This window comes from Camellia sinensis, chromosome 1, assembly GCF_055761805.1.
Source record: "Camellia sinensis isolate YWXY chromosome 1, ASM5576180v1, whole genome shotgun sequence".
NCBI classification, from domain to species: Eukaryota; Viridiplantae; Streptophyta; class Magnoliopsida; order Ericales; family Theaceae; genus Camellia; species Camellia sinensis.
The window spans coordinates 239,038,036-239,182,214 of NC_138961.1; the positions used below are offsets into that span (position 1 = coordinate 239,038,036).

At 35.2% G+C, this 144,179-nt stretch overlaps 7 protein-coding genes, 3 long non-coding RNA genes and 1 other non-coding gene across 11 annotated transcripts; 6 read left to right on the forward strand and 5 right to left on the reverse strand.

Annotated features, from left to right (window-relative positions):
* The first annotated feature begins 5,000 nt into the window (after positions 1 to 5,000).
* On the forward strand, positions 5,001 to 20,094 carry LOC114307800 (NAP1-related protein 2). The gene is made up of 10 exons (XM_028253207.2): positions 5,001 to 5,290; positions 9,143 to 9,265; positions 9,377 to 9,427; positions 9,647 to 9,718; positions 9,881 to 9,994; positions 10,075 to 10,136; positions 16,313 to 16,373; positions 16,641 to 16,697; positions 16,794 to 16,838; positions 19,845 to 20,094. Exons 1-10 carry the CDS (start codon positions 5,162 to 5,164, stop codon positions 19,893 to 19,895), a joined length of 765 nt encoding a protein of 254 aa, XP_028109008.1. The 5' UTR covers positions 5,001 to 5,161; the 3' UTR covers positions 19,896 to 20,094.
* Positions 20,095 to 21,218: 1,124 nt separating this feature from the next.
* LOC114307791 (thyroid adenoma-associated-like protein) lies at positions 21,219 to 30,987 on the reverse strand. The gene is made up of 4 exons (XM_028253199.2): positions 27,350 to 30,987; positions 26,801 to 27,060; positions 24,302 to 24,898; positions 21,219 to 23,839 (listed from the first exon to the last, which is right to left on the reverse strand). Exons 1-4 carry the CDS (start codon positions 30,719 to 30,721, stop codon positions 21,388 to 21,390), a joined length of 6,681 nt encoding a protein of 2,226 aa, XP_028109000.2. The 5' UTR covers positions 30,722 to 30,987; the 3' UTR covers positions 21,219 to 21,387.
* Positions 30,988 to 32,443: 1,456 nt separating this feature from the next.
* On the forward strand, positions 32,444 to 34,723 carry LOC145822883 (protein FAR1-RELATED SEQUENCE 5-like). Its single transcript, XM_082921316.1, has one exon. It carries the CDS (start codon positions 32,444 to 32,446, stop codon positions 34,721 to 34,723), a length of 2,280 nt encoding a protein of 759 aa, XP_082777442.1.
* A 91-nt stretch (positions 34,724 to 34,814) lies between these two features.
* On the forward strand, positions 34,815 to 35,217 carry LOC145790718 (uncharacterized). The gene is made up of 2 exons (XR_014329729.1): positions 34,815 to 34,932; positions 35,037 to 35,217. It is a non-coding gene; the product is annotated as an uncharacterized LOC145790718 (long non-coding RNA).
* A 6,947-nt stretch (positions 35,218 to 42,164) lies between these two features.
* LOC114307783 (cullin-3B) lies at positions 42,165 to 49,525 on the reverse strand. Its single transcript, XM_028253192.2, has 2 exons — positions 49,014 to 49,525; positions 42,165 to 44,353 (listed from the first exon to the last, which is right to left on the reverse strand). The coding sequence occupies exons 1-2, from the start codon at positions 49,172 to 49,174 to the stop codon at positions 42,313 to 42,315; spliced, it is 2,202 nt and encodes a 733-aa protein (XP_028108993.1). The 5' UTR covers positions 49,175 to 49,525; the 3' UTR covers positions 42,165 to 42,312.
* Positions 49,526 to 50,842: 1,317 nt separating this feature from the next.
* On the forward strand, positions 50,843 to 52,877 carry LOC145790720 (uncharacterized). The gene is made up of 2 exons (XR_014329736.1): positions 50,843 to 51,153; positions 52,381 to 52,877. It is a non-coding gene; the product is annotated as an uncharacterized LOC145790720 (long non-coding RNA).
* Positions 52,878 to 65,541: 12,664 nt separating this feature from the next.
* Positions 65,542 to 66,186, reverse strand: LOC145822884 (protein FAR1-RELATED SEQUENCE 5-like). The gene has a single exon (XM_082921322.1). It carries the CDS (start codon positions 66,184 to 66,186, stop codon positions 65,542 to 65,544), a length of 645 nt encoding a protein of 214 aa, XP_082777448.1.
* Positions 66,187 to 69,669: 3,483 nt separating this feature from the next.
* Positions 69,670 to 71,205, forward strand: LOC114283447 (uncharacterized). The gene is made up of 2 exons (XR_014346960.1): positions 69,670 to 69,773; positions 70,775 to 71,205. It is a non-coding gene; the product is annotated as an uncharacterized LOC114283447 (long non-coding RNA).
* Positions 71,206 to 79,266: 8,061 nt separating this feature from the next.
* LOC114307769 (uncharacterized) lies at positions 79,267 to 81,065 on the forward strand. Its single transcript, XR_014346963.1, has 2 exons — positions 79,267 to 79,942; positions 80,785 to 81,065. It is a non-coding gene; the product is annotated as an uncharacterized LOC114307769 (transcript).
* Positions 81,066 to 87,390: 6,325 nt separating this feature from the next.
* LOC114307752 (tubulin alpha chain) lies at positions 87,391 to 89,707 on the reverse strand. Its single transcript, XM_028253171.2, has 4 exons — positions 89,172 to 89,707; positions 88,811 to 89,045; positions 88,342 to 88,712; positions 87,391 to 88,258 (listed from the first exon to the last, which is right to left on the reverse strand). Exons 1-4 carry the CDS (start codon positions 89,262 to 89,264, stop codon positions 87,605 to 87,607), a joined length of 1,353 nt encoding a protein of 450 aa, XP_028108972.1. The 5' UTR covers positions 89,265 to 89,707; the 3' UTR covers positions 87,391 to 87,604.
* Positions 89,708 to 90,861: 1,154 nt separating this feature from the next.
* Positions 90,862 to 93,674, reverse strand: LOC114308706 (ATP-dependent DNA helicase PIF1-like). The gene is made up of 3 exons (XM_082921325.1): positions 92,549 to 93,674; positions 91,716 to 92,461; positions 90,862 to 91,629 (listed from the first exon to the last, which is right to left on the reverse strand). Exons 1-3 carry the CDS (start codon positions 93,672 to 93,674, stop codon positions 90,862 to 90,864), a joined length of 2,640 nt encoding a protein of 879 aa, XP_082777451.1.
* Between the last annotated feature and the right edge of the window lie 50,505 nt (positions 93,675 to 144,179).

A 144,179-nucleotide genomic window follows, 5' to 3' on the forward strand; every position in this document is an offset into this window, starting at 1 on the left:
ACCATATCATCGATGTAGGCCTCCATTGTTCGGCCAAGCAAAGGAGCAAACATTTTGGTCACCATCCTTTGAAAGGTTGCCCCGGTGTTCTTTAAACCAAAAGGCATAACTCGGTAGTAGAAAAGTCCCCTTGGAGTTGTGAAAGAGATGATCTCTCGGTCAGGCCCGTGCATGGCAATCTGATGGTAGCCGCGGTAGGCATCCAAGAAACTGAGCCTATTGTGTCCAGCCGTCAAGTCCACTAGCTGGTCAATGCGCGGCAAAGGGAAGTTGTCTTTGGGACAAGCTTGGTTGACTGTCTTATAGTCGACACAAACTCGCCACTTTTCATTCTTCTTGGGCACCACTACTGTGTTGGAAATCCACTGAGGGTAGTGCACTTCCTGAATTGCTCGTGCCTCAAGCAGGTTCTTAACCTCCTCTGCAACTACCTCGGCGTGATGCAGTGCCGATCTCCTTGTTCGCTGGATGACTGGCTTTGCTCTAGGGAAGACGTTGAGGTGGTGGCAGATAAAACTTGGATCGAGGCCAGGCATGTCGTAGGGCGATCACGCGAAGACTTCGATGTTGGCCATTAAAAACTCAACCATCTCGGTCCTCTCTATGGCCGTGAGACTGGAGCCGAGCAAGAAGAACTTGTCCGGCTGTTCTGTATCAATTCGCACCTCAACCAATTCCTCAATAGCCTTGTCTTCGGCCTTGGTGCCCACATCATCCAAGACACCCTGGTCCTTCGGTCCTTCAATCATTTGAACGAATCCTTTGGCAGCCCGGCTTCCGTTGACTGCCACGAAGCACTGCTTGGACATGACCTGATCGCCCTAAATCTCCTCGATTGCCCCCATAGCCGAAGGGAATCTCATCACCTGGTGATAAGTCGATGCTACAGCTTGCATGGCGTGTAGCCATCCCCTTCCAAGGATACGGTTGTACGTCGAAGGCACTTGTAGCACCCAAAACTCAATTTGTCTGACCACGGATCCTGCTTTGACCGGCAGGATAATCTTTCCCAAAGGCCACTCTGGTTGTGAGTTGAATCCGACTAGTGGCGAAGTTGCCGGAGCCAAGTCTGTCTCCCGGAGTTTAAGCTGCTTGAACGCATCATAGTACATAATCTCGACCGAGCTTCCCTGATCGATCAAGATCCGCTTAACATCAAAGTCCTTGACGCGTAGCGTTACTACTAGGGCATCGTTGTGCGGCGTCTAGATACGCTCTAGATCCCTTGAGGTGAAACTAATCACGTCTTTTTCTTCAGTCTTCCCCATTTTGATGGCAGGCTATACCGACAAAACTTCCCTCATATGCTCTGCCTTTTTTATCATGCCCCGGAGTTTGCAAACATGCTTCGGTTCCACGATGCCGTAGATGACATTAATAACTCCCTGTGGTGGTGCGTCTCGGTCATCCTATTCCCTGGGATCAACCGAAGCCTGATTCGGCTTCACGCCGCCATCAATGTAAAGGTCTAGATGCCCGGCCGCAACCAGCTCTTCTAAATGTTGCCGCAAAGGCAAACAATCCTCAGTCCGGTGGCCTCTCTCCCAGTGGAACATGCAACGATACCGCGGATTGTAGCCCTTTTGTCCATCGCCCAACTTAGCAGGAAACCGGACATACTCCTCGTCTCGGATTTCACTAAGTATGCGATAGATTGGAATCTTGAAGACCGTGGTTATGCCAATCCTTGCCTTCATCCTTCTGTTTGCGTCCGATGCGTCATCTCGGGGGTAGTCATCCCGGTCATTCCGACGTCCTCTACCCCGGTTTTTACGGTTCGAACCACGGTCCGATTCCTCTGCTCGGTCACTTGAACGGCTAGGCTCTTGCCCAATTGCGTGCACTTTGCCTGCTGTCTTCTTGTCTGTTGCTACCGGAGTGGCCTTCACGGTAGAAGCTGACGCGTCATCCTCTACTCGGATGTGTTCATTGATGCGCTGCATGAGCTGGCCCATGGAGGTCGGCTGGTGCATGGTAAGCGAGTCCCGTAGTCTATGTCTGACCGGGAGACCACGCTTGTGTTGCGTGATTGCAAGATTGACCGGGCAGTCCACGATCTCGTTGAAGGTTTCCCAGTACCTTGAGTTGTATACCTTCAGTGTGTCACTCGGTTCCATCTTGACACTCAGCAAATGATCGACTTCCTTTGGTGTCTTTGTGTTGGTTTTGAAGCGTGTAACAAACGCCTCGGCCAGCTGATGCCACCTTTGTATGCTCCCTTCCGACAACCTCTCGAACCACTTTAAGCCCAGCTCGCCCAAACTTGACGGGAAGATTAGGCACATAAGTCCGTCATTGTGCCTATGTCCGGCCATAACCTGTCGGAAGTGGCTCACATGCATATATGGTTCGGTTTTTCCGTCGTAAAGTGTGAGCTTAGGCTGGTGGAAGCCTGTCGGAAGTGGTGTTGTTTCTATTTCCAGGGAAAAAGGGGTGGCACTCAGCCAAGCCAAGTCCGTATCTTCAAAGAGTGGCACTGCTTGGCGGGGTGGAGGCATTCCGACCTCCTCGCTGGTGTGAACCCCGTAGGATAGCCGTTGGAAAGCAGGTATTCTCTGGGCTTCGCGCCGACGAGCCCGCTCCTTTAAGACCGCCCGTAAATCCTCTGACTGAGCGGAGTAAGAGTATCTTGACGTCGTCGCCGGACGTGAAGGTTTGTAGGTGCTGTCTTGCGCGCTAGACTTTTCGGCATGCGTGTTGGAATCACCAACCTGGTAACTTCTGGTAATAGATATGGACTGAGTACGTCGCTGACTCTGGCCGCCTGAACGACGGGATGGGGTGCGCTCACTGTGGTCTCCCACTCCAGCTACACCCTTCCCTTTGACATGCCGCTTCAGATCCTCCATTTCCGCCGCCATTCGCCGGATGACAGCGTCTTGATCCCTCAACTTATTTTCCAGACGTCTGGCGTGTGAGTCTCTCCTCCGCCGGTGACCGTCTGGACTCCGTGAATGTCCATGACTTCTTCCGCGCTTATCCCGCGCGTCTCCTGGCTGGCCTCCTGTGGGCGTCCCCAAGTCCGCCATTGAATGGATGGCGGGAGGGCCTTCTCTCCTTCGGGTGAACTCCGGGGTAGCTCCATCTATGGCAGACAACGGAAACTCATCGTTGTTCGCCATGGACGACGATCAGATGAACCTGGAAGACAAGGTTTTGTCTGTCAAGCTTCCCACAGACGGCGCCAATTGTGCGGGGAGCAAATATTCCGGCAAGCCCGTACTCCTTTCTTCCGAGCTCCGTTTATGTCCGATCACCTGCGCGCAAACTATAGTGAGCTACCTGGCGGTGTGTGGCCGGAAAAACCCTCCGACGATCAAGTTAGCACACACCTTAGGATAGAGAGAGAGAGAGAGAGAGAGAGAGAGAGAGAGAGAGGTGTTTGAATGTAAGAAATTCCTTACAAAGTGTTCATCTGTCGCGTATGGGGGGCGCAGACATACTTATATACCCTCTGCGCCCCATATCCACTCCCAGTCATCTCCTGACACGTGGCTCCGCTATCCCATCTGTCAGCATAAACCTTGCCGATCATCACCTAATCACAACTGCCTGCCTTCTCAGCTGGAGCTCGGCAGCCGAGCTGCTCTATCACGGCCGTGCTGTGCTTCATACCCAAGCGCTTCACTGGCTAGGCCCAGGGAGGACCGGGCTAGGCGGCATCTCGACAAAGCCAAGACCGGGGCACCTCCTGTGGTCGGCCTTGCTGCCGATCAAACGGTTTCCTCAGTTGACCACGCCTTTCCAGGCGCCGGTCGCTCAGCTTGTCTAGCTTCAGCCATCCCCTGATCAAGCAGCTCGGTCCAACAGAGCACTGCCTTGCCGAGCTTCTTTACGGTCCGGGGCGGCACACACTTGGCCCAATTCCTACCCGGGCCAAGTTCTGGCAGCCCATCTTCGGGCGGATAGTCGATCATCTCGGCCCCATGCACGGTTGGGCTCTCAATCTGCTCAGCCGTTGCCTCGGCCCAATTCCAGATCATAAATCACCCTCTCAGTTACATAAACAAAAATACTATAATAGTAAATATTTGGTGATATGATCTTTGTTTGCATTTGTGTCATCACTATTTTTACATTTTCTTGGCCAAGGTAATAATTGTGTCATCACTATTTTTAATTTCTCCATCTCTCTAAATTTTATAATGCAAAATATTTAAATTGAGTGGATCTGAAAAGTGAAAAATATTGATTAAAATATTAAAATTTTCACTAAAAATAATAAAATACAAATTAAAATTTTACAAACTATTTTTGGAAATTCTAAAACCAAGTAAGTTTTGAACTTTAAATTTGTAAAAATTATTTTTAATTTTTAACATATACAACCAAACAAAATTTTGAGTTTGACAAACTCTTTTCAAAAATCTAATTATAAAATTCATTTGAAAATCCACAACCATACGGATCATCTATTTATATTTTCACCTCAAATTTTTTTTCCCAACAAATTAAATAAATTACATTTTAACCCAACATTTTTATATTCAATTACATTTTCATTCCAACAATATTTTCATTGTGCCTTCAGGCACGGGCATACCCTAGTATATATATATATATATTAAGTCTTTATTTGGGAAGAGCTAAAATAATCTGATTTTTTAACTCTGTAATTATTTTAGCCTGATTTTTTTAGTCTCGTTTGGTTTTTGTTTTTGACTTTCATAAATTTTGTGAGAGAAAAAATGTAATAATTATGGTTTGAATGTGATATTTTGTCTTATCGATTTATGTAGGCAATTTTTTTTTTTTTTTTTGTGTTTTTTAGCCAAAAAGCTAGAGCCAAACATAATTTAGGGTTGGTTTGGAATAATCTAAATAAATGTATTTTTTGAATTTTTATGAAAAAATATGTAAAAAAATAAAGAAGTGATATAATAAAAAAAAAAAATATGTACTTATTAACACACCTCAAACAAGACATTAATTATAACAGAGCGAATCGATTTACGTGTTATAAATTTTAAAATTTAAATCACGATTAACGATTAACAATTAAAACGGTACAAATTAATACAAAGTGATTTTTTGACGAATTAGACGATATTTTAGGCAACTGGCCACGCAGTAGTAAATCCGCCACTGCTCCCATCCAGTAGGTCTCCATTCCCCGAGAGAGAGAGAGACTCCTTCCGGGCTAGGGTTTTGGCCACCCAAAATGGTAGCTGACCGCGGCAAGAAATCGAAGGTCGCCGATAGAACTCAGGACGAACATTCCGATCACATTGACACTGACCTTGTCCTCTCGATCGAAAAGTTGCAGGAGGTCCAAGACGACCTCGACAAGGTTCTCCTTCCCACTCTCTCTCTCTCTCTCTCTCTCTCTCTCTCTCTCTCTCTCTTCTATATATATATATATATATATATATATATGCGTTTACAAAGAGAGGAAGATACTCCTGATCTTTGAATTTCGGAGGGCTTTGCTATTCGGAGATGTTTTGTATATATATACATGATGATTGTTTTTCTTATTGTTATTAAAATTTCTATTGCCTTATGTTTATGCATTGTGTACTAGCCTGTGACTTTTAAAGCACGAAATTTGTAGTCTTTTTTTTTTTTTTTTCGCTTAGATTGTAGTGATTAATGCGCTTCTTCACAGCCCTTTTTGTTAGGCATTGATTCTGGATTTGTTGGTATGTTTCGCAATACAATGTCGATGCTTGCCTCCTCTAGTGTAATAATACTGTCACCCTTGTGAACAAATAACTAAAGGTTGAGTTTTTTTCAACTTAAAAAAAAATTAAATTAAATTAAATTTGAAGTCTTGTTCTCTTCATGGTTCCCACTTTTGAGAAATTCCAAGGGAATGAGAAGGAAATGACATGGAAATCTTAAAAAATAAATAAATACTAGGTTAAGGTTTGTTCCTTGCTTTCAGAGAACAAATAGTGGGTTGAGGATTTGTTTTATTTTATTTTTTGGGTGCCGTTATAAACAACCCCCGGCAGTAGATCTAAAGAATAAATGGACAGAAGGTCAATTGGAAGCCTTATGATTTTATAGTTAATTAGTTTCTTTACTTTTAATTTAACTGAGACCTCGTTTGACAAGTGACTTTTTTAGTCAAAAAGTTACTAAAAAAGTCAAAAAACCAGCAACCTATACCAAAAAGTCAAAGATTCCCTTTTTATTTCTATTTTTTGCACATCTTTTCGTAAAAAGTCAAAAAATCATCCCAAACATACTAGTTTTTTTACATCATATTTTAGCCAAAAAGTCAAAAAAAATACTAAAAAAACATGTTCTCAATCGAGGCCTGAGTAACTATTATGAACCATTAAGTAAATATCAACCTTCTCTATCTCTCTTCTTATGCTACCGTTCTTTTTAATGTTTATCTCGTGTGTAATCTATTAGTTAGAGACTTATCATATTGACCCAATCCTTGACGTGCCAATGTCAACACAATTGGCACCATATGCATATTTGTACACACTTGCGACATGGATGGATGCTGGTTTCCAACGTTTAAAAGAAGACTAATCATTCGGCAATATTTGCATTGCTTTAGACAAAAATCGTTTGATTAGTTAATGTCCAGAACATTTTTAGTATCAAACTCATTTGATACAGGACAGTTTCATTACCATTGAAGTGAGGTTGAGCAAACACAGTTCGATTTATGGCATCCTCTACAATAAACCAGTGTGCAAGACCAATGGCTCTTTCCTTGTTGAAAACCTTGTGTCCACTTCTCATTTTTTCAAATTTTGAATTTGTTGCATCCATTAAACATGTTGAATTTGCTCCTATTTATCGTTGGACCTATAAAGAATAACTTTTCAATTGTTTCATATTTGTATATTTACATTTAATTTTTTTTTAAATTGCTTTCATAACATATCAAAATTTTAAGCACTAAGTAGTTATTGTGCACTTAGGTAGGTGATCCTAGTAAAGAATTTTAGCACCATAGATTTTGTCACCTTATTTATACCTTGAAACAATCTTGTCAGTAACTCTTTGACCAAAAGCAATTGTTATTCCTGTTAAATAATTCTAGTAGAAAAAGTCCTAATTTGGAATCATTTTCAAATTTTTTGTTTTTTGATTTTGCTTTTTCATGTTTTCAGAAACAAAAACAATAAGAAGTTCGAAAACATTTATGGTCTTCATATTATTTCATTTGTGTGCAAAATTAGTTTCAAAAAAAATCAGAGAACAATTTGAAGTGTTTCCTAAAAAAGTTGTTTCCAGGAAAAAAATCCCAAAAATATGTTTTGAAAATAGTTTGAAGTTTTCTTTATCAAATTTTCTTTTTTTGATACCAAGCATGCCCTAAGGTTTCAAAGATAATGGTGAACTTGGAAAGAATTGAAGTTCTACTTTACCAGCAATCAGGAACTAATAGTTTGAAGTTTTCTTTATCAAATTTTATTTTTTTGATACCAAACATGCCCTAAGGTTTCAAAGATGATGGTGAACTTGGACAGAAATTGATGTTCTACTTTAACAGCAATCAGGAACTAATAGATCGCATCTTCATTGAGTTCAAACCTTGGATGAGGTGCAAGAGAAGTTGGAGAAGGTTTACCATTTTGTATATATAATATAAGTACATAAATGTATAAATAATCTTAGATTTCAGACTTGTCTAATAGAACATGAAGTGTTGTTCTTGTTCTTGTTGATGTTGATTAGTATTAGTATTAGTGTTTACTATCTTACTGCTTTTTCCCATAGTTTGGATTCTGGAAAGAATTGAAATTAATGCTTCAAATGTGCAATAAAGGGAACTATTACTAGACCATATTCATTATCTTTCATTCCATGCTGTTCTCACTTTTCATATAGTCAAAAGGAAAAAATGTTCACTGTGCTTCTTTTATTGTGTGTCTTTTAGCTTTTGAGTTGATTTTCTATTTATCATATTTCAGGGATCCAAATAAATAGTTAGTCTGCATGTTTCTGCATTCCTCAAGAAAGCCAAGGGCAGTGAATGGGAGAGTGTGTGAATAATGCTAGTGGAGGCCTTATAATTCTGTAGTCTGAATTGTTTTCTAATATTAATGCTCCATAACATTTCTTATTTTTTGCATTACTTATCTAAGATACTTCGCAACATTACATGTGATTTATCTAGGAATTGTCAACCTTTGTTTTTTGTTTTCCCTTTTCAGTAATTCTGTTTTGTTTTCTGTTTCCTTTTCCTTGTTGCTTCTTTTTTTTGTTTGTTTATTTGCTATAGTAGCTCAATGTACTTGGACATTTAATGTTACCCCAACCCCCATCGTTGTCATGCTTGAGATTGGGCATTAAGCATGTAGACAGTTTAGGTCGAATATTTTGCAGGCAGCAAAATTTGTGCTGAAGATGGAATGATGACTATGGTTTTCATACTTACCAGAAAGGGGAAAAAAAAAAAAAGAAGCACGGTTTTGACTCTCTCTCTCTCTCTCTCTCTTTTTTCCCCCTTTCTAATTTATTGTAAAAGCATTGGCATCATTGATCTAAGTTCAAATCTCCTATATTTATGGATTTTGCAAATATTCAATAATTTATGAGGCTTAGAATTAGTAATTCACCCTGATTTTATCATAATTCTACATGAATTTTGTGAAGTAGTTTTTATTTATACAAAAATTGGATACATAATTTTCATTAGAATTCCACGTCTTTTAAGTTTATTGTGTGTTTCCCAAGTGTCTAAAACGTGTTTGGTTTTAAAAATAAAAATAAATAAAAATAATAGCACATGTTTGGACACGTGTCCAATATGTGTCAGGGTGTGTTTCGCAAGTGTCAACCCCTTCTTAGAAGTGTCCATGCTTTATCACATCTAGTCACTTGGACCTTTTTTACAGTGTCCCAACATCCTAACTGTTGGGAATTAGAAGAATCTGGCACTTGTCCATGCATGCTAATGACCATTAACATAGAATTTGTTTTTTAAGGTCATTTTTCTACCATTTTGCCTTTATTTTTTATTATATGGATCTATATTTCAATTTGATGCGTTTTATGTGGTGCAGTTGTACATTTTTCTTTTTTCTTGTTGATATTTTATGTTTATTTTTCATCACCTTTAACTATATAGTTGGTCAGATGACATTACTGTCAAGTACCTAAATTTCTATAAACTAGGGTAGTTCATTAATTTCCATGAAAGCTTTTCTATACCTGTATCCAACAGTTTAATGAAGAAGCTAGCGAGAAAGTTTTGGAAGTAGAGCAGAAGTATAATGAGATCCGCAGGCCTGTCTATGTTAAACGGAATGAGATCATCAATTCTATTCCTGACTTTTGGTTGACTGCTGTAAGTGATCCAGCAAATCTCTATTCATTCTCATTACAGACTCTTTATTAAGTAATATGAGATTTTACTTTTTCCACATTTTATTTACTTTTGCATTATTGCTCTGTGCAGTTCTTGAGTCATCCTGCACTTGGTGATCTTTTGAGCGAGGAAGACTCAAAGGTTTGGCATATGATACATAAAATCAACTGAACATTTGTTTTGGCATAACTGATCATTGTTGTCTACAACGTTTCCTTTATTCTCCTTTTCAACATTAATTTATGAGATTTTTGTTTTTGATTTGAATCACTGGGATTCGATATTTATGCATGGGGCTGATGTTCTCACCTTCTCTGGGACATAACTGAATTGGGATAAATTTTTCTTGTTTTGACTTAGATTTTCAAGTACCTAGATTCTCTTGACGTGGAGGATTTTAAAGATGTGAAGTTGGGGTACTCCATAACATTTGTGAGTTCTTATTCCAGTTCCCTTGTTTAGCTGGGTTAGGCTTTCTTAAAAGAGCTGTTCATTGTTTTTATTGTTTAGATACTTCTAATAGATAATTCGTTTACACACAGTCATTCCTGTGCTGAGTTGTTACTGACTCTTTTGCATGCTTCAAACTTTCAGAACTTCAAACCTAATCCTTATTTTGAAGATACAAAGCTGACGAAAACCTTTACATTCTTTGATGAGGGAACTACTAAAATAACTGGCACAAACATCAAGTGGAAGGAAGGCATGGTAATGGTGATACCTTCTATGGCTTTTTGTATGTTTAATTATTTTCAGATTTAAAAGAATATGAAATTCAACTTGTGAAGGGTGCTGCTAATGGAGTTAATCATGAGAAAAAAGGGAACAAAAGGCTGCCTTCTGATGAGAGGTACCTTATCTTGCTAATTTTTTCTTCAATAAAGCTATTTTGTAGCAGTAGTTAAAATATTATGGTAGATGCTAGAAATTGGGGCAAGCAAGGTAAGACCTTATTGCCTGAAGGAATGATCACTTCCATACAAGCTGACGGTCAGAAACATACATCTACAGAAATTATTATTATTTTTAATTAAATTTGTATGCATGTATGGAGACAAATCTAGTCCTTTAATATGTATGCTTGTATAGACACAAATCTAGGTGTTCATTTTTTTTTTTTTAAACGTATCAAAAAAATGTTTCTTTGTTGTGCAATGAGTAAGAGTAATTCCAGTGGAAGTGGCACAAGATAGTGCAACTCATGTACATGCATTGTATACAAATGCAAACCTATATAACTAAAAATAAACAAAGTATGCAAGTTATCATAATCCAAAATATGGCTCAAGGGATAGATCCATCCTCCCGATTACCGAACGTAATAGAAAATTCATACATCCTCTTCAGCTCCCTGCTCAAGTTATAGTTTTGAATCATTGAAAAATTTACTGCAGTCCAATAAACGAAGCAATAATGAAGGCATTTGCCTTCGGCTAAGAGGTGCAATAAACTGTTTGTTGCAGGTTTTTTTTTTTTTTCTTCTTTTGTAATTAATTCGAATGTGATTGTTGTCAAAACCTTGATGCACTTAACTTAAAAGCAGCTGCTGGCAATGGCGGATAAATACCAACTCAAAGTTGCAAGCCATATTTTGAGGTGTTGATCTGGTGGAATAGCTTTGGGCACTGTACTTTAAGTTTGATTACTTGAATATGTTAGTAGTTCCCAAACTTGTAAGAGACCCCTTCTAAGAAGCATGGACATGTGACATGACACAAATGCTGATACGACAACTTTCGAAAAATGTAGGACACAACACGTGGAGGACACGCACAAAATATAAATTTTTTGTATATTTATTATATGCCAATATGTGAATATATCATTCAAAAATAACAAAAAATACAATATGTGTTAAAATCCACCTACTCTCCACCTACTTCACCCACTTAAACCTACTCCACTAAACCTAACCCACTACACCACTACCACCTCACCTACTCCACTAAACCTAACCCACTACACCACTACCACCTCCACTTCACCTACTCCTTACCTACTACACACTCATCTTCTTCTATATATAGGAATCATGAATCATTGTAATAGATATCAATATAAATCAATCAATAATACATCATTTTTTACATGGTATCAGAGCAAGGTTAAGACCTTAGTATTTCTCGCTTCACCGGCGGGCGGCAACCTCGCCTTGGCCGCCCGCCGGACCTCAACCTAGTCCACTCTTTCCATCATTCACCTGAACAGGTATATTTCCACCGCCACCACCCTTGGCCTGAGCCAGCGCATTCATAAGCTGTGGATGCTGCTGGCCATTCATCATCATCATCATGTTAGGCATCTGCTGACCATTAGCCATCATCATGGGTTGTGGTTTCATCTTGTTAAGAGGATGATGGGGTGCACCATCCATCATCTCATCATCCAAATCATCATCATCATCAACGTCTTCGTCATCAAAATCATCATCAAACTCATCCTCAAATTCATCATCACTCATCAGATCATCATCTTCAGGCAAGTTGAACTTCACAGCCTTATGTTGATTCTGGTCCTTGGTATTATTAGTGAAGGGCAGTTTCATGCTGACTCCTCACCGGTGACCAACTCACTCCGATCACCGCCAATAACCACCACAAGAGCAGCCGCAGAAGCACCGCGCCGCTGCCACCAGTGTGCCACCGTAATCTCCAGTTCCATCTCCACAGCTCCGCTTCCATCTCCACAGCAGTGCATGTACCTTATGCCTACGGATTTGCAATTATTTTGCTCACGGTTCTCGTTAAAATTGCAACTTATCCCCTGACAAAGAAACAAGTTGAATCAACACTGGCAATGCAAAACCTTCAACCAGAGCTCAAAGCGATCCAAGAAATATATAAGGGAAATCCGGAGAGAATACAACTCTCTCCATCCGCGGCCCCTCTCACTCCCTCGGTGATACCACCCACGGCTGCAATTCCACTGGACCTCATTTTAATCCATGAACTGATCTGGGATTTTCCCTTTCTCTTCATCCAACTGTCCACCAACTTTTGTCCCCCTCTTTTCCTTTCTTTTATTTTATTATTGTCCACCCACTCTTCTTTTCTTAAACCCAATGCCTCTCACATGTTTTCATCCACCAGCTTTAACCCCTCATCATGTACCCCTTTTTTACTTTCCAATCTCCCGAGACACCTGTTTTTTTTATTAATCTATTCTTATTATTATTATTAAAAACAAAAAAAAAAACAAAAAAAAAAAAAAATCTCAAACCCATTGCAGGTTTTCACAACACCGTGGGCCACGAAACCTTTTTTTGTTATTATTATTTCTTTGCAAAAAAAAAAAAAAAAAAAAAACCAACCTCATTTTATTCATCTCAGGGATCAACCCCGATCATATTTTTACAAAAAAAAAAAAAAAAAAAACCAACACAACCACATCCACATCCACAGTGGGATTTTTCTTCTACTCTGCTGCAGGTCTCTTCTTCTTGCCTCCGTCCTGGACGGCCCTTGCCGGTGCTGCCTCCGTGTTTCTCGCTCCACTGGGCACGATCACTACTCCCTGCTCCTCCACTGCAGCATATGGTGTCCCTCCAAATCGGAACATCACGGTGGCCTTCCGCTTCAGCTCCTTGTTTTCTGCCTTTAGCACACTTATCTCTGCTCGCGCATCCTTATACATGCGTTGGAGCAGAGCCAGCTGGGAGTTTAACTGTTGCACCTCATTTGTCCTGCTCTGCAGCCGGTGCGACAAGTTTGTGACCGCAGTCATGGTTTCCACACATGACTTCAGAGTATACTGATTGGCCTCAATATCAGTTTGCACCGCCATTTTTTGCTCCACCGACCGCATCGGAAAGTTCAACGGAGCAAACACAGAGGTGTTTGGTTGAGGTTCACTGGCCACCGCACCAGTTCTCTCTCTTGTTGACTCATTGAGGTCGGGAAAGAGAGTGAGCAGCCCACGGGAAGACGAAGCCATTTTCTGGGCAACAGAGTGTTCTAGAATCTCTTTCTCAGAAACGGAAGAGTTTTTTCAAAGGATTTTCGGCGGTTTAAGACTGGTTTGCACAGCCTCCGCCTCAACCTTGGTTAAATAGCCGAGGCAGACACGCGCATCATGCGCTTCTCGGCGCTCGCCGACAACATGGGCGCTCCTTTTGATAGGCACGCCTTTTGATGGCACGCCTTTTTATGGATTGGGCACGCCTTTTGATGGCACGCCTTTTTATGGATTGGGCACGCCTTTTGATGGCACGCCTTTTTTGACAGATTGGGCACACCTTTTGAGGGCGCGACTTTTGAGGGCTCACTATATATATCCATATATATATATATTTGGGCAGCCTATATACACCATCATACAGTGTATTTTTTAAGGGTCCGACAAGACTCTGTAAACTGTCCCGACATTGATTCCGGTTAGCTCCTTCATGGGTCCGACAAGACTCTGTAAACTGTCCCGACATTGATTTCGGTTAGTTTCTACAAGGGTCCAGCAAGACTCCGTAAACTGTCTCAACAACTGTCAGAACATTGTCTGCTACAACGGTCCGACATGACCCCATAAACTGTCTTCTACATCGGTCTGACACCGCCATCCAGTGTCCTCTACACCGTTATGACACCACCATACAGTGTCCTCTACATGGTTATGACACCCCCATACAGTGTCCTCTACAACGTTATGACACCACCATCCAGTGTCTTCACCAATGGTCTGACACGACCATACAGTGTCTCTTATCCTCTTTTATTTTTATGTATTTTCTTGTTTTGTTACTCTCTCCAAACTCAAGTTGGTTAGTTCCTATCCCCCTTGAGTTTGCGGGGGGCTGTTAAAATCCACCTACTCTCCACCTACTTCACCCACTTAAACCTACTCCACTAAACCTAACCCACTACACCACTACCACCTCACCTACTCCACTAAACCTAACCCACTACACCACTACCACCTCCACTTCACCTACTCCTTACCTACTACACACTCATCCTCTTCTATATATAGGAATCATGAATCATTGTAATAGATATCAATATAAATCAATCAATAATACATCATTTTTTACAATATGACACTAATTTTTATAAATTTACAATGTTTTTTTTATCATTGTATCTTAAGTTTAAGTTTATAATTAGTTTCATGTATGTCTAATTAGTGGACACGTGCTTAAGCGATGGACACGTGTGTCCACCAAGTGTCCGGGGGGGTGTAAAGCAATTTAAAAAAAAAAAAAAAGAAGACGTTTTGATGAGTGTCGGTGTCTAACATGGATATGCCACGAATACGCCACCTTCTTAGCGGTGTTTATTACAAATAAAATAAAAGATTCAATAAGAGAAATAAATGAACTGAAACCAAAATCATGGTTTATGAGATGCATCAACAAAAGTGAAAATAACAAAGCAAGAACATCCTCTATAGGAAACTTCACCTAAAAAAAGGGGTAAATAAATAAATTTCTTGTACTAGTCTAGCTCTTTGCTGGTCAACAATGAATTGCTGTAGTGCAGGCAAAGTTGGAGGGATGGGAGCATTATGTCTTGCTCTCATCATCAAACCTCTAGGCCTTGGATGGGCCGCCTCTAACATCCCTTATGCTACTAGGTGTAGATTCAAGCATGCCTTTCATGGTAACTGAAGTACATGAAGCTGGCTGATGGTAACCAATATGGCCTCCAGACTCAAGATGTGATAATCTCGTCACATAATTAATAACAATATTTGACAACCTCTCTGCATATTCTTCGGCCAAACTTCGCAGGGGAAACCTAGGAGTATAAGACCTAAGAAGCACAGATACTTTGAAAGTGTTGTGTCCGACAACGACATGACACTTGTCAATGCTTCCCAACATTTACACATGAAACACATTACAAGTTTGAATAAAAGAGCGGGAATCTAATAATAAAAAACAATGTAAAGTTATACATATAATTCTTATTTATCCTTGTATATGACATATGATTTAATAAATACATAAAATTATATATTTTGCACATGTCTCACACTTGTCGTATCCTACATTTTTTTAAAAAATTTGCATATTGGTGTGTCAATGTCGTGTCATATATCCGTTGTTCCTACTTCTTAGTGTAAGATAGATTGACACCACCCTCAAAACCATTCTGAGGAAACCTTGGAGGAGGAGGTAGCTGGTCAGCTGTAGTGCTATTCTAAAAGATGTAGTTTTTGGGAAAGGCTCTCAAAGGCATTACATTTTGGCCTAGATTTCCAGTAACTAGCACATTCTGCATAGAGGTGCTTCCAGCAATATATCTGAATTCTCTTCTTGCCACAATGCATCACTTTCACTTGCAGGAATGAAAGGAGAAATAGATGAATTACTGACAGAGCTTGAATTAGTCATCCAATAATAAGGCTGCCTGATTTGGGAGGTACTACCAACCTAAGATTAAAAAGCATGGACACGTGACATGACACCGATACACCAACACAGAAATTTTCCAAAACATGTAGGACACGACACATGGGAGGCACGTTCAAAATATACAATTTTATATATTTATTGTATATCATACATGGGAAATAATTATTATATGTCTTAGATTATATATATGAATATTTAAGTAAAAAATAACAATTTTTACAGTCTAAATGAGGAGCATATGTATAAATTACATTGTTTTTTGTTTTATCATTGGGTCTCTAGTTATTTTATTTTATTTTTATATTTTTAAATTTATAATATGTTTCTTGTGTGTCTAGGTATTAGGAATTGTCATGTTGGTGTCAGACATGACACGTTACCTTCTTAGAAGTATTCGTGCTTCTTAGCTACCAACATGTACGGAGGAAGACATGCTTGAGAATGGTAAATCATGTTAAGTTGACCTCAGTTGTGCAAATAGTAGTTGATTAAGCATGAAAAGAATGCTGAAATATCTACTGTGAATGATGTGATGTATAAGCTATACTGCTGGAGCTCAATATGGTTTGACTTCCAATGTTAACTCATTTTCGATTAAATATACAATGCATTGTAAAATTTTTGTGGCTATAGTATATGTGGTCACTGACTCATTCAATTTACTGTTACTAATGCAGCTTCTTTAGTTGGTTTAGTGAGACCCAACAGAAAGATATTTTGGAGGGGCTTCATGATGAGGTAAATTTTTGTATTTGAAGTGCTGCTATTGCGTACTCATATTTCCAATTCTATTGATTAGATTTTATCTCAAGTTGCAAGACTTTATTGTGATTACTGATGAGCTGTGTCATGTTTAGCTGTTCTTGCTGTGTTATTTAATCCTTTAAGATCCAGTCTTAATTGATACTTTTGGATCAAATTGGTTAGAACAATTAGTATTTTCTTTCTCTTCTCTTCTCTTCATTCTTTCCGTTTAATTCTTTGGCTTTTGCTTTGAAATTGCAGGTGGCAGAAATTATAAAGGAGGACTTGTGGCCCAATCCTCTCAAATATTTCAACAATGTAATCTTTTTTCTCTGTTCATTTACCTCTCAATTAACTTTCCTTTTTCTACCTTTCCTTTGGGCTTAGAGGAACTTTGCTACTTTACTGGTGTAGGAAGCTGATGAGGAAGATTCTGATGGAGATGAGGATGATGATGAGGTAACTGAATGAAACTATATGTTGACCCATACCTTTATAATTATCTGTATGCTACTGTCTCTCTTTTTATGGGTATAATTATATGTGTACCCTTACCTTTATATGAATTGATTATCAAAAAAAGTTACATGAAATTTCATTGACCTCCTTGACCTAAATCCATACATAATATAATCCGAAGTCAGGTCAGTAAGTAAAGCATACACTGTTGGGGGGGAACTTGGCCATCCTTAGTGGCCACTCAAGACTGAAGTTTTACTTGATTTTAAGAGACTTCAGCCACTGTTTCCCTTTTTTACTTTCAGCTGGTGAGGTGAATATGTTCCACCACAGAATATGTATCCTGACATGTGGTGAAAGTAAAAAAGGGAAGAGTTGAGGTCTGTAACAACTTTTTGTTAGCTTGTCAAATTATGGATAGAATTTTTTTTTTAATTATTATTTTTTTTTTAATTTTTTTAAATTTGTGTTCTCAATTTAGGGATCATTTTTACCCGCACACTACTGTCTCCTTTGATCACCATTAATACATTTTTCAACATGCTACAACTACAATTGAAATGCTGGGATTGTCTACTTCACCAACATTATGACCTAAACAATAAGGTGCCGTTTGGTAACACTAACGTTTTCAGTTTTCTGTTTATATTTACAAAAATTTTAAAAACTCAAATAAAAACTTGTTTGGTAAAATTTTTAATTTATAAATCAATGGTCTCAGTTTATAAATTTGGCTAAAAAATGAAAACACAAAAAATGTGTTTCCATTTTGAGTTTTCAGTTTTTTATTTTTTTTTTTTACCACCCAACACTAGCCACCACCCGCCACCATTTTCCACCGCCACCATTTTCCACCACCATCTTTCGCCATCACCTGCCACCACCACCCACCTGCCACCCACTCGCCACCACCACCCACCCCTCGCCACTGCCACCACGACCACCACGACCACCACCCACCCGCCACTACCATCCACCGCCCGCCACCACCATCCGCCACCTACTTGCCACCACCACTCACCAGCCACCTGCCACCACCATCCACCACTTGCCACCACCAGCCACCCACCACCACCAGCCACCTGCCACCCACCAGCCACCACCACCACCACCACCCACTACCGTCACCCATCACCCACCCACCACCCACCACCCACCACCACCACCACCACCCACTCGCTATCACCTACCACCTGCCACCGTCACCCATCCACCCACCACCACCACCACCACCACACCATCACCCACTACCCATCTGCCACCACCAATCACCACCCACCACCCACCACCCACTCGCTACCACCTACCACCCGCCACCATCATCCACTCACCCACCACCACCACTTGCCACCACCCGCCATCCGCCATCCACCTGCCACCACCACCCGCCACAGTCACCCACCCACCACCCACTCGCTACCACCCGCCACCGTCACCCACCCACCCACCACCACCACCACCACCCGCCACCACCCACCGCCACCACCCACCGCCACCCGCCATCCGCCACCCCCCATCCGCCACCACCACCCACTCGCTACCACCCACCACCCGCTACCGTCACCCACCCACCCATCACAACCAGCTACCCACCACCCACTGTCACCACTTTCCACCACCATCTTCCATCGCCACTTGCCGCCACTTGTCATATCTCACTTTTTTTATATTTTTAAATTTTTTTAAACATTTTGTCAATTACCAAACGCGTTTATAGTTTATGTTTTTCTAAAAATAAATAAAAAATAAATAAAAACCAGTTTATAAAATTTTTGTAAATATAAACTAAAAACGTAAACGTTACCTAATTGTTCCTGCCACACAAATTTATTAGCATTTTTTCTGCGCATTCTATGTTGTCTGGATATCGTATTTTCATCCAAAAATTGATTCATCTCACCAATATGTATGGTATATTTGACCTCATCACATTTTTAGCATTTTTACAAGATAATTCCAGAATGTACTTATGAGCATTTAAGGGCTCTCTGTTCTTTTCATTTCTTTTTGTTTGAAAGGTTAGTGTGAGAAATAAGGAATGCTTCTGAGTGGCATATGATGCAATGCTGTCATTTATGCTAAGTTGAAGTCTCTTTTTTCTCTTTTCTTTTTTTAATATAATTTAAAGATGAATGGAATATGTTTCCATTCAAGATGAGCGTTTTTGGGATTTGGAATGTTGAGTTGAAACATGGAAACCTTAGATGGTGGCACAGTACACATAATTTAGTTATAATTTTACACGTGTGACATCCTTTTTCCTTCTTTTTATTTAAATCAAAACAGTATAGGAATTTTTGACTCTACAATATTTAATCTTTGTTTATATGTGCAATCTGAGGCATATGTTGATCCATCACACTTTAATTTGGTCTGTAACTAAACATATGTCGGTAGATTTTTATAAATGGCACATCTTGTTTCTTTTTTTTTGTTTTTCCCCTCTTATAAACCCAATTTTTGATGCCTATACAAAAAGAATAAGTGATTGCCACTTGTTTTCCATGAAGTGAACATTGTCTGTCAATGTCATGCACTTGTTATCGAAGTTATTTTTTGTTTATTTTTCGTTTGTTTTGAAAGTGTTACCTTTTTCTTCACTTCATTGGATGTTATGACACATGATAGGATATTCAGAAATCTGTTATATTTATGGTGCAAAAATTGGTTGAACTATTTGAGCATAACTTCATGTTCATCATCCGTGAATGTACCACCACTAAAAGTTTCTTATCTTTGTACACCCTGTTTTTGGATGATAGATTGCTGGACTTCTTCGTATTTGGGTTGGGTTGGACATTCTCTCCATCCGTTCTCTATTGTCCTTCAGTGGACAAAATATTGATGTTTCTACTCAACTGTCTCATTTTCATTTATGAACTCAATCAATAGATAGTGCTTCCAATATATCCTATTGTTTCTGACCATGTTACATTTGCTTGTGAGGTCGATCAAAAAAATTTAATGATGCAATTTTGTGACTTCTTAACGATGCATGTTTTTTAGGAGAAAGGTGATGATGATGACGAAGATGGTGATGAGGAGGAAGACAGCTGAACTCAATGGATAGCTTTTCACCTTTCTTGCTTCCGAAGTTTTGTTCATGGCAACCCCAATCATAATTGTCAGTTATTATTACAGACCTCTTGGTGACAAAAAATAACTATTTTAGGAAGTCACTGAATGATATCTACCTTGTGATTAACAAACTCTGCTCATGGATTTTTACTAGTAATATTTATAACTGCTTCTTATACCCTGGACCTTTCTGTGCTTTCTATTCTCATTTTGTTTTTATTTTTTTATACTTTAATGGAGTGGATGCTGGGCTTCCTGGGGGGATTGGCATGATTGATCCTCCAGCCTGCATAGGGAAGATTGTTCGTTCAATTCTTGTAAGGTATGTCTGTGGCAGTAGAATAGAGATATCAACAGCAATGACCGTGGTTGTCTTCTATAATCAGCAACGGCTGTGGATTCAAGGGTTAGCAAGTGGACCTCTTTGTTATAAAACTGAAATATGCTCTCTTTGGCTCTGAGAAAATGATGCTGGATACAGAGCTATTCTATTGCCTTGTTGCCCATGACAGATCTTACAGAACGGCCAAAATGTTGGTTACTTTTGAGAGTTTAAAGTCAACAGTTGTCACTGGTTACTGGAAAGGAAACCAATCTGAGTCTGCCAACAGAAAGCAGGGCAAAAAACATCTAGCTGATTGACAGTATCAGAATGTGAACGATTAATGCAAATGAATGATGTACTCTCACAAATGGTCCAATGCTTATTCCCTCTGACTTGATTTGGATATGCTATAGTTTGATGAATATGAGCCTTGTAAAGCTTCCTTTTACTTCTGTTTTTCTTGAGCAAGGAACTTTGAATCCCACCAAGGATTTTGGGCAGTGAAAGACAATTCTTCCAAGGGATCCCAGCAAATTGCCAAGGCCTCTACCTAGATTCCCTCAGCTATCTGATAATATGGCTTCAAACATGTCAGACCTTCAATTTTCCTTCTCAATTTTGCCTTTTCGAGAAAACTGCTCATGCCTCTATATTACAAAAAATGACTAATTATGGTTCAATCAAACAAAAGGAATTGTGAAAGATATGAAGTACAATAATTTGTACAACTCAAGAATCATCAGGTAAGAGCAACTTGCATATCGTTACACTTGATAACATTTTACCATCCAATCACAGATTAAAAAAAAAAAAAAAAAGAACATTAAGAAGTAGAAAAAGTAGAGCAAAATGGGTCTGAACCTGCTTGAACCGTAAGCCTCGTACTGACAGCAAGCATACTAAACAAGTGAAAAAGCTGATCAAGACTTGCATCCATTGAGGCGCACAGAGAGAGAGAGAGAGAGAGAGTGTGTGTGTGTGTCTGTGTGCGCGTGCACGCTAGACTTGCATTAAACTCTAAAAATTAATACAGCAAGTTGTTACATGGTTAGGGGATAAAATTCAAAACAACCTTCCCCAAACATGACTCAAGTTCTTTGAATCACTTTCTATATGGAACCAAGCAGCTAGTATACAAATTCTGTCTCACCTAAGTAAGAAATATGGATCAAAACCATCCCAAGTTGATCCATCTCCTCTGGATTTGTCAATCAAATGACAAGAGGCACAAACCATTTTCTCATGTAACCTAACTACTAAAAAATACAAGTTCGAAATTAAAGGGTTCCTCATAAATGGATTGATAGCTTCTCCAAGTTCAACAACATCAAAAAGTAGAGAGTTACCGCTTTCAGATTCCCGTATGAAAACGCATTTTGAGAGGGCATAAAATCCAAGCAAATTTGCATATAGTGGTAAAAATGCATCCTTATGGTTACCCACACTACCGATCCAATCAACCCCTTCATGTTTGCCTTTATGATCATTTGCAAATGATATCAAGTGATGGTAAAATCTCGTTCTCCATGTATGTAAGAAATTACTTACCCCCTGTTTGTCAGAAAAGTCAACTGCCCAAGATTTTGAAATCGGAAGCTTCTCCAAATGAGAACAACAGATCTGACAGATCAACAACTTCTCTTCATGATGATTATCAATCTCCTTGTCAAAAACCCGTCTGACAAGATCACCTGTGGATATTACATAGTTTGCCACATTAATAACCCACTGGGAAAGATAGTTGAAGTACTTGAGCCAGTTACCAAAGATTGAAAATAGATGCTCAAAACTCAATTCGATTACTTTCTCCACTTGGGAGGGAACCACTGCAGTCTGAGAGTTTTCTCGTGGTCTCTTGGAAGTAAAGCACTTCTGCACATCTATAGCAAGCCTCCTTCTAAGCTCTTCATCCTCATCCTCCAGAAGCTTGATGCATGTGAACCATATATCTAGTATTTTATGTGCATACATATTAACAGCATCTCTTGGTTCAAAAACGGAAGATGGATTTTCAGATGGTATTTGAATATTGGAGACAAAATAGCCAATAAGCTCTGCTTGTTCTAGCAAACCAGATGCTACCAAAGATTCTGCAGCCGACTTTCGCTTGTTAATGGTCTCCGATGAGGCACTGTGTTGTTCAATTAGGTTGACATAGAAAACAATGCAATCATAGATGTGAGCCAATCTCTCAAATTGATCATATTTGCCAGGTTCAGCTGTTGTCCTCATCTCTAAGTTGGAAATAACAGAGCTTGTAAACAAATCAGCAAAACACTTCACACATATTCCCATGCAACAGATGAGTATTTCTTGAGTCTTCGCATGTCTTGTATGCTTGTATAAAGAAACCAACTTATCCCAAAACTGTAAGACTGAATCAAAATCCATATCACCAAGATATACGGTTTCCGCACATTGTTGGCTGACTGGTTTCTGAAATTGCAGCAAGTTCCAAGTAAAAAGAATTTTTAGAATGTAATACGTGCATTTGTGATTCTTCTCTGCCACTAAAATCTTCATCAGTGCTGCCTGGAGGTTAGTTTTGATCCAATGTGCAATGCTAATCTCACTCTTAGATTGGTCACTAGCCTCCATACCTGGTTCTGTAGCTTTCAGGAATAAAAGAAGCCACTTCAATGTTGCAATTCGAACTTCATATGATGCATCTGACATGGCGCGTACCAACCTTTGCAGAAAACTGAAACAGGCATTCTCCATTTCAGGTATCACTGCCAAATGTGAAGCAGGTGGAGAGCATTTGTGTGGCATCAGGAAATCTTCTTCAGCTACTTCTTTAGATGCTTGGGAAACACAATTGAAGTAGGAAATTGCTGCTTGTTTGCGAAGTTCTACTGTAGTTGGATCATAACACAATTGTCCATGAGTAGCTTCTACATCCAAGCATTCTGAGGATAACTCCCAGAGGAGGTCCCAAATGGGACCAATAATTTTGCTTATATGGCACGTTCTTGCAATACCGAGCATGATATCTAGCACCCTTAAGAAGCAGCAGTTGATGGTCGGGCAAGGGCACAATCTGGGTCTTCCAATCCATGAACACATCACAAGAACTTGGAACAAGTCCCCGATTATCTGATCTTTCTTAGAAAAATCAGTGAGATTCCTACAATTGTTTTCCAGAAGAGAGCTTAACTGCAATAGCATTCCATGAATTGAATTACAGGAAAAATTGTTCTTTTCATCGTTCATGCTGACTGGGATAGATGGGTCTGAAGTTGACATCATTTGACTCTCTCTGCAAGGCAACTCGGAGGCAATATTGAGCAGGACAGTTGGCAGTTTCTCATTAGATACCAGGCCTGTTAAAGCTCTTGATGCAAGAACACGAACTCGATGATTGCTTTGGATGGAGCATCTCCTGATAAATGGCATGAATAGGAAAGGGTCCAGGGTATCTCCAGTTTCACTTGCAACTGTTGAAGGCTTAAGCCGAGATAAAAGAATTAGCATGGGGCATAAGCTTGGGTGCACAACTCTAGCCAGGTTGGTTTCTGGATGTTGGGGAGGCCTATCGTTAAGAAACTCAGTCGCAACTCTCAGTTCATTGTATAAGAATGGATGCAATGTTGGATACCTTCAGAGAAGAAAGATTCAGCCATTTCTTAAGTGAGGGAGGGAACAAGAAAAAGAAGCATTATATCTCAATACAATAAGAAAGAATGTGTGATCATAAAGCAAGTCTGAAGTGTAACTGCCAAAAACAGGTAGCTGATTATAGGTCCATGCTCCTTTACAAATCAAGGCTTCCAAAATACTCAAAATTGTGTACTTAAAAGGTAATATTGCTTTAAAGAACATGATAGATTTAAACTCCAAAAAAATAAAAAGAAACGTGTTTCAGATTACATTTTAACACTAGAAGAATATTCAAATGGAAACTAAAAAAAATTTCAGAACTGTGCAAATCTGTAGACTTCAACAGTTCAGGCAAACTTTAGAAGTTTTTAGAAGTTCATAGGTATGTATAATAATGCAAGAAGTTACCAAAATAAAGTAGACACAAAAATGTAAGGCAAATAAGATGGTGACAGCACACCTGTGGAAAATTTCAAGTCCAGTTAGTGAACGCCGTGCAGATTCTCGTTTTTGTACGTTGAGAAATCCAATCATGCGACGAACCAAGGCAGTGTAAGCAAGACAGGCACTGTTCCTGATCTCCCAATAGGAAGAAGAGAAAGAACGTATCGAGATAATCAAAGCCTCAGCAGAAAAACCTGAGACATCAGTTGCTAGGTTGGTATCATTGAAAGCAACTCTGAGAACATTAAATGCATGCACAGTGGGAACGACACCCTCATCACGGATCTTAGAGGTCCTTCCACTAATATCCATCTCAAGAGACACTGGGGAAGCAGTTGGTTGGTTTGAATTTATAGACAAACTATTGCATGAATCATTGTTTGGGGTGTTTACATCAGTCGGATCCAGCAAAGACCTGTTAGCTACATCTATTAGCCAACGTAGTGCCCTTGGGAGGAGCCTCTTTGGTGTACCTTCTGGCTCTGAGAGAAAAAGAGCAGTGAATGCTGCAGGAATACCTGCACTTCTCCTCAATAAATCATCCACTGTTTGTCCTTTGGCCACAGTTCTTTCCATAAGTTGCTCCATCCAAGATTCCGTCAACTTACAAAGTCTGACAAATGAAGATAACTTTAGAAAATGGATATAGTATATGTTTATGATTCTGTAAATAAATTTCTCATGATCTGCAGCGTGAGCAAAGGTTGGCAAATAGGGACAACTTCTCTATGAAATTTAGTTGCAACACAAACCCAAATTGATCAATTAGGATAAGTCTACCAATGAAAAATAAGTAAAAGAATTTGTCTTTGTCCAGAAACAAATTGTACAGTTTCATCTACTCCATGTCTTAAGACACGAAAGGTTCACAGACAGTCCAGACAGGCAATACAAACAGATAGTGTTGTGTCTGTGAAACACTCTAATGGACCCCACATCACCTTGCAGAAACAAAAAAAAATAAAGCATGGATTCCATTTTGATGCATAAGAAGGAACACTTGTAGAAGTGAATGATTATCCTTCAAAAACATTCAACAGCACAAACTCTTGTGAGCTTATATCACCCTGCAAAAATAGGTTGTGCAACAGAACTAATTTGATTATGAAATCAACCATCATACAGCACAAACTTGAAAATATCTGATTTTTTTGTTGTCAAGACATTCCTATTTAAAGAAAAATGATAATCTTCAAGATACAAAGAATGTGTCTCTAATTGTTACTGGTAAGGTAATTATTATGACTGGAATTACTACACAAGTGTACAAAAATCCACAAATGTGGGTTTTCGACTCCATATTCTTCAAGAAGAAACAAAAAAATATATATTTGTTAAGAACTAGTCGAAATTGAGGGTTGCGTTTGGTAGAGTTTTGTAAATATAATTTGAGAGTATGAGTTGTATTTTGAGTTTGTGAGTTTTAGAATTATGATTTGAGTGTGGAAAATTTGTTTGGTGAAGAGTTTTGAAAAAAGTTTTGAATTGAGTGAGGAATTTTTGATGTGACATATGATATTTGATACAAAAACTTACAACTCATAATCAAACATACAACTCAAAATTCTATTAAAACATATAAAAATATTTTAAAATTCGAAAAATATTTTTTTCGAATATATAAAAATTAACATATGTAAATTGCAAAAAAAAAAAAAAATTCACTGTTCCTGTCAACCGGTGGGACGACTGGTTAGATTAAATTTGAAAAAAAAAAATGCCGAAAACCGCGCCGGAGACAGAGTGTTTTGTGCAGAGTTTTGGAAACGTGATTTCAGAACACGTTCCAAACATCATACTTGAATCAAGGCGTAGAACCATGGTTTGAAAACGCAACCAAACACAGCCGAGATTTTTAGAAAGAAATTACCCAAAAAACTTTTTGAATACCACAATTCACACAAAAAAAAAAAAAAATTATCAGAGACTAGCAACTCCGCAATTTGCATCCTAACAAGGACCGAAAAAAGAGCTAGAGGGCCACCAAGTGAATGTCATGCGAAGACAATCGAAAAGCTCAGCCCACACTTCTCTTTAAAACCCAGGTATTAAAGAGAGGGAAACTAGAGTCTTATAACTAGTATAGATGGGACAATTCTAGGCGATGTGAGACACATTCCAACACACCCTCTTGGACCACTACAACATACAGTAGCCGGACAAACGGCACACCAATCACAGGCCCAACCAAGCTCTGATACCAAGTTGAAAAGTCCAACCCACACTTCTCCTTAAAACTTAGGTATTAAGGAGAGGGAAACTAGAGCCTTATAACTAGTACAGATGGAGCAATTTCAAGCGATGTGGAACACATTCCAACAAAGACCAGGATGTGATTCCATTAAGATACGCCATGGAAATCAAAAGTTCAACAAAAGAGCAAATTCCAATCAAACCCATATAAATATCGAATTTTGGTTTTTTGCTTTCTTTTCAGGTTGATGACAGATAAATTCATCGGCAGATGACATTCCTTGTAATATCATGACCTCTGAAACTATGCCATGAGTTATACCTTGGATCATTTGAACAGAGTAAACGGTTGCAGAGAGCTGTAAAACCAGCCCTTGTCTTATCAATTGCACCATTGTGCTTCATTTTCAGAAGGACTTCCAAGAAGTGGTTTCCAATAGTCTCAAGTTGTTTCAGATCAAGCACTACATCAGATGCCATAGATGGAGCACTGGTGGCATCAGAAAATGGATCCCCAAATTTTGATGAGTCTGAAGTAGGCAAAGGAATTTTTCTTATGATGGTTCCTAGAAGAAGACTCACCTGAAAACACGAAAGGTAACAATAAATATTAAAATATTAATGTAAAAAGACTGGAAATAAAATATTAAAAAACTATATATGTAAACTTTTGCTTGATCCTATCTTATGTATATAATTCTTTATCTGAGGCTCTACCATTTTCTGCACAGGTAGCATTATTTTTCAGATAGCAACTAGAACAAGCAAAAGAAACTAACTATGAGCAAATCAAAGGATGATGGTGTAATTGTCCTCACTAGTTACATATTGTGAACAAGCAACTACCCAGAACAGAATAATAGTTAATTACCTCTTTCATTGCTAGCCAGCAACCAACCATGACAATCTGCTCTGATGGTTGGACATCTCGCACAACTCTTGAGTTTTTAACATCATGTTCGGATACAGACACAGAAACATCAATCTCAGCTGAAACCTCTGACAAAAAGGCATCATCATCAATCATACCGTCCATGTCCTCAGGTAAATACCAAGCATCAGCAGAAACCACCCAAAGAGCCAATGAAGTTATTCGCATGACCAATTCCAAGAGCTTCTCTAGTGTGAGTCTCATCTCGGAAAGACTAGACAATACTACATTGGAATTCCAGTCCAATTCCTCAACCGTATAACGAAGAGTAAGCAATACGCCATGAATAAAGCTTTTCTTGCATGCGTCAGAAAGATCCTTCTCTCCCTCCTCCACAGCAACATGCAACCAATCAATAAGCGATCTTACATATTCTACTGCAGGAGAGCTAGTATTACAATTTTGAAGATCCCCATTCGACAGCTCATGTGAATAAAAAGAAACAACATTGCAAGAAGGTTTGACCATCCACCCAAGTTCCAACACATACTTCCTAAATATGAGTCTTAAAGTCAGAGCTCCAGCATCACTTTCTCTGACACGAGGACTGCAAACTAATTGCTTAGCCCATGTGATTACTTTTTGGACCATGTCTTGACTACAAATGCCAGGAAGTGGAGTAGGAAAATGTAGCAGAATGCGGTACGAACTTTCTCGCAGCCGATCCCAACTATCAATAACTGAACCAACTAACAGCAAAGTTGAATCAGGCGAAGTCAACCCTTGATTGTAAGGACAGAGACTGGGCTCATAAGAAGCAGAATCTCGCTCTCCTTGTGAAGGAGGTACAATAGACCAAACATTAATCATTATCAACATGAGCTCCATGGCCATTATTTTTCTCTCATATGGAGCAGAAGGATAGCATGAGAAAAACAAAAAGGAACTCATCCACTTCATGAAGTAAAAAAGATCCTCTGCTTTGTTAACTGCAGCTTCCTCAGTTCCCTTACACGGAGAAACTTCCTTACTGTCACAGTCTGCAAAAGGTTGCCAGCCTCCCTGCTTAATTTGTCTCTCCAAGGCCGTCCGAACCCGAGAAAAGAACTTTCTGAACAAGCTGCTCCATTTCATCTGAAAAGCTGTCGAGCAACATCTCATGTTCAATGGCACTGCTTCTTTCATCAGACTGAGTTCTAAACGGGATGGTAGACTTGATGTCTTTGGGTTTAAAAATAGAGACTCTGCTGCATCTATACGAAGTGACTCATCAACATGGATGAGTGCAAGTACTAGCCACTCTGCCAGGACTTTAACCTTTATCCCCTTGATGCAGAAAACAGCATAACAATCAATCTTTCCTGCTCTCAGGCTTCCCCCTTCCTGAGATACTAAAGAATTATCACACCAGTCAATATCCCCTTCAATCAAAGCAAGAAAGCGAGAAACCTTGATCAAGGAGACCAAAATGGCCACTTGTTGTTCAACCCTGAGAGGCATATATATACTACTGAGCTCAGGATAAACCAGTTCAATCTCTACTTCACCTTGCCCGACCGAAATGAAAGCAAGCATGGAAAAGATGGCATCCACATCCAATTCTAGTAACAAAGGCAAGGCATACGTGTTCAAATTTGAGCGGAGCTTTGAGACTCCAGAAGCAAGACCAAACAAAAAGGGAGGCAAGCAATGACCTCTGTATTTTGCATAACCACTTTCAACACCATCACTGCTCCAACATTCATCACGCAAACACTCGAGAAAACACTTCAAGAATGTTGTGACAGCACAGCAAACATCATCATCAATGTAAGCATGTGTCGCTTCAAACAGCAAGTCAGAGCTCATATCTAAAATAGCCTTTGCTCCCAACCTCTTGGTCAGAGAAGCTAAAGGAACATATCTTCCCTTGCAACGTGGTCCTAGGCGGAGAAGATTTGATGTAATTTTCTGTAAAGACAACTTTATTCTCTCACTGCCCTCTGACCAACGGAGGGTAGACTGAATGTCTAAGAATAGATCAAAAATAAGATGAACTTGTTTGACAGTTTGACTAAGAGGATCCTCAAGGTTATTCCATATGATGCTCAATATGCGGGTACCCATGTCCTCTGAGATTGGATCATAATCTTCTGTTGGATTACCAACATTAGCTTGTATTAAAGTTTTTATCTGTTGCAAACAGATCTGCATTACAGTTAATGCATGGAAGTTAAAATGGCTATCAGTTGGGTTCTCACAGTACTTGCACAGCTCAGGCAAAATTCCATCATAGAGAATTGTCTGAACTGGGTTAATTATGTCTCCATTAGCATGAAAACCACTAATATCGTACCCTGATACAACAAACTGAGTATTAAGTACTGTTCTAGAAACTGCCGTAAGGATTCCTCTTATCAAGCAGAGTCTACTCAAAACAGAAAAATTACGGATTTCACAATACAAATCCCCCTTGAATGGAACCTTGAAAATTGCATCCTTGAATTCATTGTGAGGACTACCAACACGAACACAATTTGTTCGAAAAAAGACACCTTCCATGATAGCCAAACCAAGCTCCTCGGGACTGAGACACACCTGGAGAGCTGCACAAAAGCTAACCCCTGCAGCCACAAAACAATCCCTTGAAAATGCAGGCGATTTCAGAATGCTTAAAATGGACATCAAAATCATCTCCAAAATATCGGAATCCTGAGGTACCAAATCACTCTGACTAGCAATTAAACCATTGAACTTCAAGGGAAAACGCTGAAGCAAGTAATACATACAAGACAAAGCCTCTTGACACTGTTCCATAACAATCGGCGAAGGCCTAGACCAATCATTAGTCACCGAAACAACAGAATTCAAACCAGATACTATATCCAAAGCCACCAAAATAGCACATTCCTCAATAATTTCCACTAAATACCCTAACTTGGGCGAACTCATCATCGACAGAGCCACACGGGACACACAAAACCTCTTCCCTTTTCCATTCACACCACCATACTCATCGCAAAGCAATCGAAAACAATTACTAATCGAGGACTGAAAATTTCGACTCTTTGCAAGGACGGAAACCAATGTTCTGTGTAAGGGCAAAGAATTCTCGAGGAAAAGAATTTCCAAGTAAAATGGAGCAGAATCGGAAACTAAATCCTCTCGATTTTGTCCTAGTAAGTCTCCGAAAGCCGAAGCGAGTTTCTTAACGTGGTTGACTTGTGCATAGATTGAATTGAGAGAGACGAGTTGTTTCAATTCGGAGAAAAATTTAGGAGATAGTGTGTCTACAGGCAATTGATTCAGAGAATCTATGTAAGATTGTGGGAATATGATGGCGCTGTAAGTGTAGCGATGGCGATGTTGCAATGCTCGCCATTTCGCAGACATGATTGTTTGAACTAAAAAGGATTGGTTTCTGTGAGCGAGTTTTTTGAGATTGAAGTGAGAGCTTGAGAGAAGAAAGTGTCACCTGAACGATGACGATGATAGTTGTGCATGAAGAAGCGTGAGAAATGAAGTTCCTTTTGTGCTTACTCTGAACAACTCTATAATGGCGAATAGTCTCTGCGTCGTCGAATTCTTTTTCTCTCTCTAAATCTCTACTATGAGAGAGAGAGAGAGAGAGAGAGAAGGCGGCTTGTTCTCTGCAAAAATACGGGGTTTAGGGTATTACAACTAAAATGACATAAACACACCCCCGCGAGCGGATCGTCTAGAGTAACCCTCTAGGGTGATCTCTTAAAGTGAGCGGATCGGACGGCTCAGAATACTCCTCACCAAAACGATATCGTTTTGGTGAGGAATTTAAAAAAAAAAAAAAACAGATTTAGGATTTCAAACTTCTCCCCATATGAACAACTATACAGACGGCGGGAAAAAGCGAGCGAAACGAGAGCGAAGAAGAGTTTGTTTGAGGCCGATATCTGCATCCCCGTCGTCGTGTCGATCCCCTGCTCTGCTCCAACCGATTGAAACGTATATAGGTATAATTCGATTTTGTTTTTTTTTGGTCTCTGCTGTATCGAAGTTTCTGAATCTGTGGGTTTGTGTCTGAATCGAAGTTTCTCTTATACATACATGAACAAGCATTGTTTTTAAATTTACAGATTCATGTTTTAGAAGAGACCAAACCCACAGATTCATGTATGAAGCTCTAAATTTTAGTCTGAATCAGAAATTTGCACGAATCAGAAATTTACAGATTCATGTTTTAGTATAAAGCAAACCCACAGATTCATGTATGAAGCTCTAAATTTTAGTCTGAATCAGAAATTTACACGAATTAGAAATTTACAGATTCATGTTTTAGAAGAGACCAAACCCACAAATTTTAGTATTCAGAAATTTCTGAATACACGAATCAGAAATTTACAGATTAAGACAGCAATTTTAGTATCTGAAGCTGAAGATGGTAATATATTTTTAATTGTAATAAATATCTACCAAAATTAATAATTGAACCCTGAAAGAATCATTAGTATGTGGAATTTAAACTTTGAAGCCCAAAACAAATACAACTGAACTCTCAAACTTATTTTAATAAGAGCCAGAGTCAGAATTTTATTGAAAGTATTAGTGAAGTACTTATCAAAAAAAAAAAGGGGGGGGGGGGAACCAAACTACAAAAGAATTTAAACTGTAAGTTAAAATTGAATCCATCTTGGAATTTAAACTGTAAGTCAAAATTGAATCCACCAGGAGTATGCAGCACTGTTTATTGACTGAAGCAACATACATAGTTTAGGTAACATATATATATATATATATGTATATATATTTGAATTCGATTCTCTTTCTGCTTCATTATTATTGAATTAATTGAAGTACGATTTTCTGCTTATCATTTACGGTGTCACATTAGTATGTTTACTGGAAGTAGGTATCTGGTTGATTGTAATGTGTGTGTGCACACATGTATGGATGGAGCTATCATTTTCCAGTACAGAACAATATGGTTAGAATTGGATGCTTCAAATTATTTTGAAAAATACTTGCTTCAAAAATAATTATTTCATACCCTAATTTTTCTTTTACAGTTCCTTGTTTGATATGGAACCTAACAATCATGAGAATGACGGGGGTAAGTGAGATTGGAAGCCTAGAGTTCGCATGACATTTGATACAGAACAAGAAGCATATGATTTCTATAATACTTATGGAGGAAGGTTGGGCTTTAGTATTAGAAGGGGTTATGTAAACAAGAGCAAAGACAGGCAAATCACTTCAAGGCAATTTGTCTGTAATAAGGAAGGATTTCGGGTTGTCGACAAGCGAGATCCATTAACAAAAAATCCTAGGCAGGAAGTGAGGACTGGTTGTCAAGCCCGACTTGTCATTAAGTGGGATAGGAATATTCAAAAAAAATTTGTTAGTGATTTTCTTGAACAACATAATCATATCTTCGTACCAGCAGAATGTACGCATATGTTACCATCCCAAAGGAAGATATCTGCATCACAGGCAACCGAAATAGATTTAGCCGAAAAATATGGAATCCGTCTTAATGCTGCATTTGAGCTCATGGGTAATGAAGTTGGTGGAAGGGAGTCGCTTGGGTTTACAAAACTTGACCAAAAAAATTATTTGAGAACGAAGAGGCAAAACAGTTTAGCATATGGGGAGGCAGGTAGCATTTTGCAATATTTTCGTGACAAATCATTGGAGAATCCATCTTTTTTTTACTCCGTCCAATTAGATAACGAGGAGCAGATTACGAACATTTTTTGGGCCGATGCTCAGATGATCATGGATTATGGGCAATTTGGTGATGTTGTCACTTTCGACACTACTTACAAGTTAAATAGTGCACATAGACCATTTGCGTCTTTTGTTGGACTGAACCATCATAGGGAAACTGTGGTATTTGGTGCAGCTTTGATGTATGATGAGACCGCCGATTCTTTCGTATGGCTTTTTAGAAGATTCTTGGAGGCAATGTCAAGTAAGGCTCCAAAAACAATTTTTACGGATCAGGATGCTGCAATAGCTAAGGCCATACCTATTGTCATGCCTAACACAACCCATCGCCTTTGCACTTGGCATTTGATGCAAAATGTATTAAGGCATGCAAATTCTATCTTCAAGGATAAGTCGATGAAGGATAAGGGGGTGAAGAGTATTTTATACACGTTTATGTACGACATTGAGGATGAGGAAGAGTTTATGTTAAAATGGGAGGAAATGCTTGACAAGTATGAAGTAAGAGATAATCATTGGTTGAAGTTAACATTTGGGGTCAAGGAAAAATGGGGTTGGCCATATGTTAGAAATGCATGGGGTGCGGGCATGAGTAGCACCCAACTTAGTGAATCCTTTAATGCTTTCTTGAAGGATTTCATTCAGTCTGATCATAACTTAATGCAATTTTTCATGCATTTTGATCGAGTTCTGTCTGAGAAAAGGTACAAAGAGTTACAAGCCGAATATGCTCTATGCCAAAAGTTGCCCAGGGTGAATATTAAAGTGAAGATTATGGAGCAAGCTGCAGATGTTTACACAAATAAAATTTTTGAAGAATTTCAGGATGAGTATGTCAAGTCCCTTGAAGTCAACATTGAAGAAATTGAAAATGATGGTGAGAGTACCGTTTATACGGTTCTTGATAGTGATGGTATAAGGGTGAGGAAGGTGAGGCAGGAGTGTGATGATTCGGTCACTTGCAATTATAGGAAGTTTGAAATGAAGGGCATTTTGTGTAGTCATTGTTTGAAGATCCTTAGAGAAAGACTCAAATTGAAAGAGATTCCTTCACAGTATATTCTGAAGAGATGGACTAAAAAAGCAAGATTTGAAAATGTGAAAGATAGGTGTGGGCATGATATTCAGGTTGATGTAAGATTGCATCAAACTTCACGTTATAGGTCATTGATGGCAATATTCAGATCAGTAGTGTGTAGAGCTTCTGAAAGTGAAGAAACATATAATTTGACGGTCGAGAAAGCGGATGAATTAATTGCAGACATTGAAACCATGTTAAGCGCAAAATTCAATATGCCTTGTTCAGATACTATTCAACAAGAAAGCCCCCCCAACAAATGCCCCGAAAGCTTTGAAGTGGATGGTGTAGCGGATAAAAATGTAGTCCAAGCAAAAGGACTCAAGAGAAAAGAGTGCACTAGCAAGGGACGAAGGCGGACAAAAGGTGGTTTGGAGCTTGCGTTGGCAAAGAAAAATAAAACAAGTTCACATAATGCTTCTCAAACTTCCATATCTGTTACTCTTCAAACTCCTCCCTTATTTTCGGCAAGTGCACCTGAAGCACCTCCCTTAATTCCTCAGTCTGCACCTTTATTTTCAAGTGTTCCTCAACTTCCTCCATTCTCGCCGAGTGTTCCTCAAGTTAGAACTTCTTCGTCTCAATTTATGTATTCCGCCTATGATGTAAGTTAGTTTAATAAAAAGTTTTAGTACGAATTTGTAGCTGACTATTATCACTTTAGATTGATATGTGTTTCTTATTGTTGCAGCCAAGTTTTCTTCATCACAATATGCATTTTTCAATGCCATCGATGTATTCCGGCCATGGAACCTATCAAGCATTGCTTAACAATGCAAGTAGTTATCACTCGCAAGCTTCAAATAGTCCGGCATGTAGTGAAGTAATTTTTTTTTCACCTTTCCTCTTTTATTTTGTCATTCATTCATTTAAAGTTCCATTTTATTTTATGGTTCCTTTGATGTAATATATATATTTTTTTTGTAGGTACTATATGGTCGTGGGCGCGGCCGTGGGCATGGGGATGTGGATCACACGCCAACGTCTTAGCGTTATTTTGTTTTGGGAATTTGTGTGAATTTTTTGTTGGATATGTAATATTCAAAACCTTTCATCAAACTGTTGCTAAAAATTTTCTGTTCAAATTACTCAGTAAATGTTGCTGAAACTAATGTTGAAATGTTGAAATTTTGATTAATTTTTGAAATGTTGAAATTTTCTGTTCAAATGTTCAAATGTTCCTGCTGGCAGCATTCCTTGGGTTCTTCTGCTGAAATGTTCAAAATTTTCTGTTGAAATGTTCAAATTTTCTGTTGAAATGTTCAAATTTTCTGTTCTTCTGCTGTGGGCAGTCTATCTGCTGGGGTTCTTGTTGCTGTCACTCATTGTTGTTGATGGATGTATATTCAAGGTGTAAAGAGGTTGCTGCTGGATTTTGTAGTCTGTAGAGATGGCTGTTGGATTTTGTAGTTTGCAGAGATGGCTACTTTGTTGTCAATCTGTCAATCTGTTTTGCAGTCGATCCTCTTTGCTCTAGGTTGATCCTCTTTGTTGCTCTACTTTGATCCTCTTTGTTGATATTCTGGCTACTACTTTTTTTCAGTCCAAACTAGCTTTAGATGGGCAGACTTCTCTTCTATGGAGCATATATGGAGTACCAATGTCAATAGACAAATTGGAATTCTTGTCCTGATATACATATAGTGTGGGAGTTCTTCTTGACCCTTTGTGTTTTTTTTCCCCATCCTGCTCCAAACAGCTCCCATCATTTATTTTTATATGCTGAAGTTTAATGTGCAAGTGCCTAGAGTTAGGAGCTCTTCATAATTGAAAATGCTTGCATCATGCTGCTATGCAATAGTTTCATGTTATATGATAGATTTTCAGATAACAATTGCTGCCTTTTTTAATTATGAAGAAATGATAGATGCATGATAGTAAAAGTTTTCAATGTTAGCCGATACTTGGCCTTATGTTTTCCATGACATCGAATTGTATTGTTCAGTTTGTAAAGTTGCTTAAACTATTATCTTACTGCATAATTTAGCTGGCTGACCCCTATTTGATGTCTTTTTTATGTGTACTTCATTTGATTCTCATATTAGACTCAAAAGGACAGTGAGACCTTGACATTGGTGTATGAATGATATGACAAGCATAAGTAAATAATCAACTTGTTTTAATTCAAGAAATTAGTAGTAGCATGAAGTGGTTAAAATAAGTTGGTGCATCTTTCACATTATTGAATAGTTGAAAGCATTTCCTGTTCATGGTTGAATTCCTTGCAAGCTTTGGATTACTGTGTACATGAACAAGACGAACCAACCTGTGGAAGCACTCCATGAGTAATACTCGAGAAAATTCCTAGACATAGACACAACACCTTAGAAATTTCTGTGTTTTTTAGGTTCTCATCCCTTGATCCTGCATTGTTACACTACTTTTACATCTGAATGGTCAAGGACGGTTAACAAAATTTTGCAGTTTTGTATTTAGAGCTCATTAAGTAGTTTTGTATTTAGAGCTCCTTGAAAGGATTTAATAAGTGTGGTTCTAGCTGGAGTGTAAAATTGTTAATTTGGCAGGCTTGCTTCATTAATTTATATATCTGGTATCAAATTTTCATCTGCTAAAATTTTATTTTACATTGATTTTCAAGAAGGTGATATAAGTTGATTATAATTGGAAGCTTTGATCTTACCCATCGTTGCAAATTCCAAGATTAAAGTATATTGGTATACTCCTGGGAATGTCGAAGCCTTACCATGCTGCAATCTTGAACTTTTCCCTTTATTGTTCAATGTGCTTTTCTTTTTCTTTTTCTTTTTTTTAAGTATTTGGCAGCATACATCAATTATAAGTATTTGGCAGCATACATCAATTTGGCAGCAAACACCTTGAACCTGTTCATGGAACACATTGAACCTGTCCATTACAAATACACCTTCAACCTGTTCTTGATGAAATATTTGGCAGCATACATCAATTAAACATATTTGGCAGCATACATCAATTTGGCAGCAAACACCTTGAACCTGTTCATTGAACACATTGAACCTATCCATTACAAATACACCTTGAACCTGTTCTTGATGAAATATTTGGCAGTATACATCAATTAAACATATTTGGCAGCATACATCAATTTCGCAGCATACATCAATTTGGAAACCTGTTATACACACATATAATACACCCGTTCATTCAAAACATAGTTAATCAATATACCTGTTTTTTTCAAACCATCACATATAAGCAACCAACATAACTCAATAGAAAAGTAGAACAAAAAATTCAACAGATTTCATCTCATTCAAACCTGTTATACACTTGTTTTTACAAGCCATCAGATTTTTAAGCACCAAAAAAAAATTACAAAACAAGAAGAAAAGTAGATTAGAAAAGTAGATTTGCTAGCCATCAGATTCATAGCATGTCCGAAAACCTAAAATACAAAAGTACACTGTTCTTGAATACACAAAATACACAAAGTAGATTACATTAAGTCATTTACATGATAAAGTACAAAAATACACAAAATACAATGACATAAGTCATTGCCTTGAACATCTTCTCCATCCTTTGAAGCCTTCTATCATGCTCACCAACCCTTGTCCGTAGATCATTAATTTCTTCTGTTGTTGAATCTGTTCGAGGTCCAGCATTGGTTGAAGTTGATGCGGTAATGTCGTCGTCGTTGTCATCGTCATCATCTGTGAACCACCTGAAGTAATTGTAGTGGTTGTTCGTAAACTACAATGGACAAGAATTAGTTAATCAATAAAGAACAAACGAAATTTGTAAAAAGTAACAGATTCATTTATATAACAGGTACTTACATATTTTCTTGGGCAAACAAAATAGGCACGTCCTTTATTTCCATTTGCATTGGTTTGTACAATACGCAGGATAGCTATGCTTCCACAAATACAAAACCTTGGCTTGAATGTAAAGTTCGTATTATTAGTAGAAGATGAAGCCATTTGTTTATCTGCATAAAAAATACCAACAGATTCAACTACTGATTAGTAGAAGATGACGTTCTTCCAATTTTTTTATCTCTCAAGTTGTTTTACCTATTATTCTTCCTAAGTGTAATTTTGTTAGTGTTGAAAGCAATAGGATTTTGCAATGTGTAATCTGTCCATTACTTTTACTTGTTTTCATCTTTAATTTTATTTTATGTTTGGGTGTGGAACAATACTTAGGATATTGGGTTTGTAGAGGGGGGGGGGGGAAGGAAAAGAAAATTGAAAAAAGAAAAAACAAAAGCTGTGTATGAAACTAATGTGATTCTTGAATGAGTATAGTGCGATCAAACATGCATTTCATGTAAAACACAAGCATATGAGAAATGTCCCTAGTGTGATTCTTGAATGAGTATCTAAAGTTACCAGAGTAGATGACAGTGCAGGATGTTTCTTCAGTGGGCTAAGCAAAAGCTGTGTATGAAACTAATCTTATTGAGAAGAACCTAATGAAGAATGGATAGTACAGGATACAAGGGAGGTTTTTTTCTTATGGAAGAGGTAGTTGAGAGAGTTAAAATATTGGAAGGAAACTAACAATTGAAAAACAGTGTGCAAGCAGGGCTGGTTGGTATGACTTGGGTTTGGTTTAAAAAAAAAAAAAAACTCAATTACATTTCTCTTACATTCCTCTGTCTTCCAAACTGAGAATGCCCATTTTATGATCAACCAGAGAAATACTAAATTTAAATTACACACAGATTAAATTATACAAATAGAGGGTCATTTCAAATTACACACAGATGCCCATGTTTGGAATTTAAATACTACATTTCTGTGTGTCATATAATTTAAATTACACACAGATTAAATGCCCATTTCAGGCCCATTACACACAGATGCATATATATATATATATATATATATATATATATATTCATAAATTTCTTTGATAAATATATATATATATATATAAATATATATTCATAAATTTTTGTTACATACTGTTATCTACACACAGATGCATATATATATAAATATATAAATATATTCATAAATTTCTTTGATAAATATATATATATATAAATATATATTCATAAATTTTTGTTACATACTCACTGTTATCTACACACAGATGCATATATATATATATATATATAATGCCCATTTCTTTGATTTAAATTACACACAGACGCATATATATATATATATATATATATATATACAGTTCGGTTCCTCTAAGCATGATTTGAAATAAATCATGTAAAAAGTCTCAAATCAAACCGTAAGATCATATTTTTTGATTTTTTCCCTAATTTTTGGAATCAAAACCCTAATATTTGAAGTTTAGAGGATGAACGAACCTGTGGTTTTTTCTTTCAATCTGTTGGAGGATGGTGACCAAGCGGTGTGGCAGCGACAGCGGCAACGGTGGCGTGTGGCAGCGGCGACGGTGGCGAGTCGGAAACTCTCAGCCTTTCTCTCTCTCTCTAATTTCAGATCTGCATTTCCATAGAGTTATCGTTGTTTTGAAATCCCTAAATCTGTTTTTTTTTTTTTTTTTTTTTTTTTTTTGAAATTCCTCACCAAAACGACGTCGTTTTGGTGAGGAGTATTCTGAGCCGTCCGATCATCCACTTTAGGAGATCACTCTAAAGGGTTACTCTAGAGGATCCGCTCGCCACACCCCCCCCCGGTGTGAATTTATTTTTTTGCTCAATAATTTTATTTTATTTTTTGGTTCACTAGTTCAAAAATACGGGGTTTAGGGTATTACATCTAAAATGACATAAACACCCCCCCCCCGCGTGTGAATTTATTTTTTTGCTCAATAATTTTATTTTATTTTTTGGTTCACTAGTTCAACCCACATATATTATATAATTATCAATTATAAGTCTTCATATTATGGATTCATAAGGAAACAAAAAAACGTGGATTTATTAATGTAATTACTCTATGTTTTTTAATAGCATTTATCACTGACTTAAATGCATTTTTGTAGGATAGTGAATATAGAATGACATAAACTTCATTTAGATTTAAACTCATCCTTGAGTTGGTGGTTGTAGAGGGTCAGAAATTAAAGTAAAAATTAAGTATGAGACTAAGTGCTGAGATTGCCCTTTTAAGGCGATCAAGAATGACTAAAAGAGCATGGACTAAAACTCAAGAGAAGTGGGTTAACAAATGGGCCGAAGCGAGTCCGACCTGTCAAAGATTCGAACAGACTCCACCAAGAAAAATGTCTAAGTGAAGTTGCAGAGGCAATCTAAAGTTTCTGAGGGAAAGAGAAAACCGAAGTAGCTAAGTTATAGAGATAACACTTGCAGCAGTCAAGTTGCTGAGGCACTTTGCCTCAACGTTGCCATTCCCAATATTGTCGGTTCCGCCGCCATCTGAAGTTGTTGAAGGAAAGAGAAAACCGAAACAATTAAGTTGTAGAGGCAACACTTGCAATGACCAAGTTGTGGAGGTACTTTGTCGACGCTGCCATCCCTAATATTGTCGGGACTATCATTTGAATTTGCCGTGGGAAATGACTGTCGCAACAACTGCAGCCGCCTCAATTAATGTACAGAGAGAACACCCCGCCAAGGTGATAGCAGCCTTTGGGAGAAGCTTCCCCTCTACAAGTAGAGGCTAATGCTTGGCGTTGATAGCAAGCCCCAATCTAGCCTAAGGCTGATAGTAGGCCCCCAAAGTCATTTTTAACTCAGCATTGATTGCAAGCCCCGAAGCTCACTAGCTTGGTGCTGACAGTAAACCTCAAGGCTTACTAGTTGGAGCCTATAGCATGCCCAAAGATACGAGTATACCTCGATGATCCCAGGAAGATAGGAGCAAGGTAGCCTAAGTGTAAGGGACTCCATTTCCATTACCCAGGTCATGGACTTACCTTAGTGGCATAGGCAGGACTAAGGAAGTCCCCTTTGAGCTTGGTACTAAGGCACAGCATGGCTAATAGCAGGCTTGGTTGTGGCCTTCACCCTAGGAAGCTGGGGAATTTGTGGTTAAGTGACTAAGAGCGGAGGTTTCACTGAAGAGAACACAAAACATGGCTGATAGCAGGCTATGAAGTCTTAAGAATGCATGTATTCGCCAAACTAAACCGAGAAGGTAAGTGCAGCGGCAATGTTTTACCACAAGTGCACTTGTCGAGGCTTACGCTGAGAAGGCGAGTTGTAGCGACAAACACTCCTGCCACAAGTGTACTAGCTAAGACATCTGTAAAGTTCATGCTGAGAAGGTAAGTTGTAGCAACAAACACTCCTGTTGCAAGTGCACTCGCTAAAGCAGTTATGCCAAACAAATAGTACACAATACATGCAGAGTGACGTGTGTCACTTCCAGCCTGGTAGTTCAAGGCAAAATATTTCATGTGATCCTCTATGACACATGTCTTCTCTCTATTTGATCAGTTGGTGTTCTCTTAGTACTAAGGAAAAATCTATAAATAGAACCCATTTCCTAGCTCAAGGGAGGATAATAGGGGATTTGAGGGAGATGTTGTCCATTTGTACACTGTCATTCTCTTCTTCTTGAGCTGCTTGCTTCACCCTCACCTAACTACTCATTCTCTAGCCGTTCCACCATTGTTGGACCATTAGCATAATTTTACCTCTCTAATCACTACTCATACTAAACCCCTCTCTACAGTGGTTATGGATTTGATCTGCAAGGAAAAACAACAATTTCTTTCTTTGATTAATACTTTAACTCCAATAAAATTTGTATAAAATTATAAAAATTAGGGTACCAATAAAGGAGTATTGAGTAAGTCCAAAGAAAATAAACTACTTCAGGCTCTAAGCAAGTGAGAATTTGAGAATACCGAATATAGATTAATTTTCCCATACTAAATCTGTTTCGTTTCCTCTACCTCTTCATCTCCAACTCCAAACTATGATCAAAGTAATCACAAACTTATCATTTCACAACACAAATGCTGCTTCAATCCATACATATCCCCGAGAAAACATTGGATTCAATTCAAACATTGGGCAACCTCATCCTCAGAGGTGTCCAAAGTAACTTTGTTACATTGTAGTTTGTGAAACTAGAAGGCAACAACCTTCCCGAAGGATGCATAAAAGAAAAAATGGTGAAATCAAAAAATGAGAGAGAGAGAGAGAGAGAGAATGTATAATGCAAAGAGGCACCAAATGCATGGAATAAATGTTCAGTAAAACCCAACTGAGCCTGCAATGATTCACCAACAACATCCAGCTTACAATTCCGCCAGCAAGGCATGAAAAGCCCATTAAAATGAGACAAATCAAACAGTAAATTTTTCAAGCAAGGTATCGATACAACTTCCTATCCACTTTGTCCCTTTCTAAAAACTCGCGCTCAATAAGGGACTCAATTCGTTTCTTTATTACAACAGGGTTTGGCAGAAATCGTGATTGCAGTTGCTTTGTGACCTCAGCAACAATATTGTTGTGATCAAGCACTCGCCGCGACTTCATGATCCTCACAATTGCCGCCTCAATCTGGGGCTTCCTGTCCTCCTCCACTCTCTGCCGGGTCTCCTGCTTTTCTGGTTCAGACTCCTTTTGTGCCACAACAGTACCTATCTTAACCTTGAATAACTTGCTTGTGAACTTGTCGTTGAAAAAGAAGGCATCATCCTCCGCCACTTCTTTGCTCATAGGCTCTTTCCGCAGGATATTCTTCCCCCTAACACAGGCCAAAGACTGCAGAGACCTTTTCAAGTCCGAGGCAGGTATCTCCGTTGCCTGCTCTATTTCTTTGTAACTTAGCCGATCAGTACTGTTGAATAACATAAGGATACACATCTGGTATGTGGAAACATTCAGCTCGTGCTTCTGGCCCTTGCCAAATGTTGCTTTCAAATCAGCCGAGCCCATATTTGTCTGCCAGGTCAACCTCCGCCCAGTGTGGGTCCCAAGATAATACATCCGAAACTTATCACATATCCCCAGGATTTCTGACGGAAGGTTGCAAGTGACACTCGACTGAGTCGGCCAAGAGCCTGTTGTGAGGACCTGGACAGCAAGTGTAGGGTAGTCTGCTATTTCAGCACCCATGCTTGCATAGAACCCCTGGATGGTATCGTGAGATGTCTTCATGTCGGTGAACATACCTTCCAACTTTGATGTAAATTGATACCCACATTCTGTTTTGAGCTTAACTATCAAACTTCTCTCTGCATCATCAGAGACAGTTTTCCCTGACAGAAGCCTCTTTGCCAAATGCTGCTTGTAATACTTTTCAAACACATCCTTCTCTTGGAGGTAACGGAAAAGCATCATCACCTTGTCTAGTACAATCTCAACATCTTCCTCATTAACCCCTTTCAGTCCTTTCCGAAGCTTATCGTCCACAAACAAAGATATGAACTCTGGAGACCGAGGGTTCAAATTTATAAAATATTCAAATGAGGAATTCAAAGCATTCTGGAATGTCTTGTCACTGTTAAATGCCAAATTTATAATCTTATCATGTTTATCCTTCTCATCCAAGAGCCGCTGCACAAAGTCTACAGGATCCTTTAACCTTTCTGGATCAGTAACTAGTTGCTTACCTGTATCCCGAATGTGAGAAGTCATCACATCTCTAATTATTGGGAGTCCACTAGGAACCCTGCGGAACAAACTATACATCCTTCCCAGGTCCTCATATTTGTCATCCACAACCATATTAACTAAGCCTGAGTTTTCCATATGGACTAATCTCTGCATTTGACTCTCAATCATCTCCATCTCAACCACATAGGTGATCTTGGCTTCACTTTTCAAATCCAAGTAGTGGGAGACTCTCTCAATCTCTTCATTAAGACGTCTCTCAGCTTTCTTTAGATAATCCCCACAATCACAGCACTCGATGAACTGTTGAGACTCACCACGGTAGAAATCAGCTGAGACCTCCAGAAAAGGTTTCTCAAAGTCATCTTGGTAAACAGAAGAACCTAAATCCATTAACATTTTTATTATATTCCTCATCAACCCCCTGTTTATAACTTCACCAGTCCTTTCTCTCTGCACAAGTTCAAGGAGTGTATCCTGAAGCCTTGATTGGATTTTGTTAGAGTGGATAATGTTGTCCCTCCACAAATTCAACCCTAGCTCATGAACTGGGGTTTTGTGTGTGCTAGGGATGAAAGTCCTGTCCATGTACATCAAAATATCTCGGATCATTTGCAATGCCTTGTTGTGTTCTGCCCATTTCCTGTTTAACTCTTCCAGAAACAAACCTCCCTGAGCAGCCTCAATTGATTTTGCTATTTCCTTTAGATGCAATGTCATTGTTGACACAAGTCCCGAGTAGAGTTTCTCTCCAAATTTGTGCAGAACCATATTGTAAGCATTCCTGAATATATACCAAATAAACATCAGAAGTGTATGGAAGTTAGCTAGAAGGCTTTTAACAAGCTATTGCCAACATGCAACATATCACATTAATGCCATGATGAAACAATTCAAATATATTCCAGGCAGATCAACACATGGACAACAAACTGATTTGAAAAAATCAACACAAACCCCCAGTATCAGGGGATAGCTAGAAAGGGCAAACTAGGATAGATTGACATCAAACTATCAAAGACAATAACTCAGAGAATAGAGGACCTACGAAAGAGAAATAAAGTGGTTCATTAAAAGAACAGGTTTCAATGAGCTTATGATTGCAACATATAGCAAAAGGCAAACTGCTTACTAGGCCTGCAACTATTTTCAAGTGGGCCATTTGTTGGACAGGATTTAGTTCTGGTGGGAGGGGACAGTGAACACAACAACGTCAGTTCTTGGACCAGCTGGACAAAATTAAATCCATGATGCACAATAATAATAAAACAAAATAAATTTGCCTCATCTAAGATACACCAATGAAGCGTTATTTCTTTTGCCTAACATGTTGTCTAAAGCATAACCAACTTTCCCTGCTGATTTATAAGTCAAAGAACACCCCAACACATCTTCAGTTCAGCCTCCAACTCTAATTCTCCATATAAAAGTTCTTAAACTATGAATCATAATTAATTTGAAACCCTCAAGTTTCATGGAATCTAGTAGTGAATAACTACATTACCGAAACTAATATTGGGCATAAGCTTACCCCTTCATCTAACAGTGAATGAGACTATGAACTCAAATTTTAAAAGCAAATCTTGTAAGGGAATCATATCAATGAATGAAGGGTGCTCTTCCTTTCAATAATTCAGCACTGAGATAACAAAGCTTAAGGCACACTGACATTGAATTGTATACTTGGAAAAGGAAAGAAAAGATAAAATCCAGGTGAACAACACACCTTATTGTTACTTCTTCTTTGACTAGTCCTAAAATCCCAACACTTTGCCACATGTTATTCTGGACCCAACAGCACATCAACTTCAAGTTTAATCAAGGGATGATCACAGCCCACAGATCAACCTTCTCAACGTCCTCCTATGAGTGTTAGTATTTATCTCCCACATTAAACACCACACAGTTTGTGGTGAAAGTGCTAAGATAAATTACCACAACAATCTCCAAGAACACCACTAAAACATGAGGACCTATTCTGCCCCAAGCACAAGAGTTTGAATCTAAATTTAATCTCACTCAACCAAAAAAAACCAAGCCCAGGCTTTCTAATTGCACAAGAACTAACATTCCAATCTCTAAAAATAAATCTCAATGGCACCCCCACTTTCAAGCATTTGAAATATTTATATGGATCAAACAACCACATTCTAGGTTTTCACATTAGACTATATAAATGGAATGTTTCAAGCACAATAAATAAATCCCAACTAGAACTACCTGCCATATTCTGAATTTCTTAGGTTAAAAAAAGAAAGTTAAGACTTGGACCCTTCACATCCTCCTTTGTTGCTGCTAGATTTACACTGTCATACACCTCAAGCTGACAGTTGGTGATCAGCTCCCTTCCTTGAGTTGGGATGGAGGGCTCTCTTTCTTGCTAATGTAGTTTTCTTTTGATCGTGTACTTTTTCTACCTGTGCTGCTGAGGGACCCCTCATCCTTCATTTAAACATTTCTTTTATCCAAATGAATACATTTATCTCAGGCATACATACAAATGCACCCAGCATTATTCATACAGGCTTCCTTTGATTCTCCTGATTACACTCATACAGCAGGGCCTACATACAATGAGTCGATGACCATGAAACCTAGTTTTTGCTGTAAATCAATCCTTCATTTGAACAAATTGACTCTAATGACCATCTTTTCCTCTCCCCCAAAACAATGAAGGCATATTGATTATTGTTTTTGAAATCTTAAAATATTTATATTTGGATGAGCAATTTTTTTAATAAAAAATAATTCCGTGTCAGAATTTAGAAAATCCTTCACCATTAAAGGATAGATGCTATGATTTACATGAAAATAAAAAATCTGAAGGTTGAGAATTTTCACACATCTTTACCACATGATTAATGAATCTACTTTCACAGACATAATTTAGAGGAAACACAAACAGAAGAAGACAAAGATGAAAGCTGATATCAATTACAATAAGGAAAAAGTGACACATGGAACTATGGAAGCAGTGACCATCCAAAACAAGATGGGGCAGGACGTCATCACGTCAATCTATTCATGGAGGGAAAATGGATAAAGAGTGTCAAAAGAGTTTTTTTTTTGATAAATAAAGATTTATTAAGAAAGCATCAAGGAGATGCCAAAAGAATACAAAACCAACCCTTCAAACAGGGACCTAACCAACTAAATCATCAACAGTCTAAAACAACAAATAAATTAGGATCTACTGTTCTCGACACTCAACTGTGCAAAACACCGCAAAACTAAGACTCTAACTGAACAATCGATTGAGCACACCCCTTAAAACCCCGATGATTCCGCTCCAACTAAAGCAACCACATCAAACACAAAGGAGCTAATACCCAGGCTCTCTGCCGTCGCTTCCCAACTCGACCACCCCCCCAACAATGAAGCACATCCATAACCTACTTTGGTTGAGCCCACACCACTCCAAACAAAGAAAAAAACAAGCATCCACAAGCGAGAAGCAACCAGACAGTGAATAAACAAATGATCCACTGTCTCCACATCCGCACAACACATGCAGCACCAATTCACCAAAATATGATGCCAACGGATCAGATTATCAATAGTCAAAATTCTACCAAATGTTGCCGTCCATACAAAGAAAACCACCTTCAACGGAACACCAAAAACCACACGTGACACGTAGGGAAAGAACTCCCACCACCGCCACACAAAGTCCCATAAAATGACAAGACGGAAAAAAACACATTTCGCCCATGGAACCCCAAACCAAAATATCCTCCCCCTCCCAACCGACCTTAACCTCATACAAAAAAGCCAACAAATCCACCAACTGCCCAAACTCCCAATCTCGAGTCTGCCAATGAAGCACTATATCCCAAACCAGCCCCTCACCTCCTCCATCCAAATATGAAGCCACCATCACATCAGGATCTATCGCCAACTGAAAGATCAAAGGGAAACACTCCTATAAAGTAATCTCCCCACATCACCGATCCTTCTAAAACAGCATGCGCGTTCCATTACCTACTCGATACTGGATTTGATCCCAAAACCCAACCCTACCTAACCAAATAACTTTCCACAATCCGCACCCATGAGAACCCCCCACCTCCTTGGTGCACCATTCACCCCTCCCTAACCCATACTTAGATGCCACCGCCCTCCGCCATAACTAATCCCATTCATTGGAAAACCTCCACAACCACTTCCTTAACAAAGCCAAATTAAACTTACACAACCTCCTCACCCCCAACTCCCCATCCTCCTTATGACAACAAATCTGCTCCCAACTAACAAAATGATACCAAAACTCCCCATCATCACTTCCTCACAGAAAATCTCGCTGCAACTTCTCCAAGCGGCAAGCCACATTAAGTTGAAATTTATGAGAATTTAGGTATCTCATTCTCATAGATTCTTCCAAACTCATCCCCACTTGTACTCACATTTCCAATAACTCCATCTTCATTCCAGTATCGGTGGGGCAGGGCGGGGCAAATTTCCACCCCTAAATGGAGGTAGTATTGAGACAAGCAGCAATGACTTATATAACCAAGCCAAAGCATTATGGTAGGTGGAGTGGAGGTGAAGCCAGACAAAAGCGACACTAAAAAGGGCAGCAGTTACACCCAAGCAACAAATGCAGTAGTGGTATGATGGGATCAGTTGGAGGTGCGGCCATATGCATATCATATGTTTATACTGAATTTTTTAACCATAATGCAAACTCATGTATCCCACCAAATTTTAAAGATGCCAAATCTGTAATTGCAGTGGATTCAGAGTTTTCTGATCATAAATCCAATAAAATTTGCACACAAGAATGTAAAAGTCTAATGAAAATCCGTGAATTACAAATCCGCAGTTCCATCTATAAAAATTACACGGACAGCCCGGTCTGCCCTCTAGAGACTTCCATTTCTAGAAAAAGTACTTGGACATCCACTACGACATGTTGAATACATGCCCAGTCATGTCCTCTAAGCAAAGACTAAACCGCAGACAACATCAACACACACACACACAAAAGAATTGTTAAGTGTAAAAGAATAAACTACTTAAATATGTTGAATATAAGATTGACCAAACAACCCAAAAAAAATAATTGAGCCAGGTTGAGCACAAGATCACATTATTGTTTCGACATAGTTAAGGTAAAATCAAGCAAACATAAAATGCATGCCTCACAAGTTTATTTCTTCTTTTTTTTCTCCCTCGATTTGTGGATACCAAAATTTCCCGAAAACCCTAAATATTAATCCGCTACTTTATTTGCACCGAAAGCATATTTGGGTTTCAAAAATTACAAAATGAATCAGAAACAATTCCAGAAAAAACACAAGCAACGATATGGGAATCGAAATCCAGCTAAAGGGTAAACTAGTTAGTAGTAGTTCTAGAATCATATTATCATCATTTTGCAATTGGCTCAATAACAAAACATATAAAAATGTAAAAACTAGGAAGTTGAGAAATCAAAATCAAACCTATAAAGCTCCTCAAAACTAAGTCCACTAGCGTTGTGATTGTATATCTCGTGAATCGCATGTTCCAAAATCTTCCAAGTCTTCTCGGCATATTTCGGATCCACCACGACCCGATGCTTAAAAGCTTCTATCTGAAAATTCCTCTTCTTCTGAGCACTCATCTTCACCAATTCCCAATCAACACAGCCCTCCAAAAATCCAATCCGAACCCCTTTAAAACCCGAATTGTTTCAACGATCGAAATTAGGGTTTGAAAAATCAGGATTGTGAGTTTATATTAAAGATGATAACGAAATGGAAGGGACGTACGTAGTCGATGATGGAGGGAATATGTGAAAGACTATCAGAAATGTGAACGCAAAAGAATCAGAGATCGAATCGACGAAGCAAGAGAAGAAACAAAACAATCTCTTCAAGTAATGCAAAGTTTTTTTTTCTTAGAGTTTTTATTTATTCTAATTTATTTATTATTATACACCCAATATGATAATTGTAAATGGTGGAAATCACCCGAGTCACACGTCACGTCCTGATTTTTTATTTTAGAAAAAATAATTTAAAAATAAAATTTTTATTCAAATGAATCTATTTTCTGAATTTTTTTAAATAAATAAAATATAAAAGTATAATTTAGAATTATTAAACAATCTTTCTTTGAATTAAAATTATATGAAAATAATGAGTGATTTTTCTTTTTAATTTTTTTCACTAAATATTATTTTTTGTAATTTCAAAAATCAAATGAAAGATAACCAATAATATATTTGTTAATGACATCTTTAATATTATAATAATAATTGTTTAATTAAAAATACAAAAAAACACATTATTTTGTATATCAGAAATTTATGAAATTCATATTGGTTGAAATGGTGATAATTGAAAAGGGAATACTAAAAAAGGTAAATTATAAATACATTTCCTGATGTTTGATTAAAATACAAATCACTCCTTATGATTTTGAAAATTACATTCTACCCTCTGAAGTTTTTAATTTCATAACAAATCGCCTATATATCCATAAACAATTCATTTTAACTATTTCAACAGTATTATTATGGTTTCATAAATCAAATTAAAAGTAGTTATGAGTCAAATTAGTTAAATTTAAAACTAAACCCAAAATCAAATTGGAAAAAATATGTGCTATTTTGTGTGTGCCATATGGGCTATTTATTTTTGCTACATCTAAAAAAAATATGGGCTATTTTGGAAAGATGAAAATAAGTAGTGTTTTTGCTTCTTGGCTTATGCCCAAAATTATTTAAGAAGATGAAAAAAAACTACTTCTTTGCTTTTTTTTCAAAATTGTTTTATATGTTATCACATCAGTAGGCAAAGAGATAGATTGATCATATTACCCTCACGAGAGGGTGTTTGAGAAGAAACTTTTTTGGCTAAAATAATACTAAAAAATAAAATAGATTAAAATAATCAATAAAATAAAATGTCACATCAAATTCATAATCATTCATTTTTTTCTCACAAACATCACATCTAACTATAAAAAAATCTAATCATCTTTCAAAATATAAAAATTTTAACATACTAAAATAACAAATAACTAAAATAACCTACTAATATAATAACTTTCCAAACACCCATATGTGAAATTACGACTTTATCTTAGTTCTCTTTTCATACTCAGATGAATATTTTCATAATTTTAAAAGTCGACTTATTTCTTACTTGCCAAATGATTTTGTGGATTAGGATCCCCTCCAGTCATAATTCCCTCCAACAATGTCCTGCACTTTGTATCAGATGAAGACGCGTGGAGAAGAGTTGATCCAGTGGGTTGAAATGAACCACGTAGTGTAAATGGTGAGAATAAATACGAATAGTACCGTTTTCAGAAAACGACACCGTTTTGACTAACGGTGCCAATGACAACAAAAGCAACAAACTGTTATTCTCTCTCTCTCTCTCTCTCTCTCAAAATTTCAGTCGAAGGAAAGCAAAAAAAAAAAAAGACCATGAATTAGCCATGTTCTCTCATGTTTACCACAAACCCTAGAAGAAGATCAAATTAGAGAGGGATTCAACCCAGAAAATCGCCGTCGTGCATCCACCTGCAACGGCGCCGGCGTGAAGAACCCTCCACATATCAAATTCATTTTTGCAGAGACACACCATTTGGGTATTATCAATTCTCTCTCTCTCCCTCTTTATATATATATATATATATATGGAAAATGTCTCGTACCTCAAATTTTGTGGTTCAAAAGTGACTCAAATGGCTAAAACGACGTCGTTTTGGCCATTTTTATGTTGTTTTATACTCAAAACGACGTCGTTTTAGCCATTTGAGCCACTTTTGAGCCACAAAATTTGACTTATGTAGCATTGTCGTATATATATATCCCAAGAAGAGATGTATTGATTTGCTTAAAGTCTTGTGTTTTGTCTTCAAGAAATTTAGGACTTTGTTTTAAATTCTGAGACAAATCAACTCCATCTATTTGTGTTTTTTTTTTTTTTTTTTTTTGAAACAAATTTAACTCTTCTCTTTATATATATTTTGTTTTTTATACTTGTATCAAATTTAGTGTTTTTTTAATTATTTTTTATTATTGTATCAGATTAATACTTTTTTATCCAATTGCATTGAAAAAAATGTTATTGCAATTGGGGCTCTGTTTTATTTATTTATTTATTTATTATTATTATTACATTTGGGGCTCTGGTTTTTTTTTTTTTTTTTTCTTTTAATCCATGTATCAATGTGCATTTTATTGAAAGATAACATGTTAGTATTATTATAAAAAAATTTAACCTAATTTGTGAATCTGCATTCTTAAGGCCTTGTTTGGGAACCCTCCATTTTAGTCAAAAAGTCAAAAAGTTACTAAATTAGTCAAAAAGTCAATAACTCATATCAAAAAATCAAAGATTCTCTTTTCTCTCTACTTTTTGCACATTTTTTCGTAAAAAGTCAAAAAGTTATCACAAACATATACTAATTTTTTTTAACTCATATTTTAACCAAATAACTAAAAACTTACTAAATTAGCTTGTTTCCAAATGAGGCCTTAGTATAAGAAAAAACAGCAATGCTACAGACCCCCACTGGGGATGACCCCCAGTGACCCCCCAGTGCCACGTGTTGGCCTGGGGTTGGCTGAAAACTTAAAAAAAAAAAAAAAAAAAACTGTTTTTTTTTTGGACCAATGGGAGGTGACCCCAGTACCCCACTGGGGTCCAAAGCTTTATTCAAGAAAAAATTAGTTTATTGGATTTGTTACCTAATTTATTGGTTGTTGGTGGTTGTGAATGTTTGGTCTTTAAATATTAACTATGTTGCAGGACTTTCATATAGATTTTTATCATTTATGGTGCAAAATATGCTTGTTTTGTCATGTGTTAGTGAAGGTCAAAGTTTCAACAACTAGGGGGAGCATACTGATGCACAAGTGGATTGCAAAGCAAGGATCAAAGTTGTTGGGCTATAGAAGTAGTAGAGAAGTATTGTGCAAAGCTGAATGGCTGGTGCTTGCTTTGGTCAATGATGGATTCTAAGGGGGCTTGGGGGACAGTCGCACTTCTAAAAATTTGAAAAATATCATATATTATATTAAATTTTTTTAAATAATTTAAAATTATAGGAGTTCGTAATCTCAATTTTTTTTTAGATAATTTCAAAATTATATAGAGTAACCCCCCTCAATTTTTTAAACTATAGAGTAGCCCCTCAAAATCATAATCTTAGATCCGTCCTGATTTTGGTTGCTTCCTTGTTTATGAATCTAATAGCTTTGTGGAAAAAAATGTAAACCTTTGAATAACAAAATGTGAACTTTCTATTTATTTTGTAAGCATTGTAATGGAGATTAACAAAATGTAATGGTAGTGCACCATTCAACATTTTAATGACATCGGTGAATTTTTTTTTAATGAACAAACAAAAGATTTATTTTGTATCATGACTTTAGGGCACCAATTTTTTCAATCTCTCTATATATATGTATGTATATGTGTGTGTGTGTTAGATTTTTTTTTTTTTTTTTTTTAATGTATTTTGAAAAACATGCCCTTCAACATTGATGCAGTAGCAACTGCTTGCTAAGGATTGAATTGGAGTCATTGCCTAGTCCTTACCAAGAATAAAATGATTTTGTTTCAGATTGCTTTGGAGTTAGAAAATAATCTCTTTTATCAAAGACAAGATAAAACTTAGTCAACCCTTGGACCTGCAATACCTATAACAATTGCTAATAAGTAAATAAAAGTTGCAGGGCTAGATGTCAAATAGCATATCAACCAATAGATTAGCAATTAACACAGAAGATGCTGAGCCTTGAACTCTAGGGAAGCTATAAAGCAATGGAAAAATCTGCAAACTAACTTCACTTTAGACCATGGCAACTTCTCTAAACTTCCAATAAATTTGGCTGGACAAAAGTTCAAAAAAACAGAGTTCACTTATTTCCAAATAAATGTTTACTACCACCAACAAACTTTCTAATTACCTTACGGGGATAGCTTTGACATCAATTAAACAAATTTCAAAACGGAAAAGTTCAGCAACAACAAAGTTCAAAAACAAAAGATCATAGCATCAATAGTTGGTCATCAACAACAATCTTTCACTTGTTTCCAAGATGTTCTGAATTTGAAGGATTTGAAGGTGTATGGGTGTTCTAACCAATGTTTAGATTGTCAGCCTTTGAGAGAGAAAATAAAAATAAAAATTAGAACAAGTTAAAAAATATATAAATCAAGAATTTTCGTCATAATACATATTATATTCCTGTGTGATATTTGAGCATTGTGATGGGTAAAGCGCATTAGTTCCTTGAAGTAAGGCTTGGAAGCTAGTGAATTGATGTTTTCCATTCCATAACCAAGGCATTGAATTGGGTACTTGACCAATGGTGTCACTACGTATGAGGGCATGTTTGGAGGTACTTGTACACCCTAAAAAAGAGAATTTATAGAAATGAACTTAAATAAAGTAAATAATGTGAAGAAAAGAACAAAAAATTAAGTAATAACTATTTTTTTTTTTTCTTTTTTTTTCTTCTTGAAGTGGCCAAAATTAATAAAAAAATTAAGTAATACCTCAACAGATGTTCTTTTCTTTCTTGATGTTTCCAATGACTTTTCCAAACTATTTTTAATTTGTCGCCTTCCACGGTGAGAGTCAATCTTTTTCTTCAACCCCTTCCCTTGAATGAATTTTTCGCCGCCCTCATTCATAAACATTTCAGAGCTGTCATCATTCATATCAAGTGTTTCATCAATAACATGTAATTGTAATTTGCTTTCAACAAGTTGAAGCAAATTTTTCCCTTGCTCAATGACAATTCATAGGTTTCTTCCAATTCGGAGCCCCTACATGATGTCTTACTTGTTAGACTTATTTATTTTGATGATTTATTTAATTATGTTTTTAATTTATTTGAAAGAGAAAAATAGAATCAAAATTTATTTTGTCCCACTATTTCTCACCCAAACCTTTATCTTAAATGTTGTTAGAATGTATTTAATATTTGATTAAATCAGGAGTTCAAACAGTTCAAAACAGATGTTCAAATAGCCCAGTACAGCAGCAGTTCAAAAGGTTCAAGTGAAAGATATTCAAATTTGTAATGATAAAGTGGAAGATATTCAAATTAGTAATGATAGAGTAGAAGATATTCAAATGAATACAATAGCTATAAACGGTTATAAATTCAAATGAATACAACGGCTATAAACGGTTATAAGTTTCACTATATATAACAAGGCCTCTAGCGTAAACAAGTTACAAAAAATAAAAAAAAATATTCTTTGATCTATAATCACTCACATCTATTCTTTGAAAAATTTTCTAAGAAGTGTTCTTCAATTTTTGTTTACATCCTTTCTCATAAATTATACATTAAGTCATATAGCTTAAGCCCATCTTTCCTATGTGAGGATTACAGAAAAATCAGAGTCTCATTTTTATATCTATCTTTGAGAGATAATTCTTGTAACTTTCTGTAAAAGCAAAAACACCTTCTTTTTAATCCTGTAAGAGTGTAGTATTCTCAGTGTTTTTTGGACTTAGAAAGTCTGTGAAAAATCTGTGGAGGATTGCTCCATCTGTGAAAAGGTTGCTAGCACCCTGTGAAGTTAGAGTATAGTGAAAAATCTCAAGTGAAACTTGAGGAGTGGACGTAGGCCGAGTTGAAACCGAACCACTATAAATTTGTTTGTCTCTCTTTCTCTTATCTCTTTATTTTATTTAAATTGCCATAACTATATTTCACATTTTCACTGTGCTAAAATCATTAACTGACATAGTTGTTAGAATACTTGTTTTAATTATTTTTATTTCATTAACTATATTTATCTATTATGCTAGTCATAATTTTTATTAGGATATTATTAATTTTTATTTGTAAAAACCTAATTCACCCCCTCTTAGGTTGTCTTTTTGGTAACAATTGATATCAGAGTCTAGACTCTTGTTTTAGATTTAACTATCTGGGAGTTTCGATCCATGGCAATCTTAGCTAAAGAACAAGTCACAAATAGGCCACCATTGTTTGACGGAAACAATTATAGTCATTGGAAGAATAAGATGACCCTATACCTACAAGCCACTGATTATGCCATGTGGATTATTGTCACCAAAGGTCCAAAAATTTCTACCAAATTAGTAGACAATATTAGTGTACCTAAAACTAAAGATGAATGTGATGAGAGAGATCATAAATTATTGCAAGCCAATGCAAAAGTCAAACTCACCATTGTTTGTGGATTAAACTGTAAGGAGTATAATAGAATTTCAAGTTGTGATTCGGTAAAAGAAATTTGGGACAAACTTGAGGTAACGTATGAAGGTACAAACCAAGTGAAGGAATCTCGTATTGATATGCTTGTTCATAGTTATGAATTGTTTAAATTGAACTCTGATGAATCTATTTCAAGTATGTTTACTAGATTTACTGAAATTGTAAACTCTTTGAAATCTCTTGGCAAAACTTATACTAACAGTGAGTCGATGAGAACAATTCTTAGGTGTTTACCAAAGAATTGGGAAGCAAAGGTCACAGCCATTATAGAAGCCAAAAATCTCTCCACACTTGGATTGGATGAGCTTATGGGTTCCCTTATGACTCATGAGATCACCATGAAAAGACACGAGGATGTTGAAAACAAAAAGAAAAGTGGAATTGCATTCAAAGCCTCATCAAATGAAGAAGAACATGAAAACTCCAGTGAGAATGAAAGTTATGCCATGTTTAGTAGATATCTCAAAAGGCACTTCAAGAAAAACAATTATGAAGGAAGAAGATCTTTCAAGAAAGAGTACAACAAAGATAACAAGAAAGACCCTATTATTTACTATGAGTGCAAAAATCCTGGACATATAAAGATAGATTGTCCAAAATTGAAGAATCATGAAAAAGACTACAAAAGAAACAAAAAAGCCATGGTAGCAGCATGGAGAGACAGTGAAGATGAATGCTCAAGTGATGAAATTGAAAATGAAGTAACCAACTTATGTTTCATGGCTCTTGAAAATGAAGACTCTATTCAGGATGAAGTAACTACTCTTTATGAAGAACTTGAAAGTGCATTCCAAAAACTACAACATGAATTTAGAAAAGTTTGTGCCAAAAATAATGTGTTGAAGAAATTTGTTGCATCTTTATCTATTAATGTAGAAGAATTAAAGAAAGAAAAAATTATTTTGAAAAATGATTTTGATACTATCTCTAATGAGAAAACTACTTTAAAAAATAATGTTGATGATTTAACAAAAACACTTAAAAATTTTGTAAAATGTAGAAATAATCTCAACATGCTTCTTGGAAATCAAAAATGTGCTTTTTGATAAAGAAGGTATTGGATATAACCCTATTAAGAAACAAAAGAATCTCAATACAATTTTTGAAAAGGCACCTCTCATGGCACACCCTCATATTACTTGTCATTATTGTAGAAAAAAAGACCATTATATATCTTATTGTCCATTCAAAAAGAATATGAACATGGGAATTAAAAAGATTTGGATTAAGGGATCTAACAAAACTAATCAAGAAGGACCCAAGAAACTATGGGTACCAAAAACCAACACTTGATTGTCATCTTGTAGGTTTGCTTTAAGTCCAAAGTTAAAGAAGGGAAGTGGTACCTTGATAGTGGATGTTCCAGACACATGACCGGAGATAAATTATTCTTTACTAAACTATCATCGCAAAATGAAGGATTTGTTACTTTTGGAGACAACAAGAAAGGAAAAATCATCGGTATTGGTAGCATCGGTATTTCTTCTAACCTTTCTATTGAAAATGTTTTACTTGTTGATAAACTTAAACATAATCTACTTAGTATTAGTCAATTATGTGATAAAGGTAATCGAGTTATTTTTGATAAATCACATTGCACAATTGAAATCACAATGATCATAAAACTTTATTCGTTGGTAATCGTCACGATAATGTTTATGTTTTTCATCTCAGTGATCTCTATGCTAGTGATGTTAAATGTCTATATGTTAATAATGGAAATAGTTAGTTCTGGCATAGAAGACTTGGTCATGCTCATATGGATTTAATTGCTAAACTTTTGAGAAAGGATTTGATCATTGGACTTCTAAAAATTAAATTTGAAAAAGATTATCTTTGTAGTGCTTGTCAACAAGAAAAACAAACTAAAATATCGTTTAAATCAAAATCTCACATTTCCACAACTAGACCTTTACAACTACTGCATATGGATTTATTTGGTCCCTCAATGACATCTAGTCTAAGTGGTAAACATTATTGTCTTGTTATTGTTGATGATTATTCAGGATTTATATGGGTTATGTTTTTAGCACACAAAGATGAAACCTTTTCTTCTTTTACAAAACTCTGTCGTAGAATTCAAAATGAAAAAAGCTTTCTTATTACTAATATTCGAACCGACCATGGTAGAGAACTTGAAAATGAGAAATTTGAATTGTTTTGTGATGAACACGGTATTGGACATAATTTTTCAGCCCCTAGAACCCCTCAACAAAATGGTGTGGTAGAAAGGAAGAATAGAACTTTAGAAGAGATGAGTAGAACAATGCTTTGTAAAAATAATCTTCCTAAGTATTTTTGGGCCGAAGCTGTTCACACCGCATACTATATTTTAAATCGTGTATTAATTAGACCTATTCTCAAAAAGACTCCTTATGAACTTTGACATGATAGAAAGTCCAATATTAGTCACTTGTATGTTTTTGGTTGTAAATGTTTTGTACATAATAATGGTAAGGATAACTTAGGTAAATTTGATTCAAAATCTGATGAAACAATTTTTCTTGGCTATTCCTTAACTAGCAAAGCTTATCGCGTTTTTAATAAAAGAACTCTTATTGTGGAAGAATCTATACATGTGGCATTTGATGAAACTAACATCTCTGCTCAAAAGCAAATTGTTAGTGATAATATAGATTAGGAACCAAATGTGGAAGATTCAAATATCTACAAAGAAGATAACCAACTATGTAAGTTGAACAAAGAGATTGAACAACATATTCTCTCACCTCAAGAAGAAGGAGGAAACAATGATGATTTGCCAAGAGAATGGAAGTTTGTTCATAATCACTCTAAGGATTTAATCACAGGTGACCCTACAAAAGGTATTGAAACTCGCTCTTCACTTAGAAACATTTGTAGTAACTTGGCTTTTCTCTCACAGATTGAGCCTAAAAACTTTCAAGAAGCCGAATTCGATAAACATTGGATGATAGCTATGCATGAAGAGCTTAACCAATTTGAGAGAAACAAAGTGTGGAAACTTGTGCTAAAACCTAAAGATCATACCATTATTGGTACCAAATGGATCTTTCGAAACAAACTTGATGAATCCGGCACAATTATAAGAAAGAAGGCTAGACTTGTTGCACAAGAATACAATCAAGAAGAAGGTATTGATTTCGATGAAACCTTTGCTCCGTTTACTAGATTAGAAGCCATTCACATGTTACTTGCATTTGCATGTTTTAGTAATTTGAAACTTTATCAAATGGATGTAAAAAGTGTCTTTCTTAATGGTTTTATAAATGAGGAAGTTTATGTTAAACAACCCCCAGGTTTTGAAGATCATGCTTTTCCAAATCATGTTTTTAAACTATCAAAAGCTTTATATGGTTTGAAACAAGCACCTCGTGCATGGTATGAACGATTAAGTAAATTTTTGATTGAAAATAATTTTTATAGAGGAACGATTGACACAACACTTTTTGTTAAAACTAAAAATGATGATTTACTTATTGTGCAAATATATGTGGATGACATTATATTTGGTGCTACTAATGAAACCTTGTGTAAGGAATTTGCTAAGTGTATGCAAGGTGATTTTGAGATGAGCATGATGGAGGAGCTAAATTATTTCCTTAGGCTTCAAATCAAACAATGTAAGCAAGGAATTTTTATCAACCAAGCTAAGTACACAAAAGAACTACTCAAAAAGTTTGGTATGTATGACTCAAAAATAATTAGAACACCTGTGAGCACATCCATTAAGCTAGACAATGATGAAAAAGGTAAGTCTATTGATCAAACAAAATATCAAAGTATGATCGGCTCACTTCTTTATTTAATTGCAAGTGGACCTGATATTATGTTTAGTGTTTGTATGTGTGTTAGATATCAATCAAATCCTAAAGAATTACATCTCAGTACCTTTAAAAGAATTTTTAGATATCTTGTTGGCACTCAAAATTTGGGTTTGTTTTATCATAGAGGTGTTACATTTGATTTAATTAGTTACTTGGATGTCAATTTTGCCGGATGCAAACTTGATAGAAAAAGCACCAGTGACACTTGTCACTTTCTTAGTAACTCATTAGTATCTTGGTTTAGCAAAAAGTAAAATTTTGTTGCTTTATCAACGGTCGAAGCTGAATATATAGCTTCCGGAAGTTGTTGTGCCCAAATACTTTGGATGAAACAACAATTGGAGGACTTTGATTTGCATTATGATCATATCCCTATTAAATGTGATAATACTAGTGCCATCAATTTAAGCAAAAATCCGGTTCAACACTCACGAACAAAACATATTGAAATTTGACATCATTTTTTAAGAGATCATGTTCAAAAATGGGATATTGTACTTGAATTTGTAAACACCGACCAGCAATTGGCGGATATTTTCACAAAACCCCTAAGCGAGGATCGCTTCAATTTTATTCGTAGCGAGCTTGGAATGTCGATTTCTATTTAAAAAGTTTTGTTATGATTGTGAAACTTGAATTTTTGTTAAAATGATATATGTGTATTGCTACATTGATATGGAAACATTTATACCAGTTGAATGCTCTCAAGTCCTTCATACATTTATTCTCCTTAACAGTTTGTTATTCTCAACTGTGCAATTTTTTTGGGATTCTACATCTTGAGGTAAAATTAACTCTGCATACATTGATTTTTTTTTAACCCTCATGGTATTTTTTTGGCATTACCATTCCAGCAACACCAACGTCCCATTAAGTTTAATTTCTGCTGGTATTATTTTATTTTGCTACTGGCTCGGCCACGTTGGCCTGCCCAACTCCCTCCTGCACTGCCGGAATCTAACCCGGTAACGGTACTTCCTGCCTCGCAGGTCTACCACGCCTAGCTCCTCTTCCTCGTCCTGACATCCTAATAAAGGCAACACAGAACGTTAGCACATTCATAAATGTGCCGAAACTAAACACTCACGTCCTAATGCATGGACAACTGTAATTCACTCCACATAAGCACATAAACACATAAGCACTTACGAATTTCATTTCCGGATAATGATAGTCCCGAGGCGTTACTAGAGTTCCGGTTAGAAACAGCATTGATCAAGTGCTTTTCCAACAAGACTCCTAGAAACCCAAGGATCCAATCAACATCCTAGAAATTAAATCCCATACCCACATAGTCACATAAGCATGTTATCAATTAAGCACATAGCATATGATACTACATTTAAGTCTCTATCAAGCGAGACAAACCCATTGTGATCCTAATCACTTCCCACGTACCCAAAGTATTCGAACCTGGTACGCTCTGATACCAAGTTGTAACGCCCTCAAAATAATAACATTAAACCCATCAAATAAGACATGCATTGACATATGAACTAGCCACATTCTTTTATTCATTAGAGTCTCATTACATAAGTATTACATGTTAACATCATAACAAAATGCCCTACGGGCTTACAGCTTTCCAAGTTAACACTTGGTTACAACAAAAGAGTACTAACTCGTTTACACATTAAGCCCTTGGCTTGAAGTTACATGTAATACATCAAAAGTAAAACGACAAAACTTGTCCGCCTCAAGCCTCCCAAGCTATGTCCTTGGAGGTGGCATGCTACCTGCACCTGAAAATGATATTCCCATATAGGGTGAGCCACAGCCCAGTAGAAATACACTAAACCAATCATGAACAATGACTAAAATATTAGCAATTGATAGATGGCCAACACTGATACAATCACATAAATCACATATTTATGTCATACGACTTATGAGTCCAAGTTTCCTTTCATTTTCCCTTTTTCAACGGATAGGCATATAAGCACTAACCACATTCTCAACAGATATGTATATCAACAATATCCACATTCTCAGATAAGCAAATAAGCTATATCCACATTCTACAACAGATATGTATAACCACAATATCCACAAATAATCATATGAGCTATATCCACACATCACAAAGATAAGCATATAAGCTCTATCTTCACTTCTAGACAAGCATATGAGCTGTATCTACGGAGTTCATCCCCTATCTTCTCCCAACACTAACCGGTTTAGAGGTACATCCCCTATCTTCCCCTAAACCGCGGAGTACATCCCCTATCTCCTCCTCTACACATAACGTATACAAACACATCGGTTCTATATACAATCACCCAATACATACAATTAATGTATTCTATCAACCGTCAAGTTCCATGACACACTTCATTGATTAGTTTCAGTTTGCCTAATCATCATGCATTGTCTACAACAATCACGACTATCCTCCACCGATAGCCCAAAGCAGTTATTTCTAAACAGAAAGTAAATGCACAATGGATATTCAATCAACATTTCATTTCTTCATTTTTCTCAATTAATTATCTCAATTAATTAAACAATGTAATTAGGTCAATTCCCATAATTAACATTTCAACCCTTAGGTCCCATTTTCATCAATGATTCAACAATCATTCCATTTCTCTATGCCAAACATGCATCTAGGTTTATTATGAATAAAACCCCAACTTTTGTAAAATTACACAAAAGCCCCAAACTTTCACAAAATTACCAAACCAAGCCCAACATCTCAAAATACCAAAATTTAAAGACAAAACCCATAGAGAGGAGTAGGATATCCCTACCTTGAAGTTTTAGCCAAAAAGGAGATGAAGACTCGAAGATCAACGTGCTCCAAATCCAAACTTTTTCAGATTAAATCGAAGCTCTCAACACCCTCTATCTTTTTAACAAAGGCCCTAGGCTAGATTCACACTCTAGGGAGATCAAATCTTAGAGAGAGTGCAAGTATAGAGAGAGAGGGGCTCGGATTTAGGGTTTGATAAAAAAAAAAAGTGCAAAACTGAAGCTCAAAACCGCTACTGTCCGCTGATATAAAACACGCTCGCTCAAGCGAAGCCTTCGTCGCTCGAGCGACCAGACACAGAAACTCTCGATCGAGCGAAGAAAAACCCAGACCGCTCGAGCGAAGGAAGCTCGCTCGAGCCAAGAAAGGCAACTCTCAGGTCCAGAACCAGGTGCAACCGCTCGCTCGAGCGAGCCACTCTGGCTCGACCCACCAGACACGAACCCCACTCTCGCTCGAGCGACAAACTCCTCGCTCGAGCGAAGGTCCAAAATTCTGGGCAGCAACACTAGGCTCCCGAACACAACCAACCTGTAACAAACCTGCCTAACACATCCTATAACTCAAATATGAAGAAAATGGAATGTAAACACGATAATAACCAACTACCAACATCCACGGACACATGTCCGGATCACTGTACAACAAGGGTAAACCCGGGATCGCTATATATATTATGGTATTATTTTCAAATTATGGTATTATTTAAAAACTAATCTGATGATTATATATTTATAGTTTGATATCTTAGTCTCATATCATGTCTCTAATTAGAGCTTATTCATTACACATGTGCTAACCTATGTATTTAGAAATGAATTCAAGGAGCATAACTTGAGGGGAAACTTTTCTTACTCCTAAATCAAATCAAAACAAAACATCATTGTGTGCCATCATCAAAAAGGGGGAGATTGTTAGACTTATTTATTTTGATAATTTATTCAATTATGTTTTTAATTTATTTGAAAGAGAAAAATAGAATCAAAATTTATTTTGATGATTTATTTGAAAGAGAAAAATAGAATCAACATTTATTTTGATGATTTTATGTTTTAATTTATTTGAAAGAGAAAAATACAATCAAAATTTATTTTGTCTCATTATTTCTCACTTAAACCTTTATCCTAAATATTGTTAGAATGTATTTAATATTTGATTAAATCAGGAGTTCAAATAGCCCAAAACAGCGGTTCAAACAGCCCAGCACAGCAGCAGCTCAAAAGGTTCAAGTGAAAGATATTCAAATTTGTAATGATGAAGTGGAAGATATTCAAATTAGTAATGATAGAGTAGAAGATATTCAAATGAATACAACGGCTATAAACGGCTATAAGTTTTATTATATATACCAAGGCCTCTAATGTAAACAAGTTACAAAAAACAAAAAAATATTCTTTGATCTATAATCACTCACGTCTATTCTCTGAAAAATTTTCTGAGAAGTGTTCTTCAATTTTTGTTTATATCGTTTTTCATAAATTATACATTAAGTCGTATAGCTTAACCCCATCTTTCCTGTGTGAGGATCACAGAAAAATCAGAGTCTCATTTTTATATATATCTTTAAGAGATAATTCTTGTAACTTTCTGTGAAAGCAAAAACACATTTTTTTTAATACTGTAAAAGTGTAGTACTCTCAGTGTTTTTTGGACTTAGAAAGTCTGTGAAAAATCTATGGAGGATTGCTCCATCTGTGAAAAGGTTGCTAGCACCTTGTGAAGCTAGAGTATAGTGGAAAATCTCAAGTGAAGCTTCAGGAGTGGACGTAGGCCGAGTTGAAACCGAACCACTATAAATTTGTTTGTCTCTCTTTCCCTTCTCTCTTTATTTTATTTAAATTGCCATAGCTATATTTCACATTTTCACTGTACTAAAATAATTAACTGACATAGTTGTTAGAACAATGGTTTTAATTATTTTTATTTCATTAACTATATTTATCTATTGTGCTAGTCATAATTTTTATTAGGGTATTATTCTTTTTATTTGTAAAAACCTAATTCACTCATCCTCTTAGGTTGTCTTTTGGGTAACATTATTGAAGAAGGAGCTTAATGTCTTATGTCTTCTACTTTGTTCCAACTTTGGGTCAGCTTGAATGTCACATCCTTTGAAATCTTGAATAACCTGAGCTCTAGCTAGTTTTGCCCACCTTTTTAGAATGTATTGGCTTGGAATTTCCATTATGGTCATTTCACCATTAAGCACTTTAATCACATGACTGCACAAGATACCTTTCATTTCAAACAAACTACAAGAACATAACACATTACCATCTTTGTCCCTCATCACTTGACGTATTCTAAACTGTCGATATGCTATCATAGTATAAACCAAACAATCACCCTCTTCAACACAATTTGTTATGCATAAGTCAACTGTCGCCTCATATTGAGCTTGAAATTCTTCAAATATAGTCTTTGTGTAAATACCTCCTACTTGAATCAACATTGCAACTGACACGTTTGTCTTAGGCAACTTTATGATAATGCATACTTATTAAGCACCCTTATACTGCTTCACATTAAGCACCCTTTCAAAGTGTACGAAAAATTGTACCAAATTGTAATCCAATCTCAAGTATTCTTTCAAATCAACATTCAAACTTTCATTGAGTTCTGTGGTCTTCATCTCCACTGACCATGCCCATCTAACATATGCTCTTACCCATTTTTGCCTCAATTGAAAAATGCTTTGTAACCAAGTGTTATGATGAACATTTTAATCATCTAACATAGCATTCCAAGCTGTAAGAAATTCATCTTCCTCCTCACAATCATTTATAAACTTCCCCAATACACCTCTTACCCCACCAGGACCATTAAAAATGCTACTCATCTATTTTAAAGCATTTTATATCATATGCCATGTGCATAGTCTATGATTTGTGTTGAGCATCACACATGAAATGGCCTTAGCCATTACCGCATCCTGATCTGTGAAAAAAGTTTTTGGATGCTTATTTGGCATTTCCTCTAAAAAAGTGTGAAATAACCATATAAACGAACCTACCGCTTCATCATACATCAATGCAGCTCCAAAAATAATGGTCTCTTTGTGATTATTGAAGCCAATGAAAATAGCAAATGGTCGACTCTCTTTATTAATTTTATACGTTGTGTCAAATGTCACAACATTTACAAACTGACCATAGTCAATTATCATTCTAGCATCTGCCCAAAAAATATTTGTTATTTGCTCTTCACTATCCAACTGCACGACATAAAAGAATGAAGGATTTTCTACTATCTGATCTTGAAAGTATTTTAATATGCTCCCTAATTCTCTGAATGCCAACATTTTCTATCTTTTTGTTCTTCAGATAATTCTTTTGGTCTTGTTTAAAAAACCTAACACATTCCCCTCCTCCTGCCTCTCTACTCATTAACTCATATGATGACCGAAGAGGTATCCCAAAGTCAGTAGCCAAATCAATTTCAATAGATTGAGAGGTGAAAATTTTTCGTTGAGAATGAAGCATATGAGCACATTCATTTACTGCAACAGAATGGTTGCACATTTCTACGAAGTTGGTAGCAGTATACTTCCCAGTTTTCCTATTTAATTTAATGTTCATTGAAGCACCACAACCAATCCTTGTCTCAACCCTTGCATTCTTTACAATGTAATATTTTTTATCAGCTTTTCTATGTCCCTCCTTAGAACAAACAAATGCTCTTGAAGTAATTTCACCCGTCTTACTTTTGTGAGCATATTCTCTTCTAATACTAAATCCAATTCTTCCTCCATAAGAATCATAAAAATCATATGCAAACTGCTCAGAGTTAAATTTCATACCAAGTATAGGTCCAAATTGTGTATCATCCTTCCCACATTGTGCATTAGCCATCTTTGATATACGTAACGCCTACAATGCAAAAAATTAACTTATCAGATAAAAATCTCTTAAACATGAATGGGCATGGATGAAATTAGGTGACAAATCCAATAAACTAATTTTTTTTATTATACCAACTTAAAAAGGCGATTCACAAATTAGGTACAACAAAAATTATATATAACACTAACATGTTATCATCATTGAATAAAAAGCACTTTCATAAAGAACAATTAAAAAAAAAAAAAGCCCCAAATGCAATAAAAAAATATTTAAAAAAAAAACAGAGCACCAAATGCAATAAAGAAAACAGAAAACAGAGCACCAAACCCAATAAAATATTTTTATAATGCAATGGGATAAAAAGCATTACTTTGATATAGGAATAAAAAACAATAAAAAAATCACTAAACTTAGATACAGGAATCAAAAACGATATATATAGAGAGAGAAGTTAATTTTGTTTCAAAATAAACAATAGTATATCTATATAATAAGGGAGGACTGTTTTTGAAAATGTCCCAAATGTATCAGAGATACATTTGGTTTTAACGGCCAAGATGAATCCTGAGTTTATATCAATGGTTGAGATCAATAGATCTCCCGCCCAATGACTTCTCTCCCTAAAGCATCGTTCTCTTTCCCACCTACCCACATTCCCTCTCTATCTCTCTCTCCCTCTCTGTTCTTCTTCTTGAATACATCTCTTTCACAGATACATCTCTCTCCCTCTCTGTTCTTCACGGATTCATAGTCATCTCTCTTCTTCTTCTGATCCTCTTAGGGTTTATATCCAACGCCGCCCAATCACTCCGATTCGATCTCCAATCGGGTCACAGCAAGTGCATAGCCGAATACATCAAGACCAATTCCATGTCTGTTCCCAAGTACACCATAGTCAACCCTAACGATCCCCGAATCTCACAAAATCACCGTCAGGGTATCTTTTCATTTTCACTTTGTTCCATTTTCTCACCTGCCAAACGGCCTATTTTCAATCTTTCTCAGTAGATTTTTTTTGGGTTTTTCTTAGGTGACATCTACGCATGGACATAGGTGACATCTGTGGAGTCAGGACAGTTTTCTTTTCAGGTGGCTGAGGCTGGGGATTATATGACTTGCTTTTGGGCCCTAGATCACAAGCCACAGTCTACGATCACCATTGATTTCGATTGGAAGACTGGTGTGGCTGCTAAGGATTGGACCAACGTTGCTAAGAAAGGCACAATCGATGTGCGTATCTGTCTTTCTCTGTGTCTGCCTCTCTTGCTTTCTTTCTATGTATGTTTGATTTTTTTTTTTTTTTTTTTTTTTTCATTCGCTAAGTTCCATTGATGTTGGGTTTGTGGTGATTTAGAAATTTTTTTAGTTTGTTGGTGACAATGGGCTTTGTGTTGCACATTTGAATGGGTGGTAAGGATCTTCCAATTAGTAATGTTTTGATTGGGGTAAATGGTGATGTTTTTGAGTTTGTTTCATGGTTGCTCATGGTTGTTCTGATTCAAAAAATAGTATCTGTTTTTGATAGGTTAGGGTAAATAGTAATGTTTTGATTGGGGTAAATGGTTGTTTTGATTCAAAATAAAGTATAATGATTCTGTTTGGGGCTGCCGGCGGGGCAATTATTATTATTATTATTATTATTATTATTATTATTATTATTATTATTATTATTATTATTATTATTGTTTGTAACTAAACGGCCTATCTATTTTGTTTTCAATTTCTACAACTTTATAGGTAACCAAACAAGGGCTCTGGGTTTTCTTTGCATCTGTGTTCGTATGTCGTGTGGGACCAACAGACCAAGTTTTTGTTGGGATTGATCTATGCATGATTGTTGAATCCAAAAGCTTTTTACATGACATAAAAAACATTTTCGTAACTTTTTTGAGCGGGGAACTTGAATCCTGATTGGCCTTTACACACACAATTGCTGGTTTCATAGTTTTTAGATGGTTTATATATATATATATATGGAAGTTTTAAATGGTTTTTTTTGGATACATTTTAACAAGATGGTGTTTCTGTTATTCACTTTTTGGAATTGAAATACAATTTTGTTCATGAAACACAATTTAAAAGTGATTTTTCTAATGTATTCTTAGCTTTAAGAATAATGTATTTTTTAAAAAAAATTTGCTCATTTAACGTTGTCGGCTGTAAGACATAGTTTTTTATTATTTGTTGTGTTGAAGGATACTGATGTGTTATTGCTGCTTGGGCCATTTTCACCCAATCTTTTTTGATGTGTTAATTCAGAGTTATTCTTTGCTTCTCTTTGTTAGTTTAGGCTCAGTCATGAGGAGGTACAGTCCACCGTACTACAGTCCTCCAAGGAGAGGATATGGGGGTCGAACACGAAGTCCCCCGTGAAGGGGACCTGGGAATGGTTATGGGAGAAGCAAGGAACAAAATCATGGAAGCCTTTTAGTTCAAAACATTACTTTGAACTGCAGGTGATTTTTCTTGAGAGGACTGTGAAAACTATAATCTTTAGTCTTTACTAAACTCTAATCTAATTTTATAATCTCTAATCTTTAATCTTTAGTCTTTACTAAACTCTAATCTAATTTTATAATTAATTAATTAATTTCAACATTAATTTTTGTGATTGAAACATTTAAACATTGATTCGGTGAAACATTGAAACATTGTCCAATTTGTGATTGAAACATTGTGTCTGATGTTTGCAGTTTGTGATTGATCATTGTTTTGGTTAGTTGTGTAGGAAATTTATAAGCTTGGTTTTTTAATTTTTTTCTTACAATTATCATTATTTGGGTAGGGTAGGGGAAGCAAGAATCAAAATTTTTAGTCTGGTTTATTAAAATTTGGTTTATTAAAATCAAATTGGGTATATTTAAATCAAATTTATAAGTATGGTTTATTAATTTTTTCTTACAATTATCAACTCATTTTTTTTTTTTTACATTTTGTCTCATTTAAATCTAAACCACATTTCATTTTTTTATTTCAACGAATAGGCCCTTAACAGAATTATAGAATTCACGAATAGGCCCTTCACAGTATCATACTGTTCAAGCAAAAGTCTTTAGAATTGGTTGGTGAGAGTTTCATTGTTTTACATTAGTTTAATTGAAATGGGTTTGAATCCCAATGTAACATCTATCCTATGGATTTAAAGGTTGAGATTGTTCATTTCACCGTTGGATATAGTTTGAAAGTTTAAAACATTTCAAACCCATTTCACTCCCCCTTCACCGCCTAAAACCCATTTCATCAACACTGTTTCTCTCTCTCTCTCTCTCTCTCTCTCTCTCTCTCTCTCTCTCTCAATTCAAGTGTAAGTAATCTATAGACTGGTATGTATGTGTTTATAATACATACATATGTATGTGTGTGTATGTATGTATTATACAAATGATTGATTTTGTGTCATTTTTTCCAGTTAAATTAAATTGTTTGTTTCGGTGGACTTTATGTGGTTCAATTAATGATGATTGAGATTCGATTTGGCTATTGATTTTATAGATTTTGTGTTTCATTTTTTTCGTAACCAGGAGTCCAGACCCAAATTGCCCAACTCAACTTTTTATTCAGAGAACATGTGTTGACTGGTGAGACTTGAAAGAAAGGTATGAAATCTTTGTCTTGCTTACCAATCGAGCTATTGTTTGTTATTGTTTTAAAGGTTTTTAAATTAGAATGGGAGTTTCTCTTCACTATGATTTTATCAAGACTTGATGTTTCATTGCTGATATGAATATTATTATTATTTTTATTTTTATTATTATTTTTTTGTGTGTTCATTTTGCCACTTTTGGTTTTGTTTGCTGCCTTAGGATTTTATGTTTGATGGAGTGTATGTTTAGTGGGAATGATATTTTTGGTAGGGATGATTCAATTAGGTTCAGTAATGTTGTCAATTATAGTTTAATGTTGTTATCTTTTTGTTATTTTTGGAGGAGTTTTGATAAAGTAGTTTTTGATGAGATTTGGTTCTTTGACTGGTGTTGTTCATATGGGAGTTTAGGACAGTTTATTTATAGTTTCCATTTGTTGAGATCAACCCAAAGGTCAGTGGATAAACTTGAGCTATAGACTATAGTGTTAGGCATGTTTTGAATTAGGGTTGAGAAATTCTAATAGGAGATTTGTGGGCTGACAGTGTTTAGAAACTGTATTATTACATGTTGATGTTATGAGGAATTTGCAATTACAATTAAGGAACACACACCCTATGTGAGAAATTTCTTGGAAAGTTCTGTGCTTGGCTTAAGCAATCCACATTACCTTTCTCTCTTTTTCATTTCTACAATCTGAAGATGATTAAATGTGCAACATTAGGGTATTCTTTTCAAATGGGTTTATCTATTTTCTTTCATAGACTTTGTTACAAACATTTTTTGGACTGATTTGACTTTGTCTCTTAAAGGTCTCAAGGAAAATTGATATGTTCCAATTTCTTTTATTTTTCACCATCTATATCTACATGTTTAATTTCTTAAATAGTTCACTTCCTTCATGTTCCTAATTGACAAGGTCAATGATCTTATTTTATTGAATTTTAGATCCTCTTTCTTCATTAATTTACGTCACCATCTAAAATATTGCTTTTATTGACATTATGTTTCAGTTACTAGAAGAGTTGAGGAAGCAAAATTCCAGTGCTGAAGTTCACCTATGTAATGCAAGTACTTTACCTTGGTCCTTCTCTATCTTTTGATTGCTCTTAGTATTACTCTTTTTTTTTTTCCCTTCTTTCTGTTCACTTAGTAGTACTCCCATAGATGAATAAAGTACTTGACTAGATAACGAAAAATTTAAAACTGTGATCCATCACCTATTGGAGGGAGTATATCCTGCTATTTAGTATTCTCCCAAGTGATGCATTTCTTTCTGGACCTGGGAGCAATATTGAGGTATGTAAACTTAAAAACACAGGCTTTTGCAATTGAAGTATATAACTGAAAACTCAGACCCATTGAAACCAATACACTATTCTTCAATTGATATTCCCTGTTCTATTAAAGAAGCTGTATAAATAATACATATTTTTGCTATTTAGTGGGAGAGTCCATGCAACATTTACTTAATTTTTTGTGACATTTTTTTCATTCATTTTAAAGATGCCTAATTTAATTATTATTTTTTTAAACCTATCTCTCATGGTATTGTGGAACTATATATATGACATGGAAAATAAGTATAGTAGTTTGTGTTTGAATTTTATAGAGTATGTCTATATGACATGGATAATATTGCCTCTTCTTTCAACTTCAAGGGTATCAAATTCTTTGTTGGCTTTGTTCTAGAGGCATAAATAATTTTGTATCCATAGTATTAGAGTGTTTCTGAGAATTAGTGTTCTGCCATCTTTGGTTTCCCTTTCTATGGTATATTCATTTTTTTTCAAGTATATTTTTAGGGTTCATTTGTCTTTATAACCAAGTTATTTATCAAAAACGAGGAAAGAAAAGTGTAAATTTTGAATTTTGTTTTTTTATGTAAATGTTACATGTCAATACTTCATTCTCTTTCTATAAAATATTAACAAACTTTTATAAAGGAATTTTTTTTTGTTTTGCCAAGTTTTATAAAGGAAGTTTAAGTTCAATATTCTTAAAAACTATTAGGTTGGCAGTCATGTTTTAAAATGTATAATTTTTTAAAAAAATTCACCAGCAAAAAAATCCAAATTAAATGTAAAAGAATTAACCCTTAAAAAAATATTGGATAAGGCAACCTTACTGCTTGCCAAATTGGTGCAAAATATTTTTTTTAGTAATAATTTTTTGGTAATGGAAATGGTATAAATCTAGAATTTTTAACCTGAAAAATATTTCAAAATTTTAGTGTACAATGTAAATTTAAAATTAATAAAATGTAAGTCGCACAATAATGATGTTATTATTTTTGAAAACAATGGGTGATCCAATTTTCAATGGAATTGGTATGGGAAGTATGGATCATGGAAATTGATTTAAAATTAATAAAATGTAAGTTACACCATAATGATATTATTTTGAAAACAATGGGTGATACAATTTTCAATGGAATTGGTATGGGAAGTATGGATTATGGAAATTGAACACGGATTGTGGAAAAAAATACATAGAAGGATATCGGATAAATGAGGAAGGAACCTTTTTTGACCATTGAATTATGACCATCCATTTTTGCCAATTAAATAGTAAACAACAAAAAAATATTTGGATAAATTATACTATACTCATTTATGTTTAATCATTTTTTTATTTTAATTTTTTAGATTTTAAGTTTTTTTTAATTTAATCTTAAAAATAATTTTTGTTAAAAATTTGACAGAAAATGCTATAATAACCATTACATAATGTAAATATTATCCTAGGAAGTTGCATCACGCAACAGGTAAGACTCGAACCCAAACATCATCCCAGGCAAGGGAGCACCTCATCTACTGGCCCAATCCTTGGTCTTACTCTGGTACATACTTTATAGAGTCAAATTTGAAAAAGTAAAGAGTCAGTATTGTAACTTCATTGTCCTGACTGTGACATGAAAAACTCTCTTTCCTTTTCAATAGTTTAGCAAACTCCTAAACAGCCTTGCTAAGTTGGAACAATTAGAAATTCCAATTCATAGTCAAATATAAAGTATGACATGAATCTCTCGCTATTACAAATCCAGCAAGTTTGAGTTAAAATTAGACTGTCTTTTTGGAGTTATTTTCAAGAATTCAATGGTTCCTCTTGCACTGGATATTTTATATCACTGCTGCAAAAAACCACTATTACCATTTTCGAAAACATCCTTCCCTTTAGTTTACTATTTCTCTTTCGCTTATACACAGATCTTAATGGTTTGGGTGTTTTGACACTGGCACTCTCTCCCTCACTCTCTCTATATAGTGTTTTGACATCCTCTCATTGGTCTTGGGTGTTCTTCAATTTGAAGAGAGATAGAAAAACAGAGTGAGAGAGTGAATTAGTTTTGAAACTGTATTTCTCTTTAGCTTATACACTGAGATCTTAATGGTTTGGGTAGGTGTTTTGACATCGGCTCTCTCTTCCTCGCTCTCTCTGTATAGCGTTTTGACATCCTCTCATTGGTGTTGGGTGTTTTTCAATTTAAAGAGAGAAATAGAAAAACAAAGTAAGAGAGTGACTTAGTTTTGAGACTGTATTTCTCTATTAAATATATTTTTATAATTACATTTTAATTTTAAATTTAAATAGTGTTATGATTATAATTATATTATAATCTTAATATTATTTACACCGTGCCTTCAGGCACGGGCATACGCTAGTATATATATATAGAGAGAGAGAGTTGATAATGTAAATAAACACAACACTTTCATGATCTGTTTGGCAAGTTGGTTTATGGGCTTTTTTGGCTATTTTAGCCACAAAAGACAAAATAGGTTATTTTAGTCACAACAAACAAAGTATCACATCCAACCCATAATCATTACACTCTTCTCTCACAAAAAAAAGTCAAAAAAGCCAAAAAGTCTTTCCTAAGCCAAACTTTTTAGTCCAGGCTAAAATAATCAAAAAAAATCAAAAAATCAAAAAGCCAACCCACTTCGCAAACGAAGCCTCAAGCAAATCAACACAACATCTCTTCCAAGGACATATAGAGAGAGTAGATAATGTACCAAAATGGAGTGTCTCTTTCGTCGATGTGAAGGGTTCTTTTCATCGGTGTTGTTGTTTTAATGTCTGAAGAGTTCTTTCCGTCGATGTTGCTGTTGGTCTATGAACACTGACGGTTGTCGGTGATGTTGCTGGTCTATGCATACTGGCAGTTTTCCAAGTTGATAATGTACCGATCTTCTTCTAGGGTATTCTTGGTATCATTTTCTTTTTTTTTTTTTTTTTTTGACTGAAATTGAAAGAGAGATGGAACATCGTTGCTGTTGACCTAGGTAAAAGAAAAAAAAAATGCACTCTCTTTGCTATTGCCACCATTAGTCAAAACGGTGCTGTTTTTCTAAAAATGGTACCGTTTCCATTTGTTCTCACCATCTACACTACATGGTCCATTTCAGTCCATTGGATCAACTATTCTCCACGTGTCTTTATTTGGTACAAAGTGCAGTACACTGCTAGAAGGAACCATTGATTTTTCAAAAATGCTAGAGGCCCCAAAAATTCTACCAAAAGTTTTACCAAATGTCTCACATGGGTATGGGACCCACATGGGACCCACATTGTGTGAGTCCCACACCCATGTGAGACATTTGGTAAAACTTTTGGTAGAATATTTGGAATCTCTAGCATTACTCTTTTTGTCTTCCCAAAATAGCCCAAAAATGATAATAGTAAGATTCAAAATGTATGTTAAAAATTTATTAATTTTACAAAGTGAGTGGTAGCATAGTAAATATGTTAAAATGTATGTTAAGTGATGTATAAATGTATTGTATACAATTTTTTTCTCTCTCTTTTTTTTTCATTCTTCCTCTCTCTTTCTCTCTCTTCTTTTATTACACCAACTTTGCTGCAGCAGAGTGTCTACAAACTGCTAGGGATGGCAATTTGAACCCGGCCCGACGGGGGCCCGACCTTCCGACCCCGATCAGAATGGTTTTTTCCCGAAAAATACCTCCGTGGGGACAGGGATGGTATTTGAAATTAAATCCCCGAAGTATTTCGAGCCGGGGACGGGGATAACCTTCACAGCCCCGGACCCGGCCCGGTCCTGTCCCCGGCTCTGTCCCCGTATCTTCCCCGAAGTGATATTACTGTCATACCCTTTATATATCCATGTATAAACCAAACCCAAAAAACAAACTCAATTCACTCACACAGCTTCTCTCTCACTCACTGACTCTCTCTCTCTTTCTTTCTTCTCTACGCACGCAGATGGCAGTCTCTCACTCTCTTTCTTCTCTACGCACGCAGTCGGCGATGGCGTCGTCGCTCCTGCTCACCGCCTCCTCTTCCTCCTCCGTCGCCTCTCACCGCCCCCTCTTCCGTCGCTTCCTCCTCCTCTAGGCCACCGCTGAACCGTCGCATCTCGCCTCCTCCTCCTTCCGCCATGGCAGATCTGCACAGATCCTCCCTCCACTACTCAGATTTGAGCAGATCCTCCCTCTGGCCTCCTCCTCCCTCCGCCACCGTCTATCTGTCTGTCTTTATTTTTTTTATTTTTTTTTATTTTTTGTTTTATGATGTTGCCGTTGATGATGTTCTTGATGAAAATGATGTTGTTGTTGTTGATTCCATATACATATACAGATTATTATTTATTTATTTTTGGTTGAACAGATCTATGTTTTAGTTGTGAACAGGTCTGTGTGTGTGTGTGTGTGTTTGTGAACAGGTCTGTCGGGGATTTATCGGGGTCGGGAAAACTCGATCCCCGTTAGGGGGCGGGGGTGGGGGAGATGATGCCTTCCCCGTCGGGGATTGGGGCCGGGGCCGGGGACGGGGACGTTTTATTCTTCGGGGATCGGGAACGGGAAGGGTCATCCCCGGCCCCGCCCCGCCCCGCCCCGTTGCCATTCCTACAAACGGCAGCCCCTCTCTCTTGGAGCATCTACAATTCAATTATTTACACTTACGTGCACTAACTAATATACCAACACTAGTTATAATATTATTATTGATCACACTCGTTAATCACATTATAAATACTAAAAATTTCTTAAATTATGTCATATCATCAATTGATACACTAGTTAATATACTAATTAGTTCATATAATATTATTCTTTATCCCTCTAACATCATATTTCAATAAAAACTAGTATAAATAAAGAATAATGCTATATACACCAATTAATTTATTAACTAGTGTACTAATTGATGATGTAGCATAATTTAAGAAATTTTTGGTATTTGTAATGTGATCAATGAGTGGGGTCAATAATAATGTTATAACTAGTATTGATATACTAATTAATACACTAATTAGTGCATGTAGCACCACTGATAAATAAATTAAAATTCAAACAAACTCCAAAATGCCTTAATTATTTATTATTTTGATAAATTTCTCAGTATCATTACCAACGATACCAAAATGGTCATTTCATAAATACATAATTATATAAAGTCTTAAAAAAAATCATTATCAAAATAAAAGGCAACTACGTAAACAATTAAAATAATAAAATAATCACTGAAACTTGTAAGGAAATAAATATGGTCAATAAAACGTGATAGTAATTAATTTCTAAAAAAAAAAAAATTACAAGTGCCCACATAAGAGTATTATCCATTGGTGTAGAAATTTTAGTGATCATATATGTTTCATTTGATTGTTAATGTATGTTTCTCTTGTTATGTAATTCTATGATCATGGAATCATATTTTTTCTTTCCATTTCATTTGGCAACGGTGCTAGGGATCCAGTGAGGCGCACCCCAGTATTTTATCATTGGCCAATTTATTTATTTATTTTTTTTTCTTTCCTTCCAATCACCCACAGCCATGTGGGGCTGGGGTCACTGGGGTGGGGTCTGTTGCATTTTTCTTTCATTTGATATGTTATGTACGTATTTTCATGTACTCTGAGTTAGTCGCAAAAGAACATTTTTAATGATTTGTTATTAGAACTATTATTGTTATAATTTGGTAGTTTGAGAAGAAATTGGTGCTCCAATGGTGCCATATAGCACTTGCCAAATTTGACAAACACACAAGATTTTGCAGTTGTCATATATGTTAAATCAAGCAAAACCTCCTTCCCTCCCCCTTTTAGCAAAATAGATAATTTTTTGCAAAATCACCATTTTTACAAAATCAAACACAGAAATTGAAATATTTGGGACGTCCGGCCGGTCGTTCCGCACACACTAATTTCTATGTTTGATTTTGCCAAAATAGAATCTGACCATTGAAACACCATTGTTATAATTTTATAATTTTTTACTATTCATTACTAAATTATAATAATGACAATATTATTATAATATTTTCCATTAAAAATACTTTAAGCAGAAGTGGAGTCAGAATTTTTGTCAATACACAACATTTTCCATTCAATATTTGGAAAGAAGTAAAACAATAAAACTGAAAACTTAATTATTGACCTACTTCTTTATAATTTTAAGATGGTTCATCATATCAAAATATTTATTTATTTTTTAATATATGCACACTCAATCAACAAACTCAGAAGTATACAAGCCAATAACTGTATTACTTGTACAAGATGATGACTTTAATTCCTTTAAAAACTTATCCATAACTATGGCAAATAAATAATTCAACTTCAAAAAAAACTTCAACACCAAAAGCCTGAGAGTTATTGAATTTTTGTGTACAAGTTTTTTTTTTTTTTTTAGGTGCAAAGGAAAGATACAAATATTTATACTGCTGAACTTTTTTGTGTACAAGTATTAGGGTCAATTTGAGAATATGATTAAAAACTAATTTTTGACTTTTAATTGATCAGCAATGATAGGGAGCCCCTTTGTGGAGGACCCCCACAACCCCTTTGTGATCTACACCATTCATGATGTGGACCCCACATATAAATGAGTGGACCCCACACATCATGAGTGGTATAGATCAGTGAGGGGGTCGTGGGGGTCCTCCACAAAAGGGGGTCTAACTCATTTTTCTTTATTTTATGTCATATTCCCTCTTGACCTTTTTTACATTTTTTTCAAAAAAAGTTTTAAAAAAAAATTAAAAAGCCAACTTTTAATCACAATTATCATATGACAAACATGAGCTCATTTACAAGAGTATCATTATAGAATAATATTTTAACAAAAAAGATAATTTTATTTAAAACAACATGCTAAGTTATATATTAATTTTTAATTTATTATAAACTTTAACATCCCACTCCCATTTTCTATATATCATTAATCACAAATAAATTGAAATGTAATCAAATCTCATGTGATGATTTTACCATAATATTTGAAATTGAAGCGAATCCGATAAGGAATGCCCAACGCCAATCCCCAACATCACGCCACCTGTTCCCCACTTTAGTTAATTTAATTAATTGGACATAATAATTACGTGGCCTAATATCATGGTCACATTTTATTTATGTTCTAGGTACGTGGACACTCGAATTGCCATAAATAAAATAAAATCGTATACACTACAACTTAAAAATTGGACAATATATATTTTTATTTTTAAATTTGTACTTAAATTATACTTTTTAAAATTTTGAACAGAATAACCATATTGAAACAAAAGTTGAAATTTAAAAATTAAATTGTTAAAAGTGTGAAAACCAAAGTAAATTTTAAATAAAAATTGATAAGAAAAAAATATAATTTACTCTATAAGTGTTTTTCATTTAAATTTGTAAACTGTGAGTGAGATGAGTAACTCATTTTAGTGTCAATCTCAAGGACCCTAGTTTACAAATTGAACATTTATTATAATTTGAATAAATAGATAGATGAATCATATTTTGTTTATTATTTTATATATATTATTAATATTAGGAGTAATTGCTCCGTAGTGTATGTCAATAAAAAAATTATGCATTCATGAAAAAATTTACAATTTTGATTATTAATATTTATAAAAATTTTCATTGATTTGTAATTATTTTTTCAAATTTTCATCGATTTGATATTTTCTCTTAATATTATATGATTAAAATCAAACATAAGTGATGATACTTATCATATTAATGTAATATTAACATATAATATAATAAATAAATAAATGTGATATACTAAGGCATAGTTTGTGAAGTTAGTTTTGGTAAGTTAGGGGTTAAAATAGTCACAAAAAATAAAATAGGTTATTTTAGTCACAAAAAATAAAACATCAAATCTAACCCATAATCATTACACTCCTCTCTAAAAAAAAAATCAAAAAAATCAAAAATCTCTTCCCAAGACAAGCAAACTAAAATAATTAAAAAATCAAAAAATTAACCCACCTCCCCAACGGAGACACCTTATTGCTAATCTCTTGGTGGAGGGAAGAGAGAGGAGTGACGTGGCAAAAAAATGCAGGATCCGAAAGTTGTTCCAATCACAACGCTAGCGGTTTGGACTGGTCTTCATATCCGTGGATCAAATCAACCACATGTAATGTGTATCGGTGAAATAGCGTGAACGTGATTCTCACCCACAAGACACGTGTCGAAATCTCAAAGCCGGGTCACAACCAAAGTCAAATAAATGTTGAACACCTCATCACTCACACCGAAAGACTCTCCGCCTGCATCTCTATCAACTCACTCACACCGTAACACACTCTTCCCCCCTATATATACACCACCTTGCCCCGTGCGTGTTGTGTATTCCAAATTCCTGATTGCTGCATTGCGCCGCTAACCTGTGCCTTTTTGCCGCCAAAATTGTTCTTGTTTGTTCCTTCTTCAAGATCTTCAAGCATTCGAATCGATTCGACTCGAATCGAAATGACTGTGAAAAAGCCTGTGAACGAATCAATAGGTTCTGATCTACAGAAATCAAAGGAGTTCTTGTCGATGATGATTAACGAAGAGAGGAAGAAATTGTCGGATCGGAAGGTTGATCGGAGATCATGTGGAATGTCGAAGGTGTTTGATGCGGAGGTGGAGACGGATCAAGAGAGTATTGGATCGTCGGAGGAGATAGAGTCGCCGAGGTCGGTGTCGAAGCTTGGGCAATGGACGCCGAAGAAGGTTTTTCATGTGCACAGCCAAATTCTGAGGATCAGAGAGGAAGATTTGCACATTGGTGAGGATATCGGTGAGGGTTTGAGTGCCAAAGATAAGATTTCTGGTAATCATCATCATCACCAGCTGGCTTCTTCGCATGTCGATGTCGTGCTTTTCTCGAGGCCGATCTTGCCTGCTTCGCCTCTCAGCGGCAAGACCGTACACTGAACCATTTGAGGTTCGTCCTCTTCATTTTCCTCTATTTTTTGGTTTGTTTGCTTGTATGATATACATGATTTGTGTTGATTTGTTGAATTCAAACTTTGATTCTTTTGGGGGAATTGAAGGTTGTGTTTGGTTTGTGTTTGTAGAGTATTTTTTGAGATAAAATGTTTGAAAATTTGTTTGGTTCGTCTTTTTTTAAAAATTATTTTAAAAAATTATTTTGAGGAGAGAGTTTAAAAAAAATGATTGATTTGATATAAGAGAGAGATTTTGAAAAGTAGGTAATCAAATAAAATTTTAAGATTTTTTTTAAAAAAATTTGTTTGATTTGATTACTCTTAAAAATTTGTTTGTAAAGAATTTTTTTGAAAAACAAATCAAACACGGCCGAAATCTCTTGCTTACCAAACAATTTTGATTTTCTTGATTCATTGAATTTAAAGCCTAAAATTATTTCCTTCCATTTTGAATCTTTTATATTTGTTGCTGGTTCTGGAATTGAGACTTGCTATTATTTTGCAAAACTACCAAAGAGTAACAATATATATATATATATATATATATATATAAATTTCAATTTTGGATGGAATTTAATATACAACGTGTTAGTGTAAAACATGAAGAGATTTGCAGAGATAAAATAGGTAAAAAGTAAAAACATCAACAAAAAACAAAAAAGCTACTTGATTCAATGTTTTTGTTTAGTTTTTTTTTTAAAAAATTCAAAATTGAAATAGATTAAAATAGAGTTATGGTCATCAATGCATTGTTATACAAATTTTGAATACAATAAATAGTCAATTCTAATTGTTTCCTTTTTTTTTTTCTTCTTTTTATTCCTTTCACTTTTGGCAGGAGGACTGCACCAGATTTTGAAGACAAAGAATGTGGTAAAGAGCCAAAAAGATTTCCTGAAGGGTTGGAGTTAGGTTTGGTGTTTCAGTTTGCTTTCTTTAGAAGTAAGGACTCAAAAAAAGACATGTAAACAGAGAAGAAGAAGGTCATCATGTGTAATTTTTGCTGTACAGTTAGGAGGAAGCAAAAATTCATTAGCTGATGAAACATGACAAATTGGACCTCTCTTTTGTTCTTTTTAAATAGCGATTAAAATTATATTTTAAAAAAATGATAGATTCGTAGAGATGACCCTTCTTGTTTTTTGAAACTTATTTTTAAACTAAAAATTAATCGCAAAACATTCATGACTTAAAATTAGAATCTTTTTCCATAAGTGGGAACCATGACCTATGGTCCTCAGGAATGTGAATTTGAAAATTAAACAAGATCCCTTAATTGTATGATTCGAGCAAACCAAAAGAAGCAACAAGAATAAACTTGAACTGAACAAACCAATTGACCAGCTAGACTAACCCTTTTGCCTTCTACATGTTGGATTATTAGAGACGTTTCAACATCATAGGCAAGCACATGGCATGGTTAGGAATGGCAATGGGGGGCAATGGGGTGGATATTAATTCCCCATCCCCATTCCCCTATAATAAATTTTTTCCATTCCCCATTCCCCATTCTCCATGGGTACCACCCTCCCCATTTTTTAATGGGTATGGATTTTTCCCAACCCACTTTAATCCCCATTTTTATTTTTTATATTTAATGTTAACAACCACTTTTTTTTTTTTTTTTTTTTTTTTTTTGTTTTTAAGGTTCACAACAAAAACTAAATATACCTTCAATCTTTTTTCTTTCTTTTTAAATATATTTAATGTTAACAATTTTTTTTTATTATTTTTTATTTTTTATTTTTTATTTTTTTTAACAAAAAAAATATATTTAGCTTTGGTAAAAAAAAAATTTATATATTGGATGAGTTACCTACTCTTTAAAATATATATATTTAAATTATAACCAAAACTAAATATATATTTAATTTTTTTTTTTAAAGATTCACAACCAAAACTAAATATATAAATTATAACAAAGTCAGAACCTTTAGCTCTTCCAACCATGTAGTTCCATGTATAATTGATAACCATCAATTAATTACCTTAAATATTGCAGCGATATGGCAAACGATTGGAAGTTGTTTTCTTTTCAGAATTTAAATTTTTTTTTAAAAAAAAAAAGTATAAATGGAAATAAAGTTTCCACACATGGAGTATATAACAAAGTCAGAACCTTTATAAAAAAGTCAGAACCTTTAAATTTATATAACAAAGTCAGAACCTTTATAAAAAAAAATTAAATATATATTTAGCTTTGGTAAAAAAAAAATTAAATATATATTTAGCTTTGGTAAAAAAAAAAAATTAAATTAAATATATATTTAGCTTTGGTTGTGAATCTTAAAAAAAAAAAATGGTTGTGAACCTTAAAAAAAATTAAAAAAAGGAAAAAAATTAAATGTATATTTAGCTTTTGTTGTGAATCTTAAAAATTAAAAAAAAAATGGTTGTGAACCTTAAAAATAAAATAAAAAAAGATTGGACGTATATTTAGCTTTGGTTGTGGATCTTAAAAAAAAAAAAAAAAAAAAAAAAAAAAAAAAAAAAAAATTGGTTGTGAACCTGAAAAAATTAAAAAAAAAAAAAAAAGATTGAATGTATATTTAGTTTTAGTTGTGAATCTTAAAAAAAAAAAAAAAAAAAAAAAAAAAAAAAAAAAAAAAACATATGGGGAAATTAGTGGGTACCCATCCCCAACCCATCCCCTGTGGATATTTAAAGAATATCACCTACCCTACCCAATGGATAAGAAAAAGAGGGGAAAACCCATGTATTTGGGTTGGGTCTCCATGAATACCCACAGGGTAGGTTATCCATTGCCATCCCTAGGCATGGTAGGATTGGCCATATCTCTGGTGATGGAATCATGATCCTAAACTTCAATGATCATTAACCAATCTAACATCATCTCCAAAGATGATGTCAAATTTAGTACAAGTAACAGCGTCCCTAACGTTTATTCTTTTACTGTTCTAGCGTTAATATTAAATTAAGGATTTCTTAATTTTTTTATCAAATTGAGAATGTGTGAAGCTTTTCACAATACACCAAACCATCGGCCACTTGTCTTCCTGGACAACCTCTTTTTTGTTTCAGACTTTTAGTAAATTTACACTAACCGATTAACTAGTTGGGCATCTTCCTAGTCGACCGGTGATTTGATGAAAAATAAAAAAAAATTGTTAGAATGCTCGATATCATAAGAAGTTTTTGCTTAAATTTTTATTCAAATTTAATAAGAAAAAAAAAATCAGCATTAAAAATGCTCTAAGATAATCAAATTTGAAGATGTTCAATATTTTAGCACAATGTCATAATTTTATTTGTCATTTAGCATGCTTTTCTCACTTTCAAATTTGACACACGACTAGTGAACTTTCAAATCATTATTTATGGTTTGTTTATTAATGGGTTTCACTTTGAGAGAGTTTTCTTGGAGGGATAAAAAAGATTAAATTAAAATGATAATAAATTTGATATTTTAGTTGAAATGTTTGTTTTAAAATATGTCAAATTTAAAGGTGTAAAAATGTCACTTCTAAAGAAAGTTCTAATACTTATGGGAGTTAACAATTTTTAAAGTAAGCTGTCAAGTTATATTTTAAGAGTTTCACATTTTGCATTATGCAATCATCAAAATTGAATAATATTTAATTTGCACAAAAATATACAATTGATCAAAAAGATTAAGGGTTCTTAAATTTAAAATTTCATGACAATCGTGCATGAATTAGGAGAGATTTATAATATGCACCTTAAAAAAATGCATATGGTATTTTCATAATTTTTTCACAAAATTTCATAATTTAACCACAAAATATCATAATTTGTTCACTACAAAAGTCACAAATTTTTTTCACTAAAAAATTATAGCAAAAATCACAAAGTACTATAATATTATCATCCCTAATTTTAAGGTGTACACCATAAATTTATTATTTATAATTTATTACAAAATATTATAACACACATTATAAACAATTATAACATTTATCATAAAAAATTATAATTTTTTTACAATATATATCATTTTAAAAATAAAATTTTTTTTTTGGAACGGTACCATTTTAAAAGATATACATCGTAGATTTCTCCATTAATTAGTACATGGCATTATGTTGATGCCGGGCTATGTCGGATTCTTGCGTCAACACCAAGTAGTCCTACAGATGTTCTTTACAAGCCTTGGCTTTGAAGCAATAAAATGAAAAAGATGATGAGTTTCAGTGTCAACATCTCTACGCCAACATCTCCATAATATTTTAGGCATGGGTAGGTAATATACAAATATAATTGTTCCAACACCCATTTAAAAAAAGAAAAAAAAACAAACAAACGGTCTCATCATTTTGGTTGAGCTTTTTGTGAGCTAGTTTGGGATTTGAATTGATTTTATAACTTTTTGGTTATTATAGTCTAGAGTTAAAAAATTTTGTTTTAGATAAATTTTTTGATTTTATTTTTGGATAGACTTTTTGATTTTTGACTTTTGTAGAAAAAAAAAATGAATGAGTATAGGTTGGATGTAACATTTTGGGAAAATTCTATTTTCACACACTTAATTATCTCGGTACACATCTTCTCTCAGTACACATACTTATTAATTTGATTATTAATTAATTTTCTCAACACATACACTAAAGTTACAATTATGTCATTCACTCATAATAATTGTACACACACCACTCAACTCTCCTTTCTATACACTTGTTGAGTGACTATACTTCCAGATTTGTAAACCCATTGTAGACCCACGTGAAGATCATTCAAAACCACAGTGTGAAGTGAAGTGAAGTGAAGACGAAGTCCTCCATTGAAGACTCTATTGAATGTCTATTAAAAATACTATTGAAAACCCTCTAAAATATTGTTGAAGATGAGAAATATTGTTGAAACAAAAAAAAAAACAATAATATTACATTGCATCATTAAAAGTTAAACATAGTAATCATAAAATGTCATGTTAATTACGCCCAAAGTGCAGTAAAACTCAAAACCTTAAATTTCAAAAGACAAAAGCAAACTTAAGCGGTGAGAACGATCGGCATAGATTTGAGGTAACACGCCTTCATCATAGATTGAAACAAAAGGTAGACATTGAGATATATTTTATTTTTAAAAGATGTGTATAAAAAATATTTTCATATAATATTATGAATACTAGTAAATATTTATTATGGTCATTTTAATTTAAAGTATAATTTTTATTAAAATAATATTTCATTAAGTGTGTACGGAAATAATTAAGTGTGAAAATAAAAAATTTTAACATTTTATTCTATTTAACTAAAATAACTTATTTTATTTTATATAGTTATTTTAGCCCTAAGAGACATGCCAAACGAACGCGGTATGAAAATTATTTCCAAATCATTTTCCTTTCAGAATTAAGAATTACCCCCACAAAATAGAATTTATTCAATTATGGTAGGTTGAAATTGGAGTCTCCCATTAAACTATAAACAATTTCACCAAATATTCAAGTGATAGTGTTCACTGAACGGAGAATGATCCCTAAACAAAGAAGCAGTCAAATTAACATTGTGGAAGAATCACTACTCAGCAGTGTATATGTATATCTGAATCAAGTAAAGAAATGTCAAGCTTCGAAATCAAAATTCATGAATTTTAGCAAGACTGTAAAACTAGCGAGTGCAATAGGACTGGCTGGCAGGTTAAGGGGTGGTTTGGGATGTCTTAAATAAGAGTCCGGATCCTCGGCCGCACAAGCCTGCCGCCCTCCCTGCTGCACCCCCAAAACGACGACATCTTGGGGGAAATTTCAATTTAAAAAAAAAAAAAAAAGCTGAACAGAAACCAGAGGGGAGGGGAAGAAGAGAGAGAGGAAGGGAGAAGAAGAGGGGGGAAGTCCTTTGAGTTGGAATGTAATAAAGATGAAGGTCTGGTTTTGGAGGTAGAGCAACAACCCATTAAAGAGGATTACTTGAATTTGATCATGGAAGATTTCTGTTCTGGTACCAAACAAGTTCCATCCATTGAAATTCATCCACAGCATTTGCAGTTCTTTATTGGCCATGATGGTTTTGGGTTGATTCCAGTTGAAATGTTCGATTCAACAACCCAAAAAAATCAAAGTAATTTGTAAAAATGATGAAATTTGTGAAATGTTGAAACCAAATTTTGAGAAGTTCCGATTATAGAAATCTCTACTTCTTCTCAACGAAATAGAGGCAGTCCTCTTCTCACTTAGAGGGATTCAACTCGGAAGAACCGTCCGCGGGCATCCAATAGCTGCGGCCCCGGGAATAACCCTTCATCTATTAGATTCAAAATCACAGCCAAAATTTAAAATAATCATCATTCAACTAAGCGACATAAATCAACTCAAAAAAAAACCGCAGCCAACATGCATTTCTGTTATGCAATATGTATATATATACATATATTGCATGGCCCGCCCTTGACAACATTTTCAAAACCCAAAAAATAGTTGCTTTGTTCTACTCTGAGAACACAAAAACATCAAAATTTTCAGTCCAACACTCTAAAATTTTCGAAATCCTAAATCCAATAAACTAAATTTCTTTCTTAGACCAACATACAAAAGCAGTTTCAAAGAAGAAATTTTCGTGAAAATAATAAATTCGGGCCTTTAGAGAGATCTTCGAATGCAATGTGATTCAAAGAGAGAAGATCGAAAACCATCTCTTCAAAGACGTTGCAACGGGATCTATGCCTTTTGCCGGCGCCATTTCTACCCCGTTCTTCCCTTAGTTCGTCCATGGAGATTTGTGTATCTAGGGTTAGGGTGAAGTGAGAAGAGTAGTAAGATATGATTGTGGGGCGATGCCGTCGTTCATTAACCTTGGTCGCCGCTGCTGCTGCAACACCAAATCTCGAGACCTTGAGACAAATCCTCAAGACTCTGCAACTCAAAAGACTTCCCCCCTCTTCTTCCCCTCTCCTCTGGTTTCTGTTTAGCTTCTTTTTTTTTTTCTTTTTTTAAATTGAAATTTCTTCCAAAACGATGTCGTTTTAAAGGTGCGGGTGCAACAGGCTTGTGTGGCCGAAAATCTAGACTCTCTTCCTAAACAAATGTACTTTTTGACTTTTTATAAAAAAATATATAAAAAAATAAAGAGAAGATATTAATTGATATGAACAAAAAAAAAAAAATAAACAGATAGACTAAAATATGTTACGCCAAACCACCCCTAAAATTCATGGATTTTGATCCCGCTACCAAATTAGGAGCTGCCTGTTATTAGAGCAGCATCATCCCATATTATTGCTCCCAATCAGAACATATGACTTGTTAGTACAAATGATTGTTTATATAAATTTGATAATGTGGGTGCAACAGAGTTAAAATTCTAATATAAACACAAGCTGCAAAAGTATAGTGTTGTTTCCCCAAACCATTGGATCTCTGCAAAATTGCACCAACGCTATGCTTCATTCAAAATGTTTGTATCTTGCAATTTTATAGCGATTAAACAGCAACTTTAAATTCAACAAGAAAAGCAGCAATATACTATTTCAACAGAACTTCCACAGAAATTTTCATTCAACAAACAACCATAGAAATATCATAACCATCATCATTAGTTCAGAACACCAAACAAACACAGATTATTCAAAAAACAGAACACAGACACAAACCACCAAAAACACAAATCTAAAAAGGCAAATTGCAATCCAAATTGTAAACCAATTGAGTCCATTGGTTTCAATTCAAACAAGCAATAAGCCTAGTACTCTCCTTCCTCTTCATCTTCTCCTTCAGCAGACTCAGCCCCAACTTCCTCATAATCCTTCTCCAGAGCAGCCAAATCCTCCCTAGCCTCAGAGAACTCTCCTTCCTCCATACCCTCACCCACATACCAGTGCACAAAAGCCCTCTTCGCATACATCAGATCAAACTTATGATCAATCCTCGAGAACACCTCAGCAACACTTGTGGAGTTGGAGATCATGCAAACTGCTCTCTGAACCTTAGCAAGATCACCACCAGGAACCACAGTGGGTGGCTGGTAGTTGATACCACATTTGAACCCGGTTGGGCACCAGTCCACAAACTGGATGGTCCTCTTGGTCTTGATTGTGGCCACGGCAGCGTTGACATCCTTGGGCACCACATCACCTCTGTACATCAAACAGCAAGCCATGTACTTCCCATGGCGAGGATCGCATTTCACCATCATAGAAGACGGTTCGAATGCACTGTTGGTGATCTCTGCAACCGAGAGTTGCTCGTGGTAGGCCTTTTCTGCAGAGATAACAGGGGCATATGAAGAAAGCATGAAATGAATTCTTGGGTATGGGACCAAATTGGTCTGGAACTCGTTCACATCCACATTCAGAGCTCCATCGAAACGAAGAGAAGCAGTCAGCGATGAAATCACCTGCACACAAACACAAAATCAGAGATCCATTCGATCTATTCGATATAAACAACCTATAATTAAAAAGTTAACGATTCTAATACCTGAGAGACGAGCCTGTTGAGATTGGTGTAGGTGGGTCGCTCAATATCGAGAGATCTGCGGCAAATGTCATAGATGGCCTCATTGTCGAGGAGTACAGCAACATCAGTGTGCTCAAGCAAAGAGTGAGTGGACAAGACACTGTTATAGGGTTCAACAACAGAGGTTGAGATCTGGGGAGATGGGTAAACAGTGAATCCAAGCTTCGATTTCTTTCCGTAATCAACAGAAAGCCTTTCAAGAAGCAGAGATCCAAGGCCAGATCCAGTCCCACCACCAACAGCATGGAACACCAAGAACCCTTGAAGCCCAGTGCAGTTATCAGCAAGCTTCCTGATACGATCCAGGCACAGATCCACAATCTCTTTCCCAACTGTAGACAAAAATCAACACAAAACCCATTAAAAACAATTGAAGAAACAATGAAATGAAGATCTGGGTTTTGTTTTGTTTTGTTTTGTTTTTGCTTACTGGTATAATGGCCTCTGGCAAAGTTGTTGGCGGCGTCTTCCTTGCCGCTGATGAGTTGCTCAGGGTGGAACAATTGGCGGTAGGTTCCGGTTCTGACCTCGTCGATGACAGTGGGTTCCAGATCTACGAACACAGCGCGAGGGACGTGCTTTCCGGCGCCGGTTTCACTGAAGAAGGTGTTGAAGGCATCGTCACCACCACCGACGGTCTTGTCGCTGGGCATTTGGCCATCAGGCTGCCAAATCAACCAAAACCCAGAATGTAAATCACACAGATCTCACAGATCTAACAATAACATGATCAAATTTGAAAGAAAAACAAAAATTAGGGCTTGTGGAAGAGAGATCGGAGAGAGAATTACCTGGATACCATGTTCGAGACAGTAAAGCTCCCAGCAGGCGTTTCCGACCTGGATACCGGCTTGGCCGATGTGGATCGAAATGCACTCTCTCATTTTCGATGGGTGTGGTGGGTTGTTGAAACTATTTACTGGTAATGTAGAGCGCGAGAGAGAGAGAGGATGGAGAGAAAATGCCGAGACGTATACAAAGACGCCTGGGCAAGAGAGAGAGAAGATCAGGGATGGAGGAGAAGCGGGTGAAGAGAGGTGGGGTTTATAGGGGTGCCGATTGGGACGGCGATATTTTAGGGTATACCGTTTTTAAAAAACAAATTCAAAATTTACGAGAGGAGTTGGATCCAGCTAGATTAGAAATAATTTTAAAATTTTGAAATTTGAAATTCGAAAAGCTATATATTGCCAGTGCTGGAATGGCTGTTTCCAGACTAACTTCTTTCTTTACTGTGTTGTACGTGCTTTTTGTATCGCCTCACTGAATGCTCTATAAGCAGCAGATTTTTCCCTGGCAATAGAAATGCTTGGTGTCGTTTTATAACAACACAATTTTATTAGTATTAACTTACCTTATGATGTACTAGTGTATGCCCGTACCTAAAGGTACGGTGTAAATAATATTGAAAATAAAATGCAGTTGTAATTTGTACGTATCATATTAAAATTTGTAGAATCTGTAGCACCTGATAAAAGTTCAAGTCAGCACTCCTACCATTAGTTTGTGGCTAACACCTAATACATTGGTGAGTGTCATAGTACCCCAAGTCACAAATATCTGATTGAAATCTATATAATACACAGAACATAAATACCATAACCTCGTAAATAGTAGTCTTTAGAAATTGTTTTCACATTAAGATACGGAAATCAAATATTTTGAAATAATTTTCCAATCAAGATACGGAAAGCATTGAAAAACTAAATGCATCATATCATGAAGAAGAAATCAACTCTATGCCATAGCATCCCAACAATAAATGGTAAAAAAAAATAATTCCTGCAACTCATATGGTTTGTCAAATTAATGTGAAAATCATCAATTACATCAACTATAGAATACAAATTGTTGCTTTACAAAATAGTCAAATTAAAAAGATTTTAAAGTCATCTAATAGCCATCAAGTATTGCTAGTATCAATACTTGAAAGAAAATGTATAGTAAGAAGAGTAAATTAAATAAGAAAAATTATAAATAAGTGATAACTTCACAAAATATTTAAAAACTCATTGATTTGTAATTTTCTCAATGAAAAAAGAAGATGAGTAAAGAGAGCCCATATAACAGTTTGGTGCAAATCTCCATCATCCTATGACAATAAAAGAGAACATAATTTTATACAAAAAGGAAAAAAAATAAAAAAGTGTATACAAAGTAGTGACAACTGACATGTCCAAAGTAGTGACAACTTACATGTCCAAAGTAATAAATCAACTTACATGTCCAAAATAATAACTCAATTGTAAAAGATCAAGTCAGCACTCTTAAATCAAACTTAGCTATTATGGAAATGCAAAAATATAGGGGTATAAAAGGCTTCACAAAAATATTTGAAATACAACAAAGTCCACATAGGTGGAAAGCTTTACAAAAAGTGGGTCATAGCTATCGTCTGCTTTACAAAATGTATATACTTTACAAAAATATGTGTTTAATAATGTCTTCAAATTTGTTCTTTCCCACAATTCTGAAAGGTCTTCATAACAAAACTTCAGGGTAAACAATATTTGTAGTGGAATCTGGCTCATCATTAGGGAGGAGGATACTTATACGATCGAAAAATGTGCATCTGGATAATGCCACGTATAGTTGCCCATGACTAAAAATAGGTGTACGCAAATCAACCCCAACAAATTTCACAGATTGTCCTTGAGATTTGTTAATGGTCAAAGCGTATGCCAATCGAACTGGAAATTGACGTCTTGTCATTCGGAAAGGCATTTCTGCAGAAGACGGAGTCAATGATATCCTTGGTATAAATGCCAAATTGCCAAACTTCTCTCCAGTTAAGATTCGAGCTTCAATTATGCGAGTGTCGCACCTTGATACCATCAATCTTGTGCCATTACACAGTCCATCTTTCAGTGCAATGTTTCTTAATAACATTATAGGACAACCCACTTTCAACTCTACCTTAAAAGCTGGTAGCCCAGGAGGATCCAATGAATTTAAAAACTCATTAGGATATCTGTTTGTAATGGAAGGATCAATTTCATCATCTTCAGCCATCTTATCTGCAGCAAGATACGTATATGTATTCCCTGGAAAAATATTCAACGCAGCAATATTGATAGCACTGACATCATCATTTCGTGCAGAAAGAATTGTACGTTCCGTTAAGAATGATGGGGTTGATGTATCTGCCACATCCAATTGTGGATAAACTACTGAGAGTAATTCCTTTATATCCTGGCATCTGTGTATTGTTGATGGAATTTTAATGATTTCTTGCGGATTGGTTCCAACCTAATAAATAAAATAAAATAAAATTTAAAAAATTGTGTAATCAAAATATCCTTAAATGGTATAATCAAAGTTCGAATGAGTATTACCTTCGTCAAGAATTTTGCAAAAATAGCATTTCCAAGGTTTGCATGATTCAAGGGCATATTCAAATCTAAAGATAAAACATGTAGATCCTTCCACAAAACAGAGTGTCTCAATGATGCATTCACAATTTGCTCACGAACTCCTTTGGTTATAACTGGTAAGATTTGTCGAAAGTCTCCACCAAGAACAACAGTGATACCCCCAAATGGCTTTTCACAATCACAAATATCTCGAAGTGTGCGATCAATCGCCTCAACACAATGTCTATGTTGCATAGGAACTTCATCCCAAATTATGAATTTTGTTTTTCTAAACAATTCAGCCTGTAATGATTGCTTGCTAAACCCACAAACTGAATTTTCCAAGACATCCAATGGAATGGAAAATGTTGAATGTGCAGTGCGACCTCCTACTAATAGCAATGATGCAATTCTAGATGAAGCCACGGCAACAACAATATGGACAAGGTTGCGACATTTTAATGCAATCGTATTGTACAAAAATGTTTTCCCCGTTCCAGCACCGCCATTCAAAAAGAAAATAGTCCCTTTACTTTCAAAGGTTGAAGAGGTGATTGCGTTATAAGCAGTTTGTTGTCCATTATTGAGGCGATCAATAGTAATTTGCACATCTGTCTGTTGTGCCTCATTATGTAGTTGTTGATGTTCGAATATCAATCGGTTACCAACTGTTGCACTCCAATTTGCTGTAGGTTGTGGCATGGGCGGGAAGTCAATTAAACTCTTTCCTGATTCTTGAAGCATTTGATTCAAAAGATACAAACCATAATCTTCAATTTGAGCCTCAGTTGGGTTAGAAATGGCAAACAATGTACGAAGCTTATGTGCAAGATCATCACAGATATGCATTGAAAATTGATTCCATAACGCATGTGGTTGTAGTGGAAAACATTGGGTCAGAATAATACAAAACAATCTCCTCAATTGATATCCGGTTTTCATAACTGCAGCCTCTTTCAAGCACTGTATCCATTCTTCATCATCTTCTAAGAGTCCTCTGGCAACACATGCTGATTTAAACGTCTCATGCAAAACATTGTTAACTGTACGTAAACATTGAAACGATATTGGCCCTTTGACAACAGTTAACAACAAACGCAGATAAAATCTTTCACCACAGTTAGGGCTAGCAAAGTACATTCTACCAATTGCATATCCATGTTCTCTGGGTTTCCATCTATGTTCTGACTTGAGCCAAACAAAATGTTGCGGAAATTCTTGGTAAGTGAATTGGCATTCATTTTCATTGGAAGCACAATAATCAAAAAAGCCAGTAAGAGTCGATTTTTGTTGTGCAGCTCTAGAAAGAATCATTTCCAATGAGTCATTAGGATTGAAAAGAACACGATGCATTCCAGGTAGATGAAGTGCCAAGCGAACAACTGTTGGCATCTCTGCATGCAAATGGTGACCGAATATTCGCCAAGCAGCTTCTGGTGGTCCAATATACCTCACATCAAGATATTGTTGAATCTCATTAATCAATCCCAAAACCATTGTTGTGCGATCATAACCCTTGTAAATATACTTATGTATATACTTAACACATCTCACTCCAGCACAAACTTCTACATTTATATGACAGTTGAACCGTTTAGAAAGATATGCATTGTATGGTACCACATCCCTGTTATCAACTTCCTGTCCTCTCACAGTATATACTTGACCACTATTGCGACGACGATAGATTGGATATCCATCTTGGTCCATAGTTGTTGATTCTGCAAAGGCTCGAGGGTATTTCTTAGTACATCTACCATTTTCCATACATGGTGCTTGGGGATTTCGAGCACCACATGATCCATGTACCATGCAACACTTGACAGTTTCAAAAAGTGTAGGATCATCTTTTGGATCTAGAAATTTTGCACAAACTAATTTGTCTACTTGAGCACATGTTCGAATTTTATCTGGACCTTTAAGAAAGAGAAGCGCATGCATATGTGGTAGGTCTCGTTTTTGGAATTCAATTGTAAAAACATGCGCAACTTTATTACCGAACACTTTGTTTGTCTCTATCTCCTTCATCAAACACTTTCTTTTTAGCTCAAAAATCGGGCAATCAAATCCGGACGATCAATAGCTTTTTGGTGTGGTAATAATGCTGAAGTAATTTCTGGCCAATTGGGATTTGCAGTCATGGTGAGAAAAAAATCTGGGTGCTGGTTGTAGCGCGTGATAGCCATTGAATTTTGAAAGATTTCAAACATATGTCTAGGACTACCAGTAAATGAAGATGGCAAAATAAACCTTTGACCAATTTGATTAGGTCGCAAGTCATCTGGATCGATATCACTTAAATCTTGGTAAAGTTCAGCCCGAATTTTTTTTTGATTAAGCTTGTAGTACGTCAACCGATTTTGCTCAGTTGCAGCCCAAGCATCTACCAAAAACTCTTGGAATAGTTTTCCACCTCTCAAAATTGTTGAATACTCTGTAGGTCGCTCAAACAAATGATAACTATAAAAATCCATTTGAGTAAGTCGATCAGTTGAAGGCCGATCATGTTTAACGTCCCACAATTTCAACTCAGGTTCCCATTCGAGCTCACCATACGAGAATAATAAAACATAATGCAATGGCAAATACGCTGGGTGACATTCATTAATTTGTATCAGTTCATTATTTCCCTGTAGATGTAAAACAACATCTCTTATCCCAGTAACCTCGGTTCCATCACCTGGTATTACAATTGTAATCTCATCAGCAATTGGTAGGTTATACCGTCGTCGGTCTGTTGCTGAACTATAGTGAAGATGAGCAGGTAGATTTTGTCTAGTGAAGGCTAATTGATTCAAAATTGCATGAGCTTGGCGAAATTTGTCTATGAATGCATTAACTTGCAACAAACTATCTTGAATAGTTTTGAGAACATCCCTTTGTAAGTGAGGATTTCTACGATTTCGAACTTCTAAAGCTGAATGTGGTAGAAGTGATCCTGTTCGATGTCGCAATTCCCCATGGATAATAAATGGTTTAGGGCCGCTTCCCGTTAGTACTCTTGGATCCAATGTAGCACCAAGACTTGTAAAAGCATTGGCTGCATTGTATACTCGAGTATAACGTCGAAACGATCTTGCTTGATCATCATCCCCATCATATAATGCTTGAAGCGGTGGAGGGGGTGTCATAAGCTGAGGTAGCCTAGTCTTTCCTTTTGAACAGCAAGTTCCAAATAGGGGACGCTTTTGAGATGATTGTGCTAATTTTTCGTCCATCCAATGTAAGGCTGAACAGTAAGGACATAACACATCCATCTTGCCGAGAGAATGACGACATGAATTCATGTGTGATTGAGTGTTAATCGCAGTACTTATAGTCATATCTTCTAATTCATCATCTGTACATAGATCCTCTTGAAGAAATGTGACTGTAGAATTAGGCCTACAAATATTTGTTGTGCATAAATTAAAATTTATACACATGAAAAAGTAAGAATGTTATTTAAAGAATTAAACATGTTTTACCAATTCCGAGCTAAAGATGTACTTTCCATAGAGAACGAACACGTGGATGCATGTGTAACCATTGTTCGTTTTTGTGCCAACAAAGTATCCGCAAGTGTCTTTGTACCCTGTTCTAGGCAAGCATGACTGCGACGACTCAGTGTTAATGAAGGAAAGTCTTTAACGTATGCTCCTAATCTCTCTCGTTCTTGTGGCAAGCAGCGTCTCGATTGATATGCAGAGCATGCATTTTCATTTCTTTCACGTTCTCGTCGTGCACGTTGAGCTAATGCAGCTCTTGATATAACATAACCATTGGGTCCCTAAAATATGAATATTAAATCGTTGAATGCTTAAAATGCAAATATTATCAAGTACCATTTTCCACTGTCCAAAGAAAATACCAAGAATTTAGAGAAAATGTATTATACTCTTGCCCATGACTACCCATAGTTTTATAATAATAATAATAATAATAATAATAATAATAATAATAATAATAATAATAATAATAATAATAAATTGTGTGGTTTTGTAACAGTAATGAACAAATGTTCGATCAGCAGAATAGCTTCATAAAGTATCTCCATTTTCTTGTAGGGCTCATGCACTTACAGGAGACACTATATATTCCTTTCTCACTATATATTCCTTCATAAAGTATCCTCTATATATTTCTTTCTTCCTAAGAATATACAGGAGACACCAAAAAATGTGTATAGTTTCAAAAATAAAATACAATTATGGCTAAATAAAATACAATATATGAAGATATAAAAATAAAAACTAAAAAAAACTGTACAAAATCCATAACAACCATACCGCTAAACATGCATTTTCCTTTCGCTTGCCCTTGCAATCAGTGACCCTTAATTTAACGGATTGTGTCATTTTAGTCCAATACATAATCTTTATTAAGTTTAGTGGACAGAAAGTCAAACTATGTGTCAATTTGGTTCTTGTAGTTTACACAATGTGCTAATTTAGTTCCTATCAAAACCGAGCAAATTAAAATAACAGGGACTAAATTGACACATTGTGTAGACTACATGGACCAAACTTACATATTGTGTAGACTTTCCGTCTACCAAACTTGACAACCGTTATTTATTGAACTAAAATGACACAATCTGTTAAATTAAGGGCAAAATCGAGCAAATTGAAACAAATAAATTGACACATCGTGTAAAGTATAGGGACCCTTTGCATAATTTACCCAATAAATTTATTATTATTATTTTTTTAAAATTTGAATAGCACTTCTCTATATTTATAGATGTAAAATAAGTTGTCAAAATGATACCTCTCACAAGGGGACTAAAAATAAAAATAAAAAATAGCATAATTTCATACTTTTTGAGTTATAACTATACATAAAAATAAAAAAACATCAAAATCAAACAAAGAAATTTTTTGTAAAGAAGGTCATTACTAAAGATGAAAATTGGTCATAACTAAAAAAAAAAATGACATAACTCAAAATTGTCATTTATAATCTATATAATAAATTGTATGGTTTTGTTATACAAACAAACAAATGTTCAGCCAACTTATGAACTTCATAAAGTATCCCCATTCACATAGCTGGAAAAAAAAAAAAAAAAAAAATTTGCCCATTTTCTCTCTCCTCTCTTTATCTCTTATCTCAAAATTTTCGCCCACTTACATTGAAAAGTGGTGCAGATTTACACATATATACAGGAGACACTTAAAAAAGTGCACAGTTTAAACCATAAAAATACAATTATGGTTTAAAATAAATAATTATACATGCATTTTCAAAAACACTCTACAATTATGGCTTAAAATACAAACATAGGAAAACTAACAATTTAAAAAAAAAAAAAAAAGACTTTACAAAAACCATTAAGAACTATACCGCTGGACATGCATTTTCCTTTTCCTTGCCCTTGGAAGCATAAGACCCATTTTCTTTTCCTTTCAACATTGCCTTTGCATTTTCTTTTTCCATTGCCTTTAAAAAATAACCAAAGTATAAGAAATAAAAATAAATAAATAAAAAATGATAAGAAAGTGATTTTTAGGCTGACATTAGAAATACGAACGACATTGAAATCATGCTCATCACGAATCACTACATCGACATTTCTTTGTTGAAGAAACTGAACCTATACATATAAAAACAAATAAGTAGCTGATATGTACACAAAATGAAATTTTATAAGACGATAAGTAAAGGGAACGAATATTACAGTTCGTTGTAAGTCTCCATCTAGCTGTAAAAAATTAGGAAAGTTTTTTAATCAGTTTATAATCAGAACATATAATACAAAAGTTTATAAAAAAATCAGTTTATAATACAAAAGTTTATAAAAAATGAGGAAAGTTTTTTAATCAGAACCTATAAGACGATGAGTAAAGGGAACGAATATTACAGTTTATAATCAGAACCTATAATACAAAAGTTTTTTTAAAATCTATGTACCAGCTTTTTTAAAAAAGACAACTTACATTATCCATAATGTCAGAGGTCGTTCCAGCTTAATATTGCCAAAACCTGTAATACAAAAGTTGACTTCAGTAAATACATATTAATCCAGTAATACATAATACAAAAGTTAACCTGTAAAGGTTTTGGAATACATAACTTATGTAAATACAAAAGTTTTTTTAATTCACCAAGTGAAACCAAATGAAGCAATCAATCGATACTTAAATGGAATCAAACCTATCGATGGCTTAAGCTTTGTTGAATTTAATTGAACTAAAAGAGGTTTAAATGGAACTGCAAAATTTATAAAGTTAGTTCATATGACAAACTAATAAAAAATCATCAATCATTTTGAAATCCACAGTTAATTCATATGATAAAATATCTCATTCAAGGAATTAATAAAAAATCACACTGGAAAAAAAAAATCACACATATGACAAACTAATAACCCAACAATCATTTTCCGCCACCAAAAGGAGTTGTGTTTCCAAGAATGTATTTATTGAAATTAACAAATAACAAAAGATTTGCAATAAATCCACAGTTTGAAAATAATAATTTAACTCCAAACATTTTCAGGTATTGGTAACACAATCTGAATCCAAACAACATCAAATGAAAATAGTAATGAATCTTACTAATGAATAGGGATGGCAATTTCAACCCGGCCCGACGGGGACCCGACCCCCCGTCCCCGATAAGAGTGGTTTTTCCCTGAAAAATACCCCCGACGGGCCGGGGATGGTATTTAAAAACAAATCCCCGGTGATATTCGGGCCGGGGACGGTGATATATATTTCATCCCCGGCCCCGGCCCCGCCCCCCACCCCGGTTATCCCCCGATTTACATATTACAGTTTATATATATATATATATATGTATGTTTGGTTTGGTTTGATTACACTATAAACAATAATATTATATATTATATATCTGTGAACTTATAGGTCCTATCTATAATATTATATTATATATATGTTCATTGTTTAGCTCCTATCTACAATGTTTACAGATCAACATCTCTCTCTTACAGACTCTCTCTCTCTTCTCTTCTCTCACTTTTTCTTCTGTCTCACCCTCACCTCACTCACTCTTCCGATCGTCCTTCTCTCTCTCTCTCTCTTTCTTCCCTCTGCCGACACCGTTGCCTCTTCCGACGCCCCTACATCCTTCGTCGACTCGATCTGCCGACGCCGTTGCCTCGGCCGTGGCCATCGTCCCTCAGTAGCTCTTCACCGCTGCAGATTTGCTCGATCTGCAGATTTGCCTCTACCGTGGCCATCTCTCTCTCAGATCTGTCTTATTCTATCAATTTTTTTTTTTTGTGTGTGGTTGATTTGTTCTCTGTTGTTAATAATCTGTTGATGTTGAGATGTTGATTTTTTTTTTTTTTATGTTATTGATGTTGTATTTGAGCCCAAATATTCTGTTGATGTTGTTTTTTTGGTCGGGGATTTTCGGGGTCGGGGAAACCCAATCCCCGTTAGAGGGCGGGGGTGGGGGTGGTAGTTGGTTCCCCGTCGGGGACGGGGACGGGGACGGGGGGAAGTTCTGCCATCGGGGATCGGGGACGGGGAGGGTGATCCCCGGCCCCGCCCCGCCCCGTTGCCATTCCTACTAATGAATCTTACAAATTAATAAATATTAAAATTGTCCAACATGCCACATCATCCCAACTTGGCAAATGGTGCAAATGAGTAGAAACATGTGTAGCAGTAAAGTCAACAAATATATATTGTTGCACCTGAAGTGGACAAACTCAATCTCACAATTTCAGAAGCTATGAAATTATCCTCTGTAATTTAATAAAGTCAAACTCAACCACTCCAATCTCACAATTTCAGAAGCCATGAAATTATCCTCTATTTTTTTTAATAATCAAGCACCCAGAAAATCCAAAAACCAACAAAGTAAGGACCAAAAAAAGTCAAAAAAATCGGCATATTTGACTATCAAAGGGGGTGTTTGGGAAGAAAAAAAATAGCCTAGTTTAGGCTAAAAATCACAAAAAGACAAAATAGGCTAAAATAGCTAATAAGACAAAATATCACATCAAACCCATAATTATTTCACTTTTTCTCTTACAAACATCACATCCAACTACAAAAAAATCCAATCATCTTCCCAAACACAAAAAATTTAGCCTACTAAAATAGCCAAAAACTAAAATAGCCTACTAAAATAGCCACTTCCCAAACGAGGCCAAAGCCTATTGAAAGTTTTTTCAATGGCTCCTACATTATTGTTAGGAATTAAACATATTGATAGCTTAAGCTCTACTGAATTGTATTGAGCTCATTCAAGAAATTAATAAAAAATCACATAGATAAACAATTTATCAAAAATCACATAGATAAAATCACATAGAAACTAATACCCTACAAATCATTTTCCGCCACCAAAATGAGTTAAACAATTTAAACAATTTATCAAAATGGGTTGTGTTTCCAACGGAAACTATCAATAAAACACATCAATCACTTAGTACTTTGCTTCCAAGAATCTATTTATTAAAATTAACAAATAACAAAAGCTTTGCACATCTACATAGTTTTAAAATAATAATTTCATTCCAAACATTAAATAAATAAAAATAAATCAATCTATTAGAAACACAATTTGACTCCAAACAACAACAAAAGAAAATATTAATGAATGTTACCATTTTTCTTAGCAAAAGGTGCAAATGAGTAGACATATATGTATTAGCAAAGGGTGAAAATATATACTTCTGCAAAAGAAAACAAAGTGAACCACTAAAGTCAACCGCTAAAGTCAAAAAGCCAACAAATTATTTCATAAAAAATAATTCATCCACCAGGTGGTCAACCACTAAAATGTCTCCAAGATATACCTAAGTTAACTTTTTTTTCACAAAAGATAGTTATGATAAAGGAATATTTCACCGTACATTAGAAAATAACCTTAAAAGATATAAGAATTGACTTTCCAAGATTGTTTCATTTTTGTCAGAAAATACAAAAAAGAAGCGGAAAAGATAAAAAATAAATTGGTTTACTTAATTTTTTTTTTCTTCCCTAACCTTAATTTATTTTGTGCTTCCTCAATTTAAGAAAAGTTATGATACACTGCTTTAGGCATTGAAACCATATAAATCTCCAAACATAGGAAAACGTCTTAACCATGAACAACAATAAATAAAGCCAATCCCAAAAGATATGTTTTATTTACCATAAGTTTTAATGGCACTTCCAAACACAATCAGACTCAAATCAAAATTGGGTGAATTCCTATAACGAAGCTAATTAATTTTAGAACTTGAGATCCAACTGATGCTATCTAAGACCTGGAACACATCTTACAGAAAAGGTAAAAACTGGAACACATCTAAGACATGAAACCAATACAGTGTATACAAACCAAACTGTTTTAAAAATAAAAAATAAAAATGTAGTGATACTGTACGATTTCCTGAGCTGATAAATAAAATAAAATAAAAGATTCTCTAGGTTTATTACCAAATAGGATAGAATATTTTCTAAATCCTTAGAAACACAAACACATATGGAGGCCATTATCGGCCAAAAACAACCCTTTATTGGCAAAAAACTGTCTGATTTATTAATTAATCCCCAAAAACTATTTGACAAAAAAATTTCGGATTTATTAAAGTTTGAACAGTATATAATACCACAAATTCAAATCAAAGTATGAATTTAAGAAATCAAACAGTACGATACCACAGTATGAATTTAAAAAATTAACTCATGAATTCTATAAGGGCCTTTTCATTGAAATAGAAAAATACAAAATGTGGTTTAGATTTCCATACTTACCACAAACTAATAAAATTAATAAAATTTAACTCCTAGTAAAATTAATAAAATTCAAACTAATAATAGATTAATTTAAGTCCAAATAGATTAATTTTACAAACTAATAAAATTCAAATGTTATCGAATGTTACAAACTAATAAATTCGAATGTTATCAAAATGCTATACAAACTAATAAACATGTGTTTTATGCAATAAATAAAACTCAAACAAAGGCCTTGTTTGATTAACAGGTTAATAAAATAGTACCACTAATACTACCAATCAAACATACCCTAAATGTCATTCAAGGAGAAAAGAAAAAAAAAACAAAACAAAAACAAAAACAAAGATTAATTTAACTCCTATCTATATTGGTTAAATTTGAAACATTAGATAAGAAGTCAAAAACTAATACAAAAAATAAACACATTCAACACAAAAAACATGTCCTAAGAGGCAGAGGAAGGTATGTTTATTTTCTTCTTCCAATTTTTCATTTTGTTTATTAAAAAAAAAATGCCTTAAAAATACAAAATGTGGTTTAGATTTCCATACTTACCACATCTGTAAAATTAATTTAACTCCTAATAAAATTAATAAAATTCAAACTAATAATGGATTAATTTAAGTCCAAATAGATTAATTTTACAAACTAATAAAATTCAAATGTTATCGAATGTTACAAACTAATAAATTCGAATGTTATCAAAATGCTATACAAACTAATAAACATGTATTTTATGCAATAAATAAAACTCAAACTAAGGCCTTATTTGATTAGTAGGTCAACAAAATAGTAACACTAATACTACCAATCAAACATGCCCTAAGTGTCATTCAAGGAGAACAGAAAAAAAAAAAAGAGATTAATTTAACTCCTATCTATATTGGTTAAATTTGAAACATTAGATAAAAAGTCAAAAACTAATACAAAAAATAAACACATTCAACACAAAACACATGCCCTAAAAGGCAGAGGAAGGTATGTTTATTTTCTTCTTCCAATTTTTCATTTTGTTTATTAAAAAAAAAAACGCCCTAAAAATACGAAATGCGGTTTAGATTTCCATACTTACCACATTTGTAAAATTAATTTAACTCCTAATAAAATTAATAAAATTCAAACTAATAATGGATTAATTTAAGTCCAAGTAGATTAATTTTACAAACTAATAAAATTCAAATGCTATCGAATGTTACAAACTAATAAATTCGAATGTTATCAAAATGCTATACAAACTAATAAACATGTGTTTTATGCAATAAATAAAACTCAAACTAAGGTCTTGTTTGATTAACAGGTCAATAAAATAGTAACACTAACACTACCAATCAAACATGCCCTAAGTGTCCTTCAAGGAGAACAGAAAAAAAAGACAAAGATTAATTTAACTCCTATCTATATTGGTTAAATTTGAAACATTAGATAAAAAGTCAAAAACTAATACAAAAAATAAACACATTCAACACAAAAAACATGCCCTAAGAGGTAGAGGAAGGTATGTTTATTTTCTTCTTCCAATTTTTCATTTTGTTTATTAAAAAAAAAAAAGCCCTAAAAATACGAAATGCGGTTTAGATTTCCATACTTACCACATCTGTAAAATTAATTTAACTCCTAATAAAATTAATAAAATTCAAACTAATAATGGATTAATTTAAGTCCAAATAGATTAATTTTACAAACTAATAAAATTCAAATGCTATCGAATGTTACAAACTAATAAATTCGAATGTTATCAAAATGCTATACAAACTAATAAACTTGTGTTTTATGCAATAAATAAAACTCAAACTAAGGCCTTGTTTGATTAACAGGTCAATAAAATAGTAACACTAATACTACCAATCAAACATGCCCTAAGTGTCATTCAAGGAGAACAGAAAAAAAAAAAAAGAAGATTAATTTTACTCTTATCTATATTGGTTAAATTTGAAACATTAGATAAAAAGTCAAAAACTAATACAAAAAATAAACACATTCAACACAAAACACATGCCCTAAAAGGCAGAGGAATGTATGTTTATTTTCTTCTTCCAATTTTTCATTTTGTTTATTAAAAAAAAAACGCCCTAAAAATACGAAATGCGGTTTAGATTTCCATACTTACCACATATGTAAAATTAATTTAACTCCTAATAAAATTAATAAAATTCAAACTAATAATGGATTAATTTAAGTCCAAATAGATTAATTTTACAAACTAATAAAATTCAAATGCTATCGAATGTTACAAACTAATAAATTCGAATGTTATCAAAATGCTATACAAACTAATAAACATGTGTTTTATGCAATAAATAAAACTCAAACTAAGGCCTTGTTTGATTAACAGGTCAATAAAATAGTAACACTAACACTACCAATCAAACATGCCCTAAGTGTCATTCAAGGAGAACAGAAAAAAAAAAGAAGAAGTTAATTTAACTCTTATCTATATTGGTTAAATTTGAAACATTAGATAAAAAGTCAAAAACTAATACAAAAAATAAACATGCCCTAAGAGGCAGAGGAAGGTATATTTATTTTCTTCTTTCAATTTTTCATTTTGTTTATTAAAAAAAACAAAAATCGCCCTCTGTTTGGTTTCCTAGAAAGCAAAAACCCACTTCAATTTGTTAAGTAATTGGCACAGGTTTTGTTAGACGTGGCTTTCTTAGACATGGCTTCTCAATATATATATACATACTGGAATCATACATAAAGAGGGGGTTTGGGGTTTGGAATCATATATACATACATATTGGAATCATATGTATAGATATATATACATCCATAATCATATATAAAAATAAAAATAAAAGATTAATTTACCTTGTTTGGATATGAAAGGTCTTATGGAAGCCCACAATGCTTCAAACTCAATGCTTCAAACCTGTTGTCAATATTGTTGAAACAAAAGATTATTGAAGATTATTAAAGATATCCAAAGATAGAAATATAAAAATCAAAGTTCAGATTTCCATTTGGCCAATTGTTAGCTACTAATTAATGCTTGGTTGGTTGTGTATGAATGCCATTTAATAAATTGTAGAGGTTATTTGTAAATCAAAATTGAATGTTATCAAAATGCTATACAAACTAATAAACGGGTAGTACTTTTGATTAATAAAATAGTACCACTATTACTACTAATCAAACATGCCCTAAGTGTCATTCAAGGAGAAAAGAAAAAACAAAAAAAAAAGATTAATTTAACTCCTATCTATTTTGGTTAAATTTGTTTGCGAATAGGAAAATTAGCTAAAAAGCCAAAAACTAACACATAAAATCAACTCATTCTCTCTATTTAAAAAGCCATAAAAAATAAAATTAAATTATAGACTTGTATCACATACATACATACATACATAAAATACAATTATAGACTTGTATCCAAAGATAGAAATATAAATACTAAAGAAAAATCAAAACTCAGTTTTGCATTTTCCCCATTATTTGTAAATCAAATTCAAATGTTATCAAAATGCTATACAAACTAATAAATTCAAATGTTTTATGCCCGTGCCTGAATGCACTATCTAATAAAATTCTTATATTACAATCTATGTGTTGCAAAAATGTTAACGACCATAAAAATGTTTTATGAAAAGTGTCTCAAAGTTGTGATCAAACAACCAAAAATGTTTAGGATCAATCAATCAACCAACAAAGGCTAGATGATTTTTCGTATAACTTTTAAGAAAAATTATGTATTATGTAGCATACCCAAACAAATATAGCCCTGAATAGTATATCAAAAAAACCATAGGAAGACCACTATATCAAAAGTTACATTGATCACAAATTGTTCTAAGACCATCTCAGATGAAACAAAAAAATTTAGATGAGCAAACCAAACCAAGCCTTATGCAAATAAAAATGTATACATTAAAATAATCAATTTCAAATTAGTTTAATAAAAATTAAAATTAAAATTAAAAAAGCCATTGCCTATTTTGAAGAGTGATTGTGGTCAGCCACCATGACAAAATAAGAAGCCACTTACACATAAATGCAAAAAATATATTCTTGAAGCCCCAAACACATTTCTCATGTGTGATGGCATTTTTTGGTGCCCAAAATATTAGAGTGATTTCAGAATAGCAAATTGATCCTCCGTAAGAATATATCTTGTATATAAGAATAGCACTATCACATTCTCTCTTCTTCTTTTTTCATCTTGTCGCACTCAAATGCCTCTCCAACTCACATAAAATAATGCAGTGGAATGGAATACATCTATTGATCCTCCATAGTCATTCTATTTTGAGATATTTAGACAGCAAATTTTGTTTCATAAAGTCAAAAAGCCAACAAATAATTTCATAAAAATAGTACCACTTTGATTAATAGGTTAATAAAATAGTACGATTAATACTATTAATCAAACATGCCCTAAGTGTCCTTGAAGGAGAAAAGGAAAAAAAAATTAATTTAACTCATAATAAAATTAATAAAATTCAAACTAATAATAGATTAATTTAACTCCTAATAGATTAATTTTACATACTAATAAAATTCAAATGTTATAAAAATGCTATACAAACTAATAAATTCTTGAAATACTTATGTGCTTAATAATTAAATTAAATTAAATTATCCAATAATGTGCTTAATAATTAAATTATCCAATAATTAAACTTTACCAAATACTTTATTCACTCTTGTGTATGTACATCTTTTCAATCCAGTGAGCCAAACAGTGTCTCATTCCTACCCTAAAACCCATCCCCTACTCTTGTGGTATGTTTTCAATTTTTTGAGTTTATAAAAACACATGTGTCATTTAATCATTGGTTTTTGTTATAATATTTATGATAAATTTTCTAGCAGTTAAACCTTTGCAATTTAATTTATAAACTAATGTTATAAATATAAATTTTATACCATAACCATAACCATAACCATTGAAATTAAAAATAGTAATAATATCATTACATGATTTGAAATCAAAAAATTTAAGTAAATAATACTAATATATTATTGGTCATGACTAAGAGGTTTTAAAAATTAACTTGATTATGTAAATTAGATTTTGAACTAATCACAAAATGACATAAGTATTTTAAGTATTATAAAATTAAAAAATATGAAAAATTTACATTGATAACATTAAATTATAATTCATTCTTAAATTTTAAGAAATTTCAAAATTACCATCGAACCAGTCAAATTAAACCCATTGATAAAAATTTAAAATAATATCTTTATAATTAGTCTAGTTTCTCCTATCTAAATCAATACTTGGGCTAAATATATTCAGAAAATTGATTTATTTATGAAAATTGTATATATATGCATCTATTATATTTATTATTGCAAAATATTATTATGTATCAAACTTATAAAAAATAAAAAAATAAAAAAAAATAAATAAACCATTCATGTTCTATAGTTTAAAAATAAAAAAATATAAAATATAAATAAAATAAAATAATAGGTGAATGATCAAATAAAGAAAGCAAACAGAAGCATCTGCCAAAACCAAACCCATAAGAGACTATCCATGTCTGCAGCGAGCAAGATGCCTTGGGGATGCTCTGGCCGAGGTGTGTTCACACACAAATACATTTCAAACCCATTTCATACATAAATCATCAAACCCATTTCATAAATCAAACCCATTAAATAATCAAACCCATTTCATAAATCAAAACTAAATTATGTTCAACATCAAACATTTCAAACCCATTACATACATCTATATACACATATACATATATATACATATATATATATATATACATCCAAAAATGCAAATTATATGGCCGGGCACAGAGAGTGTGTGTTCATTTCAAACCCACAAATACACACAAACACAGAGGGTGTGTTTACAGAGGGTGTGTTCACACACAAATACATTTCAAACCCATTTTATAAATCAAACCCATTTCATACATAAATCATCAAATCCATTTCAAACCCATTTCATAAATCAAACCCATTTCAAATTAACCATATCAGATTTATCAAACATTTCAAACCCATTACATACATCTATATACACATATACATATATATACATATATATACATCCAAAATGCAAATTATACATATTGGCTTGAGAGAGAGAGAGAGAGGGGGGGGTAACCGGGGACGGTGAAGGTGATGCTCTGGCCGGGGATGACTCCCTTGTTGATGTTCCCCTGTTGATGGCAGAGAGGGAGAGAGGAAGAGAGAAGATGAAGACAGGGAAGCACGGCAAGGGTTGGGTCTCGACAGGGAGGTACGGGAATGGGCTCCAATGGAGAGAGAGAGAGTGTGTTCAAAATTTGAAAACAGAAAGAGATGAGAGGAGTATGTGTGAGAGAGAGAGTGTGTGTGTTGAGAGAGATGAGAGTGAGATGTTTTTAACCCTCAGATGAAATCAATCTAATGGTCAAAATTTGGACAAAGGGACAAAAGTCTCATCCATGGACAAAATTCTGAGCTTCCTTATTATATAGATAAAGGGGCAATTTGGCACATTAATCTTATCATTAAAGGAGTGGTTTGGTTTGTACACAAAGCAATTATATAGCTTTCAAGGTATTTTCAAAAATGATATGGCTTCAGTTCAGTCCGAGATCGAACTGGATCGTACTGTTGGGTTTGTGGGGGTCCATTATGGGTCTCGTTTTGATAATTTGAACCGTTCAATGTGTAGAAATCGCCGAGTACTATATGCCTGTAAAAAATCACGTTGATCGGATATCGATAGCTATGTGATCAAAATAGTTTTTTGTCAACCGTTAATCTGTTCACCGTCCAATTTTTTTAATACGAAACTGATTTGATCATATAGCTATCGATATCCGATCAATGTGATTTTTTGCAACATATAGTACTCGACGAGTTCTACACATTGAACGGTTCAGATTATCAAAACGGGACCCGTGGTGGGTCCTCACGGGCCCAACAGCACGGTCCAGTCTGATCCCGGACTGGACAGAAACCATACCCTTTCAAAAAATAGTTAAAAGTTTATTTTTAAATTTTTTTTTTTAAAAAATGTATAAAAAATGTGAAAAATGATTTGACTCAAAAAAAGTTAAAAGTTGAAAGGTGTCTTTTAACCTACTTCTCAAAAATGCCTTATTTTGCAATGGACTTGTTGGCTACATATTTTGTATAAGCCAATTACAGTTCGACACGTGGCAAGATAAGGGCAATGCGGGAAAACAATTCAAACCTTCGATCGTAATCGTATACGTGACAGTTAGTATTGATTTTTATAAGATCTGCGTAGCACTGGATCAGCAAAGAGATGCAAAATGATGTGGTTTCAACGGTTACTCGTATTTAAATTCAAAATTAGGAGGGAAGCCTAACTACAGATATTGACATAGTGGAGCTAACTATAAGGCAACGTGATCAGCGATCATGGAGAGGTGGTTCGACGGTTAGAAGTGCAGTTCGACGATTTTTAGTGAGCAGTATAAATAATAGAAAAGGCCCCAGAAAGTGCCCCCAGACTCAGATCCAAAAAATCAGTTTTATTCTACTTTATTTCCTTTCCAGTTTTACATTTCTTGTTTTTTACATTTCTGTACTTCAAAGTCATGCACTACATTTCGTTCATAGGAGTAGTTTTCAAGTAGCTTGTTGTTGTAAACCTCTACGAGACTAATTTGGATCTTTGTAAGTCTTTCAGTTTGCTTAATGAAATACTACAATTGTTCTTCATTTAATCATTGTTTGCTTAATTCTCCTAAATAAAGCCACTAGTAAAAGTCTTCTTCATTGGGGCTGAAAGAATTAAAACATAATCGTCTGATAATTGGTTGGCAATTAATATTCTGTAAGGACTTATTGATCCTTGTTGGCACACTCATAATTATAAAAATAACCTTTGAAAGCCAAAAAGCCAACATATATTTTTGGCACGCACCGATGGGACTAATTAAAATGGCTAGACGTAGGAGATAAGGAGAAAATGAACGTTTGGAAGAAGGCATGGAAGGAGAGGTAGAAATGCCTAATCCAAAGGATAATATAATAACACATCATGTGGAAACGCCTATTTTATCAGAACCTATGGTCAAATAGACCAGCACTTCGGAACAAGTACCACATGTTCATAATATTAGACGAGGCCAAGGAATTGGACCATCCACTGTTCCATCTACTCAGCCATTGAACCCATGGGGTGGCCTAGTAGATGCTATGGGACAGTAGTTAATGAACACAATGGAAAAATGGGCAACATCCTTTTTGAATCGAATGAACACTTACCAACCAACTAACGCAAGACATATAGAGGAAAATTCGAATGTCCCTTAGCAAAGATTGGCTAGAGATAAACAGCCTATGCAGAGTAATGGACATACTAATGATCAAACTAGTAACCAAAACAATGAAAGACCATCACCTCAGTCTTGGTATGAGCCTCTTTCGAGGCTTGTGGCAAATCAAAATGCCTCCTTACTCAACAGTGAAGCCATGCAAATTGGTGGATCTGGTCCAACACAGGAAAATGACGTAAGGATGTTTCCAAATCCCATGTTCGAAGCCATACCTGGTATGAGGGGGTTCACTAATCCTTTGTTCGAATTTATACCCGGGAGGTTGGAAGGGTTTCCTCCAATTGGAAGAGACACAACACCTGTTCCAGCACCTTTCGCAGGACAAGCTCAAAGGGGTCACCATACCCTCAACAGCAGCCAGCACCACAAGGACAACCTATCCAAAACATGCCACCCTATGGACCAAGAAGACCCCAGGCATAAGGTTGTCCACCAAATCCTGTGTTTGTTCCTCCAGTAGTGGTTCAACAGGCATAAAATATGGTCCCTAGGGACCAAATTGCTGATACTGTTAGAGAGATGTATGGACCAATGACTCGGGGGGTTCAGACTCCTGTGTACAGGAAACCGTACCCAGAATGGGTAGATAGGGTACGTGTATACCCAAGAGGTTTCAGGATACCAGACTTTACCCTTTTTTATGGGAATGGAAACCAGTCAACGGTTGAACATATTGCTAGATTCGCGGCTCAGTGTAGTAAATTTACCAATAATGACTATATGAAGTTAAGATTATTCCCAAATTCTCTAACTGGGGGAGCCTTTGTATGATATATTAACCTTACACCTGACTCTATCTAAACTTGGCAACAAATGGATGAGGCATTTCATGCCCAATTCTTCCAAACAGAGCCAGAAGTGTCCATGGCAGACTTGGCAAGATTGAGTCAAAGGCCTGATGAGAAAGCTACTCAGTTTATTGCTAGATTCAAAAGAGCACGAAACAAATGTAGGATCATCTTACCAAGGCCTGAATTTGTGAGGCTGGCTCAAAATGGTCTCGAGTTTAGGTTTCGAAAGAAGTTTGACTCAACTGAGTTTAGAGACTTGGTGGAACTAACCTATAAGGCATCTAGGTATGAGGCATTACTAGAGGAAGAGCAAGATTGAAGTAATGCATCATACAAGACGTATTATAGAGATCCTAATTATAAAATTGATGTGGTAGAGATTGTAGGAAAAGAACCTGTGATTGTGAAGCATTAATTCATAAAGACACAACAATAGACCAGCAGTTAAAAAAAAAGACCTTCATAGGAAATACTTTTTCGATTTAACAAAGGCGGATGACATTTTTGATCATTTGCTTGCGGCAAACTTTTTGAAGTTACCTAAAGGAGTCAAAATTTCATCTCTAGAGGAACTTAAAGGAAAAGTGTATTGTAAATGACATAATTATTGGTCTCACTCAACTAAAAACTGCATTGTTTTTCGAGACATGACCCAAGAGTAGATTTGAAAAAGGAGTTTAAAATTCCCACCTAAAGCAGAAAAAGACCATGGGGATTGACACTAATCTATTCCCAGAAATTGGAGAAATGGCAGCCAATGTTATTGTACCAGACTTCCAGAACTTGTCCTTGAAAGAATTGGAAGAGGTCAATGTGCAAATGCATGTTGCTAGCCAAACTACTGTCAAAACAGATGCTAGAAGTTTACCAGCTGTTGGGCAAGGCTTTGCAGGTCAAAAGAAAGACTCTGATAAAGAGGCACTGGATGATGATTCTTTAAAGGCGGCTGTCGTACAAAGAATGTGTCCCAGGTGTAGGTTAAGCTACAAGTGGTTGAAAGGGCTTCCGATTGATGGGAAGCAATATTACAAGAATGTGCAGAGGCGTCCTAAACCAACCAGTGCCTATAATAAAAGACCATATCCAATTGGTACTAGACAGCAGTCATTCATAACTGAGCCAGCAGCCACGAGAATGCAGTCCAAGGGCAAGAGACCTCTACATGAATTCAGACCACTCAATTATTACAGAACGGAGGACAAACACCCTGAGAAGAGACTTGAAGTGGGTTCGAATCATGGGATCAAAGCCAAAGATTGGCCCCGTAGACCAGCCTCATACAAAAAGAAAAATGGCCACTTTCATGGAAGGCCTGAACTAGGCCCAAAATAAGGGGTTAGAGCCAAACAGTGGTCCTCACAGCCAGCTTCGAATTCGCTTCGAAGGAAGAAAGAGGTAGTTCGAAAACTAGGTCGGTAGGTTTATGGGTACTTGGAGTTCTAGATTGGTTTGTCATGCAAAACAAACCTAGGGAAATACCTACCTAAAGAAATGTTGTCCGAGATCAAGTCAGGATGGTTAAGTCCCCTTTGGTAGCTCCAAATAATTGGGTGTTACAAAAGCATTCACAAACAAAGGAACCAGATATGGTTCCAGTGATCTCTAAATCCCAAAAGAGGAAGATCCAACGAAGGTACACTCAGTACCATAAAGATCAGAAAAAAAAAAGTGGAGAAAGCTCGTTATTGGTCTAGCCAAATGGCCAAGCAGAAGAAGGAAAAAGTTTAAAGTTAGATCATAATCCAAAATCAACTCTTCAAGACAAGAGGAGTTGCAGCAAAGAGCAATTGGCCAAAGTTCATTCTGAACTGAAAGCCGAAGAAAGATCCAGTTTGGCAGGACTGGAAAAGGCTTTGATGGAAAGTGATAGTGAAACAGAGGAAGAAATTGGCCTAGGCCAAAAAAAAGAGATGGTTAAAGAAGAAATGTTTGAAGCCTTCATGGCTGAACAAACATTTTTGGTTAAAAAACCAGCAGAAACAGATCATTCGAAGGAATTTACGAGTACTGAAGTGCCAGAATGCAGCATGGAAGATACTTCTGAAATAATTGAACAAGTTGGCTAGGAAGAGAAACAGGTACAGCCAGTCATCCAATTTGGCTCGTTTCCTCCAATATCAGTGAATATGGTACACATACTACCACAAGAATTCCAAGCTGAAGATGAGAACCAAGAAGGTCAAGAAATTGACCCAATTCCAGTTTCCAGTGAAGACTTATAAGTGAGTATGGTGCAAGATGAATCTGAAGTGACCACACCTATGGAAACTGGAGATGAGAGTGAGAAAGAGGTGAGCATTAACCTCTCATACCCTTTTGAGTATCCCACGACATCTATGACACAGCATGTCAAACCCTTGTATATCAAGGCCTTCTTCAATGGGATACAGATTAACTGAGTGTTGGTAGATAATGGGCAACAGTAAACCTGCTTCTGAAATCTTCTTTGAAGAAACTAGGAAAGAGGAACCCCAGACTAATCCCAACCAGTACAACCATTGTTGGTTTCGCTGGAGACAAACAGATGGCTCAAGGCATTTTGCCCATCAACCTGAGTGTGGGAACCAGGGACTGTATGACTGCATTCTTCGTTATTGACAGCAATGCTAAATACAATGCTCCACTTGGTAGGGATTGGATTCACACCAACAAGTATGTGCCTTCCTCTCTACATCAGAAAATAATGATGGCCTTGGGCAGTGGAGAGACAGAGGAGATCAATGCAGATCCTCAACCCTTCATAGCTTGTGCAGATTTTGTAGAGGCCAAATTGTATACTGAAAAAGTGGCACCACTCAGTGTACTGAGGAAACTTGATGGATCAGCCGAAGTGACGGCTGATGAGGAATTAGCAAACCTAAAACATTTAGTTCAAGAAAGTGCTGATGAGGAGTTTGTCGCCAAAGATGACAATAATGCCTGGTTGTAGGCAAAGAGATGATACACAAGAGGCCAAATCTTTGGCTTTAATTAAATTCTCAATATTGGACATAAAATCAATAGTCCAAAAGATACAAGAGCAAAAGGAAAAGACCATGACAATTGGCTGTAAGCAGGAGCAACAACAGGTCAAGGTGTTGGCCTTAGGAAAATACTGTGCATTGGACATTGAAACAAAAGTCCAGGAGATACAAGAAGAAAAGGCCTTGTGGACAGACTTTGTCTATGAGGAGGAGGGCAAAGATGTTGAAACAAAGAAGCTGGAAGCAGGACAAAGCAAGGAGATTGCTTCGAAGATAAAAAGAAATCAAAACAGAAGCATCAGTGAGTCCTCAGATGCAAGACCCTTTGGAAGAAATGAACTTAGGGGAAGGTTCTATACAGTAGCCCGCCTATATAAGTGCTTGGTTGAATGCTCTCGACAGGGACCAGTTGTTGATGGTCTTGAAGAAATATAAAGATTGTTTTGCATGGTCTTATAATGAGCTACCAGGATTGGATAGATCATTAGTAGAACATAGACTCTCTATGAGGTCTAACTTCATGCCATATAAGCAAAAACCAAGAATGATGAGTCCTGAAGTGATTCAGAAGGTCAAGGAAGAAATACTTAGGCTCCTTAAGGCAGGTTTTATTAGGACAGCCAGGTATGTTGAATGGCTATCCAATATTGTGCCTGTAGTCAAGAAGAATGGTAAAATGAGGGTATGCATTGATTTCAGAAATCTAAATCTAGCAACTCCGAAAGATGAGTATCTTATGCCTAGAGTAGATTTATTTGTAGACAGTTCAGCAGGGCACCAAATTTTATCAATGATGGATGGGCACTCTGGTTATAACCAAATCTGCATTGCAGAAGAGGATATCCACAAGATAGCATTCAGATGTCCTAGGAACATTGGCACCTTCGAATGGGTTAAAATGTCATTTGGTCTGAAGAATGTAGAGGCTACATATCAAAGAGCTATGAACACTATCTTTCATGATCTCATTGGAGGATACTTAGAATGCTATATTGATGACATTGTAGTAAAGTCCTAATCAATGGGGGAACATTTGTTTCACTTGCAAGCAGTTTTTGAAAGAATGAGAAAGTTCAAGTTGAAACTTAATCCTTTCAAATGTGCTTTCGGTGTATCAGCTAGGAACTTCTTGGGCTATGTAGTACACAAGAAGGGAATACAGATTGATCAAAACAAAACCAAAGCTATCATCAAAGCTAGGCCTCTATCAAGTAAGAAAGAAGTACAAAAATTCCTTGGGCATGTTAATTTTCTTCGAAGATTTATTTCTAATACTGCAGGGAAAACTAAAGTATTTTATTCCTTATTAAGGTTGAAAGATGAAGAGGAGTTTGTGTCGACAGCAGAACATCAAACTACTTTCGAAGGTATCAAAGCCTACTTGGCTAAACCTCCAGTGTTAATGCTACCAAGGGGTGATAAGCCCTTGAAGTTGTACATAGCTGTAGTAGAAGATTCACTGGGAATTTTCTTAGCTCAGGACAACGGAGAAGGCAAAGAGCACGTAGTTTATTACCTTAGTAGGTTTCTAAATTCTTGTGAATGTAAATACTCAACTGTAGAAAAGTTGTGCCATGCATTGTATTTTGCTATAATGAAATTAAGATACTATCTTTTGCCTACAACTGTCTTGGTAATTGCAACCACAGATTTGGTTAAATATATGTTATCTAGACCCATGTTGAGGGAAAGAATTGGCAAATGAATACTAGCTTTATCAAAATTTCATTTAGAATATGTCCCCCAAAAGGCAGTAAAATGACAAATTTTACCTAATTTTTTGGTAGACCATCCATGTCCAACAGAGAGCTAAGAAATAATGGTACTTGGTATGGTTAGTGTTGAACCATGGTAAATGTGGTTCAATGGGTCAAAAGCCAATGGTCTAACTGGAATTGGTGTAGTAATTAAGTCGCCACAAGGGGTAGAAACCACACATGGCTTCAGAGTGGATGAAATTACTTGTTCCAATAATCAAGCTAAATATGAAGCCTTAATAATGAGACTAGAAATATTTATTAGATTACAAGCTCATGCAATTGACATATTTGGAGATTCTCAATTGGTAGTTAACCAAGTGAAAGGGATTTTCAAATGTCAAAGTGTAAACATGTTACCATACTATCTTGTTGCATTGCATTTGTTGTCTCAATTTCAGATGGCAAATGTAACTTATGTCCCTAGATTCTTGAATAGTAAAGCTAATGATGTGGCTCAGGAAGCTTCGAATTTCAAAAGAAGAGACAACACACAAAAGAACATAAGCCAAACAACATATCAGAAGGTAATACTACCTTTGAATAAAAGGAATACGGTCTTAGAAGTCAATCATAATGACTTACAAGAACAAGATTGGAGGCATCCGATAATAGAGTATCTGGCTGGCCCATCTTCGAAAGCTAGCAGAAAAATTAAATTGCAATCTATGCAATACATAATGTATAGTAATGCTCTCTACAAAAGGGGGGCAGATGGGTTATTGTTGAAATGTTTAGGTCTAAAGGAAGCATTGACAGCTATGACTGAGGTTCATGAAGGCATCTGTGGTGCTCATCAGCCTAGTGTAAAGATGAGATGGCTGCGTCGAAGACACTCCTATTATTGGCCAAATATCCTTAAAGACTGCATAGAATATGCTAGAGGTTGTCAGGCATGCCAAAAACATGGCACAATAAGGCACGTGCCCATAACTGACCTGTATGCAGTTGTGAAGCCTTGGCCATTTAGAGGATGGGCCATGAATATGATGGGAAAAATACACCCACCCTTTTTGAAGCATCATTTTTTCATTTTAGTGGCCACAAATTATTTCACTAAATGGGTTGAAGCTAAACCATATAAGGTTGTAGATCAGATCGAAGTTATTGGATTCATTAAAGATCTGATCCACAGATTTGGCATCCCACAGACTATAAATGTTGATAATGGGACTATATTTGATGGGGAAATGGTGAAGTCTTTTGTGGTAGAGTCTGGAATTAGCCTTATTAATTCTATCCCCTATTATGCACAAGCCAATTGTCAAGTTGAATCATCCAATAAGTCCTTGAAAAAAGGAATACAGAAAGTTGTAGAAGACAATCCCAGGGATTGGCATAACTTGTTATTGGATGTATTATGGGCTTATAGGACTTCTCCAAGGTCAAGTACAGGAATCACTCCTTATGTCTTAGTATATGGGCATGATGTGGTGTTACTTGTGAAAATTAATGTTAAGTCCTTGAGGGTGAGATGCCAGGATCAGTTAGATTTTGAGCATTACCATCAGAGTATGTGCTTAGAATTAGAAAGTATAGATGAAGCTAGAATTCTAGCATTAAATAGCATTCTTTTCCAAAAGAAGAAAGCAGCCAAAAATTATAATAAGAAGGTCAAATATATTAGCTTTGATGAAAGTGATTTGGTATGGAAAACAATACTCCCAATAGGGTTTAAAAGCCACAAGTTTGGCAAATGGTCACCTAACTGGGAAGGACCATATCAAATTCATAGAGTCTTGCTTTCGGGAGCATATCATTTGGAAAATTTGAATGGATATATACATCCCAAGAGGATTAATGGCAGATATTTGAAACCTTATTTTCCAACCATATGGGAAACACAAGGAATATAATAAATGTTAAGCAAAAGAACATGAAAACACTCAAATGATGAATGGGGATTTTATTTCATAATGAGTTAAGTACATGTAGCCATGGATTGCCCCAAAAGCCAATATAGTGTTTCAGTTTTTTTTTTTTTTACAATAGATGCTCTATTCTTGAGAGATGGGAACAACTGAATGGCTGTAGTCAGCTCCTGATTGGTGATCTGTAGCTTGGTGGCAGTTCGATCCAAAGCCTGATTGACTGTTGATAATTCTTTTTCAAATTGAGCCTTTTTTTCCAACAATGTTGCTCTTTCAGTTCTAACACTTCGGCATGTATTTTAGAAACAAAGCTCTGATCTCTCAACAATTTCTCCTCAGCAGCCTTGACAGTATGACAGATGTTGATGTAAAAATCGATGGTGGCTGCTGCCTGAGATAAATGACTTGAAACAGTCATGCTGGATTGCTTAACAATCTTGCAGCACTGGAGGAAGCCATTTTTTTATTATAGGCCTCTGTAAAGCTTCAAAAGGAATCCTCGAAAAGGATGTTAGTAGCTTCAGGCAACTGTCTAAGTCTATTGGAGGCAAGGAATTCATACCACTGGAGGAAGAGCTCCCAAAAATTTCTAACAAAGAATCAACTAGAATTAATGGCTCAGTCTCATTGCGATCTGTTGAAGAGGTGGAAGGTATGTCAAACAGACTAGCTAGCCTAGCTTTGAAGATATCCACCTCATCCACTGACATGGAAGGTGCAGAAAGAGCTCTAGTAGAAGGAAGAAATGACTGCATAGGAATAGGAGGAGAATGTGGAGTATCCTTAGCAGTTTCTATGGTTTTGGCCACCAGTAAATCAAGAGAAGAGGGACTAGAGCTAGACAAAGATAATAAGTAAGGAATTGGAGAGCTACCAGTGTCTTCTCTATGGAAATCAGCTATGATTGGAGATAATGTATTAGCTAGAAGGTTCTTAGGAGGAGAAAAGGCAGCAAGGCTTAAAGAGGGAGTAAATTGAGTGGAATTGAAAGATAAATTAGGGAAGCATGAAGTTAAGCCAAAAAAAAAAGATGCAGGAATACTTGGCTTCAAGAAGGGTATAGAAAATATGGGACTAAGAGGTGGAAGTATTGCTTGAATTAGCTTTACAACTCTAGGTCTTTCAACTTCAACTAAGATTGAAGGGGTTTTTGTTGAAGGACGCAGATTAGTTATTGCTGCAAAAGAAGAAATACAAAACAATGTCAAGCCTCAGTATTGAGAATTTGAGAAAGATGACTAGAAGTATGAAGGGACTTACTGGTTTCAGAAGTAGTGATTATGATTGGAGATCTGCGAAGAGCATAGTGTCCAGGAGTTTGTTGTTTTCTTGCAATTTCCTTTTGGAGTGCATTAGCGGTGGCAGCCTCATCCCTGAGCATTTGCTGTTGTTTCCTTTTCTCAGCCCTTTGAAATACAATAAGCTCTTTGGAATGCTCTGCTTGCACTGCTTTAGCAGATGCTTCGTAGATGGGATCTCCAGTGAAATGAGCAAGAGAGACAATCATCTTCTTCTTTCTTTTCAAGGGTGTCTCTTGCCCTTGTTCTATCTCTTCTTTTTCTGTTTCTTCTTCTTCTGCTGTGTGAACCCTAGGTGCCTCCTTTTCAGGATCAAGTAAAAGCTTTCTTTTATTTTGTTGTTGTTGTTTGCTCCTGAGAAGGTTTAAAGCTTGGACCTTTTGGGGAGAACCTCCATGTGAGGCACCCGCACCACCTACACCAAAGAAAGAACTAAAAGTAAAGCTAAGAGCATTATAAAGGGAAATAAGAGAAAAGAAATAAGGGTACATACCTTTCTTCGAGGTAGCTCGAGTAACTCTAGGAGGAGTTGAGGCAGCAGGGATAGGCTTTGTAATGACAGGTGCAAGAACTGTAGTAGCAGGAGCAGTGAAAGGAATAACAATTCCAACCCCTTTTGATTTGGGTTGAGGTATGTCTGGTACCATTAATAGGTATTGGGGAGGAATGGCCAAGTGTACCTCTATATTGGTCACCCACCAGTTTTGGCACCTTTTAAATATGTTACTTTGAGGAATAAAAGGGAAATACTCAAAGTCAATCAAGTCCTGGATAAATTTAGAAGTTGCCCCTTCTAATCTAGATCTTCAAACCTTTAAGTCCCTGCTGGTAAGACTTAAATTGGTCTGGCTGTAGAGAGGTATTGGGACCCCTTGTGAGAGGCCAAATTGCCTAGCAAATTGAGTAGCACAATAGGGCTCAGCAATGCACTTGTAAGCTTTGGGGTTCATAGTCCCAATGAATAACTCTCTAGGGATCAGAATAGAGGCCCATATGTTCTTGTCTTGGGGTGAAGAGCAGAACCTATCACTCAGAAAGGTTTTCAACCAAGATGGGCCAATGTTGGTAGGTTCGAAGGGACGGAAGTTATGGAAAGAAAAGGAAACTGGGAGTTGGTGGAAGAAAGAAAAGTAAAAAGCAAAGGTAGAAGGATAGAGTGAAACGTTGGCTAGCCTCATGCCATGAGTAGTAGGATTTGGCTCCAAAAACTTAAGGCATTTAGATTGTAGTTCAGTAAAATATGCAAAAAGCCAAAACTGAAGTATCCAAAATGGACCTCCTTGATTGGCATCCAAAGGTTTCTCACAAAAAAGAGAACAGACTCTATATACGTGACCTAGAATGTATGGAGCTAAGGCCACATTTTTCTGTAAAACAAGGGCTTTGGCAAGAGAGGCGAATTCAGGCATAATCCTTTGAGAAGAGGTGTAGAAAAGGGATTTGTAAAGCCAATATAATATGAAAGAAAAGAATTCCCTATCAGTCACAAGGCCCTCCCTTTTATTCTCAGCCTCGATAAAGTCACTATAGGATAAGTTAAGAGAGGGGAGAAAAAAAAGGTTTGTAGGTTAGGATAATCTGGTCTAATGGGGGTTCCAGTGGGGGGCAATCCTAATAAATGGCAGATATCAAGAACAGTAGGGGCTATTATCCCAACTCTGAATTGAAAGAAATTAAAAGCAGAATTCCAAAAGCAAAGGGCAGCAGGTATTAAGAAAGGGTCCTCTGAGATAGTGAACCTGGATAATTAGAGGGCGTCGAAAAGACAGAGCTCTTGAAGGTCCAGAGTCCTATCAAGGACAACCTGATCATACCACTCTTGCCACTCTGGTCTCACCGTGGGCCAGTAGCGATGGGGGCGGTTCATCTTCTAGCTTCCCCAGTCAAGACCACCTTCGTAAAGGAGACAATGGTCTTCTAGACGCGGATATAGAGCTAGAAGCTCCGTAGGAATCTCCTTGAAGATGGGCCCAAGCACATACTCTTGCTGCTTATGACGATGAGGAATGAAGATGCATCCGTCAATGGCGCTTTTCTCACCGGCCTTGTACTTCTCACACTCTGCGTCAATAATCCTTTTCAAGGTCACAGACGGACTTGCGCGCTCCACGACCGGTATTTTCAAAGAAGAAGAAACCATTGATAAAGAGTTTTCTCAGAATGTGTCACAACCCAACCCGCCCCTAAGAGTTTAGCATCGTAACCAGCCAGTAATCCGTGATTACCAAAGGCCTGCTTAACAGTAATAACAATAGTACAGAGTAAGGGGCTGGCAGAAGCCAAACAGTAAATAAAAGATGTCCAATGAGCTGTGAAAAATCTGAATGGAAAAAGACTTTTATAGACTAGTCCACGTCACCACCATAAACACATATATACATATCAGATATGCGTAACATACAAGTTAGGGATCCAATCCCTTCACCATAACTGTACAGTCAAAAGTCTTAAACATTTATTACAAAATAGAGACAAAATGGTGAATTTGAGACCCCAAAAACAGCCTTGGCTTAAACAGACTTGGAACCTCAAAGTGAGGCACAACGGTTGGCTTGACAAAACGAGAGCTTAACTTGACGCTCCTAGCTTCGGTCCAGTGCTTGGCCACCTACATACATATATAAATAGTGAGCTAAAGCTCAGTGAATAACGAATGCGTAAAGAGGTTAAGAATGAATGTCCTTTCATTAATTAAAACAGTCTTTTGCATCAGTAAATCAGTTATTCAATCAGTGACTCATATTTCATGCCATATCAGTCATTTAGAAATCATAACAGTCATACGTGGTACGTCCAATAGCAAAACAGTACAGTAGGTCCTAATAGACCGAACAGTCAGTTGATGGCCATCAAAACAGTAAACAATAGTAGTTCCAAACATTGGAACTGACAGAGATCTCTGTAACAGTAGCAGTAACAGTAACAGTAACAGTAACAGTAACAGTAAGTTGCTATGGATGCCACGAGTACAGTTTACAAATAGGACAAACATTCATTCAGTAAACAATATCATTTTAGAAAGCAGTACAATCAATTGTTCAGAAATAATTAAAATTGAACGTATCTTTACAACATTGTTACTCACAGAGTACTGGGCTATTGGCAGACTAATCAGCGTCTTCGGATGTCAACCCTACAGTTGCAGAACGAACACACACTAAATTACACACTCGGGATTAACAACTTAGCCCCTATATGGCTTGGTGTGGTTCTATAACTTTATCATCATTAAGATACCTTAAACATGGCCTAGGAATGCCTAGGATGAAATGAAGATGCAAAAATGCACTTTAAAACACTTTTCAAAATTTACTGAAAATAGGGGTCTCGCTCGAGCGTGGCTTTCCTCGCTCGAGCGGACATGCAGACAAAGAGGCTCCGCTCGAGCATGACTTCTCTCGCTCGAGTGGACTGCAAACTCATGAAAAAGTACTAGATGCACGTCTTTCACACTCGATGGACGCTCGACCCACGATCGAGCGTGACTCAGACCCTCACTCGAGCGCAGATTACCTCGCTCGAGCGAACTGCAAAACACATGAACTTCTAGGCGTATGCATTTCAGGCACAAGCATGACCCTCGACGCTTGAGCAAAAGTGCATCTACTCAGAGTGTACGCTCGAGCGTGAAGTCCTCTGCTCAAGCGTGGATCAAAAATCTAGAATTTCTAGATTGATCCTCAAGCACAAAACTCAACCTCTAAAGCTTTAAATTCGATTTTTCTGGGCTAATTTTCTGGAAAACACTTAGAAACCCATAATACAACATGTTTTAAAGATCATTTCATAAAATCAAGCCCAAAAGTATGACAATTGAACACAATTTGCAATGTAAACTTGAAGAACAATGCAAGAACATAACATGCATGAGTTCTTATAAATTCCAATGCTTCAAAGCATGATCAAATGCAAGATTGAGCTAAAAAACATGGTGAATTTCAAGAGTACAACCAAAATGTGGACATGCATATAGAAATTCTCATGAAAATGATCTCAAAACTCAATGACATGGACATGCATGCAAACATTGCTACTCAATACAACACTTTAAGCTAATTCCTGACTCTAATCACCAATTTTCCATGAACCATGCATGTAACAACTTAAATTCACAATTGAGGGGATGAATTTCCTACCTTAAGTCTTCAATTCCAAATGTAGAACCCTAATTTCTCAAGTCTCCTTCAATTTCTTCTAAGTTTCAAGCTAATATCTAGATGAATTCAATTTTCTCCCACTCTCTCTCTTACTCACGGTTTGGTCTAGAAGAAGGAAAAGATGATGCATCAAAATGTGAAAAGGAATGGGTCTTGAATCAATCCACTTAGTGGCAAACATGTAATTAGTCTAGGTTCAATTAATTTAACATTGTTTAATTAAATTTAATCATTCCAAGTTGAATTTTAATCAAACCTACCATAAAATCCCATAAATCCTAATTAGCATATAACACTAACCAATTTCTGAATCGGTCACCGATAAGGTTTTCAATTCGCAGTTCGAAATCAAAACATAAACAGATCATTCAATGACAAATAGATAGAAATGAAATTAAAGTAACACACTCATGCAATCAATTCAGGATTTCCTCTTAATCAATTACTTATCATGCTTAATCACAATTTAACACAAATCAGAAGTGAGGGTTGTTACAGTCTTCCCTTCTTAAAAGAGTTTGGACCTCCAAACTCAGATTACCTTCATTTCAGAAGAACACTGGGTCCAGAGGGAACAATTCAGGATATCTTTTTATCATATCGTCTTCCCTTTCCCAAGTGGCATAAATGCCACCATGGTTTTGCCAATCCACTTTTACTAACGGGATTTCCTTATTTCTCAACTTCTTGATTCGTCGATTTACGATCTGAATAGGCCGTTCTTCATAAGTGTAGTCATCGCTCAGTACCACACGGGTAGGCTCAATAACATAGAAGGGATCCCGAAGATAACCCCTCAACATTGAAATACGGAAGACATTATTCATATGCTCCATTTCAGGAGAAAGCGCTACTTGGTACACCACTGGATTGATCTTTTCAATGATTTCGTACGACCCAACATATTTCGGTGCTAGCTTACCTTTAGCCCCAAAATGAGTCTGTTCTTTCATTGGTGTCACTTTAACAAAAACATGATGACCCACTTCACATTCCCTGTCTCGTCTTCGTACACTCGCATAACTTTTCTGTCGGCTTTGTGCAGTTTTCAATCTCTGTTGAATCAGTTTCACCTTTTCTGTGGTCTCATGTACAATCTCGGGCCCCAGTAAAGGCCCATCTCCAACTTCTACCCAGCAAATAGGAGATCAACATTTTCTGCCATATAAAGCCTCGAAAGACGCCATGGCAATGCTCGAGTGAAAACTGTTGTTGTAGGCGAATTCGGCTAAAGGTAAATGACTTTCCCAATTTCCTTGGAAGTCAAGAACACATATACACAGTAAGTCTTCTAGAGTCTGGATGGTTCTTTTGATTGGCCATCTGTCTAAGGATGGTATGCGTTACTCAGTCTCAATTCGGTACCCAATGCCGTTTGCAGACTTTGCCAGAATCTCGATGTAAACTTCTAGTCCCTATCAGAAATAATAGACACAGGCACTCCATGCAATCTGACAATCTCATCAACATAAATTGTAGCCAATTTGTCCGCATTATAAATTGTTTTGGCAGGTAAGAAATGAGCAGATTTAGTCAATCGATCAACAATAACCCAAATTGAATCCATACCTTTACTGGAGCGAGGCAATCCGACAATGAAATCCATAGTAATATGTTCCCATTTCCACTCCGATATTGGTAAGGGCTGACGTAAGCCTGCGAGTCGTTGGTGTTCAGCTTTAACTTGTTGGCAATGTAGACATTTCGACACAAATTCAGCAATTTCTTTCTTCATTCTCGGTCACCAGAAATTAAGTTTCAAGTCTTCGTACATTTTTGTATTTCCTGGATGGATAAAAAGTTTTGAATTGTGGCCTTCCTGCAAAGCTCATTTTTTCAGTTCAAGATCATTTGGTACACACAACCTTCCCTGAAATTTCAATACATTGTTTTCAAATTTAAAGTATGGCCTTAGTTTGGATACCCATTCATCAATGACCTTCTTCAAAAAGTCATCTTGGTGTTGTTTCTCTTTAATCTCCTCGATAAGTGTCGGTTGAGCAGAAATAGTAGCCAATGTCCCACCTTGTTCTCTTAAAACAATCTCAACTTCAAATTTCTCAAGATCACATAGCAGTTCTTTCTGTCCGGTGAGTAAACAGGCCAAATTCCCAATTGATTTCCGACTTAGTGCATCAGCAACAGTGTTAGCTTTCCCCGGATGGTACAAAATTTACAAGTCATAGTCTTTTTCAGTTCTAACCATCTCTGCTGTCTCATGTTCAACTCTTTCTGTACAAAGAAGTATTTTAAACTCTTATGATCTATGTACATTTCACATGCCCTATATAAGTAGTGGCGCCAAATTTTCAATGCAAATACCACTGCGGCAAGTTCTAAATCATGAGTAGGGTAGTTCTTTTCATGTGGTTTCAATTGTCGGGAAGCATACGCAACAACTTTATTATTCTGCATTAATACACATCCTAAACCCTTATGAGAAGCATCACTAAAAATAGTAAATCCATCCGTACCTGAGGGTAGGGTAAGAATCGATGCAGTCACAGGTCGAGTCTTTAATTCTTGGAAAACTGATTCTCTCTGATCGGTCTAGTCAAATGATATTCCCTTTTAAGTCAATTGAGTCAATGGTAGGGCAATTTTGGAGAAATCTTTCACAAACCTTCTGTAGTACCCAGCTAAGCCCAAGAAACTCCGAACTTTAGTAACATTAGTCGGTCTAGGCCAATTCACCACTGCTTCGACCTTCTGTAGGTCAACTGAGATGCCATCCTTACTAATCACATGTCCCAAAAACATCACATTATCAAGCCAAAATTCACACTTTATTAGTTTTGCATAGAGTTTCTGTTCTCTTAAGGTCTGTAAAGCTATTCTCAAATGACGTTCATGTTCTTCCTTACTCTTGGAATAAATCAAAATGTCATCTATAAAAACAACCACAAATTCATCGAGGAATGGTTTGAAAATTCTGTTCATAAGGTCCATAAATGCAGCAGGCGCATTAGTAACTTCGAAAGGCATAACAAGAAATTCATAATGTTCATACCTCGTTCGGAAGGCAGTCTTTTCAATGTCCTATGTTTTGACTTTCAACTGGTGATATCTGGATCTAAGGTCAATTTTGGAGAAAACCTGAGCATCTTGTAATTGGTCAAATAAGTCATCAATACGAGGCAATGGGTAATTGTTTTTCACCATTACCTTGTTCAATTCACGGTAGTCAATGCAGAGTCTTAGTGAGCCGTCTTTCTTTTTCACAAATAAAACTGGCGCGCCCCATGGTGAAGTACTGGGCCTGATGAACTTCTTATCCAACAATTCTTGCAGCTGAATTTTCAATTCTTTCAATTTAGTAGGTGTCATTCTGTACGAAGCTTTGGAAATTGGTTGTGTACCCGATAACACTTCAATGGTGAACTCAATCTCCCTATCAATCAAATCCCCTAGCAAGTCATCTGGAAAAACATCTGGGAATTTTCTGACTATAGGAATACTGTCCACATTAGCTTTAGTATCAGTAGGTACAGTCAATATGCAACATAAATACCCTTTACACCCCTTTTTAATTAATTTGAATGCTTTCATGGACGAAATCAAATATGGGGGAGGTACTACTCCAACCCTGTTAAATACAAATTCAGGCAATCCAGGTGGACGAAAAATAACTTGTTTTGTTGCACAGTCTATGGAAGCATGATATTTTGTTAACCAGTCTATTCCCAAAATTACATCGAAATGGTCAATATTCAAAGGCAGTAAATCAATATACAAAAGTGTATCCCCAATAACAATCTCACATACAGGATACACATAAGAACAAGTCATGGATCCCTCAGTAGGTGAAGATACAACTAACAAATAGTTCATGAGTTCCAGTGGTCTATTTAATTTTCATGAAAAAGCATGCGAGACAAACGAATATGTAGACCCCGAATCAATCAGAATATAAGCATTTTGGACACAAATTGAGAGCATACCTGACACAACTGTTTCGGTGTTCTGCACATCTCCCGGTACAAGTGCAAACACCCGGCCTTACCTTAAAGGCTCATTTCCAGTAGTTTTGGGATTGGGTTTTGGTGTAATAGTTGATATCGCGGCACTAGCTGTAGCCTTACTATTGCCTTGAGACGTGGAAAGGCAATCTTTGACCATGTGGCCCACCTTGCCACACCTGTAACATGCACCAAAAATCTTGTAGCACACTCCCTTATGCCTTTTGCCGCATTCGGAGCAGGGTGGTATGGAACTGTTTCCCTAATTGGAGCTGCTTGTTGACCCTGTGTTTTGCTTTTTATTCAACGAGTTATTTCGGCCCTTTTTGAAATTGAAGCCTCGCCTCTTACCCCGCCATTCGGTCACCGGTGTCTTAGTCTGTTGCAATGCAGTGACATTTGCCTCGGCCATAATTGCTCGGTCAAGGACATCCACATATTTAAGTAGTTTCAAAACATTGATTCGATCTAGTATCTCTACATTAAGCCCGCCTTCAAACTTTTTGGCCTTTTTATAATCAGTATCAACCATGTGTGGTGCGTATCGAGCAAGTTCAGTGAACTTAGATTCATATTCTGCTACTAACATGATACCTTGCTTCAACTGTTCAAATTCAGTTACGTTGCGGTCTCGGACACACTGGGGAAAGTATTTTTCAAAGAAGGCTTCTTTAAACTGAGCCCAAGTCATAGCATTATTAGTATCACGTATAAGCATCCACCACTGATTAGCTTCTTCTTGTAAAGTAAACGTAGCCAGTAACATTTTGTGTGCTTCAGAACACGGAAACACTTCAAACAATTTTTCGGTTTCTAAAACCAATGCTTCGGCCTTTAGTGGCTCAAGACCTCATTGGAATGATGGTGGCTTCATTTTGTTGAACTTGTGTGTCAAAGCAATAACATCATCATGAACATTCGGTTCTAGTTGTACTGGAGGAGGTGGGGGCTGTTGGTTCTGTTGTTGTCTTAGGGCCTCAGTCAACAGTTCAACCGTTCTTTCTAACCTTTCCATTCTTGCCTCAGATGATTCAGATTCATCAGTATTTCTCGCATTCTCCATTTCACTATATGCAACATGGTAATAATAAACATAGGAAGTTGCTTACTTAAGCACATTAGCACATATATTTATATCATGGCCACACACACTTTCTCATGCTCATACAATGCCCTAATTACTTTTCTAAGACATCCTATAGCTCATTTGGACACGTGTGTACGGTATAACTCGTGCTCTAATACCACTCTGTCACGATCCAAACCCGTCCCTAAGGGTTTAGCATCGTAATCGGCCAGTAATCCGTGATTACCAAAGGCCTGCTTAACAGTAATAACAATAGTACAGAGTAAGGGGCTGGCGGAAGCCAAACAGTAAATAAAAGATGTCCAATGAGTTGTGAAAAATCTGAATGGAAAAAGACTTTTATAGACTAGTCCACATCACCACCATAAACACATATATACATATCAGATACGCGTAACATACAGGTTAAGGATCCAATCCCTTCACCATAACTGTACAGTCAAAAGTCTTAAACATTTATTACAAAACAGAGACAAAATGGTGAATCTGAGACACCCCAAAAACAGCATTGGCTTGAACAGACTTGGAACTTCAAAGTGAGGCATGACGGTTGGCTTGACAAAACGAGAGCTTAACTTGACACTCCTAGCTTCGGTCCAGTGCTTGACCACCTACATACATATATAAATAGTGAGCTAAAGCCCAGTGAATAACGAATGCGTAAAGGGGTTAAGAATGAATGTCCTTTCATTAATTAAAATAGTCTTTTGCAGTAGTAAATCAGTTATTCAATCAGTGGCTCATATTTCATGCCATGTCAGTCATTTAGAAATCATAACAGTAATACGTGGTACGTCCAATAGCAAAACAGTACAGTTGGTCCTAGTAGACCGAACAGTCAGTTGATGACCATCAAAATAGTAAACAGTAGTAGTTTCAAACATTGGAACTGATAGAGATCTCTGTAACAGTAGCAGTAACAGTAAGTTGCTATGGATGCCACGAGTACAGTCTATAAATAGGACAAACATTCATTCAGTAAACAATATCATTTTAGAAAGCAGTACAGTCAATTGTTCAGAAATAATTATAATTGAACGTATCTTTACAACATTGTTACTCACAGAGTACTGGGCTATTGGCAGACTAATCAACGTCCTCGAATGCCAACCCTATAGTTACAGAACGAACACATACTAAATTACACACTCGGGATTAACAACTTAGCCCCTATATGGCTTGGTGTGGTTCTATAACTTTATCCTCATTAAGATGCCTTAAACATGGCCTAGGAATGCCTAGGATGGAATGAGGATGCAAAAATGCACTTTAAAACACTTTTCAAAATTTGCTAAAAACAGGGGTCTCGCTCGAGCGTGGCTTTCCCTACTCGAGCGAACATGCAGACAAAGAGGCTCCGCTCGAGCGGGACTTCCCTCGCTCGAGCGGACTGCAAACTCATGAAAAAGTACTGGATGCACGTCTTTCATGCTCGATGGATGCTCAACCCACGATCGAGCGTGAAACTCAGACCCTCACTCGAGCGGAGATTACCTTGCTCGAGCGGACTGCAAAACACATGAACTTCTAGGCGTATGCATTTCACGCTCGAGCCTGACCATCGACGCTAGAGCGGAAGTGCATGTACTCAGAGTGTACGCTCGAGCGTGAAGTCCTCCGCTCGAGCGTGGATCAAAAATCTAGAATTTCCAGATTGATCCTTAAGCACAAAACTCAACCTTTAAAGCTTTAAATTCGATTTTTCTGGGCTAATTTTCTGGAAAACACTTAGAAACCCATAATACAACATGTTTTAAAGATCATTTCATAAAATCAAGCCCAAAAGTATGACAATTGAACACAATTTGCAATGTAAACTTGAAGAACAATGCAAGAACATAACATGCATGAGTTCTTATGAATTTCAATGCTCCAAAGCATGATCAAATGCAAGACTAAGCTAAAAAACATGGTGAATTTCAAGAGTACAACCAAAATGTGGACATGTATGTGGAAATTCTCATGAAAATGATCTCAAAACTCAATGACATGGACATGCATGCAAACATTGCTACTCAATACAACACTTTAAGCTAATTCCTGACTCAAATCACCAATTTTCCATGAACCATGCATGTAACAACTTAAATTCACAATTGAGGGGATGAATTTCCTACCTTAAGTCTTCAATTCCAAATGTAGAACCCTAATTTCTCAAGTCTCCTTCAATTTCTTCTAAGTTTCAAGCTAATCTCTAGATGAATTCAATTTTCTCCCACTCTCTCTCTTACTCACGGTTTGGTCTAGAAGAAGGAAAAGATGATGCATCAAAATGTGAAAAGGAATGGGTCTTGAATCAATCCACTTAGTGGCAAACATGTAATTAGTCTAGGTTTAATTAATTTAACAATGTTTAATTTAATTTAATCATTCCAAATTGAATTTTAATCAAACCTACCATAAAATCCCATAAATCCTAATTAGCATATAACACTAACCAATTTCTGAATCGGTCACCAATAAGGCTTTCAATTCGCAGTTCGAAATCAAAACATGAACAGATCATTCAATGACAAACAGATAGAAATGCAATTAAAGCAACACACTTATGCAATCAATTCGGGATTTCATCTTAATCAATTATTTATCATGCTTAATCACAATTTAACACTAATCAGAGGTGATGATTGTCATAGAAGGCGAAGTCGGGAAAGAGAGTAGAGGAAAATGAAGGTCAGCAAAGATGAAGGGTTTATGTGATAGGCAAATAGGTGAATTCAAAGCACGAAATAAAAGGATTTTAAAACTTTTGTGTCTGAAAAAATATACCCAGTCGTGTTGCATGGACAGAATTCACAAAGAAGTACTAAAGTTATAGATGCGAAAAGTTTCTTTCTATATTGATAATTATGGAGGGAAACACATCTCAAATACTGATGTCAGCTTCGCAATAAAATATTTGGCTTCGAAGCCAAATTTTGGCGCCAAAATGAAATGACAAACGGCTTCGAATGTAGGATGCCGACTTCGAAGCACATTCCACGCCTCATTGTGAAAAAGTGCTTAGGTATTTTACTTCAAAAATGATTAAGGACTTGTTTGTAGGTTTCTAGTTGAGAGTAAAATCCTTCGAAGCAAAACTTGAAACACTTTTGGGTTAGAAATTGTTGTTCTAAGTGTCAAACCAATAGTTGGTTTGATAGTATACAGAAGAAATCACTTTTTCGAATAAAACGGTGTAAAAGAGGATTCCTTATTTAGTTTGTTTGTTTGAAAATTAATTGATTCGAAATTATTTGGTTGTATCAACCATATGTTGGGAAATTGAATATGATCAAATAAAGTTTAGAAGGGTAAGGTTGATTAATTCGAAGTCGTTGGGTGAGGAATTATGTTAGCCCTAGGGTCGGCATGAAAGGCAAAAATTACTTTCTCAAAAGAAAAGACTTCATACTTTAGAAGAGTTTGAGTCAAAATGGAGTTAAAGCACATCAACCATGTAGTTCATAATTTGAGTGCTAAATCAGAATTTAACAAATAAAATTTGGAAAGCTCAGTTTTATTGATAAATGCTGTTACAATAGAGTTCATTTGATTACATTCTCGATTTTGTAAAAATACGGAATGGGCAGAGTTACAAGGTCATGAAATTTAGTCCAACAAAATTCAATAAACGAAAATTCTTTTCCTACTCTATCTTCTATCTTGTCCAAGTTTGGCTTGTCTAATTGGTAAGCCCTTAATTGAGAAATGAGTTGTTGGGCTTTCACTTCGAATTCTATTTGCTTTAAGGCTTTATCTGTGGCGTCCATTTCTCCTTCTTCATGCACTTCATTCATAATAGCATCCTTTCCATACTCAGAATCCTAACTTTTAAAGGATTCATATTCATCAAGAAGGTTCTCCGCCTCATACAGAATCTGGATTTGAGTAGAATTTGGCTTCATCCAGAACTTCACTGGTAATGGAAGCATGGAAGTGCTAGTTAAGCAGAAGAGGGAGTTGGTCTAAAAAGGTATAGAGCTCCATTTGGGCCACAGGGTTAAGGAGATGGCTTCGAGACATAATGTCACAAACCTATAGAAAGTTTTGGTGGGGAATATCATTTCGAAGGACCTAGAAGGATAAATGAGAAAATGCAGCAAGCAATATCTAAGCCCTGAATTACTGATAAGGAGTTGGAGGCACTGAAACCTTGTATTGGGGAAAGGATCAGCCCTCAGAGAGAGTGAGCTTCAACTCATTAATCCAATTTGGGTTAGAAAAGAGAGGAGGAGCAGTTGGAGGTTCTCTGGGTAAGTCCAGAAATTCAGGCCTAGTCACACATTCTAGCCAATCAGACGGGTAAAGTTTTGCCTTTTTGGCTAAAAGCGCAGGGTTGATCCCTAGAGTTTCAACGGGATGTGAGACACTTCGAACCATCCGAGATGGCAAGGTAGAAATATACCATGATGTAAGTAGATTGTTTTCAAGACTGCATCTACGATTAATAGAAACATATGGATATACTACTGAACTGCGTTTGGAAGGAGGAATGTCAAGAGGATCATCGAATTCAGGGAAACGATGATGAATGCGTTCCCTTGTCTGAGGTTGAGCAGTAGTGGACCAAGTTCCCCAGCCAGAAGCCGTAGAAGAAGAAGAAGCAGTAGCAGCTTCGTCCCACGCGGATAGTTTTGTTCCAGAAGAAAAGCTTCCGATATCCATGATTGCAAATTTGTGTTCTAGAGAATCGTAAGTAGTAGGTTCTTGGTTCGAAGGTCGGTGATTTGCGAAAGCTTCTATAACTTGTATAAATGGAGGTAGATAAAGGTGGTTAATCAATGTATGAAGGTTCTTTCGAGGACGAACAGTGTCATCAAATAACTCTTCGTATGCATGATCAATGTAAGAAAAGATTGGCTTGGCCATAAAAGATGTATCAGTCTTTTTGAATATTGAGATAGTGGGAGTGTTCAACGGTTAGAAGAGAATTTAATGCAAATGATGAATGACAGTTGCATTTCTGAGAAATGCAAAAGCCCATGTACGTTCTAAGACGTGGATAAAATATCTTGCTCCACTAATATTACCAAGTATTGGGTATATTAGTGCGGGGGGTAATGTTGTCTACATATTTTGTATAAGCCAATTATAGTTCGACACGTGGCAAGATAAGGGCAATACGGGAAAACAATTCAAACCTTCGATCGTAATCGTACACATGGCAGTTAGTATTGATTTTTATAAGATCTGCGTAGCACTAGATCAGCAAAGAGATGCAAAATGATGTGGTTTCAACGATTACTCGTATTTAAATTCAAAATTAGGAGGGAAACCTAGCTGCAGATATTGGCATAGTGGAGCTAACTATAAGGCAACATGATCAGCGATCATGGAGGGGCGGTTCGACGATTAGAAGTGCAGTTCGACGGTTTTCAGTAAGAAGTATAAATAGCAGAGAAGGCCCCAGAAAGTGCCCCCAGACTCAGATTCAAAAAACCAATTTTATTCTACTTTATTTCCTTTCCAGTTTTACATTTCTTGTTCTTTACATTTCTGTAGTTCAAATTCCTGCACTGCATTTCGTTCATAGGAGTAGTTTTCAAGTAGCTTGTGGCTGTAAACCTCTACGAGGCTGATTTGGATCTTTTTAAGTGTTCATTTTGCTTAATGAAATACTACAATTGTTCTTCATTTAATCATTGTTTGCTTAATTCTCCTAAACAAAGCCACCAGTAAAAGTCCTCTTCATTGAGGCTGAAAGAACTAAAACACAATCGTCTGATAATTGGTTGGCAATTAATATTCTATAAGGACTGATTGATCCTTATTGGCACGCTCATAATTACAAAAATAACATTCGAAAGCCAAAAAGTCAACCGGACTAGAATGAAGTTGGTGGCTTTTTTACTCACAAAAATATATAATATGTTAAAAAATTAATAAATAAAATATCATATTCAAATCAAAATTATTTTTAGCCCTAGATTAAAATAGTTGAAAAGTCAAAAAACCAACTTAACCAAAAAAATAAATATCATATTTTATATATTAATAGGATTTTTTATTCACTATTATTTGTTAAACAAAAATATATTTTTTTGTAAGAAATTTAAATTAAAAAAATTGTAAATGCGCTATTTTGTTTTTCTTCGTAAAAAAATTAAAAGTCATTAAAACAAAGTTGCCTGACACAAAATTTGTAAGAGAACAAAATTTAATGGGTAACTTGCAAATGAGACGGATAATTTTAAAATAATTTCACTATAGCTTCGTTTTAATTTTGTTTTTGACAAGTGTGATACAAAATTTTTTGCTCCAAATATTGGAAAGAGTTATACACAAAAATTTTACGGTTATACTCTCAACAATTTAAAAAAGTCACAAAAATAAATAATCATCACTAAAAAATCAATTATTATTTCTAATTTTTTATACATTTTTTTATAATAAAAAAATAATTAAAATATCTACTTTTCAAAACAACCCTTACCACCATCTTGGTTATTTTTGAAAATAATAGATCTTACATACAAATACAAGCAATACAGGTCAATAAAGAACAATCAATCAGGCCAAATGTGTTATGCTCACCTAGTTTTGTTATTCTCAAAATTAATTGGAAAAAAGAAAAAAAAACCAAAGTTATGAAATTTAGGGCCGGTTCAACATCATCATCATGGCATCAGATCAGCAAAAGGGTCTTTTTAACCTACAAAATTTGTGAGAACTCCATTATTTCAATTTTAATTTTTTAATTTTTTAATTAAAAAATAAATTTAAATAATTAAAAAAATATTTATTGGTTAATTTTTATTTGATAATCTAACATTATAAAAAAAAGAAAAAAAAATGAATTATTTTACTCATATAAAAAGAATCTTATACTCTCATTCTCATTTATTGAAGAGTTTGATTTCTTAATTTTTTAATTAAAAAATAAATTTAAATAGTTAAAAAAATCTCAATTGATTAACTTTTATTTGAGAATCCCACATCGGAAAAAGAAAAAAAAATGAATTGTTTTACTTATATAAAGGGAATCTTATACTTCTATCCCCATTTAGTGAATAGTCTGGTGAAAGTTTTAATATCTCAACAAAATTTCTCAATTCACACAATTTTAGTGCTCGAATTTCAACTTCTAAACGAAACCATGCTCTATCATTGATATCTAAACAATTAATTTTTATTCATAAATTAATATTTTAATAATTATTTTTGTTCAAAAATTGATATTTGAAAGATAAAAATTGTGCAAATAAAAGCTGCCAAAACAACTGCGCATGATGTTTAACAGGATTGTCTACCAGAATTGCCCATGTGTTTGATGCTCTTCTGATAATATTAAAATAAATAAAGTATACAAATCTACTTGAATCCAAGTTCTGTTTCTGTAATAAAAATCATAGAATAGTAGTTGGTTTTCATTTTTCAAAAGTAATATGGGATGCACTGAAATCACTAGCATAAAAATCATAATTTGTGTTGATATTTATATGATTCCGACATCCCGAATTGAAGAAGACCTAATCTATATATATTATATAAAGAAAGTGGAGTTTTTAGTGAGCCTTAGGAGAGTTTCAATATCTCATACTAATTTTATTGACTCCGTTGGCTAGTTTTTATTTGATAATCTCACATCGAAAAATAAGGAAAAAAATAAATTGTTTTACTCATACAAAGTTAATCTTATACTTCTATCTCATTTAGTGAGAAACCTTGTGAGAGTTTGTATTTTACAATTCTACGTAATTTTTATTTTAAAAATAATTTTGTTTAATATTTAATTTTAAAATAATTACAATCCCACATTGAGAAAAAGAAAGAAAAAGTGAGTTGTTTTACTTACATAAAACGTTACAACCCCATATCGGGAAAAAAATAAAAAGTAAATTGTTCCACTTATATAAAATGAATCTTATAAAGAGAATTTTAAGGGAAAAGTCTTACACAAGCTCTAAATCCTCATTATAAAATTATTGAATTTTCTTAATTTTAAATAATTAAGAAAATTCTCACTGGCTACCTTCCATTTACCTTTTATTTTACTATCCCACACTGGGAAAAAAAAAGAAAAAATGAATTGTTTCATTTACATAAAGTGAATCTTATGCTCCAATTTATATAAATTATTGAAATTTCTTAATTTTAAACAATTAAGAAAATCTCCATTGGTTAAGTTTCATTTAACTTTTATTTTACTATTTCACATCAAGAAATGAAGGAAAAAGTGAATTATTTCACTTATATAAAAAGCGAATCTCATGCTCCCATTTATGTAAGTAAAATAAAATTTTTATTGAGATGCCCTACAATCAATACCAATTTTTTTTTTTGATTTTCTTAATTTTAAACAATTAAGAAAATCTCCATTGGTTAGCTTCTACATAGAGGTTTTGATTTTAAAAATAATTTTGTATGAGATTTTAAAACTTTCATAATATTTAACTTTAAAATAATTACAATCCTACGTCGAGAAAAGAAATAAAAAGTGAGTTGTTTCACTTATATAAAGTGAATCTTATACTCTCGTTTACTATTATAGTATTGTACATATTTCAGTTCAAGATGGTTTAAATTTTAAAGGTTTTAATTAATTAATTTTGTTGTAAATTGGTTGGTTTTTTGACTTAGCCAATTACGCTGAATCATTTTTTGTTTGACTGATTCACTAGTTTAACTACGGTTTTAACTGTTTTATCAAAATATATTGCTTAGATTTGTTTGATTTGAAATAAACTAAGAATGACCTTATTAAAAATTGAACGACTGAGATTGTTTGATTATAAATGAACTTCCTGTCCAAATAACTGTTAATTTTTATTTTACAATCTCACATCAAGAAAATGAGGAAAAAACGAGTTGTTTTACTATATAAACCTTATGCTCCTATTTAATATTGTACTGTTGTGTATATTTCAGTTCAAGACAGTTTAAATTTTAAAATTAAAAAATTTTAATTAATTAATTTTTGTATAAATTGGGTGGTCCTTTGACCTAACTGGTAGAGTGAACTGTTTTCGGTTTGACTTGGTTCAATTGCGATTTTAGCTGTTTTAGCAAAATATATTGGTTAAATTTGTTTGATTCAAAATAAATTAAAGATTGACCTAATTAAAGGTTAAACAGTTAAGATTGCTTGATTCGAAATAAATTTATTGCCCAAACAATTGTTAACTTTTAAACAATTAAGAAAATTCTCGATGGCAAACTTTCATTTAACTTTTATTTTATAATCTCACATTGAGAAAAAAAGAAAAAAAAATTAAATTGTTTCACTTACATAAACTGAATCTTATACTCCCATTTATATAAGCAAAATGAGATTTTTAGTGAGAAACTTTATGATCAATATCTCATACTAATTTTTTTGATTTTATTAATTTTAAACAATTAAAAAAATCCCGATTGATTAATTTCATTTAACTTGTTGTTTTACAAAATATAAAAAATTAAATATAATTATCATATTTTTATTAAATAATATATTATTTCTAATTTTTATTAAAAGTCGCAAAAATCAAATAATCATCACTAAAAAACCAATTATTATTTCTAATTTTTTTGTACATTTTTTTATAAAAAAATATTAAAAAATTAATTAAAATGTCTACTTTTCAAAACAACCCTTATACCACCATAAAAATATACTACTAAAGTCACCATCTTGGTTATTTTTTTGAAAACCATAGATCTTACACACAAATACAAGCAATAGAGGTCAATAGAACAAACAATCAGGTTAAATATGTTATGCTCACCGGGCGGTGATTGAGGGCCCGAAAGCCGTGCCCCGAATTGCCCGAAATTTCCATTTCAGGTAAAAAAAAAAAAAAAAAAAAAGGAAAAAAGAAAGAAAAAAAGAGAACAGTTTCCAAAACTGGAAATTAGGGGTATTAGGGCCAATTTTTTTAGGGCCACCAATCATTTTCCTATGCTCACCTACTTTGATATTCTCAAAATTAATTAGAAAAAAAAAATAAAAATCCAAAGTTATGAAATTTAGGGCCGGCTCAACATCATTATCATGGCATCAGATCAGGCCCCATCCTGAGAAGGGAGTATTTTGTTTCGTGATGGCCTGCTTTGGGAAAATGATTGGTGGCCTTAAAAAATTTGCCCCTAATGCCCTTAATTTCCATTTTTAGAAACTGTTTTCTTTTTTTCTTTCTTTTTTCCTTTTTTTTTACCTAAAGTGGAAATTTCGGGGCATTCGAGCCCCGAAATTCGGGCCCTCAAGCAGCGCCGCCTGCTTTGTCCACTTGGATTCATACATTTCATCATCAATTTTATTTTAATGATTTTATTTAATAATTTATAAGTCTTTAGGTATGGATCTCTCTTATAAAATATATGATTGATTCAATAATTATAATTATAATTATTTTATTTATAATATTTTAAAAAGCAATAACAAGTTTAAAAATAAATCAGTGTATTTGGTTTCAATTTATTGGACTCAAATTTTTAAAAATTGAATTTTTTTATTTTTCTTATTTTTTTTTATTTTTTGTGAATATTTTTTAAATTTTAAGCAATTTTTACTTTTTTAAATACACCTTACTTAGATGTATCTAAAAAATAAAATATTTATAAAAAAAATATTTTAAAAAATTAATAAATACATAAGAATACGAAAAATGTACTGAACTTTTATATTTTTAATATTTAGTGAATTTTTTAAAGATTTTTTTTTTACAAATATTATATTTTTTAAGTGTATTTATGTTAGGTGTATCTAAATTTTTTTAAAAAATGCTTAGAATATTAAGAAAATTCAATAAAAACAAAAAAAAATACGGAAAATACAAAATTTCAATTTTCTAAAAGATAAATTCTGAATATCCAAACCAAAAAGGATTTACAAATTTAATGCATCAAATTATTAAAATGAATCCATGATAAAATCTACTCGACTGATCTGGTTTATATATTATTTTAATCCAATTAATTTTCATATTAATTTTTAGTCATTGAATCCTAGAATTAAAAAAAAATTGTGATATAACTATAAAAAAAAATAAAAATTGACACTATAATAATATGAAAAACAACTTTAACAAATCCATTGTAACTTTTACCCATGAAGTTATCCTCAATGTCTCTCTCATATTTGTACCCTAAAAAAAAGTCTCTCTCTCATTTGTTATTTGTATTACTTATAATTTAATAGGCAAAATAAATATAAGCAGCAGTGATTTAGACCCCTCAAACTTCAATTTCTACCACCCACACACATGTGGCGGGTGGTGATTGGAGGAGAAGGAAAAAAAAAAGAAAAAAAAATTGAGACCCCTTTTCTCCCACCCCTTTGACCCCCTTTCTTTTTTGATTGATCATCTTTTTTATTTTTTCTTTTTTTTTTCTTCTCCTCTAATCACCGGGTGGTGGGGTTGAAGTTTGAGAAATCACTGCCGTAAATATAAAGGGTAATGGCAAGCAACATGTGTGTTGCTTTCAGCTTGCTCTGCACATGGCCAGGTGTACATCACATATTTTTTTTATTTATTTATTTTTTAAACTTAGATCACAGATCTTGCTTTATTATATTTTGAATACATTGTCACGCTTTATACAAATCCATCACTCAGAGCATTTTCAGTTCTTTAACCTCTTGTAAATTTGATAAAAAAAAATATTTAAAAAAATGTATATTATTAAACTGTGAATTTATCAAATTAATTTGATAAAAATTAAAAAGATGAAACACTGGAGACGATTTTTTTTTTATAAATTTCGATTAAAAGATAAAATTAGAATGAAAGGGAATTTTTTTTTTGATGAAAATATTTGAATAATTCATATCAAAATAAGTATTTTTGCTCAAATTTAAAATTAAATTAAATAATAATAAAGAAAGTAGTGAAGTAATAGATCCTCTTACATGACTCGTGACTTTGCTTGCTACAGCCACTACAGCTCCATTTGGAAAGAGCTATTTAGGGTTTTTTTTAAGCTATTTAAGTCACAAAAGATAAAATAGGTTATTTTAGCCACAAAATGTAAAATAGGTTATTTTAGCCACAAAAAAAAATATCACATTCAACCCATACTCATTACACTCTTTTCTTACAAAAAAAGTCAAAAAAATTAAAAAGTCAAAAAGTCCTTCCCAAACCAAGCTTTTTAGCCTAGGCTAAAATAGCTAAAAAAAATTAAAAAACCAAAAAGTCAATCCACTTCCCAACGACACGTCATTCTTGTCCCAACTGTACTCCATGTGCTATCAATGTTTTATCATTACTAAAACAAAAAATAAATAAATTACAAATACTCCTTAAAATTTGTTTAGAATACAAATTATTACATGTAATTCTGAAAATTATATCTTAATTTAAAAAAAATTAATTGCACGATAAATATCTTTTTCATTTACTAACTATTAAATCGATTAATAATTTTTAATGATGTTAGCAATATATTTCACTTAATAGTTTTGATAATTTGATCGTTGTATAAACTTTATTAAATGACAAATTATGACAATAGAATTTTGTAATTTTTAAAATTACGAAAGATAAGATTTTGTGGAATGTAATTTACCAGAACAGAAAAAAGAAGAATAAGAAGTGTGCATTCTTTGATTCCTCACAATTTTGTAGAGCTAGGTACCTATAGCGGTAGGGCCTCTCAAGATCAGTAGACAATGTCTGGGCGAGCTGGGCCAGGCCTAAACATAAAAGATAAGGCAACTAGGGCCTGTCCTATCATTTCAAAGGGTCGTAGAAAGAACACATCCAGCTAGATAAAATGGGCTCTTAGATTAGTTCAGGCCCATCACTGGTTGTAGGATTGGGCTAGCTTGCTTAGTACTCATTTATTAGAAAGAAAACAAAATAAAATAAGTAAACACTACATTTAGGTCTGATCTGAGCCCATTAACAGAACCCTGTGGGTGTTACCATATAAAACATTTTGTAATGTGAAAAATTCCCAAGTTTATAGTCTTCTCTCTGTTTGTGTATTATAATTTCAATCTTGTGGCCATACCCCTGACGTGGAAGAATCATTTTGATTTTTTATCACAAAAAGGTTTGTGGTCTATAAACATATATATAATTATAATTATAAAGTTCATTTTCATAATTACTTCATATATTTTACTATGTTTTTTGGTCAAAAATTGTTGCTCAAATGACTCGGATAAGTAAAGTAATTTTTATTTTTTGATAGGGGAAGGAGATCTAGGACTTGAACTTGATTGATCCCTAGAGAGCTATTATTTTTGAGTTACACCAATCGCCTTTGCTTGGATAAATTAAGTTAAGGTATTTAATGGCCATGGCCGACATGGGCCACCGAACATGAAGAAGCCTTTACTAGATCTAAGCCCAGATAATAAGGTAAGTGAGATTTTCCTCTTAATATTTTTTTGTATTTCTTTTCTTTTGCTTTTTGTTTTTTAATCCAAATGTAAAATATTAATTAAGGACTTGTGAAAATTTCATCATTGTGTTCATAGAATTCACGTAGAGCATCATTGTTAGTGGGCTGGGCCAGGATTAGTGGGCCATACTAGCTGGTTAGGCCCAGTAGCTAAAGAGACGTTTAGTATTCTATCATATGGAACATGAAATGTAAAGCCATTTGGCTGTCTATAATTTTATCAAATTTCAATCAAACACTTGGATAAAGTTGAAAAAAAGTAGACGTCAGTTGTCAAACTCATAACCACTCATTAAACTTGGCAATTAATAAATTGTCCATATGCCAAAAGCTACCCTGAGTTTGTGGGTCAAATAATCATTATGTATTATGCTTAGCATAATGACCTAAGGAAAATCAAAAAGCTTTTACAAAAGCAAATAATAAATGCAATTTAAAGGTGTTGACGGTGGAGGAGATATTTGTTTTGCAGATGGGCTTAGTGTAATATTGCAGAATAGTTACAAGTGTTTAAGACGAAGATAAAGATATTTGTTTTGCAGATGGGCTTAGTGTAATATTAGACATTGGTAGGTCTAGACTTTTCATTGAAGCATGTATGATCTAATCATTTTATATCAACTTCAGAGATGCATTTAAAAAAATAAAAAAAAAAACTAAACTAAAAACTGCAGAGATGCATGTCGTTACCATATCAAGCTTGGGGATTCTCATATTAACTAATGTATATGCTGATCAAGAAAAAAAATATAAATAAAAAACTTATGTGTATATATGTAAAATAGTTAGATAAATCATGACAGTTAGTAAATTTGGAAGTTGAAACAGTTATCTCTAAATTAAGTATTTTGACAATTAGCTAAGGGCAGTTACATGAGGATAATTTCGCAAAGAGAAAAGTTTTGATTTTTTTTTTAAAAATATTTTGAGCTATCATATTCATTTAATATAATAGTATAAAAATGATATAATATAAATGAAGCACATGAGGTATGATCATGGATTAGGTGGGTAAAGCTCAGCAAAACCAAGGTCCATTTATTTATTTCTGTGCATGCTGTACTTAGACTACACACAGCTAGACTGTAGATTGTGGTCCATCACCCTCCCAAGCTCCATTTCCATCTTGTGGTTCATTCCATGACCCATTTCATATATATATATATATATATGTCTTTCTGTTGCATGAGCCATGGCAACTCTGGCTTCAGCTTTACTTTGCATCTTTTTTACTCTTTTTAATACACTTTTATATCACCCTCATGTTTTTCCTTGCCTAGCTGCTTTCATGTTGCACACCAGCTAGTGTCATAATTAGCTTAACCAATTCATAATATGATCTAGTAAAACTCCATAAAAAATGGGATCTTGTTTTTGTTCTTCGTTTTATTTGAAACTAAATTGCTCACAATGTTTTTAAAAGAGGCTTTCCTCCGATATCAAATTTTAAATCAATGCTCATTTTTACATATGTCTCTAAATTCTGAACTCTAATACTATGGACCAATATCATTTGGTGTTCAACTTGAGTTAACTTGATTATATATTTGATATATTATTATAAAAAAACAAATGTTAATTTATATATGTTTTTGTGTTTAGGAGCCGTATCAAGCCAAGCTTAGGTCTATTCGAGCTTAGCTTGATTACTAAGGGATCATTTGGGATGTAGGTTGACTTCTTGGTTATTTTAGTCTGGGGTTAAAAAACCTCGTTTGGGATAAACTTTTTGATTTTTTTGACTTTTGTGAGAGAAAAAATGAAATGATTATGGTTTGAATGTGATGTTTTGTCTTATTAGGTTAATTTTTTTTTTTTTTTTTTAATCTTTTTATGCCTAAAATAGCCAAAAGGCTAAAAAGCATGGTATGCCATATGAAAGCTAAATTAGTCTAAAAATTGAGCTTGAGTAAGTTCATTTAGCAAAGGAGACAAGTTCAAACGAATTTTAAATAAGTCGAAGTTAGCTAATTTATAAACAATTCTATTCATTTATGTTGTGTTTGGTTGGAAGATTTGGGGAGGGATTTGGAAAGGGAAAGGGAAAAGGTGTGTGAAACTATATGAAATATAGGCATGATTTATTCACATTTTACTTACCTTTTCCATTTTCCTTTCCAAATCCCTTCCTAAATCCTCCAACTAAACACAGCATTAGAGTACTAGTATCTTGAACTTAGATTTCTCAAAGCATAGCACATGGCTATATGGGTTCATAAGTTCACAAAAACGGATCTATTGTTCCTAAAGTGGGCTACAGAACACGACCAAAGCCATTTCATTTGATTTATAAAAACATATGTGGCTTCAAATAATTTTGGATTGTTTTCTTATTATACCTTTGGTTTATAACGCTTGCTAACCATTTTCAATTTGCATTGACAAAAAAGTACAATTCAAGTGTCCAAGGATTAGTCGACCATTTCACTTGATCCAACTTTTAAAACAAAAGCATGTACTTTAAAAATATTTCGTAATTAGATACATATGAATGAAATGAAAGGGCAATATAGTCTAATGATAAGATTTGTCATTAGGGTTTTTTTAGTAGTGTAGGATTACGAGTTATAAAAATAAAAATAAAAGTGCGTATATCAAGATCGCTAATAAGACACATTAGAACACCCTTTAATTACACACGAATCAAATGGTCAGTATTTGTTGGCAGCTTGACAATCTTACGTTTTTTATGCTTGAGAGAATTTACTAACAATGAGAACCTGATGAATGACAGATCATTTCAAAATTTTGATTCGATAGAGTGAATTTTTTATTATATGAGTATGGTATATAAAATAGGAGGTTAATTAAGTTTCAATTATTTTCATGTAAAATTAGTTTAATATAATAGTAGTTAAATAATGGTTGGGTGGCACAGTCCTCATGGGCATGCTAGTCATAGGCTTGCTATGGTTTTGGCATTTTAGACCACACTAATTAGCATAAAGTAATCAACATTATTCTTGCTTTTGAGTCATGACAAGGGGCACTTCAAGACCACACAAAAATTGAAAGCAAATAGGAGCTAGGTCTTCCAAAACACAGGTATTTTTATATTAGAATGTAGAGTACTTTGTCAATGCAGGTCCTAGGAAGGTAAGGTAGTGGACACACCAACCCCACAATTAGGGCACAGGGAGGGATAGTGTAGTGGTTGGTAGGTTGGTTCTCTCCAGAAAAGCACAAAAAAGTCACATGTGATGCTTTTCTTTTGATTCATATTCAATTCAGAAATTATTTGTAAGTCGAAATCTAAGCACTAACGTATATTGTTAAATTTAAGCCCAACATTTCAGTCGATT

What these genes read in the sequence shown, in the direction of transcription:
- LOC114307800 (XM_028253207.2), top strand. Translation starts at nt 5,162, where the DNA reads ATGGTAGCTGACCGCGGCAAGAAATCGAAGGTCGCCGATAGAACTCAG. An exon ending in AGGCTGCCTTCTGATGAGAG is followed by an intron (nt 10,137 to 16,312) that starts GTACCTTATCTT and finishes TTACTAATGCAG; the next exon opens with CTTCTTTAGTTGGTTTAGTG. An exon ending in TGGAGGGGCTTCATGATGAG is followed by an intron (nt 16,374 to 16,640) that starts GTAAATTTTTGT and finishes TTGAAATTGCAG; the next exon opens with GTGGCAGAAATTATAAAGGA.
- LOC114307791 (XM_028253199.2), bottom strand. Translation starts at nt 30,721, where the DNA reads ATGTCTGCGAAATGGCGAGCATTGCAACATCGCCATCGCTACACTTAC. An exon ending in GCTGGCTAGCAATGAAAGAG is followed by an intron (nt 27,061 to 27,349) that starts GTAATTAACTAT and finishes TCGTGTTTTCAG; the next exon opens with GTGAGTCTTCTTCTAGGAAC. An exon ending in CTCTGTTCAAATGATCCAAG is followed by an intron (nt 24,899 to 26,800) that starts GTATAACTCATG and finishes TTCATTTGTCAG; the next exon opens with ACTTTGTAAGTTGACGGAAT.
- LOC145822883 (XM_082921316.1), top strand. Translation starts at nt 32,444, where the DNA reads ATGACATTTGATACAGAACAAGAAGCATATGATTTCTATAATACTTAT.
- LOC114307783 (XM_028253192.2), bottom strand. Translation starts at nt 49,174, where the DNA reads ATGAGTGCTCAGAAGAAGAGGAATTTTCAGATAGAAGCTTTTAAGCAT. An exon ending in AGTTTTGAGGAGCTTTATAG is followed by an intron (nt 44,354 to 49,013) that starts GTTTGATTTTGA and finishes GTATATATTCAG; the next exon opens with GAATGCTTACAATATGGTTC.
- LOC145822884 (XM_082921322.1), bottom strand. Translation starts at nt 66,186, where the DNA reads ATGGCTAATGCACAATGTGGGAAGGATGATACACAATTTGGACCTATA.
- LOC114307752 (XM_028253171.2), bottom strand. Translation starts at nt 89,264, where the DNA reads ATGAGAGAGTGCATTTCGATCCACATCGGCCAAGCCGGTATCCAGGTC. An exon ending in TGCCAGAGGCCATTATACCA is followed by an intron (nt 88,713 to 88,810) that starts GTAAGCAAAAAC and finishes TTTTGTCTACAG; the next exon opens with TTGGGAAAGAGATTGTGGAT. An exon ending in TCAACAGGCTCGTCTCTCAG is followed by an intron (nt 88,259 to 88,341) that starts GTATTAGAATCG and finishes GTTTGTGTGCAG; the next exon opens with GTGATTTCATCGCTGACTGC.
- LOC114308706 (XM_082921325.1), bottom strand. Translation starts at nt 93,674, where the DNA reads ATGCATGCGCTTCTCTTTCTTAAAGGTCCAGATAAAATTCGAACATGT. An exon ending in TGATCTTGCACATAAGCTTC is followed by an intron (nt 92,462 to 92,548) that starts GTACATTGTTTG and finishes TTCAAGAATCAG; the next exon opens with GAAAGAGTTTAATTGACTTC. An exon ending in TTGCAAAATTCTTGACGAAG is followed by an intron (nt 91,630 to 91,715) that starts GTAATACTCATT and finishes TTTATTTATTAG; the next exon opens with GTTGGAACCAATCCGCAAGA.